This window comes from Apodemus sylvaticus, chromosome 6 (assembly GCF_947179515.1).
Source record: "Apodemus sylvaticus chromosome 6, mApoSyl1.1, whole genome shotgun sequence".
Lineage (NCBI taxonomy): Eukaryota > Metazoa > Chordata > Mammalia > Rodentia > Muridae > Apodemus > Apodemus sylvaticus.
In genome coordinates this window covers 36,888,834-37,012,090 of record NC_067477.1, presented here as the reverse complement: position 1 = coordinate 37,012,090, position 123,257 = coordinate 36,888,834, and the positions used below count along the sequence as shown (strand labels likewise).

At 45.2% G+C, this 123,257-nt stretch overlaps 1 protein-coding gene and 2 long non-coding RNA genes across 6 annotated transcripts; 1 reads left to right on the top strand and 2 right to left on the bottom strand.

Moving 5' to 3' along the window:
• Positions 1 to 5,170: 5,170 nt before the first annotated feature.
• On the bottom strand, positions 5,171 to 39,036 carry Tmed10 (transmembrane p24 trafficking protein 10). The gene is made up of 5 exons (XM_052185401.1): positions 38,756 to 39,036; positions 20,663 to 20,774; positions 16,598 to 16,671; positions 8,717 to 8,843; positions 5,171 to 8,108 (listed from the first exon to the last, which is right to left on the bottom strand). The coding sequence occupies exons 1-5, from the start codon at positions 38,978 to 38,980 to the stop codon at positions 7,987 to 7,989; spliced, it is 660 nt and encodes a 219-aa protein (XP_052041361.1). The 5' UTR covers positions 38,981 to 39,036; the 3' UTR covers positions 5,171 to 7,986.
• A 1,891-nt stretch (positions 39,037 to 40,927) lies between these two features.
• Positions 40,928 to 46,363, bottom strand: LOC127687111 (uncharacterized). The gene is made up of 3 exons (XR_007978332.1): positions 46,243 to 46,363; positions 45,745 to 45,840; positions 40,928 to 41,041 (listed from the first exon to the last, which is right to left on the bottom strand). It is a non-coding gene; the product is annotated as an uncharacterized LOC127687111 (long non-coding RNA).
• A 7,497-nt stretch (positions 46,364 to 53,860) lies between these two features.
• Positions 53,861 to 85,610, top strand: LOC127687103 (uncharacterized). Of its 4 annotated transcripts, XR_007978330.1 has the most exons (3): positions 78,946 to 79,958; positions 80,400 to 80,534; positions 84,028 to 85,610. It is a non-coding gene; the product is annotated as an uncharacterized LOC127687103 (long non-coding RNA). The 4 variants fall into 4 exon arrangements; XR_007978328.1 differs by lacking the exons at positions 78,946 to 79,958; positions 80,400 to 80,534 and adding an exon at positions 53,861 to 53,934; XR_007978329.1 differs by lacking the exon at positions 80,400 to 80,534.
• The last annotated feature ends 37,647 nt before the right edge of the window (positions 85,611 to 123,257 follow it).

The window sequence follows — 123,257 nt, the reverse complement described above, 5'->3', positions numbered from 1 at the left end:
GATGGGGTGGGGATTGTTTTACATGACACAGCTAGTTAGGAGGAGCTTGAGAGTCAAATCCTGCAGTCTAGTCCCAGAATTGGGAAAGGGCAGGGTGTGATGGAACTAAGAGGCAATGGGGCTGGCGCCATTACACTTGTTGGGTAGAAGGAGGTACACTTTGTACGTTGTGCAGTTTGGTGTTGACTGTGGACAGTGGAAAACTAAAGCAAAGGAGTATATGATTAGGGCTCTTTCCCGTGTGTGTTGTCTCTGTGTGTGTGTGTGTAATCATGTGTGTATATATACATGATGGGGTGTGTGTGCATCTATGACACACCCGCAGTGGTCAGAGGATAATTTTGTAGTTTCTTTCTTTCCACCATAGATTCTGCAGATTGAATTTAAGTTGCCTGATTTGCATGGCAAGAACCTTTACCCACAGAGCCATCTTACTGACTCTGAATGCTCTAGTCTTCTGAAGAGATCTGCTTAAGCTTTCTTTCTCTAACATAATGTGTTGCGATCATAAATAAAGAAATAGGCAAGAGAATATGTTCTACGGCAGTGTGGGGGAAGGGGGTGCCTCAGCGGGCCCTTGCCGAGGCATCCCTTCCCCCTGAGGGACTAGACACACGATGGTATAGTATAGAATAGAGTTTATTCAGGGCATGGGGAGGGGAGTTAAGAGGGTAGTAGAGGCAGAGAAAGGGGGAGAGAGAGGGAAGAGAGCAGAGAAGCAGAGGCTGGCCATGACCACGTGGAGAGAGACCGGTGGGGAGGAGAGCCCAAGAGGGCAAGAAGGAAGCTAAGAGTGAGAGAATAAGAGAGAGAGAGAGAGAGAGAGAGAGAGAGAGAGAGAGAGAGAGAGAGGAGCTGGGCGGTGGTGGCACATGCCTTTGATCCCAGCACTTGGGAGGCAGAGGCAGGTGGGTTTCTGAGTTCAAAGCCAGGCCTACAGAGTGAGTCCCAGGATAGCCAGAGCTACACAGAGAAACCCTGTCTCGAAAAACAAACAAACAAACAAACAAGAGAGAGAGAGAAGAGGGGCCAAGCATCCCCTTTTATAGTATGGGCCAGACCTACCTGGCTATTGCCAGGTAACAACTGTGGGGTGGAGCTTAAAACATCCTTGTTTGTTTGTTTGTTTTCAAGACAGGGTTTCTCTGTGTAGCCCTGGCTGTCCTGGAACTCACTCTGTAGGCCAGGCTGGCCTCAAACTCAGAAATCTGCCTGCCTCTGCCTCCCAAGTGCTGGGATTAAAGGCGTGTGCCGCTGCTGCCGCCAGCCCCCCCCCCCCCCTCCCAGCTAAAACATCCTTTTTCTTAAGTGCCCAGCTCAGTTGTTACTTTGGTCACCTTAGGGTAAGACTTAATTTCCATTTTACAAAGAACTCGGAAGGCCACGTGAAGAACAAAGACTGGGGGAAAGGCTCTCGGTTAGGCAGCAATTTCTATTCTACGAGGTGCTGAGACAGTATCACTGAGTGAAGGGGTTCAGAGTCCAGAAATCCATCGGAGGGACAGTTAGGCTTGGTGATCAGGTGGAACGTGGTAAGGTAGAGGCTGGAACTCTGGAAGGTCCGTCTAGGTTAACTAAGTACATCTCACACACAGGAAGAAGACAAGATTGGTGTGAGGGTTGGGTTCATAGTCTACACCTCATCAGTGTTCCATTCAATATGCGGTGACATTTCACTCCACATCTGGACAGTAGACCACAAGAGATTTCTGTTGTCTGAATCTATCTGGATCCAGTGTTTACATTATGTAATGATAGTCTGATTGTACAATGAGTGCATTGAACTAAATCTAACTCCTTTTCACGTCCAGTCCAAACTCACGCAGGCCTCCCAACCTATTACCATTGTTGTTTTAAGGATACTTATCTATCACATTTTGATGTTTATGGCTTTTATTGCTATTTTCATTTGTTAGAATGTCAGCCCCATGAGATCTTGGGCCTTGCCTTTTCATTGCTATATATCAATACCTAGAAATGTGTGTGGCCTAATAGTAAAAACTTAAAAGGGGGGTTGTTGAATGACTATCCGGTTGTTATCCCATGAGTATGTCACACTGCCTGAGAACGCCTGTTCACTAATGTTTCTGAGTGCTCTAGGTTATACAAATCTTTATGAATTTTGAGCTCTCTCACTTAACAAATACTGGTAGTACCTTCACATGCCACGTGCTGGATTACAACACAGAATAAACCTGGGTCCTACCCTAATGGAGATTAGTCTTCCAGAGAACAGGAAATAACGAGGCAGTAACAATTTTGTGTAAGTAAGCACTTTATAAAGTCCAAGGTTCCCAGAAGGCGTTTAGGAGGTGTGGATCGAAGCTGAACTTGCTGGCCACGGGAAGGGTTCTCAGGAATACCCAAATGAAAGTATTTTTTTTTAAAGATTTATTTATTATATGTAAGTATACTGTAGCTGTCTTCAGACAATCCAGAAGAGGACATCAGATCTCATCACGGATGGTTATGAGCCACCATGTGGCTGCTGGGATTTGAACTCAGGACCTTTGGAAGAGCAGTCAGTGCTCTTATCTGCTGAGCCATCTCACCAGCCCCCAAATGAAAGTATTAATAGTGATGAGAAGACACTTTGAGAATAAATATGGCCTCTTATTTATTTAGGCACAGATTTTAGCTAAACTACTCTGTTTGACAGAATAGGAAGTCATTATATATTTGAGCTGAAATGATGGGGAAAAATCAGATTACTTAAAATTATAAGCATTGAATTTCACTGCAAGAAAATTAAGTTCTGCTGAAGTGTAACAATTCATCTTCCTGCTCCCTTTGCATTGAAGAACTATTTAGCTGTCTTTAACTTGGCTGCCTCAAACTGTGAATGGCCTTAACTATAATGCTTACATATCTTAAGTTTAATTAGTGGAATGTCCTTTAGAATCTTGGAGTGTACAGGAAGTTCACGCTGAACTCATTAGAGCGAACTAAAATTAACTTTAATTTTTTGAGACAAAGCTTTCATGTTGCAACCCAAACTAGCCTGGAACTATGCAGCATAGGCTAGCCTCAAATTCACAACATGTATCCTGCTTCAGCCTCTGAAGTGCTAGTACCACAGGTGTTAGTCACACGCCCAGCCTAAAACTAGTCTGTAAATAACCATAAATCTTGAGATCCTCAACATTTATCTTAAAGGCCTTTGGTGGAAACAGACCATTTTCATATTTTAACAAATGAACAATGTGCTATGTTGCCAACTTCTAATTTGTGAATGGCAAACCACTAGAGCCCATAAAATTACTGGAAAAATTTGATCACTAAAGATCAAAGTCTGTACTTCCACTGTCTGCTATTATAGCTACTAACTATAAGCAACTACTGAACGTCTACACTATAGGTGTAGATGCACACTGGATTTCAAAGGTTTTATATTAAAATGGAAAAGACGAATCGTCTTTATATTGATGACATATGGCAATATTTATAACATACTAATTAAATACACTGCTGATACTTAATTCTACTTGTTTCTTTGTACTTTCTTTGTGACACTGCAACATTTTAAATTATGCATGTGGCTCATATATGGGAGGATATCACCAAGCAAAACAATTTATAGCATGTAAATATAATGAATATGACATGATTTTATTGAAACAAATTTCTAAGTTTTCTAAAGATTAATTTCCTATGTGTGAGTGTATGAGTAATTTCCTATGTATGAGTGTTTTGACCATGTGTGTATATGCAGTATGTGTATACCTCGTGCCCATAAAGCTCAGAAGGTGGCACTCCTGGAACAGGAATACAGCGTTGGTACTAGGAACCAAACATCTAACAATGCTCTTCTGCAAGAGCACAGCAAATGCTTTTTACCGCTAAGCCGTCTCTCCAGTCCCGTCTGTTTTGTTGAGCTCTGTGTGATCCCTAAACCATCAGTGAGAAAACGCTTTGGTGGGTATGTGTACGCAGCACACAAACATTCTAGGTCAGCCTCATGTGTCATTCTTCAGGAGCCATCCATCTTGGTTTTCTTGAGACAGTCTCTCACCAAGACCTAAAGCTCAGTGGTTAGGCTAGGCTTACAGGCCAAAGAGCCCCAAGGATCCACCTGCCCCTGCCTCTCCAGTACTGGGATTATAAGCATGGGTCACCTCTTATGCACAACGTCTTAGATGAATGCTAAGAATCAAGCTCAGGTGTTCGTGCTTCCGTGCCTTGTTGTTCATGGACTTAAGATATCCTCTCGGCTCCCACAAAGCATTTTTTGATGTTAAAATATACTTGGCCAGGTACAGTGGTTCATCCTTTTCAAACACAATTCTTGGGCAATTGAGGCAAGGAGACTGCTCAGTTTGAAGCCAGTCTGGCCTACACAAGGATTCTGTATTAAAACAAAACAAAAACCCAAAAACAAAACAAAAACCTGGAAAGCAGTGTTAAAAGATTCACAGTAGGCTGTGGGTTTACTAAGAAACTGTATGTGTGTGGACAGCTAGTGATCGAGAAAACACTTCATGTTGGCGTTTAGGAAGAAGATTCGTGGGGAGGTGAAGAGATAGCTCAGCAATTAAGAAACTTGCTGCTTTCCAGAGGACCCAGGTCTGATTCCCATGGGAGCTCACAACTGTCTGTAACTCTAGTCCCAAGGGATCTGACCCGTCCTTATAGCTTCCCCAGGTTTGCACAGACATATATGCAGACAAAACACCCATACACATAAGAATAAATAAAAATTTAATAAGGAATATTCATGAAAAATATTAAAAAGTGAAAGGGGAAAAGAAATTACTCTTTGTGGTTTGGGGTGCAATTTACCCAGAGGGGTCAAAAATGCAAAACCAAAACACCCAGGGTTCTACACTGAAGGGACATTTCAGGGACAAGGCAAGGAGGAAACTCTGGAGAAAACAACTCCAGTGGCAGCTGCAAGAAAAGATGTTACAGAGCAGCATACAGCCCAGATCTTTTAAGGACATACAAGGAATAACAAGTGACATAAATACATGTATGTAATGATTTACTAGTTCATACTAGTAAATGGTTTACATATTAACTTTATCCATCTGGAATAAATAAGTGACAACATTTTTTCTTTAGTTCTTCAGTTTTCACTCTCTGTACTTTAAAAAGCAGCAATATAGAGGAATCATTGCTCATGCAGACAAAGGAGCAGGCACTACAGATTAACAGTCAAGTACACCTCAAATGGTTTCTGCTAGCCTTTATTTGTGAAAGTTTACACAAAAATCTCCAACAGGTGAGCCTGTATAAATCCCACATGCCTTTTCCCATTAACAAACAGAAGATGGCTCTGACAGGGGGTGGGGTGGGTGGGTTGGGGTGGGGTTGGGGTGGGGTTGGGGTGGGTGGGGGTTCATGACAATGGTACAGAAAAAGGCTTTTTGAGACTATTACTCTCAGATTATTTTGAATATGCTGAAAATGGAGGGAAGCAGGTAATGTGCCTGTTTATAAAGCCAATATGTCTTTGTGCTAGCCTGTTGCCAAGGCAAATGCTGTTCAATTGAACCAAGAGTGCAATGCCCAAATTGGTTGTTTTGGGCATGAATCAAAACAATCGAAAGGACTCGAAAGAATTTCAGTTCTACAAAGCTTAAGCACAGTTGTTCTTGGAAACAAAAACATAGACAGAATGCTCTATATCCTCCTCTCTGAAAAACTGACATTTTCGTGAACAGAAAACAGAAAACTAATAGAGTGGCTGTCATTTCTCCTTAGAGGGGAAGGCACAAGTCAGAAAATAGGAGTCTCTGGCTAGGCGAATGGTACAGACAGACTATGGTTTTGTATTTAAAAGTCTACAGATGGATTTTGACCCAAAAGTTTATTCTTTTCATACTTAAATTGTTCTTCTATCACTTGATATATGAATGTTACAGATTTCTGACTTTCTGCTGTTGCCATGGTGAGAGGACTTGCTTGCTAAGATTGTAGAAGTGAGACCTATCATTTCTCAACAGCAGATGGCACTGTTGTACCAGAGAACACTTGACGCCACGCAAGAGTTTATGGAAGTCATAAGACAAAGAAGACTTTTGAGTTTATAGTAACTGGTACCGTAACAGAACAGCCTGAGACTTGACCACACAAATCATTCCTGTTCACCTTTGTACTTCATCCAGGTCATCTTAACGGTGTTCTCTGATAACTTCAATATTCCACTTCTTTACTGCAAGTAACATGGGCCTAAGTCCTGTACTTCTCAGAACTGCAATTAAGACAAGCCCTGGAACAGGTCAGCAGGGTTAAAAGATTACCCATTTTCCCAGGAGAAGTGGGAAAGATGTTAGAGGATAAATGAGTATTTTTCCTGTTTACAGGCATGTGTATCTACTTCCCCCCCAGGTGCTGGCAATCAGCCCAGAGCCTTCCTTACATTAGGTAGGCACTCTACCTACCTAAGCTACACTCCCCAGAACTGCCTTGAGGTACCTAAAACTCCCACCAAGTGAACCTTGGCTGTGTTTTTACGGCATATATTTTCAAGTATTTACTATCTGTGACTTTCTGAGATGTCCAAGTTAAACCCTCTAAGTCCAAGTCTCAGAGATAACACTGAAGAATAGGAATTAGATGAATGATTGGCCATACATGAAGGGCTGGTAAAATTTACTCATTTTTCCTGGTAGAAGTTATATGAAAAGTTCAAGCAAGAACCCATTTGATAGAGGAACCACACAGAACTCAACAGTGAAGTGAACAAATGACCCACGGAGAAGATTGGCAAAAGCCACCAAGAGACATTTCACTGACAAGGAGACAACAAGCACAAGAAAGGATGCTCAACCAACTGCCATTAGGAAAATGCAAATTAAAACCATAATGAGATATTACAGGCCCCATTAAAGGGACTAAGTTAGAATAGCAATAAGGACTAAAGGGAATGTGGAAATGTAACATCCTATAGCCTCTCTAGACAAGAGCAGGGAAGGTCCCATTAGAACTACATGTGCTTCCCACACAGCGTAGCAATTGCCCTCTTAAGCATTTATCCCAGAGTGATGAAAACTCATACTCACATAAGAACTTTAGTAGTTAAGGGCCAGGCCCACCCATATGACCTTTAAGCACCATGCAGTACCATCCATAACCTGGAGGAAAATCAGTATGTGCAACACTTTTGAGAGGCACCTCATGGGATTATGCTGAGTGGAGAAGGTCAACCTCCAAAGGTTGCCCTCTGGATGCCCCATTTACATAATAGTTACAAAGGTGAGCAGATTAGGAAGGCAGAGCCGGAGGTGGAGAAGGGAGTGGCTAGCTAAGACAGCGCCAAAGGAAGACCACGTGGTGGAACTACTCTGCCTTGAAGTGATGGACAGGATCTACAAGTGATAAACTGGACAGAACTAAACACACATACACAAGGACTTCAAGCAGTTGAGCACAAACATTTTAATGGTCTAAAATGAGATTTTCTTTTAAGAGATTATCTACAGTTCAAAGCTCACTTTTTTATGTGTCCCACCCATGACCCTTCAGGAGACATAAAATTACGAAGGATATCATCAGAAGCTATGTAAACATTTCATCTAAGAACCAAGAGAAGTTCCAGGTGTTTTCACAAGGAAACCAAAGAGACAACTGATAAGAGAGAGCTAACGGTGGCAGAGAAATCTTGGGAGGAAAACTAGAGTGAGGGACCAAGGCGACGAGCAAGTGGGAAGGAAAAAGCAAAGGGCTCCAACAGACCCTGGGCTGCGACCCGGGATGAATGCTGGCTTTGGCGTTATCTAGGTGACCCCTGTTTGTTGTTTTGTTTTTTTCCATAGGCGACTTTAATAATCTTGTTGCAAAACCAGTCCAAATCCTACTGCATTAAAAAGTCCTCATTGACTTGTTGGGTATAGGTGGTGCCCATGTTCTCCCATACCAAGAGTCAGTTCTGGCAGGAGAGCTCAGCTGTGCCTTGATGGTACTGTTAGTGAGAAGGCCTTGGGCTAGGCCGGGCACGTCCCAGCGATGTTCTGCTGGCTCCAGGGGACAGAAGACTGAGCCTCATTACTCTATCAACTTCTTGGCCTTGAAGAAGCGACGCAGGTAGAAGACCTGCCAGGTGGCTAGTCCAATGAGGCAGAACATGGAAAAGATGCTAAAGTACAGGACCCGGGTGTTTGTGGACTCTAAAGAAACAAACAATACAAAAACATTGTAAATGGAATGAAGTAAGTTGCTTCAGTTGGCTAAACAACGGCTAGGAAGGAAAGACAATTATTAACCTCAATCTGCCATTAGGTCTCAGAGTTCAAACAAAGAAAGCAAGCAAACAAAAGTGGGTAGTACACCTGTGATCTCAGCACTTGAGAGGCTAAGACAGGAGGATCCTGAGTTCGAGGCCAGCCTAGGCATAGCAAAACCCTGATAAAAAGCAGTACCTCAGTGGTATACCACTTTCTTAGCACGCACAAGGCTCTGAGTTCCATCTCTAGCCCTGTTTTGTTTTGCTTTGGTTTTAATCCCATTTAAAATGTTAAAAATTACAAGTTGGTATTACTTTGCTACAAGCTAACCAAAAATATGGTCATTACATATCACAAAAGAAAATTTCATTCTTCTGAAAACCTTGCCAGCTAATAACCTTTTAGTAACAATAGCCCTAAAGAAGCAATTTTCTTTCTCTAAATCATATTCCACTTCTCCCAAACTGAGAAATGTGTACGTTAATATTCAATGTCCGGAATCTGTCTCCTTTACAGTTGACTCACTGAGAAAGGAGAGCTACCCCACTCACCGTTGGTGTCCCTCATCTCCTCTTCCCGCTTCTTCATGTAGGCAAAGTCATTAACAATGGACTCTGAAAGGTCCTCGAGTCGCCGTAACTCCACCTCCAGTGGTTTGAGTTTCTCGACTTTTGCAATCTGGAAAAGATCAGAATTAGGACCCAGCTTCCTGGAAAAACTGCTCAAATAAAGAACAAACACTAAAGCACAAAACAAAACAAAGCCATCTGGAGGAGCAGCCTTGCACTGTACTATACCTGTAAAGTAGTGTAAGGCAGGAGTGAGCCAGTGCTGGAAGGAGGCCAAAAGAAGTGGGGCAGGGGTGTGAACAGAATGCACCATCTACGTGTTTGTATACACATTTAAGTCTTCTGTCAATCATCTTAAGATATTTTAAAATTTGGCTTTCTGCCTTCTTCTACGAACTATACTTTTCCACCTTAGATCTTTACTTTTGATTAAGATTTCTTTAAGATATGTGCAGTAGTGATTCATGTAAACCCAGCATTCAGAAGGCAGAAGCAGGAAGATCTCCAGGACAAGGTTAGCCTAGTGTACAAAAGAAAGACTTCAAACAAGGCTATGGAGACGCTGTAAATGACGCAGCGGTAAGATCACTTGCTATGCAAGCAATACCTGCGCTCATCTCCAGCATCCATGTTTTTAAAGCTGGGCATGGTGATGCATTCTAGAAACTTCAGTTTTGCATTGTAGGGTGGAGACATGAAGAGAGCAGAGCTCAAGGGCTGCCAGCCCAGCTGAAAGAGCGAGTTTAAAGCGAGTCAGACATCCTGTCTTCAAAAAAGCTGGAGAGCAGCAGAGCCTGTGCACGGCTTCCAGCAAAGCAAACAGCCCAGGGGAAGGCTGTGAAGGAGGAGAGTCTGTTCTCCACGTTCCCGACTATAATAAAGCACTTTACATTGCCTTTTCATTCTTTGGTAGGCAACAGACACTATAGTTAGCATAGCATAGCAGCTTCAAGAGTCACATTAGGTCAAAGGTACATAGAAGAAGAAAGCATGTGTTCCTACAGTAGCAGAGTAACTCAGAAACAAAACCAAAACACTAACAAGTTTTGCATATGTATGTCATAGAACCCTTGGCTTGATCATGAGACAAGAGACATCATACATTTGCTCAAAAAACTATCCTAACTCTACCTTGACAGCTCTTCGGTGTCCTTTCAGAGACAGCTATAGTTACCAACTTAGCATAAGATTTTTCAGACCCTATTAGAAGATATACAATGTTTACAGTTTTATAGCTTTTCTAGCTGAAGGTCCAGGGTTGCCATTAACCTAGCATTTATCTGCACAAAATTCTCCAAGGAAAGCCTGGAGCAGTGGCACATGTCTTTAATCTCAGCACCTGGGAGGCAGCAGCAGGCAGATCTCTGTGAGTTCAAAGCCTGGCAGGTCTATATAGTGAGTTCCAGGACAGCCAGGGCTACATGGTGAGATCCCATCTCAAACAACAACAAAAAGCAAAAACCCCAAACCAACCAAACAAAAAAACCAAGAAAAGGTACTAATAAGACATATAATAAACCAAACTTAGTCCGTTAGTCTGTTTAACATCTTCCCTCTTGCTCTGCACTTCCCCATCCAAAGCTTCCTGAATGAGACAGAGAAAGGCAACAGTATGAAACTTCTTAGACATCAATTATTTAAGGGTCCCCAAATAGAAACTTGCAAAAAGGAACTGGAAGTGAAACTGTGGTTGTGCTCCAACAGCTAGAAATATATATGTATATACATTATTATATGTATGTATGTATGTATGTATGTATGCTAAGGATTGCTGTGAATGAGGCTGGCCTGGGTTATAGAGTGAGAAAACACACACACACACACACACACAAAATCAGGAGGATCTGAGGTTCTAGGGCAGCCTTGTCTATCATACATAAATCTGCAGAGAGTCTAGGCTACATGAAAGATCCTATTTAAAAATAAACAAACAAACAAATAAATGGATGAATAAAAGGTGAACAATTATACTAGGTCAGAGGGTTTGGTTAAATTTCTCAAACTAGTAAGGTCTAAGAACTTTCCAGTTCTCCCACTGCTACTAGTCTCATGTTTCGCCTAGCGAAAGCATAAAACTTTAAGAGGGATACCAAGTGCGTTCTCCAGAAGACTCTCTTCACTTGCCCGGGCTAAGCATCAATAACTCTGCACACTAGTCGGTGCAGATATAAAAGTGAGCTCTCGGCCGGGGGTGGTGACACACACCTTTAATCCCAGCACTTGGGAGGCAGAAGCAGGTGGATTTCTGAGTTCCAAGTCCAGCCTGGTCTACAGAGTGAGTTCCTGGACATTGAAAAACCAAAAATAAATAAATAAAAAAAATAAAAGTGAGCTCTCAAGGTTGGGACCAAGCTTCATTAGCATGCAAAAGCCTTGGGTTGATCCCCAGGGCTGCAAGTAAGAAAAATGAACACTTTTGTAAAAGGAAAAGAAAACCTACCACCACCCCTAATGGCTGTCCTGCTTGTCTAAATGCCTGAATTAATGCTCCAAGTTCTAGAAGAACACAAGCTTGCATGTTTCATGAAGTCTTCTTCTAAGAAGTGCTTCTTCTAAGGTTGAAAATAAGGTGTGTGTCCCACCCCCCTCCCCCCAGCTTGATAAACGCAGGTCATTACAGTGTGAAACAAGTATTCCACTAGGGGGTGCCATTCTCCTGATATGTTGCTTGTAACCATTAAATACTCAAAGAGTATTAGAGGAACTAGGTACTCATTTTAGGAGTCCATCATCTTACAGAGGAGTAAACTAAGCGTTCCAGTCACTCACTTTTTAGTGGCAGACCATAATTTTGAGTGGCAGACCATATTAGACTAAGATGGTCTCTTGAATCTCTAGCCAGGCTCAGGCATTTATTTAGCATCAAAACTGCAGTTGGGCTGTAAGACCAAACTAAAGAACATAATCCTTGAAGTCAGAACATACAGTATCATTCTACCCAGACCTACTGACCTTCAGTGCTAACCATGAAGATTCTCCTGTCACTCCTGTCCACTACAGTTCTCTCCCCCTAACCCTAAAGCTACCACTGGCACCAGGAGCACTCACTCCTACACTATCCCATTCAGACACAGTTCTGACTTGTATCTCAGGTCCAGCTGAATGAGATTACCTATAACCAGTACAGGCTTCAAAGGAGCCAGCTTTCTCAAGTACTGTGGCTCCTTAAGCAAGTGCTCTGTGTTCGAAGAATGCTCTGTACCTTTTCTCCACAAAGTCCAATGCCCAGAGAAAGCCCTCAGTATCTGCCACTCTAATGTGACTAGCTCACATTGCTTAGAAGAAACTAAAGCCATGCGGCCTTTCCCTATCTATGCGCCTTCAGAGCATCAATGAATTAAGCGGTTCCTAAAATGCATCTACGTTTGCCACTCTGATGATTACTTAAATCCAGAGTTCCCAGACTCAGCTATACAGGTACTGAGAAGATCACTAATCTGCAAGCAAAAAACTAAAATTAAATAAGCTCAACTGCTTCAAGATCCACTGAAAAAGCCTCCTGCTTCACTCAAATTAATGTGCTACTTATGACCTGCCTCAAAAAGCCAAATCAGTTCCCATACGCTCCTAAGGCTAAACAATAATGTGAGGGACATGAAGTCTAACACAAGGTAAAGATAAAGAACATGATTCAAGGGCCAATCTCCAGCACAGGGGAGGTGCAAATCACAAGCAGTTCACAGCAGTTCAGAGGGCCAAGAGCTATCCGACTAGCGCCATAGACAGCGCCGACTTCAAGCACCGAACTGCAAAGCTCTCACTGGTAGTGTCCAGGATGGTTCGGAGAAAGGAGATAAAACCCTTTCAGCCTGGGTTCACGTGCCTTACTCCTGTCCTGTCCTTTAACTCAGACTACGCAGCTGGTGTATGGAAGCAGAGTCCCTCCTTCCTACAGCACTTGGAGAATCAGAACCCTTGGGAAGTCTTTAGCGTGAGACTTGGGAAGTCTCAACTATGCTTGGGGACAGCTACGGATAGAATAGCATACTAATAGAATCTAGCTAAAACAGGACTTCCTCCTGTTGAAAATGCGGACATCTACAGGAAGAAAGGTTATACGCAGTCAGGAGTTAGGGGACAAACTGCCTTTGTCCCCCAGTTACACAATCAGGGAGTCTATCTCTGCAAACAGCTACTCCAGTTCACGAAAGAACAAGATGCTTTAAAACAAAACAAAACAAGCGGGGCGGTGATGGCGCATGTCTGTAATCCCAGCACTCTGGGAGGCAGAGGCAGGTGGATTTCTGAGTTCAAGGCCAGCCTAGTCTACAGAGTGAGGTCCAGGACAGCCTGGGCTATACAGAGAAACCCTGTCTTGAAAAAACCCAAATCCAAAACACCAAAAAAAAAAAAAAAAAAGGGTAGGTTCATAAACTGAATCTAAGAGATGCTGCCATCTAAGGGGCAGAGGCAAGGCAGTCGCAGAAGTCCTTAAAACACAAGGGACCAAACATCTATTTCTGTGTACAGAGTACCCTTTACATTACAGCCAGTATTCTGTCTCCCAAATATAAAATACTTTATATTAAACTATATAGCAATTTTACTAAGTCCCTCACAACACTTCAAATAGGCTATTGTGCTACTTTGACCCAATGTTAAGACACTGATTAAGCTGGGTGTGGTGATACAGGCTGGCAGTCCTAATACCTCAGGCAGAGGCTGAGAATAAAACAATTGATGGTTTGAACTCAGCCAGGGGAGCTACCTAGTTGAGTTCCAGGCCAGCCTAGGTTACATGGTGAGGGTCTGTCTCAAATCCTAAGGCATTACTACATTTTACAGGACATCAGAGGCCTTCAGAACTGAGTCCACATGCCTGAGATGTTAGATGTGAAGATGTGTGCTGCCTTCCTGATACCAAATGGTCCAAATCCTTTTGAGATAAAGGATGTCCACTATCTCTAGAGCTTAAAAATCAATGTTTCAAAATCTCTAAATATACTCAGTGCTCTCTGGCAATTAACTAACTAGGGAACAAAATGTTTCTGTTACCCTTATCTCAGCACAGGAGTTATTAGCCTGGGATAAGCCACAGCATTTCTAAGCTAGGCCCAAAAAGTCTAGGAGCCGCAGACTCAAAAGAGGACTGATTTTGGCCTGTCATAGCCACTCTAGGCCTTTGCCTCAATCTGGGCTGGTGTTGGGAGCTGGGAGGAGGGAAGTCATTAAAGAAAGTAGTGGGGAAGAATTTGTGGTTATGAAGCAGAACCTTAGAGCTGTGTTGTAATCATGTGCGTAAAAAAAAACGTAGGACATGCCAGACATCTGAAGCAGGAAGCAGGCAAAGGAAGTGGTGCAGTTCCTTTCCTCTAGGGATTCCCCTCTTATATTAAGCAGAAGGTCAAAAAAGACAAAATCCTTTTCCAGTGTTAGTAAGACCTAAGGATACTGGAATGCTGGGAACTGCGACTCCCGAGGCATGATAAAGGCATTCCCGCCGTCCTTTACACGAAGCCACAGTGACGCCATTGTTTGGGGGAGAATATACGCTGTCTCTGGTTTAACAGGGCATCAGGTACCCTGTTATTTAATACATAGACGCTTGATGCCAGAACAGAGTTACCAAGTCATACGGTGGGAAGCACTCTGTCCGTTTCATTGAATGATGCAAGGGTAGGAAAAGCAGCAGTAACAGCACACTGCAAACATTGTACTATTCTTCTAATTCAACACCCCAAGGCTCAGGGAACACAGTGGAAGAGTCAGAAAGAATGAAGGTCTAGTGGACGAGGCGTGCCGTGAAATGCTGTGTTCTAGACATGACATGGCCCCGGAGCACATGAACTCACAGCAGCTATACAAGACCTGAACAACATCAAGCCAGTCAAAATTCCAGCACGGATAAGGGAAGGTCTCAGGAGTACGAAACCCAGCTGAGGAGCTACTAGCTGTAGATGGCTGTGTTTTTTGGGAGTGTGGCCACTGTTGGGTGCCCAGGCCCAGGCCCCATGTGCATAGGACATTACTGACAGCACTAACTGGTCCAGTAGTTACGACATCTGGGGGCATCAAAGGACCCTTTCACAGGGTCACCTAAGACCATCAGAATACACAAACATTTACATTACAATTCTTAATAGCAGCAAATTAGTTCTGAAGTAGCAACAAAAATAACTTTATGGTTGGGGTCATCACAACATGAGGAACTAACTGTATTAAAGAGTCGCAGCATTGGGAAGGTTGAAAACCACTGAACTAGATTCAATGGGCTATAAAAAAAAAAGAAAAAAGACAGGAAGTTAAGAGTCATGTCTGAGAGGGTCTGGGGCATCAGAACAGAGAGGAGGGTGTGTAGTCAAAATACATTGTGTATATACATACAATTTCTCAAAAAATAAAATTTTTTTCCTAGTATTTTCTATCTCACAATAACAGTTTAACATGTTATCTTCTAACAGTTAACAAGATTCTTCAGAATCTTGAAAAGTTACTATTTTACTTTTTCTGGGTAGGAGTGGTATGCATGTGGGAGGCAGAGAGCCAGCCTGTGAGTTTGAGGCTAGCCTGACCACAGAGTGAGTTCCAAGACACCAGCGCTCAGAGAAACCCTGTCTCGAGAAACCGGAAAACTTGTTTTTTCACTTTTAAACTCATCAATTAAAGAGGTTCTCCTTTATTTCTTTTAATTAAACAATCCTGGCAATACAAGCCCTTCAGCCTCCCCTGGGAGCCATCTGATATTCGTCACTGTGTCACTTGCTTGCTCTAGCAACTGCTTCTGAGTAACTCTGGTTTCACTCAATTGAACACATGAACAAGAAATCAGAGGAAAAGCTGTGGACTTACAGATACTCTGCTACCACTTCCTGATGTACAAATGGCCAATTACTTCCTGTCTGCTTCCAATTTAGGACATTTTCTTCCCAAAATCTTGACAGAGCAATGTCTGTTCATCATTTTTCAAATTCTTCCTAATCACTTTAAGCAACCTTTCTTAATATAGTTAAGATACACCAAACATCTGTAAGATTTCCTACCAGAATAAAATGACTGCCCCCCCCCCCCCTTTGTGGGACAGTGTCTTGCAGGTTGACCTAGAACTTGCCAAGCAGGCAAGCCCGGCCGCCCACTGTGGTGACTTGCACCTCTACCTCCCAAGAGCCGGCATCACAGGTGTGCATCCCAAGAGCCTCCTTCAAATTTCTACTCATTATTTTTTTAAATTATTTATTTAATGTGAATTGGTGTTTTTCTTGAGTATTTGTCTGTGTGTGTGAGGGTGTTGGAACTCCTGAAGCTGGAGTCACAGACAGTTGTGAGCTGCCATGTGGCATTGGGAATTGAACCCAGATCCTCTGGAAGAACGGCCAGTGCTCTAACCGCTGAGCCACCTCTCCAGCCCCTCTCCTCATTGTTACTATCCCTTCCCTCTTGCAGCTGTACCACCCTGCTTTCCTCCTTTACTTTAATTGGAAGTTATTTTTTGGCTGCTGTTTCTCAAAAAACAGCACAGCTGTTCAAGACTCATCAGCATTTGAGTCTAAACCTACTTGTTGGTTTAGGTGAGGGAAGGGGATATCTTAGGAATTAAAAAAAAATCTTTCTTTTGACTGAATTCTATTTAAAAACTTGTGTGTGTGTGTTCTGCCCCAGAATGTGAATGGCATCACTGAACTCTACCATACCAACACACATCTGTACAGACGGCTGGTTTAGTTCATTGGTTATAAACACAGCCAGAATTATTGTTCAAGTCTGTTAATACAGCCTTTTGTATCACCAGGACCATAGCTGGTTGTCACATGACTGCTGAGAATACCACAGTCTGTGGGCCAAGTGTGACCACTGGCCTGATTAGGTCACACACGCTTCCCAGCCCTGAGTGCCACGCCCTCCTCTGCCTGTTGGAGCAGTACATACCTCTTCATAATTTTTTGCCTCTACTCCATGCTTCATGTCTAGAATCACGAGTTGGTCAGGTATCCGCCCTGTTCCTGAGAAAGAAATCAAAAGATTCATTGTGTAGAATACTTAAAATTCCGGGAAATCACCCACCCACCCTCCCTCTCCCTAACCCCTATCTGCTCAATAGAAGGAAGCAGTCATAACTCCGCCCCCCCATTCTGCAGCAGCAAAGTCCTGGCTAAAATCACCAGCACCGCAGACAAAGCCTCCGTCTGTGCTGGGTGCTGGAAAGCAGGCAGAGCATGCTGCTGGCAAACATCTTGAGCAGGACACAAGAGACTGTGACTGGCACAGAGGGCAGACTACAAAAAAGGAGACTCACAGCCTCTCACCGCACTCGTCGGAAGCTGAGTGGTGTGCACATCTACACGGAGTGGGCGCCATTTCTACATCTCAAGAGCAAAGCTCTCCCAGATTCTGAGGTTGTCCAGGTCTTTTAGGATTACTGCACATGCTAGGTTTAGATTACTTAAAGCAAACCTCAGCATCAAAAATATAGGTTTTATCTAATATTCGACTTTGATCCAAACGTTTTCCAAGACAAAGCCTATTCAGCCTAATCGGTGAATCAAAAGTTTTAGGGATATTCCCAGTAAACATTCGAGAGAAAAGCTAAAAACAAAGACAAAAACAAAAGCCAAATTTATAGTCTAAGTATAACTCTCAGGGATGAGTCTTAGAAGGAAAATGTCTATTTGGGATAAAAGGCCCAAGCAATGTAGCAATGATAGTAGAGAACTTACCTGATTTAGCCAATCTGAATTAAGATTCTAAGCAGGAAAAAGGCAGACTCAAAAATTCCCAGAAAATGGTCCACAATTTCCTGGGTTTTACTATTTAAAGAATTAAAAACTGCCTGCATGAAATTAGAAGTCTTAGGCAAATCTAGTGCCATTTAAGCACTGGGCTTTCTTGATGTCATTAGCCAAAGAAATGTTACTGTACCCTTTGCTGCCTGAGAGAGCAGAGATTTTCTGAAACTGGCTGAAGTCAACTCAAACAAAACTGATGGAGCTAGAACTGCATCAGGTATAATGTCTGCCTTCAAATGATCTGATGGTAATGTAGAATGGACAGAGACATATGCACACACACTTGAATTCCAGCTGTAGTTAAAATGTGAACACTGTGTTTGAGTGGGGAAGCCAGAAGAGTATGTCAGATCCTCTGGAGCTCGAGTTACAAGTGGTGCTAGGATCAGAACTCTGTTCCTTTAGGAGAATAGAAAACACTTTTAGCCAATAAGCCATCTCTCTTGCCTCCTCCCCGCCTTTTTTTTTTTTTTTAAATATTTATTTATTTATCAGAAGAGGGCATCAGATCACATTACAGATGGTTGTGAGCCACCATGTGGTTGCTGGGATTTGAACTCAGGACCTTTGGAAGAGCAGTCAGTACTCTTAACCACTGAGCCATCTCACCAGCCCTCCTCCCCGCCTTTTAACACAGGGTCTTACATAGCCCAGGCTAGCCTACAATTCACTATGTAGCTACTAAATCTGACCGATCTCCTGATTCTCCTGTCCTCACTTCCCAAGTGCTGAAATTGTAGGTATAAGCCAAATATGCATGGCTGAGTATGCTTAAATGACAATAAAGAACAACTTTTGGAGAGACTAAAAAGATCTACTGGAAAGCAAGAGAAAAACACTATAGGTGAGATACTCCGTAAACATTAAGACCTGAGTTCAAATCTCCAGAACCTGACGTGTAACTCCAGACACGGCAGTGCATGTTTGTAATTCTAGTGCTCTATGGCGTGGGACTAAGCCAGGTCCAGAAAGCCTTGGAGCTCTCGGGATACCAGCTGTGCTCGGCAACAAAGGTGGAAGCAAGCACCAAGACCTGCAGGGCTGTTCTCCGGTCACATATGTACTGCAGCACGCACTCACACATACAAATGCTCAGGGCATGCACACACACACACACAAACCATAGAGCCATGCAAAAAAATTTTAAATACCCAAATAGATGAGTAACACCAAAACTCATCCCAAACTAAATAACCCCACAAATTCAAAACTAAAGCATCCATAGGTGCTTTCTGAATACTAAACCAACAAGTCTACAGCCAGGATCGCCTCTTTGCCCAAATCCCATGAGTACTCCAGAGAGTGACATTACCCATAAATGTGATAAAAACCTTTGCTTTTTCTCCTTTATTTACAAGGATGAGAGACAGGTGGGAAAGATGGGTCAGTAGTTAAGAATACTTGTTGCTCTTGTACAGGACTTGGGTTTGGTTCTGAGCACCCACATGGTACTAAACAACCATCCTTAATTCTAGATTCCAGGATATACTATGACCTTTTCTGGCCTTCTCAGACAATAGGCATGCCATGTGGGCATACATACATAAAATAAATTCTATAAATAAATAAGTAAATAGATAAATAAAACCTGAGGTGATGTCCTGGTTACTGTTTTCTCAACTTGACACAAGACAGAGTCATCTGGGAAGAGAAGCCTCAGTTGAGAAAATGCCCTCATCTGATTGCCTCTAGGTAGTCTCGGGGCATTTTCTCCATTAATTAATGATGTGGGAGGGCATCCGAAGTGCCATCCCCGGGCAAGTGTTCCTGGGTAGCATAAAAAGCAGGCTGAACAAGCCATGGAGAGCAGGTCAGTGAGCATCAGTCCTGCATGGCTTCTGCTTCAGTTCCTGCCCTGCCTTCCCTTTATGAAGGACTGAAGCTGTAAATGAAATAAACCCTTTCCTCCTCAGGGTGCTTTTGGTTAGTATTTATCACAGCAGCAGAAAGCCAACTGCGTCAGGTTATAGCTCAGTGGTAAAGAACTTGCCTTCCATGCCCTGGGCCCTGGGTTCCAGCTCTAACCTTGAAGGTAGGGGCGTAGGAGTGGTGGCACACACTTTGCATCCAGCTCTTAGGAGGTGTGAGGGCAGAAGGACCACCGGGAATTCAAGACTGGCCTGGGCCATATAGTGAAGTAAATAAACTTAAATAGCTCTTTGTCTTCTTGGTCTAAGTGGTCGGATCCTCTCTCTCTTGGTCTAGGAATATATTTTATTTCTGTAACAGAGTACCACCCAGAAAATCCGAAGCCCTAGGTTCAATTTCTACTATGGCAAAAAAACCAAAAACAAAAACAAAAAAACCCAAATAACAAAACCCTGCCTTTTCTCTCCTACTTTTGTTTTGTTTTTAATTTTTTTTCAAAATATGTTTTTAAAGATGCTCTCACACTGTAGGCCAGGATGGCCTCAACCCCACAGCAATCTGCTGGCCTGAGTGCTGGATTGTAGGTACATAGGGTACCTGGGTCTTGTCTATACCTCTTCTCTGTCTACTGAAGTCTTCCATCTCTGTGTATCACAGTGTAAGACATTAACATTTTCCAAGCCCAAGTAAACTGCAAAGGCATGGCCTCTGGCTGATCTGAGTTTATATATTACACAATTTCTTGTGCAGAATAGTTATCCTATTTCCTTGGCTGATTTGAAGGCCTTAAAGGATCTTTAAAGTTTTAAAACAAACAAACAAACAAACAACAAAACTTAGTAATATCTCTCCCTGCATTTGTTTAGCAAACGGATAACCTATTTTTTGCCTTTCTAAATTCTATCAGCAGATTTAGGTACACAGCAAAACTAATAGAAAGTAGTCAAGATTTCTCCAGTTCTAAAGGCCCTTACCACTGCACAGGAGAGCCTTCCTCATTTCCAGTGTCTGCTATGGGAACAGTCTGTAGATGATGAATCCGCATGGATACATTGTCACCCATAGCACATGCGATGGTCAAATAAATGTACCATAATGCTTACACATCACAGTTCCAGACAGGAGGCTCCACTGCCCTAGAAACCTCTGCGCTATACTTCACCAACCCTTTATTCCACACACATAATATTTTAAAAATGCATCAAAGGCTACAAGCCCTCATCTCTGCATGAGAATAAACAGAACCAAATGAAGCTGGGAATCGAGCGCCCCCTGTAGCAGGTGGCTCTGACGGAGAGCTGGAGGAGAGGCCTCATACAGGGACACTGTGACTGCTTACCCTTGCTCTCGAAACACACTTCAAACATGTCATAGTCTTCCGTGGTGAAGGCAAACTTCCCCTTAGTTGCATCCTCTTTGGCATACAGAATATGGCCAGCAGAATCTGTGATCTAAAGAGGAAATAAAGAACAGTTCCTTAGTAAAGGACTGTGAGGAAGGGCAATTATAGACACTGGGGAGGCAGACATGACATAAAAAGACAGCCAGGGGTCGGGGATGCAGCTGTAACTCCAGCTTCAAGAGGATCTTAGGCCTCTCTCCTCCTCAAGCACCTGAACACGAACACACACAAACATGTACACACAGACATACACACATGTACCCATGTGTTCTCTCTCATACACATACACACAGTCAATTAAAAATAAAAAATGAATCTTAGACATAGTGGGGAAACCAGACTTTCTCTTCAGAAAGACGTCATTTACAAAGGATGACTTGTTTCCTGGTGGGGCACAGCAGTCCTCCAAACTTAAACTGCTCCCTCCATTAGTGAAGTGTCACCTACAAGAACAGACAAAGGGCATGCCTCGGTAAGTGGCCGCGTGTAAAGCACGGAGGTGACACAATGATTTAAGGAACCAGATCCCAGGCTGCAGGTGCGCATGGGCACTCCTCACTTAAGAGAGGCAGCTACTTTGCAACGTGAAACTCAAAGGGGTAGCTTCCTGACATTAAACTCAAGATGCTAATGCCATCTGTTAAAGTAGAAGTCTTTTATAGGTAAAAAGGGATTTTTTTTTTTTAAAGACAAAGTCTCCCTACCTAGCCCTGGAATTCACTATATAAACAGACTGGCCTTAAACTCAGAGAGACCTGCCAGTCTTTAAGTGTGAAATTAAAGACATGCCCAGTCTAGAAGTGAAATCTTAAAAGTAAAATTGAGTAGTGCATATTCTGACCTTTCTGTTGACATGTAGCCTAGGCTGCCCCTGAATAATCTGTTATGTAGCAGATGATAACCTTCAGTTCTCATCCTCCTAGCTCTTCAACTTAGCAGGTAGTAAAGAAAGGCATCTAGCTCATATGCACAGCCGATTTAAGCACTCACACACATAAGCATTCACGCCATTTGTATTTATAAATATATTTAGTATGTTATAAAAGTTTACATTTTAGTCATTTTTCAAAGAAATTGTGATTCAACACTTTATTTATTTGACAGGGCCTGGCTATACAATCCTGGCTATATAGATGAGACAAGAAATCTGTCTGCCTCTGCCTCCAGAGTACTGGGATTAAACGTATGTGCCACCAACCTGGACCCATCACATTCTTCATATGTGTTAAGTGGATAAATTAAAACACCTTATTATTATTTTTTTAAAAACTATTTAGCTGTGTGTGGTGGCACATGTCTTCAATACCAGCAGAAAAATCTCCGTGAGTTCAAGACCAGCCTAGTCTGCATAGTGAATTCCAGGACAGCCAGAGGTACACAGAGAGACCTTGTGAAAAAACAAAAAACGAACCTTCTTTATTTTAATGTGTATGTGTGTTTTGCCTGCTGCATGCATGTCTGTGTACTATGTGTCTGTTTGGTACCTACGGAGACCAAAAGACTGTGTCCAATCCCTTGAAACTGGAGTTACAGACAGATATGAACTGCTAATTTTGTGCTGGAAATTAAACCAAGGTACTCTGGAAGAGCAGCAAGTGCTCTTACCTGCTAAAACAACTCTCCAGCCCCAAACATCTCATTTCCCAAGCTGTTGGTGTCTTAAAACGCATAGCAAATCCAGACCCAAAGTACAAAGTCAACCTAACCAGCAACCACCACCGCTCTCTTCTGAAGACAGCAGTCTTCCCAGGACCCTGCCACTGTGGTCCTGACAGCTCGTGGGGACTGCGGAGGCGGGAGCTTCAGATGCTCTGTCCCAACACAAAGCTGACGCTCCAAGAGCTCAGAGACAGCAAGGAAGAAAGGAGCACACCACACACTATCTGTGTAAGGATTCAAAATGCTATATGAATATTTACATTCTAGGCATATAAAAATACTGATATATTTTCTTTTGTTCAATCATACATGGAAGTAAAAGCACTTTTTGTTTTGGCCATTCTGAAACTGTGTTGAACAGGCTGGTCTTGAACTCACAGGCGTGTACGACTGTATATATATAGTAGGCTAAGTAGAAGCCCATTTTAAAGAGTAATTTTTACCAGGCAGTAGTGGTGCATGCCTGTAATCCCAGCACTTGGGAGGCAGAGGCAGGTGTATTTCTGAGTTGGAGGCCAGCCTGGTCCACAGAGAGTTCCAGGACAGCCAGGGCTATACCAAGAAACCCTGTCTCGAAAACAAAACAAAACAAACAAAACAAGTAGTTAATTCTGAATGGTAAATAGTACTCTCTTTCTCCATATATATTGATTTCTAATAAGGGGCAGGGGCTATAACACACATGCAGAAGAGTAAGGGCAACTTATGAAAACTGATTGTCTACCAGGGGGATTCTGGGAATCCAACTCAAATCAGCCTTTTTTTTTTTTAAAATAGTCCTTCTATTTTCTTAATTTTCTACAAAGTCATATGTTACTTAGCATCAAAAATAATAAAGCTATTTTATTTTGGAAAAAATGATAACTAAAGAAAGTTAACTTCTTAGATAATTTTGAAAGGATATGTTAGTAAAACTCCTAAATTCTCTAATAATACCAGTGTGGTGGTTTGAATAGGTATGGCCCCATAGACTCATGAGTTTGATGCTTGGCTATGGGAAGTGGCACTATTAGGAAGTGTGGACTTGTTGGAGAAGTAAGTCACTGCGAGGCAGGCTTTGATGTCTCCTATGCTCAAGCTCCGCCCATTGTGGATCTCAGTCTCCTCCTCGCTGCCTGTGGATCAAGATGTGAACTCTCAGCTCCTTCTCTAGCACCATGTCGGTCTGGATGCCGCCATGCTTCCTGCCATGATGATAATGGACTAGCACCAATTAAATGTTTTCCTTAATAAGAGTTGGCTTGGTCAGGGTGTTTCTTCACAGCAACAGACCCTAAGATACCCAGGTAATACCAGATTAGTGTCTCTGCCACTCATTCCATCCATGAATTTGTAAAACATGTAAGGTATTAAGATCTGTGGCCAGTGGGTAAGAAATAAGAAAGCCTTTTACTTTCTTTCTTTCTTCTTTCCTTCCTTGTTTTGCATTTCCTTGAGGATTAATGATGGTAGACACCTTTTTGTGATGTGTTGGCTTTTGATATGAAGTGATGAAATATGCTTATTAACTTGTTATACAAAGTACCAGCACTGTATACACAACTTTTATTTTACCAGTTATACCAAAATGAAGCTGGAAACAAGACACAGAAAGAAGGATGGAATGCAATACAAAGAGACACTGCTTCGGCTGCAGAGATCACAGGGCCAGGGTGACTCTGGGAGAATACGCTGAAACTTAAAAGATGAAGGGAAGAAGAGAGGTGAAGAGATTCAGAGCAAATGACAATCCTCTCAAATGGTTGTAGGCCTGCTCATCTGCATTCAGATCTTAGATCAGCAGGCAGCCAATGGTAACGATCTTGACAAAGTTGCCCCTAAACATTCGTTAAAGTCTCTGTTCAGGGGATACTTTTCCTGAAAAATAAATTAAGGAAAAAAATCAAGCAAGTAAACACACAAACTGTTTGATCCACCCTGACTGTAATTATTCAACAAAAAGGTCTGAAAACTAATCAAACACCAAACTAAGATAGGCAGGGTGGTACCACACCTCCTTCCGTGATCATCAGTTCACCCACCCAGAAAGCACTCAGTTTCCTACAGCCAGCCTCCCAAAAACACACTGACAACTCTTAAAGAAAGTTCCAGAAGGCAGACTGAAGAGATAGCTCAGTGGTTTATAAGTTTAGAGCACTTGTTGCTTTTTCAGAGAACCTGGGTATGATTCCCAGCTCCCACATGTGAGCTCACAACTACCCCTAAGTCCAGTTCCAGAGGCTATGACACCCTCTTCTGATATCCCCGGGCACCAGGTATACATGTGATATGGCATACATACATGCAGATAAAATACGCATACATATAAAATAAAATAAATCTGAAAAAACTTAACAGTCTCCTATGAATGATGTCTGTGACAACACAGACTTTTTAAAAGTGAATTTGATACAAGAGATTTCATTATTGCTTATGGTACTAGTTTAATCTAAAGGGAGAAGAACTGCAGGTTGATAAGATGTATTTGTCAGAGAACCAGTAGAGGACAGCAGGGAGTAAGTGTTAAGCGTACAGCAACAATAAATCAGAGATTTTTATCTTCTCCATGCTCAGGCAAGGAAGGAGACCAGGTCACTGCAAATACCTTGATTTAACAAGACCGGGCACACATTTGCCCAACCACCTATTTCCTAGATGAGAGATTATGATCACCTTACTTTCTCCTAGAATATTAAAAGTGTCCTTCAATGATTTTTTTTTTTAATTTAATGAAAGGAGCCTTTCCAGATTATAAAAGGACTTAGATATAGGTCATAACATTCTTTTTTTTTTCTTTTTTCTTTTTTTTTTTTTAATTTTTTTTATTCAATATAATTTATTTACATTTCAAATGATTTCCCCTTTTCTAGCCCCCTCCACTCCCCGAAAGTCCCGAGGTCATAACATTCTTACTAAAGCATGGTAGCAGTGCTGCGTGGGGTGATTTGTGACATAAATTAAGGACTCCACAATTCCTATCTCCAACTGGTACTTAGAGGAGTGAACCCTGTTTAATGTCTCCTCCAAACTGTGCTCCACTACAACCAGGAAGAACCACGTGCTCTGACTGCTCCGGGACATCTGGAAAACCATCACAAGTTGAGCTCATTCTAGGGCAACGACCCAATGCATCACCAGAGGCTGAATGAAGCCCCCCCCATTTATTTATTTTTAAGATTTATTTATTTATTTTATGTAGTCTGTCACTGTCTTCAGACACACCAGAAGTGGCCATCAGATCCCATTATAGATGGTTATGAGCCCCACGGGGCTGCAGGGAATTGAACTCAGGACCTCTAGAAGAGCAGTCAGTGCTCTTAACCTCTGAGCCATTTCTCTTGCCTGACCCACCTTTTAAAAGTATTTTTTAAAAAGGTTTATTTATTTTATGTGTATGAATACTTTGCCTATTACTTTGTAACACATGTGCGTCTAGAGGTCAGGAGATGATCACATTACATCCTCTGAAACTGGAGTACAGATGGCTGTGTGGTACCTTGAGGCTGCTAGGACTAAACCCAGGTCCTCTGCAAGAGAAACAAAGGCTTTTAACTGCTGAGCCATCTCTCCAGCCCCAACCTGTGGAGGCTACTGCTAACAAAAAGCACTAGAGGAACAGAATTGTTAAACATGCAGGCTTTTTTCTTCAAAGGTAAGAAATGACACTGCTCACCTGGAAGGCTGGAGCGAGTGCCATCTCACAACCTGGTCTACTATTCTCTGGAGCCTTTAACATGAACCCCTCCCCCCACCCCAAACCCTGACCAGTCCTTGGTCAAGAGCATCCACCTTTATGCTTATTACAAACCCTCCCTCCTTATTCTGAACACTGTTGATAGAACTCCTTCTTATGGTTAAAGTTACAAATGTCTGGCTGAAGAGGTAAAGCTATGCCTAAAGCTTTGTTATGATCATGTGGAAACTTTTCCCCAAAATTTTACTGTTTAAATGAGTTAGAAAAATAAACTGCTTGATCAGACTCCAGAAGTATTTGGTCTAGCACTGGCTAAATCATGCTGACCAGAATTTCATTTTTACCTCATGAGGGGACTTGCACACAAGCCCAACCCACTGCCTTCATCAACATGAAATTCACCTTCCAGAAATAACGTGTGATAATGATGTTTAGTGTTCCTTTGGACATCGCAATTCTATCCTTATCATCTTGCACTAATCCAACCACGTGAGAGTTTTTATTTGGATACTTGAAAATCCAAGGAATTGGAACTTTCAGGTTGGACTGATTCATACAAACTGCTGGGCATTCTAACAGATCTTAATATTTTCCTTAAAAAAATTAAGTCTTCTATCAAGTAAAATAACTGTAGTTATTTAACAGCAAAGCTCTTAAGTCTTGCCAACAAACAAACAAACAAACAAACAAACAAAAAAACCCCAAAACAACCAACCCCCCCTTTCAAAAAAAAGGCACATCCTTTAACCCTAACACCATTATATAAACCAGTAGGTAGCAAAAATAAGGAATAGGAAACTGAGCCAAATTCAGTGAGTAATCAGAGCCCAAAAGGTCTATGGGCTGAAATGATGAATTAATCTATTTACTGGTTTTCCAGGTAGGGTTCTGCCTTGTAATACTGGGTGGCCTGGAGTTTGTGTTAACCTTCTTGCCTCAGTTCCTTGCCATAATCCAAGCAAAAGATGTTGCTTTTTGTTTTGGTTTTCTGAGACGGGGTTTCTCTGTATAGCCCTGGCTGTTCTGGAACTCCCCCTGTATATCAGAATGACCTTGAACTCAGAAACCTGCCTGCCTCTACCTCCCAAGTGCTGTCATTAAAGGCATGTTACCACTAAGCTAGATGCAAATGTTTTTTAACTTTCCTACAATTAAAAATAAAAAATTGATTACATATTACCTGCTTTCCAATAAATAAGGTGTGCTTAGTTTTTCTGCTTAAGAATTACCTAGGCAACACACTGAACAGCTGTTGATTCGGTCTACTAGAATACTAAATCCTTAGGGTCTGCGGCTGTTGTTGTGGAGGCAGGGCCTAACTAATGTGGCCTTGGCTTGGGCTGGAACTCAACTGGAATCAAACTTGGGTGACCTCACTAGAGGTCCCTACTCTGAAGCCTGCCTCTCCAGTGCTGGGATTACAACAGAATACCTGTAGTAACTACTACACCATTCTCTGATTACACAAAGGTAATACTAAGCTCTAAATCTGCTCCATAAATGACACCATGAAACAGGAAGTAATAAAATTATGTTCTAGATAACAGTTTCAAATGAAAAGCAAACCAAAATTCATAATTTAAAGAGAGGGAAAGGTGTTAATTGCATATGCAGGGTAGTCGATGTCAAGACCATGTGAATTCTCACACTGAACCTGTGAACTAAGTGAGAAAATGGGTCACTGGGGGAAAAACCTCATCTAGAATTCTATCTTCTGGGATTAGTCTAAGCAGCAGCTAGGAGGAGGTTCTTGAGCTGGTCCAGAAACCTGCCTGCGGACCAACTCCATTACCAAACATTCAAGATAACTAACCCATGCCTAGGCGGAGCTGTAAGCAGCTTGGGGCAGTAAAGCACTTAGGAATAAACCACAACTGCCTCACCAGGAGGAAGGAACGCTGCTGGATTTCAGGAGCCTGCAGTCTCTGATGGCACATCTGACCTAAGCCTGAAACTGAGGCTCAAAGACTAGAAGAGAAGCCAGCTGAGCTACATACGACTTGTTTACTGATGAAAACGCACTAATTTATCTCAGGGACAATGTTCCTGGAACTGAACATGAGCAGTTTATCTGAAAGGTGCCTGCCATTTTCAACCACAGCCTGCTAAAGACAGAGTTCATGCGGATGCACAGTGACCTGACCGCTTGCAGGTGATGCTCTGACTTCACACAGTACTGCCCCAGGACCTAAAGGAACCCAAATGCCCAAGCCCTGGCTCTCTGCCTGGCCTCCTCACCACCACAACTTTCTTTGTATCCCAGCCCATTCCTGCTCCAGAATTGCAAAGATGGGACTATCTGGCTACTTGTTGCAACAACTGTTGGGAAAAGGGCATCAGAAAAAAAACTTGTGTGTGTGTTGCTTTTTTTTTTTTTTTTTGGTTTTTCGAGATAGGGTTTCTTTGTAAAGCCCTGGCTGTCCTGGAACTCACTTTGTAGACCAGGCTGGCCTCGAACTCGGAAATCTGCCTGCCTCTGTCTCCCAAGTGCTGGGAAAAAAACCACTGCCCAGCAGAAAAAAAACGTATTAACAATACTATCTATTCTAAGAGACAATCCAACAAACAAAAAGGAGGCTCCTTGGAAAAATGGGAACCCTGGATCCTAAGACCGGTCTGAAAATATACAAGATCAGGCATCTTATCGGGCCAGAAAGTGAGGAAGCCCTCAACGGGAAAGCCCCACAATGGGAGTGTGTGGAAGGAACTGTCTGCACAGCAAAGCTGAAGACAGCCTGACCACCAAGGAAAAATATTAATGGACTGTCATCTCAAGTACACAGTATCTGTGACTCTGTTCAGGCAATGCATGATTAACAAGTAACGGAGGGAGAAGAGACAGTCTCTCTAGAAGACTAACACTACACCCCCTAGGAAGTGACTCGAACTCACCACTCCCTGTGTGTGGGTTGGCTGCATAAATGACTTCATCCCAAAGAGCAGTGTGAGAAGAAGAGCTTCAGTGGAGAAGCCTGACAAACACCAATTCAGATAGACGAGCTGTGACAAGTCACAGTGGTCTGTAGTAAGAATGACATCTGACCTCTGCAGTCTCCCAATCCATACACACAACCCCAGTTTGATCATGAGAAAACCATCAGACAGCCCCATTAAGAGCCAGTCTGGGCTGGAGAGGTGCCTCGGCAGTCAGAAGCACTGGCTGCTCTTCCAGAGGACCAGGGTTCGGTTCTCAGTGCCCACACAGTGGCTAACAACCCCTCTAACTCCAGTTCCAAGGATCCAACGCCCTCTTCTGGTCTCTGTGGACAACAGACTCACACATGGTGCAGACATACAAGCAACACTCATACACATAAAACAATTTTAAAAATCGTTTAAAATAAATTTAGTATTAGTGTAAAGTTGCAATTCCCTTCAAGTTGGCTCCTCTCTATACTCTATCTTCTTCAGTCCTGGTCAGCCATACAGAATACTGAGTAAAAGACTTTAAGGAGAACACCAACCTTGTGGGGTTCTGCTTGGAAGCTCTAGTAGAAGATAAAAATATTCTCAACAACGCCATCAACTTTTTTTTTTTTTTGAGACAATACAAGATGTCAGTTGAGATGAGAGCTTCTGGGCTGGAGAGATGGTCTGGCAGTTGAGAGCGCTTGTGGCTTGCGCAGAGCACCTCAGTTTAATCCTAAACCCACATAATAGCTCACAGTCCTTAGTGACTGCGGGCTCAGGGGATCCAAGGACTCTGGCCTCTCTGGGGACCAGACATGAATGTGGTACAAAGATATCTATTCAAGCCAGTCAGGTGTGACACACGCCTGTGTTCAACAGGCAGAGGAAGGTGGATCTTCATGTTCAAGGCCAGCCTGGTCTACAGAGTCAGGTTACATACACAGAGAAATCCTGTCTTGAAAAATCCAAAAAACAAAACTGGATGTACATAAAATCAAAACACCCATATATGTAAAATAAAATAATTAAAAAAAAAAAAGATGAGAGATTCTAAGACTGGCATGATAGCTCATGCCAGCAATCTCAACACTTGGGAAAACACCAAAGGATTAGGAAGGTGTTCAAAGCCATCCTAAACTACACAGAGTTCAAGGCCAGCCAGGTTTTTGTTAGACTTGGTCTCAAAAAAAAAAAAAAAAAAAAAAAACCAAGACAAAACAAAACAAACAAACAAACAAAACAAAGAGAAGAAAAATACTGGAAGGTTTGAGAGACTAGCTCTGGCCTGTGTTCTTCACATCGTTCAGGGGCTGCAAGGCCTCAGACATGATCCTTAACCTCTGTGCTTTATCCACAAAGTAAGGGCATAGCTGGGTATCCTTCACCAGATCCCTGAGGAGGATCAGGGCCTGGAACAGTGCCCGCCACACTAGCAGTAGTGAGCTATCACTGTGAGAAGGACTAGTGGACCATCACAACTGTCTGAGTCCTAACTCAGACCCTAACCATCGGACTACCTCACACTTCCCGCTGAACCGTATTAGGAGGGGTATTAGCTATGTTATCCAAACCAAGGGACAAACAACTGGGGCACAAAGTGGAATAGCAGCTCCAATGCCCTGCAGGGCCCCTGCATGGCAATACAAACAACTAAGTCCATCTTCATGGAAACAGCAGGGTCCTGGAAACTGTAGGTTACAAAAGCCTAGCAGAGCAGGAATTCCACACTTTGAGTCTTAAAGAGGGAAACTCAATTGAGAAAATGCCTCCACAGACTGGCCTGTGCACAAGCTTGTAGGGCATTTTCTTGATTAATAATTGAAGAGTGTGGCTCCAACTCGATGGGGGCAGGTGGGCCTGGACAATATAAGAAAACAAATTAAGCAATGCACAAGGAACGTGCCTGTGAGCCCCATTCCACCATCAACTGTTTCGGTTTCTGCCTCCACAGTCCTGCCAGGACGACAGTAAGGCCAAGCTGCTTTTGGGCACGTGTTTTATCACAATAGAAACCCTAACCAGCACAGTGAGGAACCCAAGCTGAACTCTAGCTTTTCTGGAATGTGAGTCTTAATCTGATAAGGAATAAATTACAAGAATAATCCAATAGGAAGCTAGGTCTACTGGCTCATGCCTGTAATTCTAGCACTTGTGAGGCAGGTGATCAACTCTGAGACCAGCCTTAGACTACAGTGAGTATCAAGGCAGACAGACAGACACACAGAGACACACACACCACAGAGGCATGCGCAGAGCCAAGAGCAGTAATCTACATCTACAATTCCAACATTTGGGAAAGAGAGAAGAAGGACAATAGTTATCTCTAGCTACATAGCAAGTTTGAGCCTAGCGTAGGCTACCATCTTAAGTTGGGGGTTGGGGGACAGTTAGGCAAAGTGAATATTCTAGCCAATCTAGTTCAACTTCCTGCACAAAGTAACATGCAAACCACAAGTTGCCACTGTATCTTAGAAACAAAGAACACTGACAGAATGTATTGATCTTTCTTTTGTAAAATTTATTTTTTCAAATTTGCATTTTATTTTTAAGATTTATTGTTATTTTTTAAAGATTTATTTATATAAGATGTATTTATATGTAAATACATTGAGGCTGTCTTCAGAAACACCAGAAGAGGGCATCCAATCTCATTACTGATGGTTGTGAGCCACCACGTGGTTGCTGGGATTTGAACTCAGGACCTTCAGAAGAGCAAGTCAGTGCTCTTAAGAGCTGAGCCATCTCTCCAGCCCTTATTTTTATTTTTAATCATGTATGTCGGTGTGGAGGTGCAGGTGTCTCCAGAACTACAGTTACAGGTGGTTGTAAACCACACGGTAGAGTGCTAGGAACCAAACTCAAGTTCTCTGAAAACAGTGCATGCTAACTCATACATATCCACTTAGCCGTCCCTTTAGCCTCTACCCTGATTTTTCAGTCAAGAGCAAATACAAAGTCTATCAACTGTATTTCTGAAGTCAGAAGATCATATAGACTATAGTGAGAACAAAGCCAAACTTACACAGCAAGCAGCATTCCACACTAAATTCTTTCAAATTTCCCACCCAACTCAGCGATGACACAGTACAGTACGCCCATATTGTGTAAGCCAATACGATCAGGGATAGGGTTTCTGTGAAACTGCTGAGATGCAGAAATGGAACCTTCCATGCACTGGCGGGAGAGCAGGCACAGGCTCTCTTCCTACTTCTATCAGCCTTTGCTACACTGACTTACCACAGGCAAGTCAGGCTTGCCTGGAGGGGTGGTGAGCAGGGAGGGAGGGGCATGAGAAGGAAGGCCCAGTCGCTGCCCTAGCAACACTTCTGCGGGGGTGAAGCCAGATCAAATGTTTTTTTTCATACTGTTCCAGAGTTATTTACGGTAAAAACCTCCAGCATGACCCTTTTTAGGCACAAGCAAAGCCTTGTTCTCTCTTAACAACTAGTCCCTTGATTTCCCACACATTATGTTGAACAATGAAGTTGGGCAAAGGATAAAGCAGATGACATCAACCTCCCTCAAGTCTGAGGCGTGTTCGGGGGGCCCACATTCGGGTCTGTGCCAAGCTGGATGACTTCACAGAGGGCCCTACTGTCTAGGCTGCAGGCTGCACATGAATCTGGGGGCAGTGGCTCAGCATCAACCACCAGTCAGCAACTGACAAAGTCACTCTTACTTTTACAATTTGTTCTACTTCCTAAAAGCTGGACTGTGTCTTCAGAAGTTATCCCTGATTTCAAAATCTAAGCAGTCCCCTTTTCTAGATGAGCGAGAAGACACAAAGCTGTAGAAACTGGTCACTGTGTAAGAGTTCAATGAAGAAACACTAACCTTTAACTTTTATGAAGGAAGAAATACAAGGTCAGGGCTAGTAAAAGCTAAAAAAACTAGACTGTAATGTGATCCTATGTTAACGTACAGTTGGCTTCTGTAGCAAACCATCCCCTTACTGGTCTGGTTTTAGTCTTTAATCTACTGGTAACAGTAATATTATAAATATCAATTTAAAAGGGCCATATTTTCACTACAAGAAACAGGTGAGCGCAAGATAGGATTCACAAGGAAGTGACTGATAAAAGAGCAGCTTCTTCTGGGAAATGAGCAACAAGTCCTGTATTACTCTCCCTCTACAGCACAGAGATGTCCTCAATAGACACCAGAAACATAACCATTGCCTTGGAGCCTGCAGACTGCAGTACATGCATCTCCTCATGTCCAGCATGGGTGTGCTGCGGCCCCACACCTGGGCTCTCCATCAGTTCCTGTGACAGCTCTTATGAGGACCTAAAGCAGCGGGGTGACATGGAGAGGGGACACTCCCAGTCTCAAGTGTGGGTAGCAAAGTCTTCACAATCTCCTAGGGATGGGTCAACACGACTGTGTTTTGCAGGGAGTGGGGAAGAGGGATGGGTACAGCGTGAGAAGCCCACAAACACCCTAGCTAGCTATCCAGATGACTTCCCCAGCCAGTAATAGCCTTTATCCCACCAATCACTGCCTCCCTACTTTTACTACTGAGAACCATTTTTTCCACTTTATGGTCTATCTTTGTTATTTCCACTACAACTCATAAACTAGGTGAGTCAAATACTAAATGGTAAAGAAATATTTTTTAAATAAGTAGAAGGATCACAAACAGAATACTCAGAACCCTTCTAATTAAAACAGTCCATATCACTGGGCAGTGGTGGCCCTTTCCTTCGCAACTTGCTTCTTGGTCATGATGTTTGTGCAGGAATAGAAGCCCTAAGACAAATAATTTCAGGCCGGAGGCAGAGGCAGGTGGATCTCTATGAGTCTGAGGCCAGCCTGGTCTACAGAGTGTGTTGCAGAACAGCCAGGGCTACATATTTCAAAACAAAACAAAACAAAACAGAAACTAAAGGAATAGATAGAGATGGATAGATGGATGGATTAAACAAAAACAAAAACTTGGCAGTGGTGGCACAGGCCTTTAATTCCTGGGAGGCAGGGGCAGGTGGATCGGAGTTTGGGCCAGCCTGGTCTAGAAAGTGAGTTCCAGGATGGCCATGGCTTCACAGAGAAACCCTGTCTCAAGAAACCAAAAAAGACTCGTTGTACATCTGATCACTACAATCCCACACGCAGCCAGAGGAAGTAAGCATGGCCGGCTCCCTGAACACAGACTTGTCCAGCTCAGCTGCTTTAACTCCTCAGCTCCACCACCACAACACCTTATGTAAGGGACTGGGTGAGATGGACTAAGTAACGGAGACCACACTCTATACTTAGTGCAGTCCCAACAATTTAGTCCAAATCTATGAGTAGAGATCTGAACTCTCTTCACCGTTTTACATGGATGGTGGTTCTCCCCTGTAATCTCAGCACTTGGGAGGTGGAGGCTAAAAGATCAGGAGTTCAAAGTCATCCTCTGCTATCCTGTGATACATAAAACACTATCTCAAGTCCTTCCCCCAACCCTGGAAAAGAAAGCTAAGAAAGCTGAGCATTGTGGTAAGTGCCTATAATCCCAACAGGCAAGGTGGACTGCAGCAAATTCAAGGTCAGCGTGAGCTAAGCAGAGAACAAACAAGGGGGGGGGGGAAGCAGCAGAGTGCATGTCTACAATCCCAGCTCTGGGGACTGGGGTGGGGTGGGGGAGGGGCAGGGATGGGGAGGGGGAGGGGGGGTCAAGAGAAGCCCTAGAGCATGCTTGCTAGCCAGTCCTGGGGAGATCCAGATTCAGGAAGGGATTTTGTTTAAAAACAAAACAAAACAAAAAACCACTATCGATTGATCGATATAGATGATAGATAGATATACCGATAGAGAAAAGTATCTATTTAAGACATTATAAAGATCAAAAAGAAACTACCACACTACACCGAGAAGGCTGTCCTGTCAAGCAGTACATAACAAAAGCACATAGGTGCCCCAAAGCCAAGAATGGGCCAACTTAAGCCATAGGCTGATCACAGACCCAGACTGCGGCCTGACATGGAAGCAGGAGCCATCTATGTGCTTGGGAGGCAAGACTTCTGATGCTGGAAGGATACCGTAGGAGCCCTTGAGGCAGAATCTAAGCCAGGAAGTAGAACCGAGTTAACAGATATCACAGTTGCAAAGCTGCTGAGGGGCTTTCTAAGTAAATATAATATACATATATTATTAATAGAAATAAATGTTTAAAAAATCCACTGGGTAGTCATAGCACATGCTTTTAATCCTAGCACTTGGAAGACAGAAACAGGAGATCTCTAGTTCATGGCCAGCCTAGTCTACAGAGTGAATTCCAGGATAGCCAAAGCTACACAGAGAAATCCTGTCTGAGAAAAATCAAAACCAAACCAAACCAAACCAAAAAAATTCTTCTGACTTGAAAACCCCCTGCATTCCTCTTCTCTAATTCCACCCCACATAGTAAACCACTGACTATTAAATTTAGTGCCGTCTTTCTAGCCTTTAAATTTACCCTAAAATACATTGAATTTATGAATCTATAGCAGATCAGAGATCAGGGAGCAGATACCATTATGTTTCTTGATCCCAAATGAAGTGCAGAACGCTACCCATGAGGTAAGGAGACCTATTTTTCAGTACTCAGGATCAAATCCAGTGACCAGAACATGAGGGAAGGGCTCTCCCTGTATCAGTAAGCTACATCCCAGGCCCCATACAGCACCAGCTATCAAGTATTCACAGCAAAAAGCTACAACTAAGTGTGATGACATATTTATTCCTCACTCCTCTTACAAGAAATATGGGGAGAGGTGTGAGCTGCCAGACATGGGTGATGGGAATCTGAGGTCCTCTACAAGAGCAGAATTTGTTCTAAATGCTAAGCCACCTCTCTGGCCCCACACCCTAATTTTAAGTAAGTCTTTTTCAAACAAGTGGGGAATTTTTAAAAGTTTTGTTATAATTTGTGTGTGTGCGCGCGCGCATACGTTCTGGGTACCACATGACATTAGGGAATCATTACGGAATTTCGTATGTTTTGTTTTGAGAGGCTTGTTAAACCAGATAGCTCTCACCATCGTCACAGGCTTCAGTGATCTGGCCTCCCCTGGTTTTCACTGCGGTGCTCAGCCCAGACTCAGCTAGCCCTCCTACCTCAGTCTCCACAGGATTACAGACACGTGAACTGCACCCAGCTCACGTTAGTTCTGAAAGGGTGTTGTATGGCCACACAAGGCAGTCGGGTTCCTATTTTTTAAGAGAGTCAAGCTGATGTCAGCTGGACTGCAACACTAATACTGGGGTTTCCTGGGACTGAGACAACTTAACAGGAAATAATAAAGGGAAAGAGGTGAAGATTAAACAAGTATGGATGGTGAACAGTTGCAAAATCTGGGTAACACATGCAAATGGATATATTCTCCTTAACGATGAAAATGAAACACTGCCCAAAGCAACTTGGGTTGGTGATAAACCTCAGGACTTTGACATCAAAATTTGTGCTTTTTATTTCACTTGAAAAAACAGATGGCACAAAAGGATCCACATGTTTGCAAGGCGAGTTTCATCAAGAGCGCGGACACTGGCACACAGCTATAATCCCTGCCCTTGCAAGGGCGAGGTAGGAGGACAGAGGTTCCAGGACGACCCGGCTTCCCAAACCCACAGAGGGGAGGGGCTCTGGTCACTCCAAGCTCACAATCTCCCCCATGCCGTTACACCACACTTAGCACTGCTGCTTCCCAGTTCTCTTTTTCTTTCTTTCATTTAGTATCTGGCTCAATTCGTTCCCAGGTATTACCTACTTGGCATTTGGGTTTAAGATGGCAGTAGTCCAATAAAGCTGGTTAGGAGTGAGACATAGCAGAGAAAGGGAGAGTAACTGAGTGTTGGTGAAATTACTAGTGAGTTGAAGCACAACCTCCCTCCACTGCCATCCTTTCCAGCCTCTGACCCGTCCCCAGATGTTCACCACTGTAAGGTTGGACCATGGTTCCCGTTTTTCACTGAATGCTTACTAGAAGCAAGGCACTGTACTTAACATCCTAGAAAATATGAACAGGAAACCAATTCCTACCCTTAGGAAACTACTGATAGCCTAATAAGGGAGACAAAGATTAAGCAGAATAGTTACAGTGAGTAATGTTGTTCAGGAAGGCCCGGTATAGCACACAAATTGGAAACTAACAACATATGAAGCTTCAAGACAGATCGCATGAGTACTACAGCGCTCGTTGGCAAATGTAAACTGTCAGACAGGCACCGGTGAGCTCTGGAAGGGTTTCCACACACAAAGCCTCAGGGAGAGACAGCATGCGGAGAGCAAGGTTTCTGGCTGCTCAGCGTCTCCGATTCTAGGTACTACTCTCTTCTCCTCTGGCACCAGCATCACCAAACCCCAAACACTGTATCTGCGTCTTTAAATTGTACCACCAACACTTTCTTGGTTGACAATTCAATATTTAAAGAGATAATAAAAAGATGGCACACAAAACAACAGCCCTGAGAGCTGGGCGTGGTGGTGCAAGCCTGTAATCCCAGCACTTGGGAGGCAGAGGCAGGCGGATTTCAGAGTTCGAGGCCAGCCTAGTCTACAGAGTGAGTTCCAGGACAGCCAGGGCTACACAGAGAAACCCTGTCTCGAAAAACCAAAAAAAAAAAAAAAAAAAAAAAAACCAAACAACCCTGACAACAGTTTCCTTCTCACAGATAGTCTGTTGCCTTATCACCACTGTGGCCCAATACTTGAAAGATAAACAATATAACTGAAGTCTGTTAAAACTGTTTCTGTGTGGAGATCACTTGTTTCACTTTCAGAAGACCCAGGTCGGGCTCCCAGCACCCATGTGGTGGCTCATAACGGTCAACAGCAGTTCTAGGAAATCTGATGCCCTCTTCTGGCCTCCACGGGTCTTAGGCACCCACGCGATTCACATACATACATGCAGCCAAAACACGTATTAAATAATTAAAAATTAAAACCTTAAGTAAACTGTTTCTATTTGGCTTAAGAATGTGAAGTTTTCCTTCTGTTAAAAAGAAACAAACAAAAAAAAATGACTAGTGCTTATTGTGAATGAACACAACTATTCAGAACACAGCCAACTCCACTATTAACAACTCAAAAATCTGGTCAAGCAAAACTCCACTGAAAACTAGGACAAAACGGCATTAAATAAAGTAGCTGTCAGCATACATGGTTCTAGATGACCCCGGTGTAGCTAAGAGAAGGGACTAGAGGCTGTGACCATCTTGTAATCAATAATAAACCCCAAGATTTACAAATAAGAAGCAGAAAGAAGGTTTCAGTACTTTTCCGTCTGTACACTTAGCTGGCCAAGTCCATCTCCAACGAGTGTTCATTCTACCTGAGCCTCAGTGTCTGTGTCTACAAAACGAGGCACAACCATAAGTGGCACAGGAAGTGACACTTCAGATGCTTGATAAATAACAAATTTTATTAGTCACAGACGACGTTATTGCCTGCTTTATTCCGTAGGTGTTGACAGGATGCCAATCCCCACTGACCCTCTAAACATTTCTCAGGAAAATCACGTTACTGCTCGATTCCCGAGACTTCAGACACAGCTGACAGCCCTAGGTCTCTAGACTCCAGGTCCGCTTCTCTGCCCTTCCAAGGGCCCCGACTTGGGCGCGCAGCCCCGCCCCGCCCCGCGAACCCCAACGCGCGGGGTGAAGGGGCGGTCCCCACCGCGCGGACTTAGCGGTCGGGATGGGGTTGGGGGGAGGCCGGGGCAAGCAAGCCCCAGCCTCCGCCCGCCCGCCGGCCTCCCCCACCTCGGCCTTCCCCGGACGACGCCTGCCCACCGCCGCCCACCGCCTCGCCGCGCCGCCCGGGGCCGCACCTTGAGGTGGGTGCGCAGGCCGCCAGCGCCCCCAGACTGGTCGGTGATCTCGTACGCGCCCGTCACCAGCAGGTCCTTGTGGATCTCCTCTCGGAGACACTTGCGAGAGTTCACGGGCAGGTGGAAGGAGATGCCGAGGACCGAGCTGGGGCCGAGCAGGAACAGAAAGAGCAAGGCGGACGGCAGAGGGCCAGGCCAGGAGAGTGGACCAAACAAACCAGACATGGTGCCGGAGCCTCGTTCACCACCCGGGGCCTCTAGCGCGCCGGAACCGGGAGGACCCACGTGACTCGCCTCTGACCTGGCGAGGCCGTCGGCGCCATTTTGGAGATTGGCTAAACAGAAAAGGAATGTAAAGCAAATACATTTTAAAAGGAAGAAAAGATTTGATAGTATGTCATAACCACGGATTTGAGGGGGTTTAGAGAGGCTCCCAGGAGGTTTTCGTACAAGTTTTATTTTTTATGGTGGTGAAAGATTTCCGAGAGAACCATAGTAAGTATGGGCAGCCCCGGAAGTAATCGTTCTAAGCCCCCGGAAGTGGTTCATACGAGTTTTTAAAATCGGAGACACCATAGCAACCAGGCCCCAATAAGAAACAGCCACAAGGCCTTTCTCTGAGCCCGCCCACCGGCTGCGTAGACTCCGGGCTAAGGCACAAAATGAAGTTCGGTGTCCTAACGCTTACTCTGATAGATGTTGGGACAGTGAAGCACTGAAGAGGAAAAACACAAAAGAAATTTTTAATTTGGCTTTTAGTGAGTGTGGGCCACAAACTCAGAGTAGAATGCGTAGAGGTCAACAGGTGAATGTGAATTGGCAGAGTTAATGCCTCTGAACCGAGTGTTTGGTCTGCTGCAAGTTTGGTGTTCACAATGCATTTATTTAAGAAACATCAATAGTCTTCTGCGATAAGTTGCACTCAAACAACATTTAAATTTTTGTTTTGGTCCAGTCAGAGATGAACATAAAATATTATTTTGCCAAATGAGTGTTGTCGAGCATGTACCTTTGATAGGTTTCTTTTTTTGTTTTTGTTGTTGGTTTGTTTTGTTTGGGGGGGGGGGGCAGGGTTTCTTTGTGTAGCCCTGGCTCTCCTGGAACTCTATAGACCAGTCTGGTCTTGAACTCAGAGATCCACCTGCCTCTGCCTTCTGAGTGCTGGGTTTAAAGGCATGCACCACTGCCCTGGTCTTTTGTAGTAAGCTGATTTATATAGGAAACGTTCGTTCATTTGTTAGTAAGTCTTGATTACCTACTATGTGCCAGAGATACTACACTCAGTATGTCTAATGTGTTTATTGAGGTACATCCTGTGTGCTCAACAAACTTAGCACCAAGCAATGAGGATATACACCTTTAATCCCACCAGGGCTACACAGAGAAACCCTGTCTTGAAAAAAAAATCTAAAGAAGCAGGGCTGGAGAGATGGCTCAACAGTTAAGAGCACTGACTGTTCTTCCAAAGGTCCTGAGTTCAAATCCTAGCAACAACATGGTGGCTCACAACCATCTGAAATGAGAGATGATGCCCTCTTCTGGGGGTGTCTGAAGACAGCTACAGTGTACTAACATATAATAAATAAATCTTTTTTAAAAATCAAAAAAACAAACAAACATACAAGCAAAATTCATATCCATAATAGATCAATCAATAGACTTAGCAATCTTAGGTTAAATCAGGGATAAAGTAATCTAAATATTCCTTAACAAAATAATTCCTATATAGTATTTGTCAATTTAAAACATATTTAGTGCCTGTCATAGTGGCACACACCTTTAGTCCCAGCACTTGGGAAACAGAGACACCTGTATCTCCTTGAGAGGAGGCCAGCCCAGTCTACATACTGGGTCCTGGACAGCCAGAGCTACACGGTGTTTCTGTGTCTTGGAAACAAAATAAAGGCTTAGCATTTTTATGTTACAACTATAACAAGTTATGGAGCTGAAAAATATACCAAGAACAACACTCAATATAATGTGCCTGTAATCCCAGGGTTTGGAAGACAGAGAAGAGGATGGCCTTGAGATTGAAGCCATCTTAGACTATATAACAGTGAGTTCCAAACCAGCCTGCAGTATACATCTCAAAAAGCAGATACTACAACAAAGAATAAACAGTAGCCTATGTGTGTAACTGTAGTCCACTTTAATGGATGTATCTTGAACAATAGCAAAAATAGAAGATGACTTGTTTGCCCTTAGTAATTTAGATGGTTCTTTTGTTTCATTTTCGTTTTTTATAACTCCTTTCTGTCTACCTGGCTCCTTTCCTGGAACAGAAGTCTGAAAACAAAGCAAGCACAAATGTAACAGAGTTGTTAAACATTTTAAAATCTAGCAAATACCATATAATACTTTATGAGGTGTCTACTTAGGAACATTCAGTTTGATTGTTTTTATCCCTGATCTAAGCTAAGATTGATTAGTCTACTGAATATATCTTGGTAATTTGCATAGCACCTCCCCCACCAATGCAGTAGAATCTACATAATTTTAAAAGATTTATTTATTTATATGAGTGCACTTTAGTTTTTAAACACACCAGAAGAGGGTATCAGATTCCATTACAAATGGTTGTGAACCACCATGTGGTTGCTGCGAATTGAACTCAGGACCTCTGGAGGAGCAGCCAATGCTCTTAGCCACTGAGCCATATAATTATTCTAATTCATTGTCCACTCAAGTTTTAGGGATCTTCTGACCACTAGTGAGAGATTTGCAACATGTAAATTACATGTGCATGTATTTTCTTTTTTTTTTTTTTTTATTTTGTTATTTTTTTTGAGACAGGGTTTCTCTGTAGACCAGGCTGGCCTCGAACTCAGAAGTTCGCCTGCCTCTACCTCCCAAGTGTTGGGATTAAAGGCATGCGCCACCACTGCCCAACTTCTTTACCTTCCATCTTACCTTTTATACAATAGACCACATTGTTAAATCTTTTTTTCCTTTTGAGACAGGCTCTCTCTCCAGGCTGGCCTGGGACTCGAGGTGATTCTCCTCTCTCTGCCTGCTAAGTGCAGGCATCCACCATGAGACATGGCCTACTTCACGTACCTTAATGATGTTGTCTGATATTTTCAAAAGCCCTGTAGGATACTTTAGACATTTTCATTTCCCAGATAAGGAAACTGAGGCTATGAGATGCTAAGAAACTTAGGCAGTATTTTAAAAGGCATTGGTGTCGTTTAGCTTGGAGAACTGTGACACTTTATTCAAAGGAACTATGGAGACTGAAGTATATCACAGTGATATAATGAAATTGTGTAGTAGGGGAGAGAGCTGCATTTCAACTCCTAATACAAGGAAAAGCAGGAATTTATGGGAAAGGGGATTTAGTCACAAGGTAGGAGGACTGAGAGGAAATATTTAGAAGAAGGGGAATTTCTGGTCAACTAACTTAGCAGCATTCTGTAAGCAAACAACACTCAGGCATAAAACCCCAAAAGAGCCTAGTTGAGAAATAGTTCAGCGTAGCTTGATTTAGAACCTGTCAATATTCAGAATCCCAGGGGCCAGGGAGAGAGCCAAGAGTAGGTTGTACTTATTACTAAGCTTGAAAACCTGAGTAAGATTCCTGGGAGAGATGGCTCAGCGGTTAAGAGCATTGACTGCTCTTCCGAAGGTCCTGAGTTCAATTCCCAGCAACCACATGACAGCTTACAGCCATCCATAATGAGATCTGATGCTCTCTTCTGTTGTGTCTGAAGACAGCTACAGTGTACTTACATGTAATAATAATCTTTTAAAAATTAATTAGGAAGGCAGAAGCAGGCAGATTTCTGAGTTCGAGGCCAGCCTGGTTTACAAAGTGAGTTCCAGGACAGTCAGTTCCAGGACTGTTCAGCCAGGACAGAGAAGCCCTGTCTCGGAAAAAAAATAAAGAAAGAAAAGAAAAGAAAGAAAAATTCATAAAAAATATGTAATTGTTTAAAAAAAAAGATCCCTGGGACCCACATGTGGAAGGAGAAAACCAGAAGTTGTTCTTTGACTTCCACCCTTCCACACAGATAATAATAGATAGACATAGATAGATAGATAGATAGATAGATAGATAGATAGATAGGCAGAGGCAGGCAGATCTTTGTGAGTTCAAGGGCTGCCTGGTTTGTGTGTTGAATTTCAGGACAGCCAGATTATCATATCTGTGTGAAGTCCCTGTGTCAGGAAAAGAAAGAAGTGATAAAGGTCAGAGCCGTCTTCGGAGACTCTATACTATTTTGCAAATGGAGAAACATGCTGAAAGCACGAGTTCCTTCCCCAAATCACACGACGTTCCTGGCCCTGCCTGAGCCTGTGCTCCCAGCCTGTGCTCCCAGCCTGTGTTCCCAGCCTGTGCTCCCAGCCTGTGTTCCCAGCCTGTGCTCCCAGCCTGTGCTCCCAGCCTGTGCTCCCAGCCTGTGCTCCCAGCCTTCCCCTTGGCCCTGCACGCTCTTCTTTATTTCCCCTCTGCTCCAATTCTTTTTGTTTTGTTTTTTGTTTTTTCAAGACAAGGTTCCTCTGTGTAGCCCTGGCTGTCCTGGAACTCACTCTGTAGACCAGGCTGGCCTCGAACTCAGAAATTGGCCTGCCTCTGCCTCCCAAGTGCTGGGATCAAAGGCGTGCGCCACCACCGCCTGGCTTCCACTCCCATTCTTGTTTCCTGTATTTACTTCTCTGCCTCCCTAGCACTGTATCTTTTTTGTAAGGACAAAGATTTTTGTCTCGTTTGTTCATTGCTTTCTCTTCTTAAACCCAGAGTAATGCTTGCTCCGCAGGCCCAGTAAGCCCCGCCCGGCTCCAGAGGGCAAGGCTGGCCCTCGGCTCCTGTAGAATGCCTAACAGCACGCTCCTCCCTTTGTTCTCTTTGTTCCCTTTGCCGTTTTCACACCACTTTATTGAATACATGATGCGTCTAATCTGCAATCCTGACTTCGGCTTCACCAACGTTATGCACATTTTTTTCTTTTGTTTCTTTGGGTCAGGGTCTCCATATTTAACCCAGATGGTGAGCTCTCGACCTTTCAGCTTCAGTCTCCCGAGTGCCAGAATCGCAGACATGTTCTACCACACCCAGCTATTTTTACCTTACTGGAAAATGTGTCTATAGAAGGACACAGGAAAACATTAACAAAATCTCACCTCTATGCTGTGGAGCTGCAGAGCAGGAAACAGCTCTAGGGAACAGAACGGTTCTGTTTTGTTTTGTTTTGTTTCCAGACAGGGTTTCTCTGTGTAGCCCTGGCTGGCCTGGAACTCACTCTGTAGACCAGGCTGGCCTCGAACTCAGAAATCTGCTTGCCTCTACTTCCCTCCACCACCCAGGGGGAACTAAAACTTTAAGCTCTGAAGCTGCATTGAGGAAGGTGCCCTCTCACATCTGCATGAGGGAAAGGCCTCATTGGAACTGGCGATGGACTAGGAAGGGCCATGGCCCACATAAATGCTTCTTCCGACCAGCAGTCCTGGGCCGCCATGTCCTACCATCCTGAAACTTGCCCAGCCAGATTTACCTAAAATTCCTGAGCCACAGAAGCCTTTGGGGGTTAAGAAACATCTAGGGTATCCCCAAGCCATATATTTTTAAACTTTTCTTTTATATAAGAAGGAGCCTGCTTAAAACACACCTCACTCAGACAGTGAATCAGAAGCCCTTATTAAAATTTGTTATTTTGGGGCTGGGCACAGTGGCAAATGCCTTTACTCCCAGTACTTGGGAGGCAGAAGCAAGTGAATCTCTGCAATTTTGAGGCCAGCCTGGTCTACACGGTAAATTCCAGGCCAGACAGGATTATATAGTGGGAGGGAGGAACAAAGCATTTGTAACAAATTTGCCGAGTGCTTCTGTATTTGGAAAGCACTTTGGGCCTCTTGGGCCACCCAGTTTATCCAGCTAACCTTCCAGTTAACTTGAGTTTTCTGGATACCAACCTACAAGGATCCTTGGCTTCCACATCCCTTCCCATTCAAGTGTAAAATCTTCCCCACACTGTATAATTTACATAGCCAACACAAGCGAGTTTCTGTGGAAAGACAATAGACCCCTTTGGAAAGCAGTTTGGCAGTATTTGCTGTGTGTCATATTCTCTGACACAGAGACAGATTCCAAGGATCCCATCAATGGGTCCTCTAAGTGCTGGAGCCCTGTGGATCTGGAACATTCGTGCTGTTCCCTGGGTGATGTCACCCAACCCTGTGACTTTAAATTCACCCACAGACTGATAACTTCCAGATATGGAGTTTTACCTCTGACCTCTGACCTCTGCCCTAAAGCTGCAGAGTCTAGAGCCGGTGCCTGGCTCAAGCGCTCCACGCAGATGAGTAACTCCAGATTTCCCCTCTCCTTTGCCTCTCAAATTGGCTTCCTCCTCATCTCGCCGGGAAACAGCATTACCTCCTACCCAGTGCCTGAAACTATCCCTGCTTCCTCTTTCTTCCATTCTCTCCATTCACAGGCAGTTCATCATCAAATCCTATCAGTTCTGTGTCCTAAATAGATAACAATCAGTTTCTCCTCTCTAAGCCAGAGGCTACAAACTGCTGCTCAGACAGATCAAATCAGGCCTGGGACCTTCTGGTTCTGTTATTGCCTAAGAGCTAAGAATGTGGAGTTGTTTTTTTCTTTTCATGTTTTTCAGAGGTCTGTTTTTAAAAAGGAGGGAGAACGGAACGTATGGCAGAAAACTTCTGTGACCCAGGAAACCTGAAACCTTTACTATCTGATCTTTAGGAGAAGCATCCTGCTCTCCTCACAGAGACAACCTCTTTACCGTTCCCGCTTCCCATTCCTGCCAACTTGTCATCATTTTCATTACAAAGTGATTTTTCAAAAGTTTGTTGTTGTTGTTGTCGTCGTCGTCCTCCTCATCGTCGTCGTCCTCATCATCGTTGTGTCGTCGTCGTCATTATGTGTGTTTTGCCTGCCTGTGTGTATGCCTGCACACCATAGTGTGTGCCTGGTGCCCATGGAGGCCAGAAGAGGGCATCAGATCCCCTGGAACTGTACTTACAGACAGTTGTAAGCCGATCTGTGGGATCTGGGATTCAAACCAGGGTCTTCTGGAAGCGCAGCAAGTGTTCTTAGCTGCTGAGCAGTCTCTAGCCCCCTAAGTGATTTTTTTAAAATGTAAATTAGGTCAATTAGAATAAAATCTAAGCAGCTTACCACAGCTCACAAGGCTACTGCAACTTCTAATTTGGCCAAGAGGGATGTGGCTTCCTTCACATCCCTCTTGACCACCCAGCCTTGCAAATAAATAGCTTATACTGCAACATGCAGGTCTTCCTGCAGCTTTCTTCTTTGGGTCTTGTCTTGTAGACTCTGGACTCTACAATTTGCCTCTCATTATTTAGGCCCCAGTTCCTACATCCCTCTCTCTCTCTCTCTCTCTCTCTCTCTCTCTCTCACACACACACACACACACACACACACACCTGCCCCACAGCTCACCGCCTCCATATGACTCCATCCTCAGCTGACTTCCTAGCATGCTCTCCTGTTTCATTACCTGCACAGCAGTTATCACTCCATTTCTCTTCATCTGTATCCACTCCCACTTCACTGGGAAAGCTAAGACCTGACATAGGAGGCCAGGCATACACTCCTGAATATGGTAAGTGCTCAACAAATATTTAACTTGTGATTGAACGAAACACTATAGCATAAAACAGAGTGTTCAGCACATGATGGGCAGAAAGCAGTTGCTCAATAAATGCTAGTTCCTCTCTTGAGCAGTGTTTTAATTACCGTTTTTTTCATACAGAGACGCTGAGGTCCAAAGCTGTTAAGTGACTCTTCTGAAACCTTACAATGAGTCAGTGTAGGGCTGAAAATAGAGATGACCGCTGTCAGATAGGATTGTCACTCCACTTGGTAAAATTAGTCCTTAGTTCCCACTCCACTGGGAAGTTTTATATTCATAAGTAATCTTTCTATACCCAAACTAACATTCATAATACAACATGGTTCATGTGAAGATTTAAGTCTTCCGGAATATGCACAATGATGTTAATAATCACTATTAAAACTTAGAGCATCTGCCCTCAATTCACTTCGCTTGAAAAATACAAGATATATATTCTTTAGATGTCCATGGTAATATATTTTTCATGGTGCCAGTTCCTCACATTTGCAAAGTAAGCTCTCTACTGAAGAACTACATCCCTGGTTCTATGGTCCTAAATATAGACAGCAAGCATGAATTTCCCTCACCAGCTAGCTATCCATGATGACCAATGTCCTTCCTTAGTGTTGTCTGTAGAATGCTAAGATCAGGACCCTGCTGTGTGCACTAAATTCTCATTGCTAAGATCAAAATCTTGGGTTTGGGCAGGTTTCAAAACAGGGTTTCTTTGTGTAGCCCTGACTGTCCTGGAACTCACTCTGTAGACCAGGCTGGACTCAAACTCAGTTAACTGCCTGCCTCTGCCTCCCCAGTTCTGGAATTAAACTAGTGCCACCAAGATTGAAGTTCTAGTGAGATCTGTGAACTGAGGTTATGAAAATCTAGATTTAACTACAAAACCAAAAACCATGTGGGTGTGGTAACTGCCCTTATCTAATCACTACCTACTGCATGTGTGTATGAACATGTCAGACTATCCCTCTTGAGTGTAATTACTGCATGCCAGTTTATTTTTGTTGGGTTTTTTTGGGGGGGGGGTGCTTGTGTTTGTTTTTTCCAAGACAGGGTTTCTCTGTGTAGCCCTGGCTGTCCTGAAACTCATTCTGTAGACCAGGCTGGCCTCGAACTCAGAGATCAGTTTGCCTCTGCCTCCCAGGATCCTACACCATCACTGCCTGGCTCCGTGCCAGTTTCTTTTCTCAGAAGAATTTTAAGGATGACTTAAGCAAAAGATGCAAGGTGTGCTTTAAAAACACAAAGTTCAGAGAAACGATCCTGTGAGGTGAAAGGGCGAGTCTGGGAGGGTCCTCCTCCCACCCCTTGCCACCACATAAGTTCTGTTTGCTTATAGACACGGTTCCTAGAATCTGGTAGAGATCTGGATTCCTGGAAACCAGGGACGCAGCATCCTAAGGCAGGCATGAGGTGGAAAGTTCAGTGGGCCAACATGAACAGAGTAACCGAGGGACAAGGAAGGAGAGAGAGCCGTAAAGGAGGGATTGTAGGGACAACAAGTGGGGTGCGTGATGGGAGGGGAGAACTGCAGGGTCCCCCCCTTTATCACTGTGCTACAAAGGAGGAGTAACAGAAATACCCAGAAAGACACAGGAAAATTGCTTAGAGCTTTGAGAAGTAGCCCAGGGTTCCCTAAAGCCTCCCAAGGAGGATTAAGACAGAGTCAAAGGGTATCTCCTCTCAACATCAGCTACACTCTCCACCTGGACCCAGCCATGCCTGAAGCCTGCATATATGTAGATGCTCAGATGACCTAAGATGACTAGTAGAAGCCCTAGGAGCTTAAATCTCAGTGGCCTGGAGTAGAACACAGCACTGATAACAGGACTTCATTCCTGGCTCTGAGAAAGCTGTGACTTCCTCCAACGCACTTTCCTTACCAGGCCATTGCATAGTCAGTACCTGGTGTCTCACTAAGGGTATGTTTGTTATATAACTTAAAATTTACATTTGTGTGTGTGTGTGTGTTCACACACACTGCTTGGCTGTGCACATGCCCTGGTGTGTGTGCCCCGGTCAGAGGACAGCTTTCAGGAGCCAGTTCTCCTTCCCATGGGTAAAGATGGAACTCAGGTCATGGGGCTTGGCCATGAGTACTTTTTTTTTTTTTTTAATTTTAATAGTGGTTAGTGGTTTTAGGTTATTTATTTATTTATTTATTTATTTATATGTATATGAGTACACTGTAGCTGTTTTCAAACACGCCAGAAGAAGGCATCAGATCCAATTACAGATGGTTGTGAGCCACCATGTGGTTGCTGGGATTTGAACTCAGGACCTCTAGAAGAGCAGTCAGTGCTCTTAACCACTGAGCCATCTCTCCAGCCCAGCCATGAGTACTTTTACTGATGGGCCAGCCTGCCAGCCCAGTGTTTCATTCCTTAGAGACAGTCTTTCTGTGTAGCCACGAGTGGACTTGGATTTATGTCAGTCCTCCTGCTGTAGCCGCTTGAGTGCTGGGATTACAGGGGTGTACTCCCTTGAGTGCTGGGATTACAGGGGTGCACTCCCTTGCCTGGCTTCAAGTGTCTTACTAACACTCCTTATTCTTTCATGGAAGCGCAGTCCCATGAGGAACATGAGCTGTGCAAGTTGAAAAGAACAGAAGCGTCAGGACCCTTGGTGACGTCTGCTTCACTGTTGTCCCCAGGATCTCCAAGATGGGCCTCTGCATACCAAAACCAGCCAGGCAGCCTTTAAACACTCCCAGTGCCTCAGACCTAACTCAGAAGAACAAAGACAGAATACAGGGGCACGACACCTGGAATAACACATTTTCATCATGCCCTAACTTTCTTTGTTGGGCATTGGAATCCTCTGAAAACCTTTTTAAAACAAATAATAAATTGAATCTTAGTGTGGTGGTAACTCCTTTAGCCCCCAGAACATGAAGTGCAGAAACAAGAGGACTGCAAATTTGAAGCTAGCCTGAGCTACAAACAGAGAGACCTCAACCCAAGCCAGAGCCTGAGATGACTCAGTGGGTAAAAGCTGACAACCTGAGTTTAATTTCTAGGTCTTGACCCACAGGGTAGAAGAAGAAAATGAATTCCTGTTGTCTTTTCTCTCTCTCTCTCTCTCTCTCTCTCTCTCTCTCTCTCTCTCTCTCTCACACACACACACACACACACACACACACATCACCACCACCACTACCACTACCACCACCACCACCACCACCACCACCACCATCATAATATAATTGTACTTATTAATTAATTAAAAGAACAAAAAGGCTGGGCCTGTTCTTGAGACCTATAATTGCAGCTACTCACAGAGTCTGAAACAGGATCAAAGAAGCAAAAAGGTCTGCCAGGCAGAGTGTTACACATTGGGATTTAGGGGACTGTAGGGGACTTCTATAAATTTGAAGCTAGCCTCAATCCTAGCTAACTAGACCCTGTTTCAATAAAGAAAAAAAAATATTGAAGAGTTGCCTGGGTTACAGAGTTAAGTGTAGCCTTAGTAATTTAATGAGACTCTTTTCTCAAAATAAAAAGTGAAAAGAGATGTGGAGAGATGTCAGTGATAGAGTGCCTGCACACCAGGCCCTACATTCAGTCTCCAGTACAGTAAGGCAGGCAGATAGAGGGATAGATGACAGACAGACAGACAGAGACTGATGCCTGGCCTCCCACCCCAGACTTCTGGATGCTACTGGTCTGGGGATACAACCTGAACATTAGGGCTAAAAACACCAAAATTGCCCTGGCTCAATTTGTATCCAGGATTGAAAACAAATCCAGCTAGCTAACCATGGCCCATTTCTGTTTCAGTCCCTAATTCTCCATGTCTTTCTCAACAAATAGTTCCCTGTTTGGTTTTCATCCTGTTTCTCCTATTGAACCCCTGCCGCCCTTTCACCTAGAATGAACTGCAGCATCTGTCCTCTGGTAAGGAGAGTGCAATACCAGCCCCAGGACAGGGACAAGGTTCTGTTCCCGGCTCCTGCAGGCCACTCGCCCCCAGCATATGCTGGTGAGGAAGGAGGAGTGGGAAAGAGGGCTTCAGGGCTGGAGGAAGAGCTGTCCGAGGCTTCAAGGGAAAGCTTTTCCTTGTAGCTTGCAGAGAGCCACTGTAGCACTTGGACAAAGGAGTTATTAATAACCTTTGTGCAGACATTCTTTATGAGGTTTCATGATGCACAGCCAGTGCAGTTTTCTACAGATGGCCAACTTCTGCATTTTGAATGACGGCTTTCGAAGCTGGTACAGTTCCCATCCCTAAAGCAGAAGCCACCAACTAGAGGGAAGGAGTCATTCCACTCTCTAGGCCAGAGGTCAACAGCTACTACCCACATATTGGTCAGGGACAAAAAGAAAGTCACTCAGGACAGACACTGGGGTGACCACTTTAGGAGTGCAACTAAACACCACAGTATCATCCCAAACGAGGCCCAGCGGTGTGGACTGGCTATGGCTCTCCTGCTCAGCCAGAGACTTCAGACTGATAGTCGAGTGTAGGTGGTGCTGACTTCCTTCTGTGTAATTGGTGAAGCCAGAGGCAGGGCCCAGCTTTCCTTAGACTTCTCACAAATCTGTTTCTAAACCAGGAATGCAGCCTTACACCTCTAGTCCAAGCTTTCAGGAAGTTGAGGCTGGAGTTGAAAGTCAGCCTGGGCTACACAGAGAGCTCAAGGTCAACCTGAGCTACAGTGGAGAGAGAGAGAGAGAGAGAGAGAGAGAGAGAGAGAGAGAGAGAGAGAGAGAGAAAGAGACAGAGAGAGAAAGAGAGAGAAAGAGAGAGAAGAGGAGAAGAGAAAAGGAAAAGAAAAGAAAAGAAAAAAACAAGTCTTTGCATCCCCAAAATGAGAGCAGTAGCAACAGGTCTCCACAGGCACCCGCGCCCTCTGCCACTAACAGCCGTGTTTTGCCATCTTTGTTTGGGGCCTGGAGACCTGTCTGTCTGTGGGCAGTGACTTCACAATGCTTGGAGTCTAATCTCAGGGACTATCAGGAAACTTGTGTGCCTCGGATGCAAGCCTCTGTACCAGTTTCCTAGGACAGCCACAGCAGATAGCCGCAGTCTTTTAAGATGGCTTAAACCATCAGAATATCTTCTCTGGGAGTTGGCAGGGATGCTCTCCCCCTGAGGACCAGAGGGACTTCCAGATTCTTCCATCTCCTAATGGCTCCAGGCAGTTTGTGGGTCACACACACAACATCCTAATCTCCATTTCTATCTTCACAAACCTCTCTCCCTTCCTCATACCTGTTTTTTGTGTATGAAGGGAATGTGTCACTGGATTCAGGACCCATCAAATAATCTAGAATGGTCTTCAGATTCTGCAATGATCACCTTTCTATTCCTAATAAGGTTGCCTTCACAGACTCTAGAAGTCAGGACCTCTTCATGTCTTTCAGGGGATACGATTAACCCCACAATTCCTCCACAACAGGGAACTGTGGAGGGATGCACAGATATCTACCCATCCTTAAAGTTCAGGTGCAGAGAGGTTAATTCCTGTCACAGCACTCAACCGCCTCTACCGGGCCTACCACTAGGATACTCTACTGGTATATGACAATATAATCTCCCTCCTCCTGTCTAGAAATCCTGCATCAGACTACCTAAGGAGGACCAGCAGGATGGGCTAGCGGGTAGAGGCTGGAGACCTGAACCTAATCCCTGGATTCCACCTTCCTTGGCAGGGAAGAACTAACCCCCAAGAATTGTCCTCTGACCTCCTGACAGGCTCTGTGAAATGTCTATGCCTGCTCTCATATAGTCTCCCTCTGTCTCTCTGTCTCTCTCTCTCTGTCTCTCTCAGAAATTGTAATAGAATCTATTTGCTTACAGAGTTAGCTAAAATGTATTAATTTCTGTCCTTTCTGTGTCAGCTTCCATTGTCACTGCTACCAGCAAATCAGATTCTTTGATAGTGCCCAGAAGTCTGTCATTTTAGTAGTGCCTCTGGGATATATATATATATATATATATATATATATATCCACATAGATATGTGTACACATATTTTACATTATTTTATGAGTATCTTGCCTATGTGTGTGTGTGTGTTTGTGTGTGTGTGTGTGTGTGTTTATCCCACAGAAGTCAAAAGAGGATATTAGACAAACCCTGGAACTGGAGCTTTGGATGGTTATGCGCTACCATGTGAGTACTGGGAGCTGAATTATGGTCTTCTGTGTTAGTAACAAGTGCTTTTAACCACAGAGCCATCTTCCTGGGATATTCTAACAAATCTGAGGTACCACCTGAACTCTGTGCCACCTGTGAGCTCTGGGACTGTCTTGTCTAAACATAAATAGACTTTTTCACTTATCATTCTCTAAGCAGTGCAGTATAACATAACAAAACAATACAGTATTTATGAAACCTTTACATTATATCAGGTAGTATAACTAATCTAGAGATTATCTAAACTATACAGGAGAATGCATGTATGTTATGGGCAAATTCTGTACCATTTTAGATGATGGATTTGAGTATGCTCAATTTTGGTAGCTGATAGAGCCTTATTAATGACTCCTACAGATTGCATTTCATGGTTACAGCAACGGTGGAAGGCATGTGGTAGAATCTTTCACCTAATGGTTAAGAAACTGAGGGTCAGATGGTGTGATGGCTGATTCTCTTCACAGTGGACTACAAACTGTAAGATGAAATAAACCCTTTCCCTCCCCATGTTTGCTTGAGGTCATGGTGTTTATCAAACCAACAGTAAACAGACGGGAGCTAAGACAGATAGATGGGTTGTACCCTCTGCTCCACGTCTAGAGCCAGTGGTGGAAGTAAGGGTAAGCATCTGTTGGGGTTCTGCTCTCTGCAACCCCACGGGCTTTCTTTGCCTGCTTCTGGCCCAGCCAGTTCTGAATCCCTAAACCTTGTCACCTCATAGTTTTCTTGCAACAGTTCATCTCTTTTGATGCCCTGTGCTTTTTCACCACCCTATAGTCTGCTGCCTCCTGAGGAAATAGTCCTCAGAGGTATTGAACCTGACCTCAGAGGTGTTGAATATTTCTTTGTTTTCCTATGAAACCCCTTTCCATACCTTCAAGATCCTCTAGATCCAGTCCCCACCCCCAACCTCTCTGCCTTGGGGCCCCTCACACCAGCATCCCACTTGGTCTGTCAAATACCCTCCCAGAGACACTCAGCGTCAACTGAGAGGTCGCCTCTTCATTTTCTCCGCTCCTGGTGGAAAGAACCCACAGGCTTAGAAGCCAAGAGTAGCCAAAGCTTCCATCTTCTACCACACCCAAGGTCTCTGGATCACCCCTGAGCCTTCCTTCCTCCCAGTCAGGATGCAGTTTCTCACCCTGGTCCTCTCGGTTGCTGACTGCCTACTTTCCCTCTCACTGGCTCAGGGCATAGGGTTTACCACCAGGCACACAGGTCTTATCTCTGTGCAAACACTTCCCATTTCCCCAATACGGGTTCTCACCCAATCAGTAATCAGGGTAAACTTCCTTCGACAATTTACTGAACAAACATTTACTGTATAACTGCTCTAGGTAGGGTCCTGGCTAGGCCTATAAAGGAGACCAAACCCAGTCTGTGCCCTGAGGAGGTTCTGGCAGAGAGGAAGCCCAGACGTGGGTATGTGTATCTCGCTCTGGGGTGGTCTGCCTGCCTTCCTCCTAACCCTGTTTCTGCTCCTGGCTTGCCATCTTACCTTGATGCAAGTTGCTTACCCCTTTAGAACCTGAATTTTCTTGGCTGTGCATGGGGGTAATGCCGGGTGGGTTTGTTGTTGAAAATTAAGGAAGATAAGGAGAATGAGGGTGTGGTGGGGTACCTGAGATAGGGATACCAGTAGCTCCAGGAGCCAAGAACGGGTGCCACCTTTTAGATAGAAACCAAGAGGTTTCCACCTGCTGGCGGGTCAGCCAGGCAGGCAGATGACAAGAGCGTGTTAAAGAGCAACGTGTTCATCTGTGTTTAGGGTGAGGCGGAAACCGCAGTGAGGCACTGAGACATAACCCCTCAGTTAACTGGTGTGAGTGGGCGGGGGAGTGATTAGCTGTAATGAATGTATCTGTACGTGACGAGAAAACATTTCAGGATAAGACTGTTTCCTGGGTAAATGCTAATTCTGTGGGCAGTCTATCAAGGAGAGATCACTGCGGGGGGCCCAGGGTATCTGGGAAATGTCTCCCTGTTGAAGAGTCAGCATGCAAGATCCCAGCACCCCAGGCAAAACAATCAATACTTGAGGACACACAGTGAAAACAGTTTCTCCTTCCCGGTATAATAAGCAACCAAAGCGAGCAGCCTTGTTTGGTTCTTAATTCTCTGGCCTGGATTTTCAGGAAACATGATAAAGAGGAGGGGGGGGGGGGCTAGAAAAGTCGGGAAGACTGAGCCTGGTGCCACAGGCCTGTGATCCCAGCTTCTCCGAGGCTGAGTCAGGAGAGACAATCTAAGGTCTGTCTGGGCTACAGAGCGAGCCCAAGTTCAGCTTGAACTTGTCCTTGTGGGTGAGAGCTTGTCCCAAACAGAAAAGTCAAGGGAAGAGGCTCAGAAGTGCCCACCCCTTCAGGAGCTTATAAAAAGTTTATGGCTGTGGAGGTGGGGGCGGTCGGGGGAACATTTTTGTCAATGTAGCCACCGGTAGGGTGCCCACACTTCTGTAAACATTTACTGTGCAGCCGCCCTACTGAAGATTCTGGCTAGGCTGTAAGCAACCCTAAGTAGGATTCTGCCCATGATTCTGTAAACAACCTAATGAAACTCACCAGACTACCAAAGCAAACAAAGAAACAAACACTCAACACAAAAGAGACATGAAAATAAAAGAGAGATTAAATGAGAAGGGGAAGAGTAATATCGGGAATGAGATCGATCACATGTGTGTGTGTGTGTGTGTGTGTGTGTGTGTCTGTGTGTGTGTGTGTGAGAGAGAGAGAGAGAGAATATGATCAAAAATATATATGCATAAATATGTCATAAGCCCATTGTTATGTATAATTAATATATACTGATAAGAACTTTTTAAAGTAAAAAGGATGGCTGCAGATATTACTTAGTGATAGAGCATTTAAATGTCGTGGCATGCAAAATGCCATGGTTCAGTCCCTGGTACCACGGGGAGAAAAGAGGGAGCCATGGGTGAAACATGAGGAGATGCTAAGTGATGGAGACAGGAGCTGGAGAGCTACGGTTCCCTCTCACCTCACATGGGAAAGGGGGTGATGCTAACTATCCCTCTACTGGAGGAAGATTCTAGAGAAAGACACCAGAAAGGCATACGGCATGACCGTGAGCATGAGCTTTGTTTGCTATGTGGCAGACCTTAATTCTCATCAGGGCCTCAGTACAGGCTGGCCATGCAACCTGAGTGAAGTTACTTTATCTTTAAAAAAAAACAGTTATTAAAATTTTTCATACAATGTATTTTGATCATGTTTCTCTCCTCCTCCGACTCCTTCTGAATCCACCCTACCTCCCTACCCACCCAAATTTATCTTTTTTCTTTGTCTCTTGTCTCAGAAAAAAAATAAAATGAAAAGCACATGCAAAAAAAAAAAAAAAAAAAACAAAAAACAAAAAACCAAAAACATGGAGTCTGTTTTGTGTTGGCCAACAACTCTGGACTCGAGGCCTGGCCTGGCCTGCGGCTGATATACTCAGTGACACTCCACTAGAAATAACTGGCTTTCCCTTACCTCGCAGGTACCAATTACAAATGGCTTCTTGCTTAGGGGACTGTGTGTCCGCTTCTCCTTCTCAGGCTGGTTTAACCTGTGCAGGTCTCGTGCACGCTGCCAGCCTCTGGATTCATACACATCTCTTTCTGGTTGTGTCTGAAAGATACTTTTTCCTTGGAGTCATCCACCATCTCTGGCTCTTAGAATCTTGCTGCCTCCTCTTCCAAATAGATCCCTAAGCTTTGGGAAGAGGGGGTTGATGAAGACACCCCATTTAGGACAGTGACTACTTCAAGTCTCTCGCTCTCTGCACGTTGTCCGGTTGGTGGCAGGGGTGGGGGGGGTGGGGGTGGGGGGGTTGGGGTGTGGGGGATGGGAGTGGGGGTAGGGGGTGGGGGATGGGGGTGTCTCTGTATTAATTTCCATCGACTGCAAAAAGAAACCTCTCTGAGGAGGGCTGAGCTGTGCTCAGCTTTATGGGAACGAGACGATGTCATTAGGAATCTTACTGCTATGCTCCTTCAGCAGAATGATGGACTTGGGTTTTCCCCTCGGTCTTGGCCACATTAGCAGTGTCAGGTATGGGCTCCATTTCATGGAGTGAGCCTTAAGGTCAATGAGAAAGTGCTCGGCTGTCCCCATCACCTTAGTACTATTATCTTTTTGACCTTCTGTTTCCTACTGTCCAAATGAGGATAAGGTGCTTAGAATTTGTATGGACTATTCCTTACATAACACAACATAGTGATTGCGCTCTCTTCTTCCCTCTTGAACATCTAGGAATGCCCCCAGGAATATGGAATGGACTGTATTAGTGTCTAGTTCCTTCCCTGACAACCCGTGGCTAAATTGGAATGAAGTTATCTATGCTGCAGGCCTTACATTCTAAGTTTCTCTGGTAATGCAAGTGGACTTGGTGGGTGGAGACTTTTGGAAAGCTGTACTCAGTGATCCTGGGTACGAAAACCCACTGAGTTAGACCAATAGGAAGAGAGGTGTGAGGAAGCCCAGAATCCTCCTTCTCCTGGCCAGGTGCTGACATCCGGTTCCCTTACTCTCCTCCCCCCCTCACCGCGCACTCTGAATGTCCAGTCACCAGGGAGGCTTCCGTGAGGAGGATGCCATGCTGGGTGTGGAGGCAGTGAATCCCTGGCCTTTTGTCAGCAGTGTGTGAGGGAACTGCACTGTAGAGCTGAGGATGAAGGGCAGTAATCCTGAGGCGGGTGACGTGGGCCTACCTGTCCCTCTGCACGAAGCTCCTCTGTGCTCGCTCCTGAGTCTAGGAGATTTGAACACGCCCCTGCAGGAGCATGTGTTAGGAACTTAATCCCCGAAGGTGACGGTGTGGAGAAGTTGAGTCCTTTTTAAAAATTTACTTTCTTTTATTTTATGTATATCTTAGGGTTTCTATCGCTGCGAAGAAAACACCAGGACTAAAAAATCAAGTTGCGAGAAAAGGGTTTATTCAGCTTATACGTCCACATTGCTATTTATCACCAAAGGAAGTCAGGATAGGAACTCAAACAAGGCAGAAACCTGGAGGCCACAGAGGAGTGCTGCTTACTGGCTTGCTTCCCCTAGCTTACTGTTGTGATTATTAAAAGATAAAGAGGTATAGGAATATGTTCTATGGGGGTGTGGTGGTATAAATTAGGTCAAGATGGAAGCAAGACTGTGCACTCTCTCTCTCTCTCTCTCTCTCTCTCACACACACACACACACAAATAAATAAATAAATAAATATAAATAAATAAATGGTTTCAAGTTTCAGCTTCTTGGGGCTGGAGAAATGGCTCAGAGGTTAAGAGCACTAACTGCCATTCCAGAGGACCAGGGTTCAATTCCTAGCACCCACGTGGCTGCTCACAACTGTCTGTAACTCCAAGATTCAACACTCTCACACAGACATACATGCAGGCAAAATACCAATGTACAATGTACTGACTGGTTTTGTGTCAACCTGACACAGGCTAGAGTCTTCAGAGAGGAAAGACCCTCAGTTGAGGGAATGTCTCCATGAGATTCAGCTGTAAAATGGTCCTCTGGAATGGCAGTTAGTGCTCTTAACCACTGAGCCATTTCTCCAGCCCCAAGAAGCTGAAACTTGAAACCATTTATTTATTTATATTTATTTATTTATTTATTTGTGTGTGTGTGTGTGTGAGAGAGAGAGAGAGAGAGAGAGAGAGTGCACAGTCTTGCTTCCATCTTGACCTAATTTACACCACCACACCCTGAGTGATGGTCTTCTACAGGAACTGCATCCTATCCCTTTCAGCACTTCCAAGGTGTCACATTCCAGTCTCAACTCTTCAGCTGCAGGTCTGACCTTTCCTCCACTGCTCTCCAGGTTTGCACTCAACACAAGGCTCTTTCCCTTCCTCACGCAGACTATACTTGCCCACGGGATTTGGTTCCTTTTCAAAAAAAAAGCTTAGGATAATGTACAACAGGCTTCAAGAGAATACCTCATTACATAGGTGGTAAAGAGGCCACAACAGAAAATCCAGGTGTTTAAGTAGCGATGGAATCAAGGGCCAATATCATCTCAGGTGTAAGGGATATACTAATACCTGGTTTCCACATGTAGTTGACTGAATATTTGAACAGCTGTTAAAAACTCATCTCCAGCCACCAGAACACTTTCTGGGTGTTGCCTGAAAATGTTATGTTAGCTATGTTAGAAATGTTCCGTTGTTCTGAGAAGGAACCTCATGGTGTTGCCTCTCTGGTTCCGGAACTTAAGCAATCCTGCTGTTTCTGCCTCCTGAGTGATAGAGAGCACAGACTCATTGCTTTTAGATATGTTTCTTAATCCACCTGAAGCCCGGAGGACCTTCCTGGGGGACCTTGGCTTTTTCATTTCTTGAGTGTTTTCTACTCCAGTTTACTTCCTGTTTAAAGCCTCATCCTCCTCATCTGACTCTCTGACCTGCTTCTTGGGCTGCTGAGGGGGAGTCTTGCTACCTTCCTGGCCCAAATTGGCGCTCAATGCCCCTTCCCCAGACTCTGGTCCTGATCTTTGCCTATGACTGGGGATAAGTGGTAGAGCACTTGCCTGACCCCTGCCTTGGGCTTTGGCAGCCTCTGCTCCTTCTCCCTGGGTATTCCTTCCGGCTTGGGTTGTATGGTTCCTCCTCTTCCTTTAGACCAGAGAGGCAGCCTCTTCAGAGAAACTTGCTCTCTCCAGTGTGTTGAATTACTTGTAAAGCTTACTCTCTATGCCTTCCTGGCTTTCCCGTGTCTTCACTGAAGATAATCCCAGCCAAGACTTGAGTAAGTCCATGAGGACAGGGAACTTTGTCTCAGGGCCTGGCACAAGAGGATTGTCTGGTTAGACAAACAAGTAAAGTGACAGAGTAAGTTTCTGTAGAAGAGTGTGCATTTTGATGTCCTCAGACACAGGCATACACTCATACATGGTGCAAACAGAGGCCTGGGGTAGAAATGGACAACAGTTTCTGGTCAGGGAAGAAGGCATCAAAGGAGAAGGGAAGAGAACTGCTACTGAATTGTATCTTGGTGCCAGGGACTATTCTATGGCTTTTGGCATAGTTCATCCTTAAAATAACCCATGGAGCACTGAGGAAAATTGCAAGTATCCAAGCCATTATAGAAACAGGATCTTTGGGGATGGGATCTGGTCTTATTGTTCCCATTACATAGATAATGAAACTGAGTCTTGGAAGAAATGGCTTGCCTGAAGACAAGCTATTACTAAGGCCAGAACAGGATATAAAGCAAGAGTTTTCAGATTGTAGGACAGTCTTGTTCTTTGTTTCAAATTACAGGAGAAATGACTTTACTCGTTACGTCTCTTTATTGCTGGGAGACGAAAGAGAATGTAAGCTAGACAGTGGTGGCTCAGCCTTTAACCCCAGCATTTAGGAGGCAGAGGCAGGCAGATCACTGAGTTCGAGGCCAGCCTGGTCTACAGAGCAAGTTCCAGGTCGGTCAGGGCTATACCGAGAAACTGTTTCAGATAAACAAACAAACAAATAGAAAGAAAGTGCTGGTGAACGTGGTCCCCAGAAAGCAATGTCCAGATGGCAACTGGAGCTAATAACACCAGCAAAGGGAAAAGGGAAGCTAGAGAAGGAACTTTCTAATGGTCTTTACCATCAGATCAATCTGGGATCAAGACTGTCTTCTTCATGTTATTTATAAGCTGTTGGAATTTGTGTTGCTTTTTAAAATAAAATATATAAATAAAGATAGTATGCTAACTTAAAATTTCAAAATGCATTAACCATGGGTAAGGCCTCCTGAAATATCAAGATCTCCTGAGGACGCTCAGGAGCCTTTCCTGAACCAAACCGCATAACCTGGAGGAGTCTGGCTTCAGTGGGGGAATGTACTATTGAGAGCCCTTAGGTTTCAGAAGACGCAGTTGCCTAGCTGGTATACACTTAAAAATCCCAGCACTAGGAAGGTAGAGACAGGAGAACCAAGAGTTCGAGGTCAGCCTTGGCTACACAAGATCTGAGATCTCCTCTCAAAAACAATCAGGCAGTAGACTCATCAGCTTTGACCTCCTATCTTAAACCTTCAGTTACATCAAGCCACATAGTGCGGACCCTTACGAGGATGAGTTAGAGATCTTCTTTACCTATAAAATGCAAGCCTTCTCCTAGCCTGCTTGAGGTCACTGGTAGACACAGGCTTAAATTAAGGCTTAGCACAGAGCCATTAAATCCCATGTGAGGACAACCTGTAGAGTGTGCATTGTGAAGAGCCACCATTAACAGACATCCCCATCTCTAAGGCCTTCCTAAAATACACATTCCCAGGAGAAAGTCCAAGTGGCTCGTGTGGGGCCCTGTGCCTCTCTCATAGGCTCTGGGATGGACTGGCCTCTAGGATTCTGCAGATTAGGAAAAGAGAAACAGTTTTTTTAAAATCCATCTCTCCAGCTCCCCAGAAGGATAGTTTTTAAAAGGACAGATGTTGGCCACACTGAAAGAAATGTATGTACTAATAGCTATGTTTCAAAACATTTAGAAACAAAGAAATGGTTATTTCTTTGTCATTGTTTGTTTGTTTTTTCCAAGACAGGCTTTCTCTGTAGCCCTGACTGTCCTGGAGCTCATTCTGTAGACCAGGCTGGCCTCAGAGATCTGCTGGCCTCTGCTTGTTGAGTGCAGGGATTAAAGATGCTCACCACCACCACCACCATCACCACCACCACCACCATCACCACCACCACCCAGCCACCACTGGTCATTTCTGAGAGTAGACATGATGTACATTCTGCTTGTGCTACTCAGTGCCTGCATCAGTAGCCGTACATAATAGCCCTCATGACATTCAATAGTTTGGTCATTTTTATTAAGCGCGCGCGTGCGTGTATGTGTCCGTGTGTGTGTATAGGTCTGAGGGCAACCTGAGGAGAGTCATTTTTCTCCTTCCATCCTGGGGATTGAACTCTGATCCTCAGAGTTGTCAGCATGCACCTCTCCTGCTGAGCCATCTCTCTGATCCATTTGTCACTTTAACGTTTGATTTCCTTGACCTTTCGAGTAATTGATTTGGCTACAGTGTTCAAAGAGAAAACCAAGCTGGATGTGGTAGTGAGCAAATGTGATCCCAGCACGCAGGAGGATGAGGCAGGAGAACCACCAGAAGTGTGAGTCCAGTTTGGCCCCTACAGTTGTAGTGTGAGTTCCAGGGCAGCCTGAGCAACAGATGTGAGATTCTGACTCAAAAACCAGAGCGAGCAAGCGAGCGATCGAGGGAGTGAGAGGACAGGAGAGAAGTTGAAAAGCTGTTAGCGCTGACAATCACTGAGACACAAACAAGACTGCGTGGCGGAAGCTACCACTGAATAAGGCTCAAGGCCTCTATGCTTAGTTTGCAAACTTGACTGGACCTTTGAACAGCTGTTAAAAAGGTGAACCCCAGAAACTTGTCTCCAGCCACTAGAACACTTTCTGGGTGTTGCCTGCGAATGTTATGTTAGCTATGTTAGAAATGTTCTGTTGCTCTGAGAATGAACCTCACGATGCCCCACAGTTCCTGGCCTTAAGCAATCCTGCTTTCTCCACCTCCCGAGCAGTGGAGACTCCAGACTCACGCTATCATGCCCGGCCTGGCATTATCAATTTTAAAGTACTTGTCCGTCCTCCTCCTGAGACAGGCGGTGTAACTACAGGAGATGTCCTGTAGCTAGCTGGACATCGGTCTGTGGCCTGAGCTTTGGGAGTCACTGGCCTATTAGACATTTTTTTCTAAATGTCCTTTAGTCCAGTTTTTCATCTTATCTCTTGCTGTTGCAATTAAGTATTATCAAGGCATAGCTTTGGAGTATTTGCAATCTGTGCTCATTATATTAGAGTCAGTAATCTGCAGGATCTCTCCTGAGGTCTTCAGGACGTGAACAAGGACAGAGAGCTTCAATGGCTCCGAGTCCTGGATTTATTTTGTTAGTATGTCTGGGGCTTGTGGCTCTTAACTGGGGCTCCAAGGTGATAGCTTGTCAGTTTTTCCTTTGAGGACAATAATCCCAGGTCACACCCTTCCTCTCCCTGTAGCTAAGCCTCCATAGCAAACACACCTACGTCTGGTATTTCTGAACTGATAGCTATGTGCTGAAGAAGACATGCCGTTCTAGGAACACGGCTCCTTTTGCAATGCCTCTTCCTCCACCGCCCCTCTGTCCTGCTGATGAACGCCTCTGAGTCTTGACTCGTGACAAGCCATAGGTTCTGGCTGTTCTTTCTAGGATGTCACAGCACTGTCAACTTTTCAGAAACAGCAGGAGTTCCAAAGGATGGAGGTCATGAAGGTCTGGTGTAGGGACAGGCAGGTCATTTGATGTCAACTTGCTTCTCCCCGTGCTTACAGCAAGGCGGCTCACAATCCATAAGTGGGAAAGGATTTCTAATTTTCAGTCATTTGAATGCCATCCTTGTGATTTTTCCAAATCTGCGTGCTAGCCATCTGTCATTTATTTCATATTTTCATTAAATTAATGACTGTGCTTTGCCATCGCAATCACTTCAAGCCTTGCTATATATTCATGAAGTCACCAATATTCATATATTCATATTCTTATATTCATATCCATCAATATTCATATATGAAGTCACCGATATTCTTGAAGTCACCAATCCATGAAATCAGATCTGATATGATACCTACTGACACACAAGTAAATACACATTCGTTGGTACTCCCTAACCTAAAATCCTCTCCTGCCACTAGATATGAGCATCACACCTTGAGATCAGTAGCCTAAGCCACCCTAGGAGTTAATGGGAAGGTGGGGCCAGGGAGATGGCCCAGTGGGAAGCAGCTAGTCACACTAGTGATAACCCTTGTGGTCCCCAGAATCCTCCTAAAGAGCCAGATGTTCCTGTAAGCCCAGAGTCTCTCCTGGGAGCTGGGAGGTGAAGACACGGGAGTTCCTGTGCCCGCCCGGCTGGAGCACTCGGTACAGGAACACAAACAAGAGAGATCCTATCTCAGCAAGGTGGGGGTAAAATCCAACACCTGAAAGCTGGTTTTTGACTCTACATTCAGACCCTGGCACAGGCACTCTCTCCCTCTCTCCTCTCTGTCTCTCACTGTTTCTCTCTCTCTGTCTGTATCTCTGTCTCTGTCTCTCTCTTTTCTCTGTTTCTCTCTGTCTGTTTCTTTGTCTCTCTGATTCTCTGTCTCTCTTTCTCTGTCTGTCTCTCTCTGCCCCACCTCTCCCTCTCTTTCACACACACACCACGCCCACGAGGCAGATGACTCCAGACCCATCAATTCATCACAGTGTACGTGCCAACTGTAAGAATGAAAACTACTCTTATGTCCTTCTGCTGCCGACGTCATGGTTCAAGGCAGGAACCAGGCTGCCAGGTGTGTGTTCAGCAAAGTTGAAATTGAAGAGCAGTGATGGAGAGGGCGAAGCAGAGCAAAGCCAAGTGACATGCATGTATGAAAATACCATGTTGGAGCCCATTACCTCTATGTTAATTTTTTTTTTAACAGTCTCACTTTGTAGGCCTAGCTGGCCTCGAACTCACAGAGATCCATTGCCTTTGTCTTCCAAATGCTGAGACTTAAAGTGAGCTCAACCTTTAGTGGAGCTGTGGCTAATTTTTTTTTTCAGTTCCTAGCACCCACATGATGGCTCACAATCATCCCTAACACCAGTTTCGGGGGATTAGATGCCCTCTTTTGAATTCCAAGGGCACTAGGCAAACATGGTACACAACCACACGTGCAGGTAAAACACCCACACACCTAAATCTAAAAAGATTGAAGTTCATAATTTTCTAATTCTGAGACTGATTAGAAACTGAGTTCTTTCATAGACAGAGTACCCCAGAACTGATTTTCTGGGGCAACTGTCACTCCTCCTTAACCAAGAAGTCTACTAATGAGATTGCTGAGTGTAAGAAGTGACCTGCAGGCTGTGGGCAGATGGCTCCCCGGGTAAAGTGCTTATGGAGTGAGTGTAAAGACTTAGTTCTAATTCTGAAAGTCTATGTAAAAATCTGGGTAGTCAGCCATGGTGGTTACTGTAACCCTAGCACTCAGAAGGCAGAGACAGGTGACACCACCACCCCCGCCCCCGCCACCCCTGTCCCAGAGCAAGCTGGCTAGTTAGGGTAGCTGGAATTGATGAGCTCTGAGCTCAACTAGAAACCCTGCCTGAATAAATAAAGTGGACAGCAATCAAGGAAGACGCCAATGTCAGACTGGGGCCTCCACATACATTTCTACACCAGGCATTTGCACGGGCACCTGTGCATACATACATGCACACACACATACACACACACACATGCACACACTACACACACACACACACATACACACACATGCACATACCACACACACATCTACACACACACACCACACACACACATACACACACACACACAAACACATATACACTATAGAATCTACCAGTAGTCCCTAATCCCAGAAACAGGTGTCACCTCCCAGCTCCTCTGCCACGTTTCTACCTTACGCACGTGGACCTGGAAACAGCGTGGACCACTGTTGCCGCGACCCCACCCCCAATCCTGTGATGTTGTCAGTGCTCCATAGCCAAAGCAGCTATGAAGGGAGCTCCTCACTTGATCTCTTTCTGCCTTTTAAATCTCTCACGTGCACCTCATTTACTAGAACTTTCTTTATCCAGACCCTAACTGTAAGGGGAATCTGAGAAGCATAGTTTATGGGAGCAGAAGAAGGCTCAGAAAAAAGAATCCATTTGAGGAGCCAATCAGGCAGGCCCAGCACATTGCCTGTCATTGGCAGAACAGCTTCTGTGAAGGGAGAAATCAGAGAGTGGGAATAGGGAGCTTCATCAACATGGCTTTCTAATTACACTGTGTGTGTGTCTGTGTGTGTGTTTGCGCACGTGTGTGCACACATGTGCCATGGTGCATGTGTGGAGATCAAAAGGCTATTTACAGGAATCTGCTCTCTCCTTCATCATGTGTGTCCCAAGGATCAAAAGTATGTCTTCGGGCTGGAGAGATGGCTCAGTGGTTAAGAGCACTGACTGCTCTTCCAGAGGTCCTGAGTTCAAATCCCAGCAACCACATGGTGGCTCACAACCATCCATAACAAGATCTGACACTCTCTTCTGGTGTGTCTGAAGACAGCTACAGTGTACTTACATATAAATAATAAATAAATCTTTAAAAAAAACATTAAAAAAAAAGTATGTCTTCAGCCTTGTGGGCGGGTCCTTTTCTTGCTGAGTTATCATTCCAGTCCTTTTTTTTTTTTAAGTATTAATGTATTTATTTTATGTATGTGAGGACATCAGATCCCTTTACAAATGATTGTGGTTGTTGGGAATTGAACTCAGGACCTCTGGAAGAACAGTCAGTGCTCTTAACCACTGAGCCATCTCTCCAGCCCCTACCAATGGTGTTCTTTTATGCCATCAAACAGTTGTTCTTTTGTGAATGTGTGTGTGTGTGTGTGTGTGAGAGAGAGAGAGAGAGGGGGGGGAGGGTTACATAATCTGAAGTTACATACTTACAAACATACAGGTAAAGTCAATAAAAATCACCTTGATGGTACCTATTGACCTGCCATTCCCAACCACTGGGAGTGTCTAGGGAAGAATGCCTATTGAGGTGAAGGCCTGTGGAAGCCTTGGTTTTGGTTGTGTGACAGGGTCTTGCTATATAACCTCGGTTGGCCCTTAGCCCAAGGCAGTCCTCCTGCCTCAGCTTCTCAAGTACTGGGATTACAGGTACACTCCCATGCTAGTCATGCCTTCTATGACCTGTCCAGTGTTGACCTCAGCAACATTTTCTGCCTCTATGAGCCTTATATTCCCTTTTATTGTGGGATGCTATGTCATCCCCTTTGTAGTCCCTCAACATTTGACACATTAGACCCTATTTGAATACACGCTTGGCCTCTTGCATTACCTTTCCAACACAGTGACAAAACACCAGAGGTATGTCTTAGGAGGAAAAACTTATTCAGACTCATGGTTTCAGTCCATGGTTGGTTGGTTGTGTGGCTTTGGGCTGTGCAAAGATGGGTATATCACAGTATCAGTTCAAGGCAGCAAATTTTAATGCCGGCAGTACAGGGAAGGCAGAACTAGACAGATTGCTGGCTGGCCAGTCTAGCCTAATCAGTAAACTTTAGGAAAATAAGAGAACATGTCTCTAGAAACAAGATGGGAGAGCGGGGAGGCGGCTCAGTGGTTGTGGGGTACTCCTGAGCAAAGCTGCAACACAGGTTCAAACCCCAGATCCTACATAAAGGGGAAGGGCAGGACTGACTCCACAAAGTTGTCCTTTGATGTCTACATATGTACACACATGCTTCACACACACACATGTACTTCACACACACATGTACAATACTAATAGGCCAGGCAATGCTAGCAACAAAAGCTGAATGGAGAGCTCCTCAGGAACAATGGTCAGGGATGATTCTGATCTCCACAAGCACATGAGCACATGGACACACACACACACACACACACACACACACACACACAATTAAAAATAAAATAAATCTTAAAAAATAAAAATTAACTTCTTTTTATTTCCTATTAATATCTCATCAGCACAAATTCTTTTGTGATTGTTTTTGGTTTGGACATGAAATCTCCCCACAAAGGCTTACAAACTGAAGCATTGGTCCCTAGCTGGCAGAATTCTCCTAGGACACATTATAGGTACAGTGTCCCTGGAAGAAATAGGGATGGGGGTGTGTCTTGGAGGCTATATTCTGTCCTGGATGAGTCTCTCTCTCTCTCTCTCTCTCTCTCTCTCTCTCTCTCTCTCTCTGTGTGTGTGTGTGTGTGTGTGTCTCATGCTTCCTAGATACTGGATTCCACTATGCTTTCTTTATTATGGTGGACTGAGACCTCCCAATTGTGAGTCAAGATGAACCCTTTCTCTCTGAGGTTGTGCTCTTGGGTATTGTCGTATCATCAAACATTTACTTAAGATAATTATCGTCAATGTTATCCCCTCCTAGATTGCAGTTCTGTGATGGTTCTAGATAGATTTTTTTCTTTGGTCTGTTTTTGGATGGGGAATGAGGTGCTGGGGTTAGACTCCGGAGCTTGCTCAGTCTAGGTAAGCCAACTATCACCGAGTGACAACCCAGCCCTACTTGGAAATGTCATCTGTCTCCATTGAGGGCTGGTTCTTGGTCAAGATCACAACAGCTCAGCTGTACTTCCTAACCACCCGAGCCTCCTGCTAATGCCCAGCTTCTGGCTGTCAGTGCAGGGCAGGCCTAAGATTCTGCACTGTGACATGCACGCTGTCCATCCCTGTCCACACCACACACCCTGAGTAGCCAGAGAACAGGGAAGGCAATGCTCACATTCTCACCTCACTGAGCCAAAAGATGTGCACAGCATCTGTACAGAACTGGAGGTGCAAATAATGAACAACATTTTCTCCTTACATTGCTAAGCCAGCTGACTCATTCAAAACCAATACCCCTTGGCCTTATGAGCAACGGAGCTACCTGCAGCCAATGAATACCTGACATGGCTCATTTGCATTTTAAAACTGTTTCCTTCCTTTGCTCACACTCTGGTAGGGGTGCTAATGAACTGTGAAATGTCTAGGACACTGATGGAGAAAAGCAGAGCCGACCCAAGCGGGATGGCTACTCATCTTTAAAAGTCAAAAGCTGCTATCACAAGGTAATAGTTTAGATCACACCACGCACACACGCGCACGAACACACACACACACACACACACACACACACACACACACCACTACCAGAGGAACTGATGAAAATTAATAAGTTAATGATAATGTGTTGGTTCTTGGTTTAGATTCAGTAGCACGGCGACGTGAAAATGCTCATGTCAACAGAACATGGGGGAATTCTCAATGATCTCTCCAACTTTTCTATAAAAAAAAAATTACTGCTAGGTGGGCCTGTAATCCCAGCACTCAGGAGGCTGAGATTGGAAAATGGTAAATTTGGGACCAAGGTGAGCTACATGGGGTGACCATCTCAAAAAGAAAGAAAAGAGATAGATAGATAGATAGATAGATAGATAGATAGATAGATAGATAGATAGATTAAAACAGCTTATTTAAAATCCCAAGAGCTAGATTGTACAAATTTTCTTGTTTTGCAGTGTCATTTATAACTATAAAGCAAGTTTCTGTAATTATAAAGCAATTGCTATCATTCAAGAAAAAAATTAGAGATAAGTATTCATGAAAAATTTGTCTAATCAAGCCCAAGTAGCCAATTTAAGATGTTAGAGGGTTGCAAGTCCCCCATAGCAAACCCAGTAGGGTCACATGTCATTGATACCTACGTTGCAGAAGGCTTAGTCACACACACATTGTGACTTCCATGATGTCCTGGCTTCTATAAGCTTATCTTCCTTTCTTAAGCACATCAGAAATTCTTCCCATTCTTCTAGTATCCGTCTGTTTTCAGTTGCTACAATTAAACACCACAGACTAGTTTACAAAGAATAAAGGGTTACTCAGATCACAGTGCTAGAGGGACCAGATCTGGGGAGGGCCTTTGTGGAGGTTTGAATAAGACTGCCTCAGACCCCCAGGCTCACATATTTGAATGCTTAGTAATTAGGGTGTGACACTATTTGAAAGGATTAGAAGGATTTGGAAGGGTAGCCTGGTTGGAGGAAGTATGTAACTCAGGTTGGGCTTCGAGGTTTCAAAAGCCCATGCCAGGCCCAGTGTTTTCCCCCTCTGCCTGTAGTTCAGGTCCTTAAGGTCTCAGATTCTTCCCCATAGCCTGTGTGTGTGTGTGTGCACCACCGTGCTCCCCACCATGCTGATAAGGGACTAGGCCTTTGAAGCTCTGCGCAAACCCCCAATTAAATGCTTTCTCTTATGTGAGCTGCTGTGCTTATTCATATATGGTATTTCTTCACAGCAATAGAACAGTGAGGAAGGCAGCCTTCTTGTTGCAGGGGGAGTCTGCAGCCCTAAAAGGCAGTTCTGGGCATCAAGCAGGAGATGGTGCATGCTATCTCAGGTGTCCCTCCTCTTATAAAAATATGCTATCACTAGAATCCCACTAGAAGTGAGAATGTTCTCGGGCTTAACATAAGAAATAATCCTCAAATGAGGATTCTGGGAGATAACTCTCACAACCTGATGCCCGGAGCTTGGAATCAACAGACAAAGTTGGGTGCATGGTGTGTGTCAGTAATCCATCTGTTGGGAGTCCAGATGGAAGATGGAGACAGCACACTCAGACAGAAGCTCTAATATGCATAGGGCAATGGCAAAGACAAGAGAGACTCTGCCTTAAGAATATGGTAGAGTGAGAGAACCTTTTTCCAAAAAGTTGTCCATGGGCCTCCACACACATGCTGTAGCATACATGTGCACACACACACACACACACATACACACACATACATACATACACACACACACACACACACACCAGAATGAGGACAAAAATCTTTGCCAACTATATAGCAGATAGGAGGTTAGTATCTAGGATATAGAAAGAACTCCACAATCAAACACCGAAAAAACCAAACCATCCAGTCCAAAAATGAGCTAATGTTCCACATAGATAATTCTTAAGAGAAGAAATTCAAACTGCTGATAACTACTTCAAAAGGTGTTCAACATCCTAAACCATCAGGGAAATGCAAATTATAATTACTTTGAGATTCCTTTACTCCAGACAAAAATGGCTATTACCCAGAAAACAAATACTGGAGAAGATGAGGAGACAGAGGAACTCTTATTCACTGCTGGTGGGAACATAAGTTTGTACAGCCACTGTGGAAATCAGCTCCTCAAAATAACAACAACAACAAAAACCCCTCAAAATGATCATATGACCAAGAGGCACTTTTTGGGAATATATCTAAGTGACTCTAAGCAGACACACCATGGAGACTCAGGTGCATTTATGGCCATTGCTGCTCTGTTCACAGCAGCCAGAAGATAGATCCAGGCTATGACAGAACAGATGAGCAGAAACACAGAAGGTGATTGATATATATATCAATCAGCTTTGTCGGTGAATGCTTGTCTTTCGAATGGCAAGATCTGAGTCTAATCTCCAGAAGCCATGGTGTTTGCTGTTGTTGTCCAGTTGCTTTAAAGGTAGTCTGGAGAGATGGCTCGCAGGTTGAGAGCACCTGCTGCTCTTGCAGAGGACCCAGGTTTGCTTCCCAGCACACATAATGATCACTCATAACCATTCACAATTTTACTTCTAGGGGCTTCTGACACCCTCTTCTGGCCTCATGGGTATCAGCATGCATGTGGTACATGTATACACATGCGGGTAAACGATTCATACATGTAAGTATAAAACAAATTGAAAAGCCAGGCATGGTGAAACACATGTATTCTCAGTTTGGGGGAGGCAGAGACAGGAGGATACTGGGGGGATTCTGGGCAGCTAGCCAGCTAAATTGCATATTTCAGGCCAGAGACACTGAAAACCAACCAAGGTGTATACACTTAAGGAATGATGGTTGACCTCTGTGTCCACAAGCAGCTGCATGTACACACACACACACACACACACACACACACACACACAGCAATGAAATCAGGACATTTTTAGGAAAATATTATGCTAAGCCAAAATAAGACACTGTATCTTACTCTCATATGTAGAAGGTCAATTTAAAATTATACATGTATGTGTATACTTTATACATATATACACACACATGTATATGTGTGAGGAATCATAAAACTAGAAAAAGGGCAGGAAGCGATCCTAAGGGTGGTGTAAAATGAAGAGCGTAATGGAGTTTGTGCTATAAGAAAGCAAAAGGGGCAACTAATTGGGAGGAAGGAGAGGAACAATCTGGGAAGAAAAGTGCACACGGGTCAGTCAGGGACGGAAGGGAAAAAAAGTAGGGCATGACACTGTCACAATAAAAGCCATTGCTTTGCGTGTTAACCCCCAACACTGATGAAAAACGGAAACCAAGCTGAGTGTGGTAGTGTCCGCCCTTAATCCCAGCACTCAGGAGACACAACAAGGAGAATCTCTGAGTTGGAGGCCAGCCTGGTCTATAGAGGGAGTTCCAGGACAGCCAGGACCACATAGAGAAATTTTGTCTCAAAAACAAAACCAACAAACCAAAAAAAAAAAAAAAAAAAAAAAAAAAAAAAATCAAAAATAAAACCTGAATGAGTTTCGGCAGGGAGATTAAACACACAGAACAGAGGATTCCTGGGAATTGTGCTCAGGGCTCGGGATTGCGGTTTATGGGACAAATTTATTTATCTCTTCACTTATTTATGTATTGGATTTTGAAGACAGATAGTCCAGGCTTGGAACTTTCTGCAGTCTCTTGCCTCTGCCTCCTGAGTTCTGGGATTATAGACGAGGGCCACCAAGCCTGTCCGCACACTGCTTTAAATGCCTGGTCTTGGTATCACATCATGCTACAACTATTTCTTTATGTAGGAAAGTCTGTAAGTCTAAACTTACAGAGAACCTGAACTTAGCCAAGTAACAATTGCAAATATAACAGCGAAGGGCACCTTACAGGTGCTTAACAATTATTTCTTAGCTGGAGAAATGAATGAGTTACTTCAATATTTGAACTCTTGCTTGAAAACCATGGATTTCCCGATAATATTTCATTATGAAATGATACCCATTTGGTGGAACTTTTTTTTTTTAATCAGTATGCCTTGTCCAATTCTGGTGAAGCCTTAGAAAATCATAAAGGTCTTACTAAGTCTTTGTTATAGCTTGGATCTGGAATGGTTTCTCAGAGAGTCATGTGTTGGAAGCGTGCTTCCTAGATGCTGTTAAAAAGCAGTGGAAATACCAAGAGGTATAGAGAGTAACTTTGAAGGCCCTCTCCTGTCTCAGACCCTGGCTGCTTGGCTCTCTGAGCTTCTGTCAGAGAAGAGCTGTGCGGCTTTGGTCAGTCGTATCACCCATCTGTGATATCCCACCTCAGGACAGGCTAACCTGTACTACATGGAGCCAAGTGACTGTGGACTGAGCCCTCTGAGACAGTGAGACAAAATAGACCTTTCCTTCTTTAAGGTGTCTATCTCAGTTATCACAGTGACAGGAAAGCTGACTGTCACACTCTTCTAGAAGCTGGAACTGTAACTAAGATCATGAGTATTGACTGTACACTGCTATCAGAGGCTCTTCTCAGGACTGGCAGTGAGAACTGGGCTCTGGGCTGGCCGATGACTGGGTCAGGGAATGTCTATGTCATGTGCCAGGTGTTTAATGCTTTACCTGGCTTGTCCTTGCCTGTCCTACAGTGTGATGGGAAAGGAAAGGGACTCACTGTCTACCTGCCTTCTTGGGAGATGTACGATCCCTGTCGGTCCAATCAGTCTTTTTCGAGGTTTTGAGAACTCAGAGCTACCCTCAGTGAGAGGGCTCAGAGGGTTGGTGTGTAAGCCTGGTACACTGGAACACATGTAAAAGCAGAAGGAGAAAAAGTGGTCCTCTGACCTCTGCATGCACAGTATGTGTAACATACACACACACACACACACACATGCTAATAATAATAATAAATGTGTTAAAAATAATTTAAACTTGGAGTTGACAGAGGAGGAACTTTTCCTTGCTAGAGCCCAGAACACTCAACCCAGGGCAGCTGTCAGCTCTTGTCTCTGTCATGTGGGAGACTCAGCCGCAGGAGAGAGCACAGGCATGAAGATACAGAAATAGAGGAGAGAGATCTGACACTCATGCTGGGTGCTGGATCCAATTATACCTAAGGCCATCTCAGCTATCTGAGCTTCCAGTCATGACAGCCGACAAAGTCCCCTACCTTGCTTTTTCCCCCTGTGGCTGATCTAAATTTCTCCCAGTTGCTATGGAGTTTTGACTACTTCTATTGCTGGGGGAAAATATACCCTTTCTTTTCCACTCCTAATGGGAGCTAGCGCCAGCCAGGGAGCCTGCTAGGTGCCTCTGCTCAGACAGAGCGCTGCCCTCTCAAAACCCAGAGCCTTCCTTCTATTACAAGTCACTGGACGCCTCACCAGAGACTCTACTTCCTGTCTCTTACATTCTGGTGGGAATATATGACACCCTTTTACTAAAAGGGTTTCAGTGATATTTGTGTGTCACTGCCTGGCTGGGAGGAGGTCATCATGATCTCCTTTTTGGTTTGTTTGGACAGGGTCTCTTTACATAGCCCAGGCTAGCCCTGAGCTAGAGTATAGTGATCTTTTTGTCTCAGGCTCTTGAGTACTGGGATTTTAGGCTTGTGCCACCATAACGGGATGAATACAAACCATTTTCTCTGGGTGAGGAGGTTGTGTTTGCCTGGCGTGGTGCTGGGATTGTTCCGAGGGCCTTGCCAATGTGAAGACTCCATTATTGAGCTACAGACTTACATACTCTCAGTTTTGCTTCCTACCAAGTGAACATACAGACTGCTCGGACCCTCAGTGGTAGTAGAGCCTCAGCTTGCCAGATCCTGGGTGCAGCCTCCTGTTATGCTTTCAATAAGGATTGTACCTTTTAAAAGTCATGTGGAGAGCTCTGGAAGAGGCAGCGGTGTTCTCCTGTAATCTTAGCATTGAGTTATATAGAAGCAGGAGGATCAGGTGTTTACAGCCATCCTCAGATGCACAGTGAGTTCAAGGTCTGCTTGGGCAACTGAGAGCGTGCCTCAAAAAAACAAAACAAAAACAAAAACAAAGCAAAACAAAGTTACTCATTTTGACATTTTTGATTGCTTCTGTGCTGGAGTCGGAGGTGGGGTTTCTAAGAAGTGATTATATTGTTAGAGAAATGAATGGTTTGTTTTATTTTGTTTTGTTTTGTTCTTGAGACAGGGTTTCTTTGTGTAGTCCTGGCTGTCCTAGAACTGGCTTTGTAGGTCAGGTTGTCCTCAAACTCATAGAGATTTGCCTGCCTCTGCCTCCTGAGTGCTGGGATTAAAGGCGTGCACACACACACACACACACACACACACACACACACACACACACGAATGTATTTTTCATAAAATCAGGTTGTTGGAAGCCAAGCTGAGCCTCTTGTTTTTTCACTCCCGCGTCCATGCTTCTCTGCCATACACTGAAGTAGCTGTTGTCCCTTCCCAGAAGTCGCCATTACGCCCCTGGTCTTGCCTCCAGGACCATGCACGAGCCACACAAACATCTTTTCTTGATAAATGACTCAGTCTCCCGCATTCTGTTATAACAATGGGAAAAATGAACAAATACATTTTCAGGCTAAGGAAGCGCAATAATTTGACTCTTGTTTGCTTAAGATGTTGAAATGTGTAGGATTCCTTTGTTACGGAAGCCAGCATTGCTCTATTTCATACATTTCTATGGCCTAGAGCCATCTTAATAGTCTGAGGTTTTCTAAGTAAGAGGCACAAGCCAAGCTTAACATGCATTTTGGGAGAGGCCATGGTTTAAGACGAGAAGAGCTGGACTTTGTGGTCAAATCCAAGTGATGATTTCAAGGATGGAAACACAGAGAAAGTTGGAAAATCAGCAACCAGGTAAAGTCTAGAAGTGGGGAGCGGGAAGACCAAGGACAGATGTGAAAGGCAAAGGAATCAAGATGCCTGTGGTTTGGTTTGTGCAGCCGCCAGCAGCAGGGGACTGGGTGAGTCTTCTGGTTTAGAGGGGCAGGGGTGGGGTTGGCAGGAAACACAGGTTACTGGAGGAACCATGCCAGGCATCCGGCCAGGGGAGGGGATGAGTCGGATCCTCAAACAGGAAATCAGTCGTGACGTCAGAACCTGCAAGGTTTGGGAACATGTCGGGATACAGAGCTGGAAACAGGTCAAGACAAGTGGTTCAGAACTAATAACTGAGGTATTTTGGAAGCTCATTTTCTGTGGAGTCTTGGGCTGGGTCTCTTAGGTAAAAGGAAGGAAAGCAGCCAGGTAGGACTGAGGGAGGCATCCAACAGAGGAACCCCATCCCAGCGCCCACTGACTGCCTCCAAGTTATCACACCTCCCGAAGCCTCCTCAGACCCCACCCCCACCCTCCGTTTCAAGAAAATCAGGAAATTCAGATTTTTATGTGAAATCCCCTGCATGTTAAGGGCTGGCAATGAATTAAACATTTCCAAAACATCTGGTAAGCCAACTAAAACACATCTGTAGGCTGAACTGACCCACAAACTGCCAGCTTTGGGCCTCAACTTAGAAGAAGTAGGCAGAGACTGAAGCATGATTTAAAAAAAAGCAACTCTGAATATTGTTTGGTTCCCCCCATTTGTAAGCTGCAAGACAGAACAGGCCTAGCTAAAAACCAAGGCCCTGGGTCTTTAGAAAAGGTACCGGCCCCAGAAGTTGTCATAGATCATCCCGTGGTCCCTAAGCTGTTGCAGCATCTTCCAAACTGGGTCTCCAGCTTTGATGGAGCAGGCTGATTCTCCTGGATAGCTGATTCTCCTGGATATCGCTATCAGGTTCATCCATTTAGAAACCCTCCCTTCACAGCTGGGTCTCCAATAAAAGCAATTTAGAGAAACAGTGTCTGAACCAAACATGACCTTGACTAACTGAATTTTATGATAGGGACTGCTTCCAGGCCAAAAAACCTCAAAAATGATCAAAGCATTTCAAAGACTGGATCTAAGTAGCTGAGTTTATTGACCTTGGCCTGTGTCTGGGCCACGGTCATGCCCAGAGGATGTGGCAGAGGCCCAGCTGATTCACCTAAAGGTAGTGCCTTTGAGGCTGCCTGCTATCTAGTTTGAAGGCTTGTGGCCCCGGTCATCCTGTTTGCCCAGGGATAAGCTATTCCAGGGATGTGGAGCTTTCAGGGCTGTGTTAGACAGGGTTCTTGAGAGGAACAGAACAGATAGAATGAATCTGTCTGCTTAGGTAGATATCTTAGACAGACAGACAGACAGACAGACATGGGAATTATTAGACTTCCTTACAGGCTGTGGTCCAGCTAGTCCAACAATGGCTGTCCACCAATGGACAGACCAAGAATCATAGTATTACAGTAGCTGTTTAATCCACGAGGCTCCGGATGTCTCAGCTGCTCTTCAGTATACACCAGAATCCCAAAGTAGTAGGCTCTAATAATGCCAGTGAAGAATCGAACTTACCAGAGAGAGCGAAAGCCCACGCGGAAGAGAACCGCGGCTTCCTTTGTCCATGCCTTTCTATAGCCTGCCTCCAGACGATGTGGCCCAGATTTCAGGTGTGCCTTCCCACCTCAGAAGATCAGATCTAGGGTTGGTTGGTCTTCCCACTTCAAATGGTTTAATTAAGAAAACTCTCTCACGGGCGTACTTAGCTGCTTGGGTTTTAGTTAATTCCAAATATAGTCAAGTTGACAGCCACGGATAGGCATCACAAGAGCTAAAAGTTGGACGTTCTTGGGCAAATTATCCTGCCTGGTCACTCTACATGATGAGGTCCTTTTCTCAGTGTTCACACTATGAAGCTTTGACTGTTCCTGAAAAAATAATGACTAAGGATGCAGCTCTGTTAGAGCATCTGCCTATCATGTTGAAGGCTCTGCGTTTAGTTCTCAGTACCAAACCATCATCATCACCATCACCATCATCATCATCAACATTGTCAGTGGAGCATGCCTGTAACCCATACTTGGGAGGTGGAGGCAGTAGTATCAGGAGTTCAAGTCTTACTTTGGCTACACGAGACTTCTAAAACAAACAACGAACAAAAAACAAATCGACAACACCCCCCTCCCCCCCCCCAAAAAAAATCAAGGTTTAAGGCCAGTCTGAGCTACACAGTAAGACCACTGTCAGAAAAATCGGTGCCTTGTGGGCCAGTGAGGTGTCTCAGCAGGTAAGGGTGCCTGCCTCCAAGCCTGGGGCACTGAATTTAAGTCCTGGGACCTACATGTGGAAGGAGAGAATTGACTTTGGAAAGCTGTTCTCTGACCTCTTAACATGCCCCTCCCCCACCGCATAAACAAATAAATGTAATAGAATTTTTAACCAACCGATCAATCAGTATCAAGACAAAACAAAACAAACAAACAAAAAAACCCCTCTTAGTCTTCTTCCTGTTTTAAAAACTGTTTTCTCTCTCTCTCTCTCTCCTCTCTTTCTCTGGTGTGGGGATTGAACTCAGGGCCTTGCCTTACCTATCTATCCATTCCTCCCATGCTAAGCACATGCTCTACCAATAAGCTTCACTTCAGGACGTTTAATTGTTCTTTCTTGTCTTTTATTGACTCCTCTCCCTCCTCCTCTTTCTCCTCCTCTCCATTGTGCATTATTCTTCACAGTCCAGCCCTGGGGCTTCCGTTCTATTTTCTGCTTGTCTCTGTGGATTTCCCCTTACACAGAAGACGTCTCCAGTCAGTCCTTGAGTTCTTGCCTGACATCCAGCTCTCAAGCTCCAACCAGCTTAGGAGCATTTCCCCAAGGACGCGCTGACAGTCTCACTCCTGAGTCACTGTCTTGCAGTCCGGCTCCTACTCACCCAGTCACTGCCTTCCCCCACTAGCAGCAACTTCATCTTTTTGAGCCCTCAGCCACAGAACCCTGGAGTTGTCCCAAATTGGCATCGCACACTGTGTCGGCAGTGGCCACCTGTCAGCTAGGCACGTGGAAGCGACCCAGTGAGCAATTTTGATTACTGTACTGAGTCAAATCGGATCTTGACGAAAAAAGTCACAAGAAAAGGGACAGATCTCTGCGTCCTACTGTAGGCTTGTGGAAGCCCCGTGAGGGGTTTGGATTATAGTTCAGATAGTAGAGTGAGGCCCTATGATACACAAAGCCCTAAGGATGCTATTGCCAATACTGCAAGAACTTGGCATCACATAGCTGTAATTCCGGCACTCAGGAGGTAGAGGCAGGAGACTCACAAGTTCAGCATCATCCTTGGCCACACCACATTATTATTAATATGCTACATCACATTGTTATTAGTAAAAAAATTATTATTAATGCTCCTGTATTATTTTTTAAAAATCCAATAACTTCCCAGGATTTTAAGAAAAAGCGTTGGGGGAAAGCTGGGCCGTGTTATCACTGCTGATACAGTAAACTAAAATTTTCAGAGATGAGGCTTCAACCACAGGCATTTGGCCATCTCCAGGTAAGTGTCTCCCAATCCAGTCAAGTTGGCAACTAAGATTTACCATCACAAGTCCACTCCTTGCCAGCCTGTCACCTAATCTCTTTAAGCCAAACATATTTTCTAAATAAAGATACTAACCAAGGTCATGGCCCTGCATAGCCTACCTATGCCAAGTACAACGGAGAACATTCCTTACTAGAATAAAAGACAAAGGTTTATTTATTTATTTACTTACTTACATATTAATTTATTTATTGTGTGTGTGCATGCCACATGTGGAGATCAGAGGACAACCTTCGGGAGTCAATTCTGTCTGTCCACATATGGGTTCAGGAGATTGAACTCAAAGAGTCAGGCATGGAGGAAACTGCTTTTACCCCCTAAGCCATCTTGGTTGACCAAAGAAGCCAAGTTTCTTGAGTAACTCTAGAAGAGCTAAGACTTTGAGGGCTTGAACTGAGAGTGGTATGTTTTTTGTTTTTAAGATTTTTATTTATCTTATGTATATGAATACATTGTAACAGTCTTCAGACACCCCAGAAGAGGGCATCGGATCCCATTACAGATGGTTGTGAGCCACAATGTGGTTGCTGGGATTTGAACTCGGGACCTCTAGAAGAGCAGTCAGTGTTCTTAACCACTGTGCCATCTCTCCTGGGACTACACAGTGGGTTCCAGGTCAGCCTGAACTGCAGAGTAAGACCCTGTCTCAAAATTCACACACTTGCACATATTCATATGCATGCACACCCCTATCACACACACATTGATAATAAATGCAATCTTAATTAATAAAGGATGAGTTACCTGAGAAGCACTCCTCCTTGTCTATAAGGAACTTGAGTGTCCTTGGCTTTTACTCTGTGGCAGGTTTGGAGCCAGGCCCCCACAAGCAGGGGTGACTGCATTGACTGACCCACGTTCAGGTGCTCCCTGACCATCACAGGAACAACACTCAAAGTCCATTTGCCCCGTTTGCTGGAATCCTGACAGGACAGTGTTTGTAATCACCGAACATTCAGGATCAGGCCAGAACAAACAGACAGAATCCAGAAAGTTTGCCCTCCCATCTTCTAACTTTCCTTGAATTCTTCTTTTAGAAGCTTTGAGATTGAATTTTTGTGTACATGTCTGTGAGGAGGTAGACATGTGCTGAGTACGTGTGACGGCCAGGGGACAGTTTTCAGGAGTCACTCCTACTAATGTGGAACCTGGATATCCAACTCGGGTCGTCTGGCTTGGTGGCAAGCCCCTTTCCCTGCTGAGCCACCTTGCTGCCCCCCCTCTAATTTATTTGGTTTTATTTTTATTTTTAAGATATCACGGTTATGTGGTGCAGGTTGGCCTTTTAACTCCTTAACATATTTTAGTGGTATTTATTTTGTTTTTTGTGCAGGAGTGTTTTCTTTGCATTCATGGAAATGTACCATGTGCCTGCTTAGTGCCCTTGGAGGCCAGAAGAGGGAACCGGCCTCCCTGGAGCTGGAGTGGCAGACAGTTGTGAACTGCCGTGTGAGTGCTGGGTTTGAACGTGAGTCCTCTATGAGATCAGAGCTTTTATTGCGAAGCCATTGCTCTGGCCTCTAGGCCTCAAACTCTTGCTCTCCCTGCCTGGTCCTCCTGAGTGTTGGGATTGCAGATGTGCTCACCCTGCTTGGCTACAGTGTTTCGTGAGCGTCAGTAGCTTTTGTTTCTTAGGGAATCCATGTTTCTGTGGGTGGGTCCTCTCTTCAGTTGTCTCCAGGTCTGGATTCCCTGGAGTGACTTTCCTTAGCAAGTGCACATCTCTGATGATGATAGCATGCACACGCCTACTTTTCATCGTGACGACCCCAAATGTCACCAGCCATTGCCAAATATGTGATGGGAGGCAAACTGACTATAGTTGGGTTCTTTTACACAGAAATTGGCCAATAATAATAATAATAATAAATAATGCATCTCATCCTTTAGCTCCCACAAGTCATGCCCCAGCCTGCAGCTATCCCCGGAGACAGGAGGAAAGCTCAGTGCATGACCCAAGGCTGGCCCTGACAGTCCAAAGAGACGGAGCACCCATTATCTTATCCGAGGAAACTCTTTTAGAAGGTATCCTAGCTGGGTGATGGTGGTGCATGTCTTTAATCCCAGCACTTGGGAGGCAGAGGCAGGCAACACACACACACACACACACACACACACACACACACACACACGAAGCTATCCTGTTCCCAGATGGATGGAGACTGGGCACATGGAGAAAGCAGATCGTCTGGGGCTGAAGCCATTAGAGAAGGCAGCCTGAGTCAGCAGAGCTGCTGCAGGCCCTGGGGATTTCCATGGGGAACTGTGTGCACAGAATTCCCCCTGGGATGATGGTCTAGACAGGGCTCACCCTTCACTCTGCCCAGTGCAAGCTTCTGCTTCCCCATTAGGAAGAGGAAACGCTCTGCCCGTTTATTTTGGGATTGAGGATGTGTGGAGCGTGTGTGCCTAGGATGGGCACCAAGGCATGCCTTCCTGCACGGGGCATGTTGGGAAATGTGTGGCTTGGCGCCCGGGTGATACAGGTAAGCTGTAACAACTGGCAGGCTGGCCTGAGAGTGCAGCCCAGTGAACAAGAACACCTTAACAGCTTAAGAGCAGGTTAGAAACTGCTGTGGTGGCACGTGCCCGGAAGGTGGAGCAGCACCTGAGGTAAGGAAGCAGCCCAGGGTAGAGACAGACAGACAGACAGACAGACAGTAGGCATATGAATTAGAGTCAGGTGTGCTGACACCTGAGGCAGGAGGATTGCTAGGTTTGAGGTTAGCCTGGCCTATTTACAAGACTGTCTCAAAAACAAAACAAAACAACGATGAAAAAAAAAATCCCAGGAGTTATTAAAGTAACTTCTGTGACAAATCAACACAAAGAGTAGGACTCTGGACTAATTTTCTGCATACTTTCATGGGGCCTATCTGGCTTACATTTTACTTAAAAATGTTTTTTCTTGGCACCATTTTAGGGTAATGATGACATATTCTTTTTATATTTATTTTCGCTTCACTATTTAAAAAAAACCCAAAAGCTTTCTGGTGATAAGATATGCCAAATTGTTGTCATTATTGCCGTTGTTATTATTATTGTTGTTGTTATATTATTATTTATGTGTGTGCTGCAGTTGGTTGTCTAGGTTAAGGGGTGACTGTGGGCATCAGCCCTCATGCTCCATCCTTGTTTGAGAGAGGGACCTTGTTGTTTTTCCATGGCATATACCAGACTGGCGAGGCTCTGATTACCTGGGAGCTCTCCTGTCTCTCCCTCTCCTAGAAGTTCTGGGAATACAGACATTTTTCCAGATCTTAAATAGATTCAGAGAATTTGAACTTAGGTCCTCAAGATTGTATGACAATCACCTTGCCTACCGACTGAGACATCCAGCCCCCAGCCCCCTACCACATTATTTTGACAGAGAATCTCTCCCTAAGTAGATGGAATTCACCTTTATCGCATGCCGAGAGCACGAGAATCCTCCCGGTGCTGGCGGGTCAGGTCACTTTGGCGCTCTGTCATAGCCCCTCTTCTTCCTGAGACAGGCTCTTACTCTGTAGTGGGGCTAAGGCGGGGCTTATTCTGTAGCTCAGGCTACCCTTGAGCTTTGCAGGACTCCTCTAGCTTCTCAGGGCTGGGATTACAGAAGTCACCTTGTCATGGTGTGAATCAGGTTCTCGCTGGGGCCTGTGACACCGTCAGAGTTGGAAAGTCCACACGGTGGCCAGGATACATAGATCCTCAGGCAGTGGCTGATGACGAAGGGCTGTGTTCCAGGGTGGAGTGGTGAATAAGGACTCACATTTATCACGCTTTAACTCTGTGTCAGAAGCTGCCTGCCCCTTGTATGCCACATCTGATCTTCACATTTTGTAGATCGGGGCCTAGGTCTGTGAAATAAAAGCATGTTGACCCAGCTGCTTCCACTTGATGTGTGTCTCTTGGCACTGTGGGGCAGTAGCAGGCACTTCCTAAGGGTCTCCTTCCCATCCCAGAGCCACTTTCACTCAACAAGAGATAGCTTCCTCCTTGGGACCCTCAACCCTATGCCTCGCCGTCACAATGCTTCCTCGTTGGCAGGACCTGCGCATTTCCTCCAGCGTGTCTAGATCTTTGGTGTCTCCCTTGTCTACTGCTCCCTCTCTAAGCCACACGTCACCGTCCTCTGGATGACCGAAATTGCCTCTTAGCTGTCCTTCCCACGGCCTTCTGGTTTCTTCCCCACACCACAGCCTGAATGGTCTTTTTAACCGATTTTATCATGTTCTTATTTCAAAGCCTCGAGAAACCTTCAACCAAACCTCAACTGCCTGCCTGGCTGAGGAAGTCCTACAGAAAGTGGGTCTGCTTCCTCCTCAGCCCTCACTGTGTACCCATGAACACTCACACACTCACAAGCACACACAAGCACACACATGTGCACACGCACACACACACACACACACACACACACACATACACACCCTATACCGCTGCTTGATTCTGGTCTTGCCACATGGGCTTCTCTCTGCTTCTCTGTTAAGCAGGCTGGCTGTGGGGTCAGAGGTTCCTTACATCTGGCCCGATTTCCCTCTTGGCTTTGAATAACTGGCTCCTCATCAGCCCAAGATCGGCTTAAAGGTCATTTCTCAAGGGGGCTTTCCCAAACTACCTGTGCCAAGTGGCTGCCTATCCGCTCGCTGGCTGTTTATAATGATCCATGCGCTTACCAAGATGGGTGCTTCTCACATTCCACTGTTGAATCCACCTGTGTCTATCCACCACAGTTTTCCCCCAGTGCCTAGAACAGTGCTGCTGGATCTGTATTTGCTGAATACACTTTGGAGAGAATGAAAGACATTTTCATCTAATTAACTCATTTGATTAACATTTATTTTTCTGTTAAGAGCTCAGATGCTGAGCTGGAGAGATGGCTCAGCAGTTAAGAGCACTGAGTGCTCTTCCAGAGGTCCTGAGTTCAATTCCCAGCAACCACATAATGGCTCACAACCATCTGTAATGGGTTCCGATGCCCCTCTTCTGGTGTGTCTGAAGACAGCTGCAGTGTACTCATATAAATAAAATAAGTCTTTAAAACAAACAAAGAAACAAACAAAACCAGACAGATGCTAAGATGTGTGGATAAGCAAGATACATCAACCCCGTTGACACCTGCTCTAAAATAACTTTGAAAAGAGAGCTCCGGGAGTGTGTGCTGGGGATAAGGGTCAGTTGGTATGTGTGAAGCCCTCAGTTTGATCCCCAACACCAAGCAAGCCACGTGTGGTGGTGCACACTCCCAAGTTTGTAATTCCAGCATTCACTGGGGGGGTGGGGGATGGTGGGGGGGTGGGGACATGATAATCAAAAGTTCAAGGTCATCTTTAGTTACTTATTGGATTTGAAGCCTGCTTGAGCTAAGTGCAGCCCTGTCTATTTAAAAAAAAAAATGAGAAAGAAAGAGCAAATAAAATTAGACTGGCCAAGTGTTGATGACAGAGAGGACAATATGAACGTAATTGTGCTCTTTTCCTGACTCTTTTTGTGTGTCTTTAAAATATCCATAGTAAAAATTGTTTCATTTTATTAGAAATGACCAAGTGCCTATGTTGTGGTGGACTGCTGTGGACAGAGTCGCTGGAGAAGCCCATCGGTGTACAATCGTTTATTGAGCATCTGATGGCATGTGCTAAGTACCGGGGATGGAAGAAGAAACACCAGGCTTGCTTTCAGGGAGAATGCAGCCGGGCTGAGTGCATGCTAATAGTGGGACGTGGCGAAATGAAAGGGTAACCAGAAGGTTGCAGGAAGGCGTCTAGAAGAGATCTCCCAGCGCGTGTGCTTCAGGAAAATGGTATGGATGAAGGGTAGACAGGGACAGGCATGGAGAAGAGCATGCGTAAACGCTCAGCATCATCAAAAACAAAGCAAAACACCCTTGCCTGTCCCAGGGTTCCAGAGGAGACCAGGGCTCTCAGACAAAAAGAACACGGAACAAAGGGGGTGGGGGAGTAGCGAAAAAGGGCTGAACCTGTGAGCAGGCCAGACCTGCCGGGATATCAACATCCTGTTAAAGATTTGGAAGTCTAAGCAGGGTAGTGGTAGCCCAGTGCACTCTGAGTTCGAGGCCACTCTGGTCTAGAGTGAATTCTAGGACAGTCAGAGCTACACAGAGAAACTGTGTTTTAAAACAAAACCAAACAGGAAAAGATTTGGAGGTACAAATTTAAGGGGGAGGCAGGGAAATGGCCCAGGATGCCTTGGAGGTCAGGAAAACTGCAAGAGGCAAAGTCAGTTGGGCTAGGCATGCGTGGTAAGGGTAACAGAGTGGACTGTAATCCGGCAGGAGAAAGTCCGGGGTATTGAGGAAGTAGCCAGGGCCTGCGTGGGAGGAACCCTGGTGCTCAGAGGGTGGAGAGGGCTATACGCCCAAGTAGGAAGGTCAGAGACAAACGCCAGCTACCATATTCTAGAAGTCTGGACTTTACTCCACAGACAGTGGGGAGCCACTGAAGATATTCTGATCAGCGAAGAGATATGATCAGAGCTGCATGGCATAGTTCCGCGCGGAACACGGACAAAGATATCTACGCGAGAGGCAGCGAGGGTCCTCTAACACTCAACCATCTATCAGGCGCTTACATGCAACACTAAGCGTTTCAGAAAACTGCCCCTTCCGACCTTGCAGCGGACTAAGACGGTGACAGTGGCGATACAGTGAATCCAGCCCTTAAAGAAGGGGCTCCCATGTGCACCCACATGCATACAAGGCTCAGAAAAGGTTTCCGAGCGATACAAGGCCTTATTGAGCTCTTCCTTCCTCCCACCCTTCCTCTTTCCTTTCTTCCTTCCTGGCTGCCTGTTTTCCTGCGCTACCAGGGACTGAACCAAACCTAACACATCCTACAAACCAGGCAAGCCATAGGCCACTGAGCTGCACTCTGGCCTCTGTCCAGGCGGCTGGAGATTCTGAGAAGAACGGCCTGAGGGATAAGGAGAGGTCTGCAGAGAGACCATGAGGGCCTTGCTCATCAGGCTTTGTTTAGTCACTACGTAAGGCAAGGGACCCTCCTGGCTGCTGAATGAACAACCCTGAGGCCTTCATTTCCTGAGGGTGGGGTGTCTTTCTTTCAGTTCCTACCTCAATAAAATACGTTCTCTTTGTCTCTTTCACTGTCCTAGCCAATAATTTTAGACCTAGTAAATAATTCAATATCTTTGGTTGTGTCTATTAAAATAAACTATTTGAAGGCTAGGTGTGGTGACATAAACCTGTAACCCTATCACTTGAGAGGATGAGGCAGGGGTATCATAAACTTGAGGCCAGCTTGGATCAAATAGTGAGTTCTAGGCCAGTCTGGACAAGAATGTCTAACAAAATCAGATAGACGATAGATAGATAGATAGATAGATAGATAGATAGATAGATAGATAGATAGATGCAGTGACCAGTTGATCAATTTTAAGAGGATGAGCCTAGTCAGGTCTACATCTTTCTGGGTACCAAAGAGAGTGAGTGACAGGTCCGTTCATGCAGGCACAGAATTCCTATGGAGGCCAATGACAGCCTGCATTGTGGTGGGATGCGGGTAGATAAGGGGGATGCAGTCAAGGGACACTAAGGAATTAGAATTATCAGAAGAGGGATCCCAGGTTAGGTTTCCGGGTTTGCATAATAGGTAAATTTACTGGGGCACAACATATAGAGGCGTTCATGGTTGTAGATTCTCGGGATACAGAAGACAAGCCTTGGTAGGTCCTGATAGCCTGAAGAGTCTGGACTTTAGTCCACAGACAGTAGGGAGCCACTGAAGATTTTTCTGATCCCTGGAGAGACATGATCATAGCTATCCCTCAGGAAGGGAAGAAGGCTTGGTAGGAAGAAGCCACGGAAATCTTTATGTAAGAGTCGGTGTGGACCTGACTTGAATGCTCAACAATTAACTCAATGTATATTATATGCTTGAGTGGGAGGAGAGCCACCAGATAGAAATGTTCTAGAGGCAGCTGTATATACACATCTGTAGGCAGCACAGGGGCTTGAGCCAGACAGGGAATCCATAGAGGATGATCATGGTCAAGGTCACCCCGAGAGCGTGTGGCAGACAACAGGCAAAGCTGGCTGAACCCCAGAATTGGGAGATGGGCGGAAGAAGTGGAACACAGAGCCAAGCCTTAAAAGGGGGCTGGGAACTACAGAGTGATGGGGTGAGGGACACTAGACAGGACATTCACAGGAAGTAAGGAGCTAGGCCCTGAGGAGTCGAACTTGTGCAGGGGTGTGTTACAGGGACGTGAGCACCTATGCCGATTTTCAGTAATTTTTCCCCTTTAGCTTGGAATACTAAGAAAGAAAAGGAAGAAAAAAAAACTTTCACATCAATCCTGATGCCATTGGGTGACCTGGCCCAACCCTTCACCATTGTCCAAGTGCGTCAGGGGAAGCCACCTGGCAGGAAGGAGCCAGGTGGAGCAGAAAGCAGGCAGTCTTATAGTCAATAACTGCTGATAAGACCAGATGTGTGGCAATATCAAATAATTAAGAATTGGCGTCATCCCCAGGTAACCTGGTCAACTGTCTTCAGTGTGGAGACAAGGAAGGAGCAGAGGAGTGGCCCAGACACCGGGGAGGCAAAGGGGGAGGAGCTTGAGCTTATGGCGTGGGCCAGGCACTGTGCTAGGCTCTTGATGCAGTTTCAACTTTTCTTTTAAAAGGGAAGAAAGCTGAGGTTCAGGGAGGTCAAATCATATTGCCCAAGATTACAGTAACTGAATGACTTAGGATTTGACTGGGGCAGGTCATGGCGGCTGCCTCAGGAAGCCCGTGGCTACCACTTAAATCTCCATGCTAGTGACATGAAGTTCCGCTTCTGACCTTCAGGTGGACACTGTCACAAAGCTTCTCAGGAAGCGGGAGCTGGATGTGAATGGTGGCTCACTGTTCAATCAGTGGCCCAGTGAGGCATTCCTCAGAAGTGGTTATCGTGGGTGGGTGCTGGCTCCTAAGCCAGACTTCCGGTTTTATTCACACCTGCCATCTCACTCTCTCCTGGGGTTTTTGCCAGTCTTTTTTTTTTTTTTTTTTTTTTTTTTTGCCACTCCCAGCATGGGGTGAGGTGACCTGGCAGCTTACAATGAGGAGCCTGTCAGACCTACTGGCCCAAGACTTGACAGGCTGCCAGGAACTCTGGAGATGAATCCTTTTCGGCCAGCTTCTGAGACCCTAAAGGATGCCTCTGCCCCCCCTCCCCACCCTGTCTGAGCCTGTGTGCAGGCCAAACATCGGTGACATCTGAAGGATACCAAGGGCTCTCTGTTACACTCGCTTAGCATCATACGCCTTATTTGCATTATTTCCCATAATCCTTGAAACAACCCAAGAGCTAGGTGGGATGGTTAAGCTCCTTATACACCCAATGAGCTCAGAGTGAAGTATGGACAGCCAGAGTATACCAGGTGGGCCAGCATTAGCTAGCAGAGAGATGTCTGCCAGGTCTCTCACTTCCTCTCTGTCTCTGCCCTGGGGCCCTTGGCATGGATTTCCTGACCCCTAAGGAGTTCCCTCTGTATGTGTGTGTGTGTGAGCGCGCGTGCGCATGTGCGTGTGCGTGTGTGTGTGTGTGTGTATGTGTGTGTGTCTGGACTCCTTTAGCCCAGTCTAGCTTTGAACTCCATAGCTGAGAATGACCTTGACCTCCTGCCTCTCATGTTGAACTTGAAGACACGTGTCACCACGCTGCGATGTTTGCAATGCTAGGGTTTGAACCCAGAACCTTGTGCATGCTAGACAAGTACTCTACTAACCATGCCACAGCCTTAGCCCTGCCTCCTCTTTCTAAGCTACAGAAAAGACTGACCAGAGGTGTAAAATGGTAGCAGAAGCAACGTGGGCCTTGAGCATGCCTAGAACCCGTTTAGAACCTTGTACTCCAAAAACCTTTGTATACAGAGAGCAATAAAAAGCTCTGTGCCTGTTCCAATGGAGCCAATAAAGAAGCCATAGCTGTGTGTGTGTGTTTGTGTGTGTGTGTGATTGTGTGCATGAACCAACGCTTACACATATGCAGAAATGGCCTGGGTGGCTGGCCAATAGACCCCAGTGACTTGTTCCCTGTGTCTAGCATTCCACATAGTGACAGTGACCACATTAGTCAATCCAAAGCAAGGACACACATAATACCCAGTGCATGGCCTTTGTCAGGCATAGCACAGTAACAGTGAAGTCTATGCCACTTGCATGAGACACAGAACTGCTCCCTGACCATTGGGGACACGCTCAAGCCAATATTTTGTCAAGCATTCAGGCCCGGCTGTGTAAGCCCAGACTTCAGAGCTACTGCCACTGATTAAGAATGAGCGCCATCACGCTAAATCTTAAATCTGTTCTCCTGGGTGATCTGGCATCCCTGCTGCATTAAACACAATAAGAGCCTGTCAGTCATGCTGATGCAGGCGTATCATCCCCCATACTCAGGAGGTTGAGGCAGGAGCATTGAAGACTTGGCTTTACTTTTCTATGATGGCAGAACAGCATAGCCTAGTTTAACCCCTTAAGAGAACAGTAATACTCTTAGTTTCCACAGGCCAGTCCAGCCTGAGCCCAATTGACGTCTCTGTTCAAGGTCTCACGAAGTGCGTGTGAACTGAATTCATCTCTGGAGTCCAGGGCTCTCTCTTCCAGGCTTATGTGATAGTTGGGAGAATTCAGTTTCTTCCATACAAATCATTAAGTCTCCGATTTCATTCATTCATTCCTCATTTATTTGTTCAGCTAGCTTCCCCCACACCCTTCTGAGACAGAGTCATGCAGCCCAGGCTGGTCTCAAACTCTCTAACCAAGGATAATGCTGAATCTGATTCTCTGCCCTCCGGCCTCCAGCCTCCAGCTCCCAATCCTACGGTAACAGGCATGCCCCAGCACTCCTAGCTTCCATGATGCTTTGGTTTGGTTACTGAGACAGGATCTCACCCTGAGACTCAGTCTGGCTTCTACTTCACGATCCTCCTGATTCATCCTCCCTTCTGCAAAATTACCAGTGTGCACCCGCCGCCGCCTTACGTGGTTAGATCCTTGCTTTGTTCAGTGTCAGTACGGATGACTCTTAGCATCTACTCGTGCCTTGTCCTTGTCCCTGTCCTGTGGCCCCACTATATGTCCCCCTCACAGCCTGGTAGCTGACTTCCTCAAGGCCACCAGGAAATTCTTTCTGACTTCAGGAAGAGTCCCATCACCTCACCTGATTAGTGGAGGCCCAGATAATCTCTTTCACTTAACTCCAAATCACATGAGTAGGGGCCTTCATTACACCAACACAGCTTCCTGCCACAATCCAGAGTGAGATGTGCTATCAAACTATACTCAAGGGAAAGAAATTAAACATGATATGTACCAGAGGCAGGGATCTTGGGGGCCACCTGAAAGTCCTGTCCCCTAGGGCCAGGGAGGGAAGGACAGACGTCAGGGGAAGTCATATTTCACTGTGCATCGTAGACTACATTAAAAAAATATTTTTGAGGTTTATTTTTATTTCATGTGTAGGAGTATTAGCCTGCATGTATCTCTGTGTGCCACAGGTGTGCCTGACACCCTGTGTGGCCAGAGGGCATTCGAGCTGGAACTGGAGTTACAGATGACTGTGAGCCGTCCTGTGGGCGCTGGGAAGCTAAGCAGGCTGCCTTGGTAGAGTTGCCAGGGCTCTTAACCACTGAGCCATCTCTCCAACACCCAAGAATGAATTTAAGTTCCTCAGCTTGCCAAAGAAAGGGAGTCAGGCTTGTGGGGGTCCAGGGTGGGCTGACTAGCCAGGGCTGTTCTTGAGCAAAGGTGATAAAGGGACAGGATGTAGGATACACGATGTGTTTATCAGCAACGGGGCTTCGAGAGGGGCTAGCGCCCAGCTGAACGCCAGAGGCCGCGGAGAGGGTAGGCCCATCCTGGGCGTTCTCAGTTAGTTCTTGGTCTCCATTCATGGTGACCACACGAGATAGGCTGAAAGACTGAAGCTACCCAACAGCAGAAGCTCCACTTTGAAGCTTCCCACACTCCATTTCTCTCTCCTGTCTACAGCCCAGCTCCTGAGAGAAGTTCCTTCCTCTGAAGTCTCTCTGCAGGTCTGCCGAGCTCAGGCGTTAGGCCGGCTCCCCACAGCTCTGCTGGTCTACTGAACCGAGTATCCATGCTCACATCATGCCCTGCCTTACAGAGGGGAGCAGAGCTTTGCCTGCTCAGTCAGTTTGGGAGGTTTGTGGAGAAGCCAGAGCACAGCGGATCAGAGAGGACCAGAAGAAAGCAGAGATACCTGTCAATCTATGTAAACATAAGGAGCTAGAGGGAAGGGGTGGGCGGTGTGTCTGTGAGGGGTCGAGGGTAGCTATAAGGTTTGGGCAAGAATGGAAATGGGGTGCCGCAAGTGAGGCGTTTGGGGGGGCTGGTCAGATCTATCTCTCTCCTCCTACCTCCCTTTTCTCTCCCTACCCTCCCTCTCTTCCTCTCATTTTCTCTCCCTGTTTTCCTTCCTCACCTCTGATCTCTCTTTAGATACAGGGTCTAATTCTACATCCCAGGTCAGAATGGTCTAGAAGTCGTAATGTAGCTTAATCAGGTCATTTTTATTGCCAAATTACTAATTAAAAATGGGAGATCTGGTCTGGCTGATGACTCAATGTATAGGCGCTTGCCACCAAGCCTGATCATCTTAGCTTGATTCTCTGATCCCATATGGTGAAAGAACAGAGCCAACTCCCACAGGTGTCCTCTGACCTACACACACACACACACACACAGTCTCTCTCTCTCTCAATAATTATAAGGAAAAACTTAGAGGAGATTCTTATAAAAAGTTGTTTAAGCTAGATGTGGTGGCGCACACCTGTAACCCCAGCAGTACAGAGTCAGAGGCAGGAGGATCGTGGATATCAGTTGATGTTATATAGTAAGTCTGCCACCTTGGAAAATCAAATATGACAACCAAATGTGGTGTGACACATTCTTAATCCCAGCACTCAGGAAGCAGGGGCAGGCATAGCTCCGAGTTCCAGGCCATTCTGGTCTACATAGTAAGTTTAAACCAGCCAAAGATGCATACTGAGACCATGCCTAAAAATAAAGTATATATTATTAATCATATGTGGATGGCTTTGATTTTGAAAGCTGATATTAATCTGTTCTTGGGCTCAACAAAAATATACCCAGAATTTATTGTGGCTTTAGTCAAAGATCAGTAAATCATGTACAATAGTTAAATGTGTTTAAAGGAGGCCCAAAAGCAGAAAGTGCCCCGAAATAAATGCGTAATAGCAGAGTTCGAGTGGCTATAGACCAGGAGTGTGCTTGGCTTGTACAAAGCCTGGGTTTCAATCCCTAGCAGTCAAGACAGAGCACAACAACAACAAAAACACAACCACCAACTCATCCCGTTTAGCCTGTACTATTTATCTGGTCTCTGGGGTCAGCCACGCCCCTCCCTGGAGGTGGTACCTGGTTGGTATTCACTGATGCAGTAACAAACCTCATACATATTTTTTTTGCTCAAAAGGTTCTGTTCTGCCTCCTCTCAGATGGAGCAAAAATCACACCACTGCTCTAGCTGGACAGTTCTGCCCACCACACCTGTGAGCAGTGTTTATGGCTTCCAGACAAGGTCAAAAGCCCGAAAGCCACTGGACAGCTGAGCTTCCTTTCCCACCCTTGTTCCTCTCTTCCCTGGACTTCTTGGCAGTCTTTTAACCTCCAGATTCCATGTGTTTGGTTCAGCTGAAAGCAAAACAAAACCCAGTAAGACCTTGCATTTGCTTATCTGTTTGCAGAATGAGGTTACAAAGGGGCCAGCCTTCCCCCTCAGTGGCTCAGAAAGAAGTGTATGGGTCCATGAAAAGAATCTGCAAGGGAAACTTGAGACTGATACAGGAACCGACTTCCTTCCAAACATCTGAATAGCCTGGTACATCTTCTGCACAGTCCCACGCAGCCGAGCTCCTTGCCACCAGCTCCCAGACCAGTCCTTTCACTCGCTGTCCTCAGAGCAGGTCTCTTCAGGGCTTGCATTTACACCAATGAACACCCACACGCACACACATACACACACGGCTCCGTCTGGTGACAGATTGGGGTCTGAAAAACCTGGCAGCCTACGTGGCTGATGGCAGAGTGTTGAGTCTGTTCTGTCTCCCTGGAGTCCCTCTGCACACGCAGGTGCACGTCAGCGCCTGCTCTAATTTTATCCCTGGCTGATGGAGGAGACTAACTGAGCAGCAGGGAAGATGCTATTTTGGGTTTCTCTGCATCTCCGGGTTATATAAAGCCTATTGCCGTGACCTGCATTGCTTTGAGGCTGAGTCTCACTCTTGAGCATGCTGTCATAATATGTCATCAGCTCAGACACTCACACAGACACACACACAGACACACACACAGACACACACACAGACACACACACAGACACACACACAGACACACACACACACTGCTCTTGGGGAATGAGGAGAGAGGTATGTGTGCTGAGGAGTGTGCATGTATGTGCATGGGTGTGTATGTGTGTGTTTGTGTGTGTGTGTTTGTGTGTGTGTGTTTGTGTGTGTGTTCCTGCCAGCTTGACCACACTATCTGGTGAGGGCGTTGTACGTGAAGGAGGCTTGTTCTGGAAGGAAATGAAAAAAATGGAAAGCTTTTCTGATGGAGAAACGTGAGGGTCCTGCTTTGAGCTTTAGGACAGAGTGTTTTATGAGCTGATGTTGTAGGTCTGCTGTTGGCATGGTGATAAGAATAATTTCTATTTTGGTAACTCTTTTCATTTGAAAGGAACCTAAGAGGTTCGTGAATTATACACAAACGGTTCTGCTTTGGAATGGCAGGATTTTTTTTTTCTTTTTTATCTGACATTAGCAGCTGCTGCCGCATGAACAAGCGTGATGATCTGTTTTAGAGATGGGCCGTGACAGAAAATTGCCTTGTCCACACCAATGGGGATAATCTCACCTGGAAAGGCTTTCCTTATAGGTCAAAGCATCCCTTACACTGATGGATATGCCCACCTTCTTAAAGATTTCCGTTTGCTTAATTCAAATCATACTCCACAGATGAATCGTCTTTGGATTTTCTCTGAGATGAAATTTTTCTTTTTAGATATGTACATAGATGAACATACAACAGAATCTTACTAGAACATCCTTGAAAGTGCTTAGATTTCCAAACTGTGTGTCATTCACACAGAGCTAGGGGCTCAAGGAGCTTCTCCCCATCTGTCCTGCTCCCCATTTCTAGCAGGGTGAGGAGACGACGTTCTCAGTGAGCCACATGTTTTCCGTATATAATCTCCATGGGTATGCTCTGACTGACATGACGGAACCCATAAGGTATTGCCCAGGGGCATGCAGACTTGGCAGGTTCAAATCTTGGCTGTGGGAGTTGCCAGCATGGGAGGCCCAGGGCCAGGGCTCCTGCTGTTGATTTGGTTCCCGTCACTGGCAGCAGCTGTGGCCATGGAGTTCCCATAAGTCATAACGGCTGCGCTATTTCTCAGCTGCCCTTTGAAAGGAGTTGATCCTCCTCTCCCACTGGCCAACGTGCTTCTAAGGGATTTTTGGAAAGAAAAACCTGAAGCTTTCCACAAAGAAAGCCAGGGGAATCTGGCAATTAGCTACAAAAGGCAGAAAGGAGATGGGTCCCAGAGAGAATTCTAGTGCAGGGAGCTGCTCAGACAGGGAGGAAGGGGAAGTGAGCTAGAATCAAAGACAGGGTTTGCAGCGGCCGGATGGGGAAATGAAGCCAGGAATGGGGAAGGTGCAGATGAATCACTGTGTGGCTTATTAATAATGGACTTGGGTGGAATTGGACACATGTGCCCTCCTTTCCAAACCCTTCTTCCAGGCTGGGAGGTGGCAACTCACCTTGGTGGACTTCTAAATGACTTTCATCTATCCCTGCCCGTTAATTAGTCAATATCAGCATCTCTCTGTTTCTGTGTCTGTGTATGTTTTTCTCTGTGTATGTTTATCTCTTTGTCTGTGTCTTTGTCTGTCTGTCTCTGTCTGTCTGCCTCTCTGTCTCTGTGTCTTTCTCTCTGTGTCTGTCTCTGTCTCTCTGCCTCTGTGTCTCTGTGTCTCTGTGTCTTTCTCTCTGTGTCTGTCTCTGTGCCTCTCTGTCTCTGTGTCTCTGTGTCTCTGTGTCTCTGTGTCTCTCTTCCTCCTCTTTTATTATACTAGCCTCGAACATAGGATACTCCTGCCCCAGCCTCCCATTACTCCATTTCCCTCAGGAGCAGGCCTGAGCACCCTGACATCAGACATGGAGCTCGGAGGCCTGAGGCCTGCAGCCTAAGTCTCTGACTTATTTATTTATTCATTTGAGACCATGTCTCACTCTATGTATCCTCAGCTAGCCTAGAGCTTGCAACGTAGAACCAAGTTGGCTCCAAACTCACAGAGCTCTGCCTGCCTCTGCCTCTGCCTCTGCCTCCCGAGTGCTGAGATTAAAGCATGCATGCCGTCATACTTGGCTCTGGCTTAATTTTTCCAGTCAACTTCCCAACTCTTCCCCGTGAAAGTCTCCAGGGTGCTCCTTACCACCTTATGCTGAATGTCCTCGACTCTCTTGTCTTGTGTGTGTGTGTGTGTGTGTGTGTGTGTGTGTACTGTTCTGTCTGTCATGCCCTTCCTATTGTTGTTGTTAGTGGTATTTGTATGTGTGCATGCAATGGAAAATTCCCAATTTTTTTTCCTTCTGATTCTGACTCACATAAGTTGTTCTAACTCTTCCTGCCCTGGGTCAGGAGCTCTCCGCTGGCATTCTTGTTCACCTTTTGCCTGAGTACTCAGCTGCTCTCCAGCCCACCTGGACCATGGGTGTCTAGAGGAGATCTCACGTATTCTACCACCCAGGCTGCTTAGCAAGTACCTGTTGAATGAGTGACTGGAGAAGCCACATTTCAGCACTAATGCTTTCTCTGTCTCACAGGGGCTAGAGATTGAACCTGCAGGCGAAGTCAGTGTGCTTGAAGAGAAAAGGCCAAGTCCTGGGAAATATGACAAAGAATATAAGATATCCTACGTTTATCTGTCTTCAAAACCTAAGGGGAGGGGCAAAAACAGAGCTGGCCAATTGCTGTCACATGGTGCGAAGCTGAGCGGGACGGCCCATGTGACCAATCAGCATCTGCCTTTTCTGTGCCCTGTCCCAACCAATTCATGGAGTAGAGTGTACAGTGTGCACACAGATCTCACTGTCCTTCCCGGAGAGTGCCAGGCCCCCACCATGCCATACTTCAGTCCCACCATGAATTTACCTAACCAGTGACTCTACCATGAGTATCAGAACTTCCAGCCAGTGTGACCTGATGGTGCACGTCTGTGATCCCAGGGATTCAGGAAGCTGAAACAGGATGATTGCAAGTTTAAGGCCTACCTGAGTGGCTTCGCAAGACTGTCCCAAAATAAAAAGCCAAGGGAGGGGGCACCAGGGATGAAACTCGGCAGTAGAACTTGCCTAGCATGAGTGAGGTTGGGTTTAAGTCCCAGTACGTGGGTAGATGGACGTCATAGCTCCATGACTGGGCTGGCTGCCATCTCTGCCCAGGTCACACCCTAATGATGCTGGCCTCAGGGACTGAGGCACAGGAGAAAGTGTGGAGCACCCAGTGCTTGACCCAATTACACCAAACCATGGCATGGGTCAAGGACTTCATCAATTCTAAGGACATCTGAGATGTATACATCTAAGAAAGCCAAGATAAGACCAGAGGAAGCCCCCAACTACAAATTGGGTTTGTGAAAGCATTATTTAATTTAGCTTACTTAATTTAACCTCTGATACAGCAACCCTGGGAATGATTTTTGTGATGGCATATCATCAATGTATATGTGTACATACACAAATACTACCCTAAATCCTTTGCTCTCACACTCAGAGATGCCTCATGAAGGTAGAACTAGAGTGACATCATCCCAGGAGTAAACTGGCTATGGGAGGGTGGGCATAGAATTGGCATCTGGGGAAAATTTTCAAAATTTTAAACAGTTCCCTTTGAAGCTTATGAATCTAGACAGCTGCCCTGCTCTGACAGAGAGAAGACCGTGTGACTGGGAGCCTGCCAGAGGGAGGACAGAGGGAGGACGGAGGGAGGACGGAGGAGGGCTGATACCCTAGTCAACGGCTTGACAACAGCTGCAGGGGCGGGGACAGCTCACCTTAAAGGAGATGACGCTGGGCCACTTAGGGGAAAGAGAGAAGATCCGAAGACGGACGATGACCACAAGGCACAGAAGGGACTCGGGACACAGAGAGGGTAGGTATTAAAGGATTATGTGTTTTAGGCCATGTTACCATCACCCAGAAAGGCATGCACTTCAACTGCCAAGAAACTAAGAATGAATTGGAACACCACCCAGGGATGAGAGCGTGTTACAACAATAAATCCTGTGCTCGATCTGTGTGCCTCTCAAGATCAGCAGTTCAGTGGCTTTTCAGAGCACAACGGGCAAGAACCAGTATAGGATCCTGTGTTGTCATTTAGAGGCTTTCTTTTTAGTTGGTGTGTTTATTTTGTGAGGGGAGAGAATCTCCAGCAGTTGTCTTTGAATTTGCTACGCATCAAACAATGGCCTTGACCTCCTGATCCTCCTACCTCAGACTCCAGAGTTCTGGGATTTTAAAGGTCTATGTCCCCACACTGATCTTGATTCTTGATTTTTTTTTTTTAAAGACAGTGTCTTACTATGTAGCCTCAGTTAGCCTAGAATTTGCTGTGTAGACCAGGCTAGCTCAGACTCACAAAATCTGCCTGCCTCTGCTTCAGTGCTGGGATTAAAGGTGTGATCTGATCCTTCTTTAAAAGGTCAAACAACTGGGCTCTTTACAGTCGGGACACTGATTGGCATTCTGCCTGTCCTGATGAATGCTTTATGTGGGTCACCTCACACAAGCCTCAGTTTCACTACTTACCCCTCTAGTAGGTAAGTATCCCCCCTTTACTTCTGGGCAAACACACCCCGCACCCACTGTGAAGTTAAATATCATGCCTAAGGTGCCAGGCAGTGGTGGTGCACACCTTTAATCCCAGCACTTGGGAGGCAGAGGCAGGTGGATTTCTGAGTTCAAGGCTAGCCTGGTCAACAGAGTGACTTCCAGGACAGCCAGGGCTACACAGAGAAACCCTGTGGAGGATGGGGGAGGAAATATCATGCCTAAGGCCACAAATTTTGTGAATGGCGGAGCTAGGATTTGAACAAAGGCAGTTTGGCTCCAGGTCCCAAATCAGCAACCATTATTCTGTGCTGCCCTTGAAGTAGCCAGTAAACATAAAAACAAAACAAAACAACAACAAGGACAAACACCCTGACTATTGGTGGCATGCAGGGTGTGGGTTCAGCCCCAGTGAGCAGATGAGAACAGATGTGTGGAAATCTGTGTATGAACGTCAGCATGGCATCACTGGGGATGGACGCCTACGAATCCAGGTCAGTTGTGTCACCCGCAAAGCCTCCTGGCCTCTCCACACAGCACTGGGATGGTTCTCTCACTTCTGGAGGCCCTGCCCTTGAGCATTCAACACGTGTTCCCTTTGTGTGTTCACTCAGTAAGTGCCTTGAGCACTTAGTTTGAGCCAGGCCAGTCATACTAGGCCCCGGAAATAAAAATGGGCCTGATGCACAGTCCCTCCCCTACATGTCAGGAGGGGTGAGGGTAGGGACAGTCAACCAATGACCAGTGGGCTTGAAGCTTAGCATACTCTGAGGCTGATGTCGCCAAACATCTCTTCATCCTTTGAAGATGCTATTGTTTTCTACCTGTCTTGGGATGGCTTGGTCACTAACCTACAGGGCTGTCATCCCTGCAAGCCACCTGTGTCTGCAAATGTTTTTCAGACAACAGCTTGAGATTTGTTTTGGTTTGTTTCTTTGTTTGTTTTTGCTTTGTCCTCGGTGACTGGGAGTGAAGTAGAGGTAGGAGACCCCAACAGAGTCTCATGTAGCCCAGACCAACCTCAAACTTGCTATGTAGCTAAGGCTAGCATTGAACTCTTGGTCTTTCCCCCCCACCCCCCACCCCCACCCCTGCCTCTTTGAGGCATGGACCACTTTGCCATTCAAGAGCTTGACTGTCTCATTGAGAAAGTGATATGAGGTGATGACAAATGATGATGGTCAGATGAGAGATAACTGCGCACAGAATGTGTAGCGTCAGCCCACAGTGGTTTAGTTAAATATGCACAAACGGGCATCTCCAGCTAAATGTCTAACCATCCGCGGGAGCCCAGTGACAGGGAAGGAACCTGGGCTCTGAAGTCAGTTGATTTCATTTCTGTTAGGGTTGCCACTTGACCCTTTGGATCACAAATAGTCAGTGCAAGCCACAACAAAGCCCAAATGAGAAACTGCAGGTCCTTAGGATGCTACTAGAACACAGTAGGTATTATAAGTTCCAAGTTTTTGTTTTTGCAGAAGTGGTAATTTTTAAAGCAACATTATTAGTAACTATAGTTACTAATAGTAACCATACTTTACATAACAAACCTCTAGAGAGTAGCTGAAGGGGGAAAGAGGGGACGACTTTACCTTTTTTGTTTGTGTGATTTGATTCTTTTTTGTGAGTTATATATTTATTTTATTATTATTATTATATATTTTTATTTTCTATATTCTTTGTTTACATTCCAAATGGTTTCCCCTTTCCCAGGTCCCTCCTCCCCATATGTCCCATAAACCTTCTTCTCTCCACCCATTCTCCAATTACCTCTCTTCTTTTTCTCTGTCCTGATACTCCCCTCCAATGCTAGATCAAGCCTTTCCAGGATCAGGGCCCTCTCCTTACTTCTTCATGGGAGTCATTTGTTATGCTAATTGTGCCTTGGGTATTCAGAGCTTCTGGACTAATTAATATCCACTTATCAGATACTGCATTCCATGTATATTCTTTTGTGATTGGGTTACTTCACTTAGGATGATATTTTCCAGATCCAACCATTTGCCTAAAAATTTCATGAATTCATTGTTTTTAATTGCTGAGTAGTATTCCATTGTGTAAATATACCACATTTTCTGTGATTCTTTTTTATTATTGCAATTAAAGTAGGAATGAATTTTATAATTAAAAAAGAAAGGAAAAAGAGCATAGAGGTCTTTTTGCTCTCTAGAGGCCTTGGTTGAAATAAAGTGGGTCATCTGGGAGGCACATAAGTGTGTCCTGTCACCTGCTCCCCCACCTATGTTTGCTTCCCAGGGTGACCATGGATAGGAGACTTACAAGGAAAGGGTCAGCCTAGTTTCTCTAAGAAGCTCCTCATAGAACTGAATAGTCCAGGACAGGCTGCATCAAGGGGATCCGGGGCCTGTCCTTCTCTCTCAGCAAGTCTTCCTCGCAAGTCTCCCTCTCAGCCTCCTGTTAGGTGACCAATAACTGCTCTAAGGTTCCACGCTCCAGGTTCTATGCTAGGGTAAGAACAGCACCACCTCCCCTCTCCACACAAGGTATCAATAGGTCTCCCCAGGGTCACGTGCCCTATCTGAACCAATCACTATGGTTGGGAAATTGAGCAAGGATCTGATAGATAATACCTTTGTTGTATGTCTACTGGGGAGGTGGCCCATAGAGCCACCTTGATGTAATGCAGAGACTAAGAGGAAAATGGGCGATTGCCTGAAAGAGAACTGGAGTCCAGTTGCAGAAGAAGCAGGAAGGAGTGTTGGGTAGCGAAGCAAGAGGTCTAATACAGCCAAATATGGTGGCTAAGACCCATAATCCCTGCACCCAAGATTACGGAGAGTTCAAGGTCAAGCTGGGCTATAGAGCAGGACTGTTAGATCAGCATAACCAAATGGGTCTCCGGAGAGATGGCTTGGTGGTTAAGAGCATTTGTCATTCTTGCAGAAGACCCAGGTTCAATTTCCACCACCCATATCACATGGAGACTCACAACAATCTGTAACTCTACTTCCAGGAGATTCAAACCCTTTTTCTGACAACTGTAGACCAAGCACACATGTGGGATGTATGTGTGCATGTGCATGTGAATGTGAGTTTAGCATGTAGGCTAAACATTCAAACACACAAAATAAAAGAATCTTAAAAAAAAAAAGAAAGAAAGGAAGGAAGGAAAGAACCAGACAAGGGCTAGCAACATGGCCCACTGTCACCTGCTATCTAGTTAATCCCTAGGATTCACATAGTGTAAGGAGAGGACTGAGTACTGTTGTCCTCTGATCACACACACACACACACACACACACACACACAGTCTGTAGGGTAGCAGACTAATCACTTGGAATCAGAGGAACCACTTAGGAAAGGATAAGCCAAAACGAAGGATGGAGTATAACAGATTCAGGGTGTCAATGGCTTCCACCTCTGTTCTGGGGAATGGCAGCTTTGTGTCTATCTTGTCTTTCACTTACACACGATAAAAGCCTGATATTGCAAACACCCCTTGACTTCAAGCAGATAGTACAAGAAATAGAGTGGATTCCTGCGTTAGCCCCACTCCGCCCACACATGGCTGTAAGACATCTGCTTTTCCCCCACAGCCCTTGCGGGAATCCAGACTCCAAGTCTTTGCATGCACACTGAGTGATTTTAAAACACACTATACGAGCCAAGACAAATACACGTATCAATGGGTCAGAATCTGCCGTGTCCCCTCTTCCCTCCAGTAGGTGACATCTGAAAGAACCTTGTTGACACAGAGCAAAAGAAAAGCCCTTCTCTTTTTTATAGAGTATCAAATCTGTGCTCCAGTCCCCATTGCCCAGTGATAGCCCTCCTGCCCAGAGTTCAGGCCTGTCATCTCCACTATCTAATGCAAATCTGAAAAACACCAAGTGGGCCATGAAAGGCAAGGAACATTACGGTGAGAACTGTACTTTCATTTCCTGGCGGGGGGTGTGGCCACATTCACAACTTCTGTGTGACTCTAACCGTTGGAGGGTTTTTACATTCAATTTCCTGTTTCCTTTTCTTAATAAAGAAAGGAAAGGTGGGGGGTAGGGGGGCACTGGCTGCAGCAAGTGTTCTTAGGGTTTCAAAGGGAGACACCATGGGGGTTCCAAGTTGGCCACAAGCAAATACAAAACAAAACCTAGAACCCAGCAGATAGCAGTACAAGGAGGAAGGGTGGGGGCGGAGGGCAGGGGCGGGGGGCGGGGGGCGGTCTGTCGTTTTCATCCACTCCGCAGCAAATTTCCACCCTGCTCCGCCCATTAGACTCTCCTCTCTGTTTCTGAGATGCTGGAACCATTTCCCCCGCGAAGGTTTAGAATGTACTGATGGGACTGCGGTAGCTATCCCCTTTCAGGGACTGTCCAGAGTTCTAACACAACCCCTCTAAGAGGCACTTCTCTATGCACGAGGGAATAGAGGCATGGAGGTGCTGCATAATTTGCTCCACTGTCCTACTTAGCTTTAACTGTCAGTTTGACACAGCCTAGAGTCATCAGACAGGAGAACCTCAATCGAGGAATCGGCTAAATCAGATTGGCTTCTGGGGTTGTCGGGGAGGGGGCTTGGGGGGGCTCTCTTGATTGTTGATTGATTTCCAGAGGGTCCAGCTCACTGTGAGCAACACCACTTCCTGTTCATATGTATGTTCCCGGGCTGTAAAATGAAGCTAGTTGGATATGATTCAACGGGCAAGCCACATTTCTCTTTGCATCTTGCCTTCTTGTTCCTGACTAGAGTTGCCTCAGTGATGGTCTGGAGGGGTTCAATGAAAGAAACCTTTTCCTCAACAAGATGCTAGCTGTCAGAGTATGTTGTCATAGCAATGAAAGAGACGAGAGCACCGGCCTCTCAAGTGACTGAGGTGGCGGTTCATTCTTCCATTCACTGAATTCTCACGGATCACCAGTTTGTTGGGAAGGCACTACCAAAAGCGCTCCAAGACAGGGGACCTGTGCTAACAATGACTCCTGCTTGCTGAAAACAGCCTGTGCAGAGTCCATGTTTAGCATAGATCTCTAGAGATTCACCTCATTAATTTAAGTTCTTTATATACATTTATGCACATCTGTTATGTGCATGTATATGCATCTCACTACTTATATGAGCACAACAAACATGGAGTGACCTTAGAGGCTGAAGAAGGGCATAAGATCTACTGGAGCTGAAATTACAGCGAGTTGTAAGCGCTATATGAGTTCTGGGAACTGAACTTGAGTTCTCAGCAAGAGCAGCAAACCCTAACCCTGACTTTAACTCTAACCCTAGCCCTACACCTAGCCCTAACCCTAAACCTAACCCTAACCCTACTCTAGCCCTCACCTTAATTCTAACCCTAACCCTAACTCTAACTCTACCCTTAATCCTAGCCCTAACCCTAAAGCAAGTGCTCTTGACTGATGAGCCATCTCTCCTGCCCTAATCAGACTTTTAATTAGCACCAAAAGTGTGCAGGATTCTAGGCTGAGGCTAACGGGACACAAAGAGAAATGCAGAGCTGTCTTGACTCCTAGGTTCTGTTGCTTAGTTAGAAGGCAGTCTATACAGTAAAGCCCACAGCACAAGATACTGCCCGATGAGGACCAAGGTCAGTGGTCCAGACAAAATTCAGAGTGTTTTTGCCAGCCATGGTGCCACAAGTTTCAGAACTTTGGAGGTGGGGCAAGAGAGTCAGGAATTTAAGGCCATTGTTAGTTACACAGCAAGTTTGAGATCAGCTGGGGGCGAGGGTGGGGGGTGGGGGGAGGACTTGAGACCTTGCCTCAAAAGAAAAAAAAATCCCTCTTCTTTTTTTTTTTTTTCCAGAAAGGTGATGGACTGATTATTCTAGGTTGGAGCAGCGAAACAGTGAAATGGTGTGTGTGTGTGTGTGTGTGTACTCTTGTGCCCACACCCAAATGTGTGATTGGGAAGAGTACGAATAATATTGGAGGTAGGTATCTAGCAGAAAGAGGGCAAATCATAGCCCAAAGAGGGTGTAGAAAGAAGAAAGGGTAGGGTATATATGGTACAGCATAATTTGACAAAGGAGCCCTTGGTTGTAGCTGCCACATGAGAAGCCAGGCTCTGCCCCTTCCTACCCAGGTGATCCTAGATCACACATTTCACGTGTACTAAGCTTTGGTTTCTCAACCTGTGAAGCGGAGCTGTGCCCGTCCTCCCTGGTCTGTTTGTGGGGGTATCCCTGCAGCTAGCTGTTCCACTAGAACAGCGGAGAGATGTATGTGACCACAGTGAAACCATAACGTAAGAGCCCAGAGGACTGGAAACAGTAGCCGTGAACTAAAAGCAACATGTGTCAGCCCCAGAATCGGGTAACACAAGCAAACCACAAATATGCCGCTCAGGTGTTTGAAGTTCTCCGACGGGGCGGGACCCGCTATAAACTGCTTCGTGCAATGGAGTCAAAAGGTGGTTTTCTTTTTTCTTCGTTTTCTCATCTGACTTCACAGGAAATCTCCTCCTCTGTTCAGATTTGAGATAAAACGGCCTTTCACCTTGACCCTCCTCTGTGGTAGGAACTCACCCCGTGATGTCGATCACTTTCTATCCCAGGCTGGATCAACAACTTATATTTAGTACGCATGTGGGTTTGAACTGCCCTTAGGTTACAAGTGAGGGTAGTTAAATCTACGAAGATGTGCTCAACCTTCAGACTGAGATGACAGTCTAAGGAAAGGCGGTGAGGTTGACGAGCAAGCGTGAGCGCAGCCAGCCAAAGCATGTGGATTTTTAAAAGGTTGTTTATTTTGTGCCTGTAATCCCCTACCATGCTGTTGCCCAATAATTATTTTAGGTTTCATGACTTTCAGCCTAACCTCTGTGCCCAACAGAGAATCTATCCCAAGGTGTTGACATAATTTCTCAGCAGCTGTTACAAATGAACAGCTTTGGCTGCCTCCCCGAATTGACACATTAAAATTATCAGGAACACTGGCCTTGAGGAATTTCTCAAGACCCCCTCACCTAGTCGAATGAGTCCACTGTCCAGTTCTAAGAGTGCTTGTTGCTAGGTCTCTGAGTAAAGGACTAACTGAAGAGATGAAGACAGACAGGACATGGCTGGGAACACTTGTCCACTAGGTGATAGCTCGTCTTAGCATAATCAAGAAAGAACCAAAGATGTGACACCCGCCACCACAGCACTGGGGCAACCCCACCTCTATACCTGTTAACCCCCAAAAGAAGGCACTATGGTGTAATGGTTAGTGCTGCCAACTTGACAGAATCTAGGACTACTCTGAAGCAGGAATCTGTGGGAGATTATCTTGATTGTGCTAATTAATGTAGGAAGACTCATTTAGTTGTGGGTGAGGTCATTCCTTATGTTTGGGGTCCCAGACTGAACAAAGAGAGAGAGAGAGAGAGAGAGAGAGAGAGAGAGAGAGAACCAGCTGAACACCTGCATTCATTATCCACTGTTTCTTGAGTATAGATGAAATGTCTGATTCCCTGTAACTGAACAGCTATGAGTTTCTATATGGATGCTGGGAATTGAACCCAGGTCCCCTAGAAGAGCAGTCAGTGCTCCTAACCGCTGAGCAATCTCTCCAGTTCTGATTGCAGATGAATGTAATTCATCAGCTGTCTTAAGCTCCCGCCTTCCTAATTTCCCCTACCATGAAGAACTAAAGCCTTGAATTATGAGTCAAAATAAATCATTCCTTCCTTAAGTTGCTTTGGTAAGAGTTGAAATTTTTTTAACCATAGTAATAAGAGGTTAAGATATATAGATCTTCTAATCTTATGAATGAGATAGCTAGGCTCAAAGTAATGAAAATTTGGAAAATTAACTGTTTATAAATAATGTATTCATTGTCCTCTTCTTTAAAGCACCTAAGGGATAATCTTACCCACAATTAAACTGAGTCTTCCTACACTAATTAACACAAGATAATCTCCCACAGATTCCTGTGTCAGAGTGCTTCTAGATTCTGTCAACTTGACAGCACTAACCATTATACCCTAGAGTGCCTTCCTTTTAGTGTTAATGGGTAAAGAGGTGGGTACTCCACAGAGATCAGGCACCAGTACTGTGGTGGTGGGTTGTTACATCTCTGGTTCTTTGAGCTAGGATTTGAACCCAGGGGGTGAGGAACAGGGCAGAGGAGAAGTCTAGGAGAAGAAATAGAAAGGAGAATGAGGCAGGGGGATTTCAGTGAGTTAAAAGCCAGCCTGGTCCACACAAGAAGTTCTAGAATAGCTAGAGAGATATATCTAGTAAGTCTTGGTCATGATGGGGAACAGGGAAGGGATGGGTGATAAAGTAGGAAGGTAAGGTCATAGTCTTTAGTCTTGAAAGGTGCTTGCCCAGCTATTGAAGCCCAGATGGACAAAATGTCCAGACAAACACCCAGAGATAAGATCGCCTGCTTAATATACCAGCTGTCTCTAACCTTTGCTCATTCTGTTGGGCCAGTCAAGCTTCAAGTCAGTCTGAGACTTATAGCAGACCGTGGGCTTACTGGAGCCACCTCTAACCCATGAACTTCTAAAGTGGCCACTCGGAGCCTGGGTGCCTATCAGATGGCATTGTGTAGGCATGGGTCCCAAGGATCCCCAGTCAACTGAACTTTTCGGCCTTGAATCCTCATGTCGGTATAGAAATGTCGGCAGACTTTCCCTTAGTTCCACATTATCTTCCTTGACTCTGAGGGAAGTTGAGTATACTCCCAGGAAGTCAAAGTGAATTTGGACTTCGCCCTTGCTTGTATTGACTTGGGAAGGTTATATCCTCAGTCTCTACTTCTTCCCCAGTCAAATGGGATTCTAAGCAAACATGCCTCATAGATCACTTAAGTATTAATCTACATCAGCCACCTTAAGGACTCCACAGGCTTGGTTAATGTAGGTGATGTAATTACCTACCTACCCTGGTCTCTCACTGAGAAGATTCTAACTGTCTCAAGCCCACAATATATATTATCATATCCGGGTAGGGAGTGACCTCAGGAACAAAGCCTGTAGCCCTGCCAGACACTCTTGGAAAGGAAGTGGTTTCATCACCCAGGTGTCTGAGTCGGGGCTACTTTCTTCAGGGAAGGGCTCTCTGCAGTCTTGCCAGCTCAACATGCTGGGTTCCACCAGGCACCCCCACCCTGGCTCTGCCAGTCCCTAGCATGTCAAGGAGCCCTGGGAATTACACACCTACCTCTTGGGCAAAGTGTTCATTCATGACAAGTCTGAGTGTCATTGTGTGGGCTTTGTTCCTGTCTGTGACACAGGTGAGAAGCTCATTTGAGCTGATGTCCTTCCGAAGGTCCTTTTGCTCATCTGGTGACCAGGACTGTCACCTTCAGCCAGGAAATCCGTGCACTTCAGAAAGGCTACTCCAGGGCTCACAGCAAGAAGGTTCTTTTCAAAACTGACGTAGGAGCCTGAGAAATGGTTTGTGGGTATGATGGGGTGGGAAATAATGTCTGGATCAGTGTAGCTTCCCTAGCATAATATGGCCCTGCAGGAGCATTATGGGTAAGCCATGGATCCTGGACCAGATGCCCTCTGTCCTAGATTGCTGTGGTCGCATGTAATATTAGGCAGTTTTCTTGACTTCCCTGTCCATTTCTCATCTATATAATGTGATGATATAACAGTATTCACCTACTCATCTCTTTAGGTTATTTTGGGGCTATCAGTGAATTTTTACAAACATGTCTAGAATCCTGCCTGGTTAGTTGGGAATAGTGGTCCATGTCTGGAAGATAGATACACTTAGGAGACAGAGCAAGACTTCAACATTTTTGGCTACACAGTGAGTTTAGGGCCAGCCTGAGCTAGAAACCTTGTCTTTAAAATCCAATACTTAGACACATAGCAACAGCAGCAAACAAAGGAGCAGTTGCCTGGAATATGGTAGTACACTGACTACCTGTTGTTTCCCCACAGGCCGGAGAGTTCCACTCTAGACAGAGCCACTCATAAAGAAGGAGGGAAATCCTCAGTCTAATTGATCTTGAAGATTGCTCTCTTTGAATGTCATTACCTTGCTAAAAGGAATATATGCTAAACCCACACTTCTTGGGGGACAACCATTCCCCCAATCAGAGCACAAATGTCAGATGTTAGATTTTTGTTTTATTTGGCTTGACTTTAATTAATTAATTAATTAATGTTTCTATTTTGGTTTTTGAGACATTGTCTCATGTAGCTCAGGCTGGTCTTGAACTTGTGGTAATCCTCCTGCCTCAGCCTCCTTCCTTTCCACTGTTTGATTACAAATGTGTCACTATGTGGAGTTTTTATTGTTGTTGTTTGTTTTTTGGCTTTGGGATTTTTGTTTGTTTTTGTTTTTGTATTTTTGTTATTTTAGAAGCAAGGACTAAGGTGCCTTTGGGTAATAATATAGGATAATCTAGCCCAGATGAATTTGACCACCTATCCCCTAATCCTGGATCTCAGAGTGTCATGGTAGGTCTGCCCTTTGCCCTGAATCTGAGTGATGTTAGTAATACAGGAATAGGTGAAATGCCAGCCACGCCTAGCTAACCCAGCAAAAGGAAATACTTCCCACACCTTGCTTTTGCACACGAGGGCCCCCAGGAAAGGCATCCCCAGCATTAGTGCCTGGACCTGCTTTAATGCCTGGGTGTGGCTGCAGGAACCACCCAGTACAAACTGGAGTGAACCTGCTGCCCCCCCCTCCCCCGCCCCGCTACCAAGTCAAACAGAACACTGGGGAACACAAATAGAATCATCACAGTAAACCGGTTGTTGGAGCCAGACACCGGACAACCCACTCCCTGGCACCGCCACCCCCATCGCAGGTCCAGACACGAAAAGGGCTCTGAGGGCTGAAGAAGGTGTGGCCCTTGGGCATTCCTGCCCAGCAAGAAACCCCGCAGCTTGTCTGTACTCTTTACCACCCACAAGCCTTGCTTAAGGAGCTGCTTGCCAAGGCGGGGAGGGAGAAGGGTCGCCTCTTCCTCCAAGTCCTGGATCGCTAGGAAATGCCCCTCCTACCAGACCCACGTGACAAATACAGCTTGTCAAGAACAGAACTCTTCAAACACATTCGAATCTGAGGTTGGGAGGCTGGACGTGCTTCTCTGCAGGGTCAGGCTTGGGGAGAAGAAGGCGGGGCCAGTCCTAAATGACAGCTTCAGATAAATGATAATAGAGTACTCCCGAGTAGCCCTGAACTCGGGTAGTGCCCTCCCTAGCCCAGAGCAGGTCAGACTCCTCCAACCGCCCAAGCCTTTCTGCTGTGTGCTCTGGGGCATGTCTCTCTTTGCTTTCTTGGATCCTGAGCCAAGGAGGAAATGTAGGTTAGTCCCAAGAGGCAAAGATGGATCCTCCTTCTTACTTCCTGATGTCAGCACCTTTTCCAGATAGTCTAACAAATCTCACAAACAATCTTCAAACGCCCCCCCCACTCCCCCCCCCCCACCCCGTTTCATTTTAGTAAGTTTGGGCAAGGGATGAGAACTTCCGGGTGGAGAGGAACACTTACAGAATGAGTGATCCCTGATCCGGGAGGAAGCACCTTCCACAGCATGGGGAGGATGGGGTGAGGGAGGGGGATGGGCAAAAGGTCTGAAAATGAGCATCTGGCCTGGGAGCCTGATTCTTTGCAAATACTACATCCTTGGCATATTGTTTAACTACCTGAACCTCTTCCGCTGTCAAAGTGGACAACAAAGGGGCTTCTCCTCAGGGGCCTTAGAGGGATACAATGTAACAACGGGAGAATACACTGTCCTATCACATGAAAAATACTAGCTATATCTTCTCTCCTGACTCTTTGTCGGCGCCTTGCTAAATCCTTCATTGGCAGGAAGAATTAGAGAAGAGCTTTTGAGAGACAATCATTCAGGAAACTGTTATTCTAACCTAGCCTCAATTTTCTTGGGATAATAATAAGGACTATAAGATGTTTCTTTCTTTTCTTTCTTTTTTCTTTTTTCTTTTTGGCGTCTACAGGGGAATCTCATCTGCTCTTTCTCACATGGAACAAAACGCAAATACTTCATTTCCAAGCCCAGAAGTGACTCAATCTAATCTACCTACAAGCCAGGCCTTTCCACAGACCTGAACTTGGGGTTCTGCCTTGCCTCTACCTTATGTTCTAGGTGGAACAATGAAGGCAGGGTGCCAAACGATGCCCAGGGAGGTCTAGCCTCGTCACCGGTTGGATAAAGTAGAAATGACCATCGCATCCCTGAGAACGACAGTACGGGTAGTTGCTACCTTGCTGAGACTCCTGCAAGAAACCGCCCTTGCCTGGCTGTATCGTAATATTATCTGGCTGTTTCTTTGTTCCACTTACTATACTTCTCCTCTATTTGGAACTGGACAAGAATTCCAAAATGCTGCCTTGTCGAATTAAAGCAGAGACTTCTTTTTTATTCTTGGGGATGGGTAGACAGGATGAGAGTTTGGAGAGTGCTGGTTGGTGAGTAGAGACCTATAGAGAGGCAATAGAGTAGGAAGGGAAGGGAAGGAGAGCTGTTTGGAGAAGAGTGTCAAGGAAATGAGGAACAGGTGGTTCAGAGGATGGAGTAAGAGGTTGGATGGGAGGAAGCACCATCCACTGCATGGTGAGGGTGGGGGATGGGCTCCCTTTGTGGATAGGTGCTTAAATGTCTATTGGACACTCAGTGAAGGGCCATGGGGGGAGGGGGCAGGAAACCCTGAGGTGTTGATTGGTCAAAGATGGGTTATGTGTTGGAGAAGGAACGGAGGAATTCTAGGCTATTTCCAAAGGCCATTTATTTTCATGAACTCCTTCTTTACCTCTAAAGCACACTCTCCTATCTCATCCTATTTGAGTGTTGTTTTGATTTTGAGTCTTGCTGTATTGCCAGGGCTCCTTGGCCTGCTCCGTTTACACACTGGGATTACAGGAACGCACCCCATGCCCTACAATGGCTGTTTTGAATTCCAATGAGTAATTCCCATTTTGACTCCCCAGCCCCATAAGGCACAATTTAAATCTAGATTGTGATTATGTAGAGTCCTGAGCACTTCGACTGTGTCTTATCACCCAGAACTTGCATTCTGTTTAGGGGTTGCTGTAAGGTGGTCTGTTCAACCCTTCTCTCTGTTTCATTTCTTTAATGCTTCAGTCTTTCTCCAACTGTTTCCAGAGCTGGGCCAAGGGGGGAAAAAGAGAGCAAGAGCACAAGCTCCTCATGTTTGGCTTTCTCTTAAGACAGAATTAAGCTTCAGTTGTTGACCTAACATTTTCAGGACTTTCTCAACTTTGCAAGTCACAGTTCTCAGGAACTTCTGCGTGTCCTCTCCCTTCAATTGGGGTCATTTAGCTTCCCATTCAACCAGACTTCCACGGAATGAATGCCTTGAGTTCTGTTATATGAAGGGCAAAACTTTAAACTTTTCCTCTCCTGATTTCCCTTGACTCTGGGGGTTGATTCCAACAGTGGGAATTCTCTATTCTGGGTTTGATTTTAGCCTCCTGGGCAAGGTAGTTTGGTTAGTGGCTGTTCTGTGGTCTACTGTCTGAGGAGAAGTGGTTAGGGAGGTCACCCAGACAGTTATGGCCCACTGAGGGTGGAGGGAGTGGTCTAGGTTTGGCCTCAGTCTGGAGTCCCAGGCTCACAGACAGATCTTGGCTCAGGACCTGAGGCTGAGGCGTGCTGGGACAGCCTAGGGGGTGTCCTGGCTTTCCCAGGGCTGGGGAACCCTCGCTGGCCCGGGGGCGGTAGACACTGTTCCAGAATCTGTTCTGGCTCCACTGCCGCCTCAGCACTTTCTAATTACAGCTCCAAACAACAACAGCAGCCTCGGCAGTCATGACAACAGGCCCCGCCCACCAGGCCTCCCTCCCAGTTGGCAACGTGTGATGGCGACGCTCCTCCGCCCCTGGCGCAGAGAGAGGGCGGGAAGACGAGGAGGGAGGGAGGGATGACGTTTGCTCTGTCGTCTCCACGGATAAAACGCATAGACGTCAACGCCGCCAGTGTTTAGTGTGTAATGTTCTTCGGTCTCTATGGGAACGTCAGGCTGCCCAACACAGGACCCCGGCAACAGGCTTCTGATTGGGCGGAGGCTAGCAGGGGCGGAGCTTTGGCTCCCGCCAGCTCTGCCCGTGTTGCTGTTTTGGTTGTTGTCTCCCAGCTGTTTATTTCTGTAACAGATCTTGGAGGCTGCGGTCTGGATCCGTCGCCAAGGATGAAATCCAGGAGAAAACGTGCTTAACGTGCAGCTTGGCTCCTACTGATTACAGCCCCAGAGATGACATCGCTCCGCAGTCACACCAGGTCTCCAGTGGGAGTCTTGCTCCCCATGCCCAGAGTCTGCTACAGAGTCGGCTCCCAGCCCGCATCTCTGCTCAGCAATGCCATTATCATCTTAGCCAAGTCCTAGAAATGGGTTGGCTTCCGAGTTAATGCTTTTCATGCTCTCAAGAGCAGCCGGAGCCTTTCATACCCAATTCCTGGATTCTGTGCAATCCCCTGCAGGATCTGGCTCCATTTCCTCTGTCTGGTCCTAATTCTGCGCAATGACATCATTTACCCACATTCCCACCGAGATGCCCAGATTTCTTCTAGCTGGCGTACGTTAAAAGAAAAAAAAAATCCAAATGACCTTGGCGGGTACTTCTGGTTAAGGACTTTTACTATTTTTCTCTCTGTCCGCTTGCAGCCTGCAGTGGCAAATGGGGGTGGGATGTCGTGGTGTTACACTTGATTTCTCCAAATGAAATAAGGCCAAACTAAAGAGGTACACAGTCACCTTTCACATATTAAAATGCCAGATATTTGATAAATAATACTACCCTACCGATGGAGTTAACATTCCAAGGCATAAATAATATCTACAGAAACTTTTCTACCTGCCTCCCTCAGTTGGGGATTGAAGCCAGGACCCAGGGCCTTGCGCATATTAAGTGAGCACTCTACCAGAGCCACACATTCCCAGCTGCATTAAAACTGGAAGCAGTTTTAACCTTACCCTGGACTTCCATCAGTGAAACCAAGTTAGCATCTAGCATCTGTCTAGAGATAACAATCTCTCCTCAGGGCATTCAGGCAAGTCCTACTATTAAAAAAAAAAAAAAAAAAAAAAAGCCTTAAAATCCTCAGTTCCCAAGTCAAATAGAATGCACCTTCACCAGCTCATGCTCATACAAGTCTGAGATGCTTCATAAAAGGTTTCGATGACCTGATAACATGTTTTCAAACCCAGGGAGAGAGACCGACACAGTTAAAAGTTAAAAACAACAAGCTAAGTGGCTGACCTAGTCTTGGGATGATAAGCAAGCGCCAGTCCCTTGGCTCTAGTGGAAGCCCACCACCTCCTCTCTCTTCATCTGTCCTGGTGAATATCTTTGCTAATTTCCCTTGCCCCCTTCTTGGCCTGCCTTACAGCCTATAATTCCCTTCAGAGATGTGAGTGAAATTAAATGAAATTAGGAGCTTGCTTAATGCAAATAGGACCAAAGGGCATAGCTCTTTATCCTAATGAACTTCATTCTGATTAAGTCAGGAACTGCAAGCGTTTACTATTTATCCAGTAAATGCATTAAAGAGCCCGGCAGGTCTCCCTCCTGTCTTGACACTGCCAGTGGGTATTTGAAAGTCTGAGATAAGATCTTTTCTAGACCATCATCCATTGCTTTCTAATGCTATTGTTTCTTTCTACATTTCCAGGAATACAGAGATGCTGTGGTTTCTAAGAGACAAAATATCTGGGTTATACCAAAGGGGGGGGGTGATGGGGCGGTATTTACACTGCATGCTAACAAGGATCTGAAGAGATGGAAGTGGTGAGGGTGTTCTCCATGTTAGATGAGAACATGGGGGGAGGAGGGTGGCGGCGCATGGTCTAAGTGCCTAGATTAAACTCTAGCTCAGGAAGTAGATTTATGACCCTTTCCAAGGTCATCCATTCTAATAAACCTTCCACGTTTGAGTCCTCTTTTTGTTAGATTCAAACATGACACGGGCATACATGGACCAAAGAGTCTTCATTTCAGCAAGTCCTAAGTTGATTACAGTTTAGTGTTATTATAAGACTATGTGCTCATGCACACACACACACACACACACACACACACACACACACACACACACGCTGATATAAAACTCTTTCTCTTCCTACTCTGCATTTTGGTTATGCCACTCTTTCTTTGTAAGCTTTGGTTTTGGTATTGTGTGTCTGTCTGTGTGTCTGTGTGTCCATGCAGATGCATGCAGAGGCTCCTCTGCAGGAGCAGCGCTCACTTTAACTACTACGGAGCCATCTCTCCAACCCCCAACGGCTGATTTTTTTTCCCCTTTTCCAATTCAACAAAAGGACCTCGATGACCTTCCATGTTGCTGACTTTCTTAAACCACAGGGCAATTAATTTCCCCGGTGTATTTCCTGTTCTGTAACATGGGACCTGGACACTCCCTGTGTTTGCTTTGACTGAGGAGGGCTATATAGATGGAGAGATTCTTTGCTGGCACTGTGGAAATACCAACTGCTGGCTGTTATGATTGGGCACACTCTCCCACAACACCTCTCTGTCGCGGTGCTGAGTGGAGCCTCCACACAACAGATTTCCAGAGCAAAGGTTTTGTCCAAGGCCAGGGTGTCCGCATCACAGCCAGGATGGGAAGCGACCCCTCTGCTTGTGCTTTTCATGATGGCTTCCCTCAGATATAAAAGTAGATTCCTCAGATATAAAAGTAGCTGTCAGCCCTGCAGGCCCCTCAGCCCTGATGAGCACCCCCCCCCAATAATTCTTACAGGGGTGGTCAAAACTATGAAGCAGAATAATTTTCAAGTTTAAAAATATTTTGTAAGTGTTCAAGGCCAGGGTCTAGGTATGTAAGTCATCTGGTAGAATGTGTGGCTTGCATAGCATGCGTGAAGGCCTGGCTTTGATCTCCAGTACTCCATAGACTGGACATGGTGTTGCACACCGATAATCCCAGCATTTAAGAGATGAAAAGAAAGATCAGAAATGTAAGGTCATCCTACGTTACATAGTGAGTTTGAGGCCATTCTGGGATATATGAGACCCTGTCTTAAGGAAGAAAACAGTCAAATAACATTAAAGAACAACTCTTCAAAGTCAAACCTATGTTTCTCAGTGAGCACTCCCACTCTGTCTTTACTTTCCCATCTTTCTCAGGACTGTTTGACTCTGGTGTCCGTGGGGCTCACAATGGTGAGATGCAAAGAGAAATGAAAAGTTCAACTCAAGAACTGTGTATGGCCTCTCATGGTGGCTCACACCTGGAGTCCCAGCACTGGGGAGGCTGAGAGGCCTAGGATGGCTGACTCCAGGGTACAGCAGGAGACCCTGCCTCAGAAGTAATAAACAAACAAACAAATGAAGAGGGGCAAACTGCTTCCTGGAGGGGCATAGTGGTGCGTGCCTTCAATCCCAGCACTGGCAAGGTAAGGCAGTTGGACTTCTGTGAGTTTGTGGCCAACCTGGGCTACCCAGTGAGACTCTATCTCAAATACAAAACCAATCCTTTTCTTGTGCTAGAATCTTTGGATCACCAATAAAAGAGAGTCATTGACCTCCTAGGACAGTTTCCCACCATCAGGATACGGTTGCCTCCAAAATCAGACATTGCATCCTGCAGGAGCCTTGTTTTTTTGTTTTTGTTTTTGTTTTTGTTTTTGTTTTTGGTTTTTGGATTTGTTTTTTTTTTTTTTTTTTTTTTTTTGAGACAGGGTTTCTCTGTGTAGTCCTGGCTGTCCTGGAACTCACTCTGTAGACCAGGCTGGCCTCGAACTCAGAAATCAGCCTGCCTCTGCCTCCCAGAATGCTGGGATTACAGGTGTGTGCCACCACCGCCAGGGCTATGCGGGGAGCCTTCTTAAGCAGGAAACTGAACAACTAGAAACAGCTTCAGGAAGTCCCTGAAACTCACCAGTCACCAGGCCCCTCCCTGCCAGAGTAGGTAGTGTAAGTGTCAGTCCCTCTGCGACTAGTGGAACAGAACTTCCAAAAAGACTCTCAGATAAACTGAGCTGCAAAGAAGAGGCTGAAAGGAGAACAGATGCAAAAAGCACCCTGAGAAACTGGGTGGTGTGGCAGCACATGCATTAGTCCTGGCACCCAGAGGCAGGCAGAGTTGGAGGCCACAGTGGTCTACAGAGCAAATTCCAAGACAGCCAGGGCTACACAGAGAAACCCTATCTCAAAAAACAAACAAACTGAGACTGGTTGCCGGGAAGAGACAGAAACCAGCCATCTCCGCTTGGACAGGGCGCTCTCCAACTGCTGGCTGCCTGTAGGCTATGCAGTGCAGGTTCCCAGGTTATATGACCTGTCACCCATGCTGGGGTGGGCCTTCGCGATGCAGCTGTCTTTGAGTCATTGCTGCTCCTGCGAGTAACCCCTCACCTATATTCCTGTAAATAACCCCAACAAGACTCACTGGCTCACCAAGCTGGACTTTGGTGGTACTCGTACTCTGGTCTGTGGTGGGCTCCCTATTCAGGGTAATAAGACAAGTGTTGATCTCCCCATGTCACACAGCACAGAAACATGACATTATGACTAATTCTCTTGGAATTATTTTCACTTCGGGGCCAAACAGAGCTGGTTTCCGTGGGTCCAGTCCTTGCTTTGACTGTTTCCCACCTACCTAAACACTAGGGTCTAACCTCTGGGAGGTGGAATTACTGATAGTACTATGTGTGGTTCAGCCAGATCTGATGGAGCTAAACAACAGGAACGGGCAGAGTTCCCAGATAGGGAACAAGCCCGTCTTCTACATAGTGTCCCAGGACAGAGCACAGATACCGGCAGAGCCAGTTTAACCAGCACCTTGAGAAAGCTCAGCCCATTTTTTCTTGCTTCTAGTTTTCTTTCTTAGAAGTGGAAGCATTTTGCATGTTCTTTGATTGCATATAAACTCACTAAGACCAGAAAAAAAAAACTATGCCCCCCAACACACACACACACACGCATACACACACACACACACACACACACACACACACGCATGCACACACGCATGCACACATGAAGATAGATATAACTCTGTGTAGTGCTTGTCTTGTCTAGCATGTTAGAGACCCTGGATTCAATCCCAGGAGCCCTAAAACAAACAAGCAAACTAAACCCTACAAAAATCTCTGTGTAGAGCTTATCTTTTTGATATTAGACCAATTTCTTTGTAAATAAACATGCATAATTATAAATATGTGTTATTATAAGTGTTGTTAAACATATCTAGAAGATGAGGCTATAATTTTGTTCTCTGTAATGTAAATATAATTAAGGCCCACGAGCCTGAGTTTCTCTTATCAGACTCTCCCTGGTAGGTACCTAAGGGAAACAAATTCACTTAGGTCACACAAGGGCACTCCTTCCACTACAACGGAGAGAAGAGGAGAATATTTAGACCAATTATCCACTGTGGGTTTGGCAATTATAACATCAGTATTAAAAAACAAGTATGTCTGAAGACAGCTACAGTACACTCATATAAATAAAATAAATCTTTAAGATAAAAACAAAACAACAACAACAAACCAGGACTGACTCTGAGCGAAGAATGGCAAGACTTGCCTATAATGCCAGGACTCGGAGGCAGAATGATTGCGTTTGAGCCGTGATGGGCTTCACATTGAGTTTGTCTTAGCCAACAAAATAATTGAACCTGTTCAGCAGCCCAAACAACACAGTTAGCAGAGCCCATCGTTGAGCTGAGGAAAATATTAAATAATCTCAGGGACTATCCTACCACGAGTCTAGAAAAAGTGCTCAGGGACACAAGCTCCTTAACAGCATTTCCATGGACAAAAAGTGTTTCCCAAAGTTTTATTTTTGTGCCTGTGTGTGTATGCCCAAGGAGGCCAGAAGAGGGTGTTGGACCCCCTAGAGCTGGGGCTACAGGCCATTGTGAGCATCCCAAAGTGGGTGTTGGGAACCTCATATACTCTTAACTGCTGAGCCATCTCTTCCTGTTGGTATTCTGTCTAAGCTCCACCCCACACCTACCTGGCAATAGCCAGGTATGCCCCGCCCCAGAGATCTGGCCCACTATAAAAGGGGCTACTTGCCCCTCCTCTAGCTCTCTTTCTCTCTCTCCCCCATCCCACTCTCGTCTCTCTGCCCCTTGGGCTCTCCTCCCCTCCCCCCTCTCTCCATGTGGTCATGGCTGGCCTCCACTTCTCTCTCTCTCTCTCTCTCTCTCTCTCTCTCTCTCTCTCTGCCTTTCTCTACTTCCATTATACCACTAACTTCCAACCTCTACCCTGAATAAATTCTATTCTATACCATGCCTGTGTGTGTGTGGTCCCTCAGGGGGAAGAGGTGCCTGGACAAGGGCCTGCCTGGGCACCCCCTTCCCCCACGCCGCCATGCCACATTTCTCTAAACCCCCAATCCTCTCTTTTTAAGCCCCTTCATTTGGTGCCGAGACTCGGATGAGAAACACCGTGGGTTTTGCTTAAGCCCTTCCATTGGTGCTGAAACCCGGGTCGAGAAACACCATGGGTACACTTGCTTAAGCCTTTCACTTCTGGCCCTGAAAGAGTATTTCTGAGTAGCTATGATGTGGTGGCTGCTGAATTGGTCTGGAGAGAGTCGGTGATGAATGAAACCCCAGTGGAGTGTCTGCCTTTCTGGAGTTGGACGGTAGACACCAAACGCATGTTTCTAGAACCTGGCCTCTCTCGGAGGGTATATCTGTAAACAAAAACAATGATCAGCCAGGCCTGGTGATTCAGACCTACAATCTCATCTACTTGCAAGACTGAGGCAGGAGGACTCCGAATTCATCCCGTGCTTCAGAGTGATTTTAAAGCTAATTTCTAGGGGCAACTTAGGGAGACCCTGTCTCAAAATAAAAAGGGAAGGCAGGGCTGGGGGGTGAGTGTATCTCCATGGTAGAGCCCTTGCCCATCCTGCGGAAGGCCCTGGGTTCAGTCCCTTGTACAACAAAGTAAAAGAACAAACTACCTCCACTCTATACAGGTCTCTTCTTGGAGCACGTGCTTCGTGGAGCATGTGTAGGCTGATCCCTTCACGTGTATGTGTGTGTTTATATAAATGGTGTGTGAGTACAGCCAGTGGAAAACCTAGGACAAAATGAGGAATTCTACAAAGCTCCGAAAGTCAGCCTGGGTACTCAAGGAGTACGTGTGAAGATTCCGCTTGAAGTTTGAGATCTAGACAAGGGAATGGATGAGGGGGAGGCCATAACCCAGCACTAGCAGCGCATATTCACTCTTCAGACCTAACCGCCAACTGTCCTCACCTTCTAGGAAGCAGCTGCCTAGAATCTTCCTTTTCCGGGGAACTCACTGTCAGTGAGACAGGACAGCCAGCCAGCCGCTGCTGCCAGGGTCTGCTTCCCAGGGTCTCCACTGCCTGGAACCATCAGTACTCTCTGTGATAGAAATGACCTCTCTGGGAACTGAACGGGACTTCTTGTCCTTGCTGTAATGAAAGTCACCCATGTGCCCCCAGGAATGTGTCAGCATACATTTACGGCTGGATTTAAATAATAGAGTGCGGTTTGGATAATCCATCTGGGGCTGGAGCTCTGGTCTTCTCCTAGCTCTCATCCCCCCACCCCCCACCCCCCACTCCCTCACCCCCACTCCTAACCGGCCCCCCCCCCCGTCCCCCCCACCCCCGCCCTTTGCTAACGGCTTTTCTCTTGTTGCACTTTTAATACTTGGCTTATGTCATTCCCATTAGCAAGCTTTCCTCCTAGGGTTCATATTCCAGTCGTGAAATAGTTCACATAGCACAGTGAAGACATAATATTTACAGGAACTGAAGATGGGTGGATTTGATAGTGGCTTGTGAAAGGCCTTCAGTGCAGTCAAAATAACAAAGAATTCAAGAAGCAGATATTTGCAATGATTTCTCAAGAAACACCACCCCCTTCCCCAACACACACTGGATCAAACCTGGGTAAGAATTCAGGGACTGGGTGAGAAAGCTAGGTTCTGCTGTTTTACAGCACAAATTCTAAGTGAATTCTGTTTGTTGTCAAAAGCTTTCCAACAAAGGGCGAAATGGAATGTGCCTGTTTTCACATTCCTGTAAAAATAGCTCTGGGAGACCTCAAAGCCCGAGGTAGAGAGACTGAGACCGACTTCATTGTTTTGAAGACCCTTTTAGCTACAGAGAAAGAAGGCACCAACCACCACCATCACCACAGGAGTGTGATGCTGTTTCAGAGAAGGATCCTAAGCACCTGTGTTAGCAGGAGAATGAAATGAAACTGTCTGTATCCTGTTTGAAGTGGAGGGGCAGCTACGGAGGAAATGAAGCAAGGAAGGACCTGGGAATTTTCCAAATTTGGTAGCCTGGATTAAAAAGTTGGCATTTAAGGTCTAGGAAAGGGAGTCACCGATGCAGGGGGCGGGGTGTCCCAGGGCAGCTTGGCAGGGGAGTGAAGGGGTTCTCCTATCTGTCTCCCTCCCTTCCTCTCTCCCTCCTGTTCTCTCTCTCCTTTCTCTTTCTTTCTCTCTCCCTCCCCCTCCCCCTTCCTTCCTTCCTCCCTTCCTTCCTTCTTTTTCTTTCTTCCTTTTGATGGAATCTCTTAAGGCGCTGACCTTCAGTTCACAGCGCTCCTGCTCTGTGTCCCGAGGTCTGACTTTGCAGGTGTGCACCACCATACCTGGAGCTGGGGTCAGTCCCTCCTAGTCTTCATGCCTGTCACCCCCCTCTATCCTTCACAAAATAGCTACACAGTTACAACTCCACACACTCTTCCATTTTTAATTAAACTCAGCATAACTTTAAAAAAAAAGTCTCTCTTTCCCCACATATGTGTCAGAGAGAGACAGAGACAGAGATAGAAAGCCAGTCATCCTTGTAGGATCCATTCTCTTCTTCCACACTTTAGGTCTCAGGCATCAAATTTGGGCAGTCAGGTTTGAGTGACAAGCACCTTTCCCACTGTTGAGATGTCATTAGCACCCCAGTATTTATTTTTTTCTGGTTTTTGTTTTGTTTTGTGTTTTTCTCTTTTATTCGTTATTAACAAGCCTTATCTTAGGAAGCTTGCCTATTTACTATGCATTTCAGTGATCTACACATAGTAGGTGCTCACCAAAGATGTTAAGTGACTGCAAAGAACCGGATACTAGAGTCTGCACAATTTGAATTACGGAAGGATTAACTGCAGAGGCCCGCCCTATCTCTGTACCTTCTGGCTCATATACAAGGAAATGATATTTTGAAGGACATGAAAACCCCTTTCTTCCCTGCAGGGAATTCTGAAACCACTGGGAAATAGAAAACAAAACAGGGTCATCTGATAAAAATACAACTAAATTATCTCAAACTAGATGTATGATATAAATGCCCCAGAGCTGCCTTTATCTAAACACACAGACTAAGACACTTAATGTGAAGCTCTTCACTTCTTCATATGGTTGCTTTACTGAATGAGTCATAAATGGCTTTAGAAAGAGCCAGGCATAGTGGCGCATGCCTATGGCTCTAGCACTCAGAGAGCTGAGACAGGAGGATTTCCAGGAGTTCAAGTGAGTAACAGGTTAGCCATGGCTACATAGAGAGACCCTGACTTAGAAACACAGAAAACAGAACAAAACAGGAAGAAGGGGAGGAGGAGGAAGAGGAGAGGCCGTTGTCCCAGGAAATGGTTTAGGACCAGTGAGAATTACTGGCTGGAGTTACTGAATTATCTTTTGGTGAGCTGTTTCGGTGGACCAGTATGGAGAGAGTGGGGTGAACATCAGAGTTTTTAGTATTTATTTTCTGTTCTATTCTTTTCTATCCTCTAGACTAGCTCACAACCCTTTGCTTATCTCTTTTCCAAGTTCTAAATTCAGACGGCCATCTGCCAGACGAAGCCCAGAGTTCAAATGAACTTGGCTTGGATGTCAAGTACTAGACACAAACACACACATTTCCTATCTGCAGCAAGCAGAGTCCGGGCAAGAGCAAAGACTGCTAACCCACAGACAGCCCCTGGGCATGTATCCCAGGACTTATTCCAAACCACTTGATGAGTCTGGACAAAGGGCTAGGAGGGCCATGTCTTCACGCTGCATGTGTATGAACCAGGCAGGAGCACAAGGTGGTGTTTACTACAGCAGAGATGAGACCTGCTCCATGGGCTTTTTCTGTGTAGTTCAAACAAATCAATGTACAGTCCCCCCCACCCCACCCACCGAGTGTGGTCAGTCACAGCCAGGCTGCTCTCAGAGGCCAGTAGCTGGAGCAGAGGATAGGGCTATTCACCCAGAAACAAGAACTCTGGATCCTTTATCCTGTTGTGTTAGGTGTTGTTCCTGGTACTGGGGAAGCGGCTCTCCTTCCTCCTCTGTGGAACTCAATGTCCTGGCACAATCTCAGTTTACTGTATCGTGTGTGTGTGTGTGTGTGTGTGTGTGTGTGTGTGTGTGTGTAGGGTTTCACATATCCCAGGCTGCTTTTAAACTGGATATATAGTCCAGGATAGCCTTGAACTTCTAATCTTGACTCCAAATCCTAGGTGTTGTGGTTATAGTTTTGTAAATTCATTTTTTTAAAATAAAAACTCTTTCTCAGTTTAACATTGCCTTTATTTTGAATAAAGATAATGGGGAGGGAGAACTAGTCGTTTTAGTATTAGTGTAATGAAAATTTATTTATTTATGTTTTTACTGCACTGGGGATTAAACCCAGAGCTTTGCACATTTTGGGCCAATGCTTGACCACTGAGCTATACTCCAAGTTCTGTTCATTTTTTATGTTGGGATGGTGTCTCACTTTGCTGGATTCACCTTGTGCTGCTTCTGTCTCAGATACCTTGGGTAGCTGGAATTATGGCCTCGCACCAGTAGGCCCAGCCTGTGTAAGTTTTGTTGTTTTCTTGAGACAAGGTCTCCCTATGTTGACCAGACTGTCCTTGAACTCACAGAGATCTGCCTGCCTTTGCCTCCCAAGCACTGCTATTAAAGATATGTACCACTGTGCGTGGCCTGTACAAGTTTTACTATGCCTCTATAGTCAGAGTTTAGCCATTATCTATCCCAGGCTGGCCTCAAACTCCTGATCCTCCTGGTTCCTCCTCCCGGGTGCTGGGATTACAAACATGGCCCACAGTGCCTAGTGAATGCTTTTAAATTTAAATGTTTCTTATGTTTTTATGTGCAAATATTTTCTAAAAAGTTACTTGTAGTATTACAATTAAAGTTGTGAATTGCTGAGCAGTGGTGGTACACACCTTTAATCCTAGCTCTTGGGAGGCAGAGGCAGGCGTATTTCTGAATTCGAGGTCAGCCTGGTCTACAGAGTTCTAGAACAGCCAGGACCATACAGAGAAACTCTGTCTCAGAAAAATAAAGAGAGAGAGAGAGAGAGAGAGAGAGAGAGAGAGAGTTGTGAATCTTGGCTATAAACCAGGACAATCCTGACGTGTGTGTGTGTGTGTGTGTGTGTGTGTGTTTGTGTGTGTATGTTTGTGCACTTGTGTGTTTGTGTGTGCGTGTGTATGTGTGTGCATGTATATGCACATGTGTGTGTTATAAGGTTCTTAGGTATGCTAGATCTCTCTGAGTATTCACGGATAGAGTGGTTATGGCTTTAAAATGAAAGTAAGCCAGGCGATGGTGGTGCTCACCTTTAATTCCAGCACTTGGGAGGCAGAGGCAGGAGGATTTCTGAGTTGGAGGCCAGCCTGGTCTACAGAGTGAGTTCCAAGACGGCCAGGGCTACACAGAGAGACCCTGTCTCAAAATAAATGAATAAATAAATAAATAAATAAATAAATGAAATGAAATGAAATGAAAATAACTCCAATCTTCCTTTCTATGTACCAGATGTCAGAAATACCAGTTGCTGGGTATGTACTGTTCTGAGAACAGGTGTGTTCGAGTCTTGGGTTGATACGTCTTTGAACTATATTGATCATTACTATACTAACCAGGGTTTTAGTTTTGCTGAGGAGGGTTGTGGTAAGAGGTAATGCCCATTGCAACTCTTTGTACTAATTCTAACATTTAAGAGG

Bases quoted from the DNA above. Each gene is read 5' to 3' on its own strand.
- Tmed10 (XM_052185401.1), bottom strand. From the start codon at position 38,980: ATGTCTGGTTTGTTTGGTCCACTCTCCTGGCCTGGCCCTCTGCCGTCC. The intron at 16,672-20,662 runs GTAAGCAGTCAC...TTTCTTTCTCAG, and splicing joins AGTGTGTTTCGAGAGCAAGG to GAACAGGGCGGATACCTGAC. The intron at 8,109-8,716 runs GTGAGTGGGGTA...TTGTTTCTTTAG, and splicing joins GGAGATGAGGGACACCAACG to AGTCCACAAACACCCGGGTC.